The sequence below is a fragment of the Macrotis lagotis genome, chromosome 1 (genome assembly GCF_037893015.1).
Source record: "Macrotis lagotis isolate mMagLag1 chromosome 1, bilby.v1.9.chrom.fasta, whole genome shotgun sequence".
NCBI classification, from domain to species: domain Eukaryota; kingdom Metazoa; phylum Chordata; class Mammalia; order Peramelemorphia; family Peramelidae; genus Macrotis; species Macrotis lagotis.
Genome location: NC_133658.1, coordinates 902,070,376 through 902,205,904, shown reverse-complemented (window position 1 = coordinate 902,205,904; position 135,529 = coordinate 902,070,376). Strand labels below are relative to the sequence as shown.

The window sequence follows — 135,529 nt, the reverse complement described above, 5'->3', positions numbered from 1 at the left end:
TTTGTCCATATAGAATCCCCTCTTGTTTCTTTCCCATGCTTGTCCTTCAGGGTTGAGTTTTCAGAAAGACAGCTGCTAGCTGATTCTAGGGCTAACCTTGTGGACTTTCAGATGTAAGACTATAACTCACAAGCCTCCAGTAACCTTAACTAGGCTTCATTAACCTTTAAAAAAAAAGTATCGATGAAGATAATGTGGTAAGAACAATGAGTATATAACATCTCCTTCATAAACTTGGAGTTCACTCTCTCACAAATACACAGTTTATGGGAAGAGTAAGCTCCAATTTCAGTCTGCAAGATGGTTCTTGTGACAGACAACACACAACTCCTAGTGCTGAGGACCTTTCTTAACATCCTCACATTCCTAGTTCCTAGGATGGAAGGCCTTGAAACTGCTTTGTTTTCTTAAGTGACTGTCTCTCTGTATCCACTCAGCCTGGAATCTCTGTCCTTCATCCCTCAATTATGCCTCAAATTCTCTTAACCATTGGATCAAGCATGTTCTCCCTCTGGGCAAGTCCAGGAGAAAGCTGTTGGAAAGAGAAACCACTTTCTCACCTCACTGGGGCATCTCAAACCACACAATTCAAGAGTCTGGGTTGCCTAAAACTCCCTAGGGTTTCCCTTTTTCAAGTTCCCCCTAAGGCTGGCCAAGTTGTTTTCTGGTCAAACCCCATTGTTCTCTTTGGGACTCGATTTGAGGAGCAGGGTTATCTCCAGATCAGTTTGACTCCTCATTAATATCTTGTGAATGCCACTGCAGCCTGGGGGGGGGGGGGGGAAATAACAATGACTTTCTCCTCCTTTACATTCAGTTCCTATGTTTCTCTTCATCTGACTTTTCTTCCCTTTCTGACAACTCATCTGTCTCTCCTCTCTCTCCTCCTCACTGTCTTTTGTCTCTTATCTCTCCAGTCGTCCTGATCTGTCTCTGGCCACTAGAACCAGATGGCTCTGGAGGAGAAAGTAGGGCTGGTGACTTAGCACAGCACCCATCACTCAAATCCAATTCATGTGCTTGGCATCACCTCCCTGATGTCCTGGTCTTCCTCAAGAATGAAGAACAAACACCATCCTCTTCCTCTCTCCTTCCCTACCTTGACTTCCTGCTATACATCACCCTTACAGGGATCTATCTTGCGCTCTGTCTCTCCCATCCATCTCCTTATCTCCCTTTCTCTTTGTCTTTCTCTCTCCCTGTTCTGATATCATGCTCTCTATCATTCTCTTTGTTGGTTTCGATATCTCTTTCCCTGTCTCTCCTTGTCATGGTCTCCTCTCCTGTTTCTCACTCTCCTTCCTGTCCCTTTAGCTCTCAGTCTCCGTTCCCCAGGATACCTGGCTCGCCGTACGTGCACGTGTGCCTACACGTGTGTTGTGTGCGTACACGTGTGTGTCTGTGGATGTATGTGTGTGCATGTGTGTGGGAGAACAGGGAGCCCCGCCCCGCTCAGATCAGATCCAGGCCCTTCCCCAAGCTCTCGGGCCTCCAGGGCGGGGCCGCGGGGAGTCCGAAAAGGCAGGAGACTGGTCGCCATGGCGACCCCACGCCTCCTCCCCTCCCCCGCCTCTAGCCGGTCTGATTGGCTGCAGAAGGGTTTTGGCCAGCTGAGTTAGACGCCTCTTTACGCCTGCGCAGTCGACCCCTCCTAAGGCGAGTGGGCCGGATCGGGCGGGGTCCCTTTTCCTCCTGCCCTAGGGAAAATAACTCTTTTTCTCCTTCCCACCTCATCTTCTCCCTCTGGGCTTTCAGATGGCCCCGGGAGGAAGGACTCGCTGGGACCCGGGGAGGCTGGACTGGAAGGCTAGTTAGTCTGGCAGTCACGCGACTGAGGTCTTTAAAAGGCCCGGGGTGCTGGTTGGGGGGAGGAGGAGGAGGAGGAGGAGGAGGATTAAATGGAGATGAGCATCACCTGTAGTCGGAACGGTAACCTCCCCCAGCCAATCAGCTCGAGGCGCGGGTGAGGCTTTAGCCAGTGGCTGTGAGCTGCCGGGCTGTTGGCCGGGCTTCCTTGGTGTGACAAGCACAGGCTTCGAGCCCCTGCCCCGCCTCCAGTCCGGAGCCATGGAGCCCGGATCGGTGAGCTGGGGAGCGAGTGGACGGGCAAGAAGGAGGGAGACGGCGGGGCCTAGAGGGTTTGAGAAGAAGACTGGCGGTCTGGGAGATCAGTCAGAAGGGAGCGGGGAAGAGGGGATGGCGGCGTTTCTAGTGATCGAAATTCAAACTCCGGCAAGTGTGGTGGTCTGGCTTTGGGCGCCCTGGGGAAACTGTATAATGACTCTATGTAAGGGGAGCCCCAGTGTTAGGATTGGAATTGGAAAGAACTGGGTTCAAATTCCAATACTTATCTAGCTGTGTGCCTAAGGACATGTATTTTCACTTTTGAGACTTAATTTTTCCGCCTGTGAAATGGGAATGATGAGTCTTATATAGCTAAGCCCAATGAAATTTAGGCGTTATTCGTACGATTGAGTTTATTATGGATGAGACTAGAGCTTCCAGGAGGAACTGGGGGCTGGAGGCGGGGTGGAGAAGACTGAAGATCTGGGAGAATCTGACCCGAGGGGTCAGGGTCAGAGAAAGAAGTTAGTGAAGAGACCTCTTTCCCCAATCCCATCTCTTCAGGACTCAGGTGCTTGTATTTCTCCTTAAGCTCCCCAGTCCTCATCTAAAAGAACAGCGGGGGGGCGGCTAGATGGCGCAGTGGATAAAGCACCGACCCTGAAGTCAGGAGTACCTGGGTTCAAATCCGACCTCAGTGGGCAAGCCACTTAACCCCCTTGCCTTGCAAAAACTTTAAAAAAAGCGGAATTTCTCCGTAGCAGTAGTCTGGAGGTGGGGGGGTAACTGGAGAATTTCGGGGATTGGGGCGACGTTCCTGCTACATTTTTGTGCAAATGGGACTTTTCTTCTTCTCCTTAAAAACACTTTAGAATAGGGAGGGGCGGAGCAGTCAGGGGCCCTAGAAGGCTGAAGATAGAATGGCCTTCTGGGAGTTGTAGTCCAGCATCTGAAGGGTTTCAGTCTCCCTCCCCTGAAACCTAACCCGCACGCCGTTCCCCAATAGCCTCCGGGAAGGGAAAGAGTCCCTCCTCATTGGGCGTGGCTTGGAGAGGTTGGGATATTCTGATTGGAGCATATGCCAAAATAGGCGTTACCTGCCCATTTCTGAGACGTGAGGGGAGGAGTAAAGTAATGCACTAAAGTAGGTGCGTAGCTCTGAGGGTGGGGCAGCCCCTGGGGCCCGAAGGAGTCTTTTGCGTAGCTTTGCTTAACTGGATCCTTTCTATATTTGAGGCTTGCCCAGGGAGACTTCAGAGAACTGGTTTCTATTCTGGAATTCTCCGAGAATGGCTTTGGCCAAGTTCCTTCCCGATCTCTGTCCCTCAATTTCCCCCTCTGTAAAATGAGGTGACTCGACTACAAAATGACGACTCTTGCCCCACTCCCCACTCCCCCCCTCGATCAAAGTCCTGGAATGTCAGACTCCTAGCACCCAGAGGATCTTCTTACAGGGGAGGAAACAAGGACCCAGAAAGGTCTACCAGCAAGTACGTACTTGATAAGAGGACTTTTCTATCTGTGATCTTATTGGCAAAGGGAACTTGTAAAAGGTTAAGTAGCAATCTTTTGGGACTGGATGTCAGAGACCCACATTCAAATCCTGCATTAGACAAGTCTCTCTGGGTAAATCATTGGACATCTCAGCTTAAGTTTCCTCATTTGTAAAATGGAAAATGCTTAGACTGGATGATTTCTAGTCTCCTAGTTCCTTTCCAGCTCAAAATCCATGATCCCAAGTGAGGCTATTCCTTCTCCTAATATGGTTTGCCATTTCCTCAGCTATTTAGAGTCTTGAGAGTTAGCAAAAGCATTTAAAAAGTGAAGTGACTTAGCCAGGATACCACCCTAGGTACTGTCAGAGGTAAGATTCGAACTTAGGACTTTCTGGCTTTGGAGTCAGCTCTCTCCACCCATTACTCCAACTGCTTCTCTTACTCTAAAACCCGAATTCTCTGCATTTCCCAAATTTGTTTTTGGGGATAAAACATTAGGGCATCTCTAAGTTAATAGTGCTTTCCTCACCAAGTCCAATCCATTCAGAAGGGGAACCTTTCAGATTTTCCAGTCCAATCCCATCATTTTATAGAGGGTCAAAAGGGAATCTTCAACATGGTAAGAGACTTAGTTGAGACCACACAGCAAGTCAGTGGCAAAGGTTAGGCTCTCTGGAGACTCTTTGCAGTAGGGATCATTGCCAGGGATGGCTCTTAATTCCCTTCACTTCTCCCACAGGGAACAATGGTGGTTGGTGTGAAGAGAAAGCACCCAGATGATCATGGAGATGCAGAAGAGATGGAGGCTGGGAAGGCGTTCCAACAGCAGGCCCTGTTGTCTCAGACCAACCTCTGCCAGACCCTACTTCAACTTTCAATAGACAAATTCCAGCTAGGCCCACCTAGTCTCCTGCGCCAAGTGCTCATCACAAACACCTTAAATCACATCAGGGAAAAGATGAACCTGGAGAGGGGCCCCATGCCACCCCAGGGACCTGAATTGGAGCTGTTTTTACCTTTAACTGCCCAGGTGACCAACAGTTTCCTCAGGGAGCTAGAAGCAATGGGTTTAAGAATAACAAAAGATTGTTGTGAGTCTCCAGAAATGAGTTGTAGCTCTACCTCTGTCCCTGACCAGTTGAGTGACTGCAGGCAAATACCTTCACTTCCTGGGGCCTCCGTTTCCCCATTTGTCAGAGTTGAGGAGCCTATCCTGGGCAGTGTTGAGATCACGAGTGACAGGTACCTTGGAGACCTGGTTCCTGATGACTTCTTTCCTGACATTGACACCTCAGATATGGAAAGGGATACTTGGCCCTCAGCTTCTGCCCTTGCTGCCTCCTCTGGGACCACATCTTCCCCAGGACAGCCTGGAGTTGAATGGGACTGGACTGAACTGGATCAAATCTTGGAAATCATCAAGGGGTCATAAGACTGAGTGGGGTGACAGGGCAGGACCCAAATCCCCTAGTTAGAACCCTGAATCCTTCCCTTCAGATATTTGCTTACCTCTGGAGAGTTTCAAGAAAGTGGTCTCCAAAGATTTCAAATCTCAGGAAACTGGGGTGAAGCTTCCTAGTGATATGAAAAAAACCTCATTGCCCCGGGTCTTCTGCCTATTCTCAGTGCTTGCTGCTGGCAGAACAAGTGAATGTATTTCCCTTTCCTAAAGACTTGAAGGAACTCTGGTCCCCCTACAATTCACCCTGTCACAGCCAGAGCTGCTGTCACCAAATCACTCCTCTCCACCCTATCACCCTGACTGGCTTAAGGTGTGGGTTGGGGCCAAGCACTTTGGGGCTGGTTGCCATTCCAGTTAGCTTTTTGTGTCTGATTCCCAGGTGCTCTCCAGTTTTTCCCTTGATTTGGCTTCAGATAGGATGAAGAAGTTGGCCTCTGGATTGAGTAACTGCTTAGGGGAGGAAGGGGGCAGGGCAGGGCAGGGCTGAAGGCCAGGAGGCATGGGCCTCTGGAGAGACAAAGTCCAAATTGCTAGGAGGAGGGGCTCCAAACCACCCCCCCACCCTCACCACACAATTCTCAAGGTTGACAGGAATGGAAACAGGACAAATTCACATCTCTTCCCCCACCCCACCTTAGTTCTGGGTCATAACTGTGAACCCCCTTCCCTACCAAAGTAGCCTTGATGAAGTGCAATTGGGATAAAGGAATCTTTATCCATGGTCACAGTTTCTTTTCTATTTTTAAAAAGGTCTATTTTACCTGGGTTTTGTGAATAAAAACTTTCAAATTCCATAATGTCCATTTTAATCCCTTCTTCCCATCATGCTTTTGGGCTGGAGCCTCTAGTGGGTAGGAACAGGTGTTCAGCCATATAGGGCCAGGGGTCAGGTGTTTCTCTTTTCTCCACCAAGTCCTTCCTGCCTTTAGGAGGGCTCCTAGATGAGAGGGCGAGAGGGAATGGGGTAGTCAGTTTAGACTTAGTCTTGGACAGTCAGACACCATCTTTGTTCAACATTTACATCTTTAAGAGCAGGGGAATTTTAGACCTGGAAGAGAATTACCTTTAGGCAGCTGTTCTCAAAGAGTGACCCCTGGGGAGGCACTTTCTGGAAGTCTGCAAGATCAAAATTATTTTCATAATAATATTAAGAGTTTAATTTCTAACATGGTAAATAGAGATTGAAATTTCACAAATAAAAGCTATTGGGGGGGAGTAGTTCTTCAATGATTTTTTAAGAATGGAAAAGGGGCAAAAAATAAATTTTTTAAAAATGAAAAGGGACTAAAAAGTTTGCCCTAGCTGGGTGTAGTAAATACAGGAGGAGATTTTTTTCCTCTTCTGGGGAAGGGGAGTTTGTGGAGAGGGTAGTGACAGATTTTGACAGTGTTTCCCTTCTGCCTAACTTTTCCTCAGTTTATTTAGGAGGATTTGGTGTAAAGGGCTGACTGAGCTCTGTCCAGAGCTCAGATTTAGGAGATGACCCTCAAGGCAGGGTGTATTGAGGGGAATTTGATCAACTCTGGGGAGATCCCTTCCCAAGTGGGCTGAATCAGATGGAGAATTCTGCAGAATTCTGTTTGTCCTCCTTGGGGGGGGGGGAGGGGTTGTGTGTGTGTGTGTGCAGAAACTGGATGAACTCCAGGGAAGGGATGGGGTGTGTGTGTGTGTGTGTGTGTGTACAGAGTCTGGATGGACTCCAGGAGAGGGGTGTGTGTGTGTGCAGAAACTGGATGGACTCCAGGGAAGGGATGGTATGTGTGTGTGTGTGTGTGTGTGTGTGTGTGTGTGTGTGTATGTGTGTGCGGTAGAGTCTGGATGGATACTTCTGGATGGCCACCGGAGAATAGAGGCCAGCCTTGGGTGGCCCCTCCACCTCTCCCACCCACCCAGGGGCCCTGCTGGTTCCTCCTTTCCTGGTTTTCTTAGCCTAATAAAGCCCGGGTCGGGCTGGCTCCCTTTTTAACTTTCGATTCTGCTCCCGGGCCAGGCCTTCCTCTCCTTGCCCACGGGGGCCAGGCTTCCCTCCCTCTGGGCTCCCTGGTCCGCTTCCCAGCTGCACTCTTAGCGCCACCCGACGGCAGGGCCCCAGGGCCCTCGGGGCTCGGCTCCAGGCTCTCCTCATTCGGAGCGGGGACCCCGATCCCAAAAGGGAAGGCCCCTGGGGGGCCGGGCCCGCGACAGCCCCAGAAATCATCCTGGCCCCGAGGCCCCTGCCCAAGGCCCGGCCTGGCGCTAAGCCGGGCCGCTCGGGGCCCCCGGGCACTTTCCGGGCCCGCAAAGCCAGAGCCCCCCGGGCTCTCCGGGGAGGCGGCCTGGTCGGGGGAGGGGGAGGGGAGCGGCCCTTTCTCCAGATGGGAGGGGGAGGGTCTGGTTAGACAGGTGCGCGCGGGGGGCTCGTGCAGGCAGGGAGGAAGGGGAGGTGAGAGTCTAGTCCTCTTAGGGGTGCGGGGTTCATCTGTCCATCCAGCCCTTCCCAAACGCCCCAGGACGGACCCCCGCCCTCGGCTGCCCTGGCCCGGAAAGCGCCAGCGGAGGCCGCGCTCCCGGGGGCCCCCGGCCTGGGCCTCCCGGCCTCGGGAATCGGGCTGCGGGCGCCCCGGCCCCGGGACGGCCCCGCCTCCCCCTCTCCCCGCCCCTGGCGGCAGAGCACCAATCCCGGCGCTCTGGGGGCGGGCCCGCGGCGGGGCGGGGCCGAAGCGGAGGAAAGTAGCGACCCCCGAGCGCGCGCCGGGGCCAGTGCGGCTTGTAGGGAGCCCGGGGCCGGCTGCGGGAGGAGCGAGCGAGCGAGCGATGCGGCCGCCGCCGTCGCTTCCTGATTGGCTGCTGCTGGCGAGGCCGACCCTCTGATTGGCAGCCGACGAGCCGGGTATGTAAATGAGGCCAGGGGGAAGGGGGGCAGGCTTCGGGGGCCGGAGAGGGGGCTCCGCCGGCCACTGCCCGGGCGGCGGCCGACGCTCGCGCCGCCGGGCCCCGGGCGCCGGGCCCGGGCCGGGCCGCGCCGCCGCCGCCGCCGCTGGCGCCTGCTCGGGCCCCGGGTGAATCACGCCCAGCCCCGGGGAAGGGGAAGGGGAAGGGGGCGGGGCGCGGGGGCGCCGGCTCTCTGGCTCCGGCTGCGTGACTCACCCGCCCCCGCGGCCGCCGCCGCCGCCGCCGCCGCCGCGCCGAGCCCGGGCCCGGCCGGAAGCCGGCGCGGAGGCCGGAGCGGGGCCGGGCCGGGCCGGGCCGGGCCGGGCGCGCCCCCTCCCCAGCTGCCCCCATCGCCCTCGCCCCCGCGCCCGCCCGGCCAAGCGCGAGCTTTACAGAAGCGGCCACTGAGGCTCCCGGGGCGGAGACTGGGGATCACCCGGAGCGAGGGCCGGCCTCGGGGCCGCGGGGGCCCCTCGGCGGTCTGGTGAAGCCCACCTCCTGCTTTAAAGGGCGCGGAATGACACGGGATTTCAAAGCCAGCCCGTCTCGGGGTACCCTTAGGGCAGAGCCCAGGTTAATGCTCCCCGCCCTACAGGGCCTCTGGGGACGCTTCCCCTTCTGCGATTCTCTGTCCCGAGACGCCTAGAGAGGGGTCTTCGGGGCCCTAAGATGGGGGGAACCCAAGATTGCTCTGGGAAGCCCATTTTCTGACCCCCTACCCCGCTTTCTCCACAGACCCATGTTGTGCAAAGGTGTGAAACGTAAGCGAGAGGAGGAAGAGGAGGAAGGCCTGTCCTCGCAGGACTGGTGGCCAGAAGAGGCAGCCCCCAGCCCCAGCCCTGAGCAGGGGCCTAGCCCAGCCCCCCTGCCCCCCAGCTCTCTCTTCCACCTTTCTGTGTTCAAACTCCACCATGGCCTCAGAAGAGGCGAGCCAGATCTTCGCCACCTGGTCCTGGTGGTCAACACCCTGAGGAGAATTCAGTCCTCTATGGCCCTGGAGCCCTCGGCCCCAGAACCCCCCTCTCCAGCTCCTGCTGACCCTCTCCCAGTGGTGCCTGATGCCCCCCTGTGCACGTCTGTCTCCACCCTCCTGGAGGACTTGAGTCACATTGAGGGCCTCAGTGACACTCAGCTAGCCTTCCCTGAAGATGCTCCCCTGAGTCGGCCCCCTGAGCCAGGCTTGGATCCCGGGCGGCCAGCCCCCCTGGGCTCCCTGGAGCTCCTCCTGGAGGATGGACTCGAGGGTCTTTTTGATGATATTGACACCTCCATGTATGACTGTGAACTCTGGCCCAACCTGAAAACAGACTCTGGGGAAACCGAGGACAAGATGCAGGGACCGGGACTGGATGTGTCTGAACTTGATTACCTCATGGATGTGCTAGTGGGTACACAGACTTTGTAGGGGGACCAGGAAATGGTTCCTTACCTGCCCTCAATAGACCTAAAATGGACAAGGGGGTCATGGGGCTGCTGGGAGTTCCCCTCCAGCTACAGACTTTATGGGGAGGGAAGCATGAATGGTTTTTAGAATGAAAACAATTAATATATAAAGTAATGTGTCTGTCCCTTGTCTCTGTCTTCCTCTTCCCCACCTGTTCATATTTAAAGTTGGGGGGGGGGTCAGTTAGATGTCTCAGTGGATAGAGCACTGGCTCAGGAGTCAAGAGGACCTGAGTTCAAATTTAGCCTCAGACACTTGACTCTAGCTGTATGACCCTGGGCAAATCACTTCACCCCAATTGTCTGGGGGAAAAGAAATAAAGTGAATTATTGACCCTTGGGCAAAGCTGTTTGCCTCTCTGGGCTTCAGTGGATCCCTTGCGCTGTGAGTCTCAACTCTGTCTCTGATTCCTGTGTGGGTTTGAGGAAGTCTCTTACTTTCTCTGGGCCTCAGTCCCTTCTCTAGGAGGGTTGGAATAGATAGATTTCTCTAAGATCTGATCCAGCTCCTAAAATTCTGTTTTAGATCACACAGAATAATATACATTCCGAGAACTGGGAGAGACCTCAGTACCGTAGAACATAGGCTTCCTCAGATGGATGGATAGATAGATGGATACAGCAAGTGTTCTGCTAAGCTCTGGAAATCCAAATACTAGTACGACAGCCCCCTACCTCCAAGTACCTGAGTCCTAATGGGGAAGAGAACAAATAAATATATGGGAATGGGAAAGGGAGGCTTTGGAGGAGAAGAGAATAGAGTCTAGACAATGGAGGGGGTGGGTGACTGGGGTCCTTCCCAAAATGGTGGTCCTTAGAGGAAGACTCCCAGGAGGAAAGGAAAGCCCCAGCCTGTGAAGGCAGAAACCGGGTCAGTTTTACAATCTAGTAGGTGCCTAATAAATATGGACCAATAGGCAACTCCTGTTTTTAAGCAAAAATGTCCAAACTTTTGCCCTATACACTCTTAAAAACAAGACCACAAACCCTTTTTGTTTGCCTCTCTGACCCTGAGTTTCCCCAACTGGGAAATGAGGGAGTTGGTTCCTATGTTTCTTAAGCTGTGGATTATAACAACTTTTGAGATCTCCTGTATTAGAAATTAAAGCATATTAATATTATGAATAAAGTAGTTTGGACCCTCTTAAAGGAGTCCCCAGTTCCAGGACAACACTTGAAGAGCCTCAAGTCTAGTGTCTCTTAATAATTAAAGTGGTCACCCATCGTCCAGGTGGAGATGTCCTGGCCTGGTAGCCCATTCCGTTTGGAGGAAGAGTCTTCTGAGAGAAGACCCCATTCTCTCCTCAGGTCCTTCTAGCTCTCCCATATTCTGAGAACCTGTGAGATGGTTCATCTGGCAGGCTGTCCCCTGCCAAGTGGGAGCTGTGGCCGGACCACATTCCTCGGGCCACTTAGTCCTTCGGAATGAGCTGGGCTGGGCGGGGTCCCTGCACACTCAGAGCCCTGGCACGGGCACTGGCGTCCTTCCTGGGTCTGGAGAGATGGAAAGGGGGGAAGGAGGGGGTTGGGAGGACGTGGGTTGAAGGCAGAAGGAGGGAGGAGCTGTGGATGGCCTGAGCTGGAGGGAGCCTCAGGGAGGGAAGATGCTTAAAAAGAAATTGGACACCAGAACCCCAAGACTGGGCCAGGAGGAAGGAAAATGGCCCCAACTCCTGAGGACTTTCTACCTTACTGGCTCCTTCATTTGTGTTCCTCGTCTCCAGTTGGATGAGGATTAGGGAGAAACTTCGGTTTTCTTCGGGGCCTGGGACTGGGGAACACCCCCCCCCCCCAGTTATAAGAAACCAGTAACAAGTCATCTACTAGAAACCTCCCTGGGCTGAGAGTGTGGATCTGTTCTACCCATGAAACTCTGGACGGGTTTGGGTCTCTGGCCTCAAGTTTCCTCATCTGTATAGTATAGGGGTGAGGGGGGGGTTACTGGATGGGTTTTTCAGCTCTTTCCAGATCTAAATGCTCTTCTCTGAAAGCTGCCTAGGAGCCCCAAACAGGTCCCTTCCTGTCTGGCCAGGCCCAGCCCAACCCTCCACCCTCCCTAGCTCAGCTTCCTGCCCAGTTGGGGGGGAGAGGGCGGAGTCAGGGAACCCTAAGATCCTGCCCCTCCCAGGAGGGAAATGGGCTGGGTCTTGGAGGGACCTCAGAGTGGGAGGAGCCCAGGGCTGGGACGGAGGACAAGACCCAATCACCACCGCTTGGAAAGTGAACCTTGTTCTCTCTGGGACTTCTCACCTCCTCCGTGGTGGGGTCTGAGGGTCCCAGGTTTTAGAAGAGCCCTTAGAACCCAGAAGTTTGAATGATGGAGTGGAGAGGGTCTTAGAAAGAGATTGTAAGAGTCAGGATCCTTAGAACATAGAGTCAGAGGTGGAAGACAGGGACCTGAGAGCAACATCACTGTCTGACCTAATAGGATCCTTAGAACAGGGAATGTCAGAGCTGGGAGGGGGAGCTTAGAACACAGAATGTCAGAGCTAGGAGGAGACTTAGATCAGAATATTTCACAGCTAGGAGGACCTGAAGACAGTCTTAAAACAGGAAGCTGGAGGGCCCTTAGAACAGGGGATGTCAGAGCTGAGAGAGGGGCCTTAGAAGAGGTAATGTCAGATCTGGGAAGGGTCCTGGATCAGAAAATTTCAGAGCTAAAAGGTCCCGAGGACAGGTCTTAGGACAGGAAATGTCAGAGCAGGGAGGGGGCCTTAGAAAATTTGGGGACAGAATCAAACTTGGAGGGTCATCTCTTCTAAACCCCTCATGTTGACATGTTAAACAAAGCTCTAAAAGTGAAGGGACCTGCCTCAGGTCACCCAGACAGTAAAGATGAGTAGCTAAGATCTATCCCAGGCCTCTCTCCATGACAACAGGCTTCTTCCCACTTCCCCCTCAGGCTTCCCTGGTAAGCCTCTTTCCACACCTACAATATTTTCCTTTTGTTCACTTTATGATCTCGAATATAGCTCAGTCCTGAGCCTGTTTCTTCACCTAGAAAAGAAGGTGGCTGTCCTGGGGACCCCTCCTCCCCTGTTGCTCAGTCCTTCTTTGAGTGAGGTCAGGCTGCCCATTGTGTCCAGGCCTGCCCTCCCTCTTGCCCACATTCCCAGAGCCCACACCATTCCTGAGCGAGCTGCCCTCCCACCCGGCTCAAAGGGCCTCTGTCTCTACCAGTTCTCTGGAGCACTCTGAAGTAGATGCCACCAAGCTCCTTTTGCTGCCCACCTCCCCATTGGGACCCAATGGGTATGCTTTCCTATTGGATTGGAGGCATATTAGATGGGGGAGAGAAGGAACTGAGGAGAGAGATGAGTTTAGGAGGCTCTGGGGACAGAGTTAGGCTTCTGTGGGGATGCTAAGAGGAGAGAGACAAGAGGCAGGAGATAAACCAGCCCTAAAGCTGTCCAGAGAGCAGGCAAGGGCAGACAGAACTGGTGGAAGGTGGACTTGCCCATCAGTCTTTCCATGCCTATCCCAGTGCCCACTGGTAGATTTGTCTTCAGGCTGATGGGAAGTCCTTTATCCCTCCATCTTCTCCCTTCCCCTCCCCTCCACAGGATGTCCTGTTTACAGAGATCCCTGGCCTGCTCCTTCCCCTACCTACCCCTTCCCCAAACCCTCCCCATCCCAAGGCTGCTCTCTGAGGCCAGTCCAACTCCACCCTGCCAGGCCCTCTTGATCTCAGACTTTTTTGTAAAAAGATGTGGATCTTTGAGGTCCTGCTCCATGATGTTCCAAAGGTGACCCAGTGTGGACCCTGACAGCTGAAGGGAAGCTGGGCTCCTAGGTTCCCCAGTAAAGGCCTAAGCAGCTGGTCATTGCCCCTCCTTTTGAACCATGCCCAGCACTTCCCTACCATGGGGGCTCAGTGCCAGGGTCTAGCCTGGCTGTTCGCCCAAAGGGCATTTCCTAAAGCTCAGCAAATTCCAACTTCCCTATTGGTGACTGGGAGTAGGCAGGGAAGGAGGGGGATGGGACATTTTTAGGGAAGGAGGGGGAAAGATTTTTTTTTTCTTGATTACCTCCTTCCCCACCAAAGGAAGGGAATCTGGAGTTCCTGTCCCTACCACTCCCCATAGGAGCCCACCCAAGACAAAGAAGTTCCTACAGAAACAGGAAGCCTCAGCTCAGGGTGTACAGTCAGAGTCGACCTACTGGACTGGGAGTCCACAAATTTGACTGCTGGTCCTGGTTCTGCTCCTGTTAACTCTGTGTCCTTGGGCAAATTACTAACAGTCTAGGCCTCAAGTTCTTCACCTGTATAATGAAGGGGTCTAATTTGAGAGTCTTGAAAGGTCCTCTCAGAATCAATGTTCTGTCATCTAGGTTCTAAGGATCCTCCACCTCTGACCATTCTATGTTTGATAGTCTTAGGTCCTTCTGTGTTCTAAGTTCTCTTCCAGCTCTAAGAGTCTATGTTCTAAGGTCCTTCCAGGATTAGCATTCTATCTTCTAAGATCCATCCTATCTGACCATTCTATGTTCTATAGTCTTAGGCCCTTCTGTGTTTTAAGCTCTCTTCCAGTCCTAAGAATCTATGTTCTAAGGTCCTTCCAGGATCAACATTCTCTCTTCTAGGTTCCAAGGTACCTCTACTTCTGATCATATTATATTTTATAGTCTTAATTCTTTCTGTGCTCTAAATAATCTTGCAGCTTTAAGAGACTATGTCCTAAGGTTCTTCCAGAATCAACATTCTATCATTTAGGTTCTAAGGATCCTCCACCTCTGACCATTCTTTGTTCGATAGTCTTAGGTCCTTCAATGTATTATGTTCTTTTCCAGCTCTAAAAATCTATATTCTGAGGAGGCTAGGTGGCGCAGTGGATAGAGCACTGGCCCTGGAGTCAGGAGTCCCTGAGTTCAAACCCGGCCTGCCTCAGACACATAATAATTACCTAGCTGTGTGGCCTTGGGCAAGGCACTTAACCCCAATTGCCTTGCCAAAAAAAAAAAAAAAAAAAAAAAAATATATATATATATATATATATATATATATATATATATATGTATTCTAAGGACCTTCCAGAATTAACATCCTATCTTCCGTGTTCTAAGGTCCCTCCCTCTTTGATCATTCTATGTTCAATAGTCTTAGGTACTTCCATGTTCTAAGTTCTCTTCCAACGCTAAGAGTTTAAGTTCTGAAATTCTTCCCAGATCAACTTTTGATTGTCTAGGTTCTAAGGATCTCTAATGGTTTTCACTCTGAGGCCACTTCCAACTTTAGTATACCATGTTCTGTGTTCTAAGGTCCCTCTAGGTCTAACAGTCTACATTCTAAGGCCCCTTCCAGCTCTGGCATTAGGAGTTCTAGTGTCCATCCAGAACTAAATCCTAGGATGTTGTGGATCCCAGACCTGGGCATGATGGGTTAGTACAGTACAAGAGCAGGGCAGTCACCACTTGGCGCCCCACACAGGGACAATGACAAGTACCCAAAAGCTGCTGACGGGCAGTTTGAGCTAATCCCCTAGCCCCAGTGGGCCCCATTGCCCAGAGCTCAGTAGCTTCAGCCTGGGAGGGAGTCGACAGGCAGGGCACCAAGAGTTCTGCCCTGGACATGGCCATGTGGACCTACTTCTGCTCCTTATGTCAATCTGCGGGGTCAGGTGAGTCCAGAAGAGAAGGGCATGAACAGTGGAGGGAGGGAGGAGGTGGAAGAGTCTTAGGATGCCTCTACTCACTGATTTATCAAACCTGACTTGTTACTTCTCCCTCCAGTACCCTTAAAACCAGAGAAATCCAAATAAAACCCCTCAGGAACATGAGGTTCTTTCTTCTTTCTTTTTTTTTTTTTTAGATTTTTCAAGGCAATGGGGTTAAGTGGCTTGCCCAAGGCCACACGGCTAGGTAATTATGCAGTGTCTGAGGTTGGATTTGAACCCAGGTACTCCTGACTCCAAGGCCAGTGCTCTATTCACTGCACCACCTAGCCACCCCATGAGGTTCTTTCTTTACAGCTACCCTGTGAATTAATCATTATCCCCATTCTCCAGATGGGAAAAATCAAGGCCCAGAGTGAGAAAGTGACTTGCTCAAGGTTACATAGCAAGTAAGCACAGAATTGTGACTCAAACTCAAACAGAATTGTATATCAAACTTCTGACATCCATACTCAGATCCCCTCCCTATATCAATCAGCCAGAGAGTCTGGAGATGAAATAAGGGGCAGGCCAGGCACAGGCAGGAACCCCAAGGTTCTCTTCTGAATGGGGGCAAGTTTAAAAACTACTATAGTATGTAATAGGAAAAATAAATTAAAATCTCAATTGAATGAGGGTCAAGGATAAGGTGAAGGGAAGCTAAGGGACACCCCATGCATCACTAATTGTCTCCATATTTGTCTTCACCTGTGACTTGTCCTCTACCCACAAACCCTGGGAACCTGGAGGGGCTATGGAATCATCAGGCAGAGAACCCCAAAACCCAAGGCAGCAAACCCTGGGCGACAAACCTATCTCTGACCCTTACCAACAGTCACCTAAAATCTCTGAGCCTCAGTTTTCTTCTTTCTAAGATGGGAATAGTAATGGCTACAGTGGATTATAGGGTTATTGTGACAAGATCATAGAAAGTCTTTTTCAAACCTTAAATTGTTATGCAAATATCTTTTCAAATTGGACTTATTATCATCATCTTCTTTGCCCATGCTACTAAGTGGCAGAGTTGGCATTATCATCTGCATGAGGTGGATGGGGAAACTGAGGTAGAGAAGGCATTCTTCTAAAACCACACAGAGAATCCAATTCTAAAGTGTGTGAATGTGTGTGTGTGTGTGTGTGTGTGTGTTGCTCTGTGGTATGGTTATTTTTCCTGGGACACAGTAAGGGTGGGGGGGAAGAGGAATGTGTCCTTTCCCAGAATCCTGCTCACCCTCAACCCTTGGCAAGTTGATCCCTATACCCAGAAGTCCAGAGATACTTTCAAACCTTCCCAAGGATTCCTTTCCAACCCTCCACCCCAACTCCCAGGGCTGTGTTAAAACCAGTTTCAACCAGAGAACCAACAGTTCAATTTTTAGCATGAACATTTATACCTCAAAAATTGGCAGAGGTTACATACAAAACAGAAATCCTGATAGATCAAATCAAACTAAACTCATTTAGTGTTTAGTTGCTAGCCTAGTCTTTTTTTTTTTAGTTTTTGCAAGGCAATGGGGTTAAGTGACTTGCCCAAGGCCACACAGCTAGGGAATTATTAAGTGTGTGAGACCAGATTTGAACTCAGGTCCTCCTGACTCCAGGGCTGGTGCTCTATTCACTGTGCCACCTAGCCGCCCCAATAGCCTAGTCTTAAGAAAGTGAAAGAGAAAACATTAATGAAACAAATTGAACTTTAAAATGTGGCAGGTGAGTGTATTATCTTCTTGATGTTTTGGAGAACCAGATGTTAAACATTTACCATCACTCTCCTGTCCCTTTCTAAGCTGACCCCCTGCAAACTCAGGCCCCCAAAATCGAGCTTGATAAAAGTCACGGCATTAAAGGACCTGGGAAGGGAGCACATATTCTAACACCGCCCCCCACCTCATTTTACAGAGAAGGAAACTTGAAGGGCATAAGCAGAAGGGACACGCCCAAGATACTAATAATTATTGCTATTGTTTCCCCTTCCTTCTGGAAGAAGACAGAGGTGATGCCGTGCCAAGCAAGTGAATACGATTTGAGTAAGGAGGGGGCCGAGCTAAGTCACCAGTCTCACTTTCTCCTCCAGAGCCATTAGGGTCCAGTGCCCAGAAATGACTGGAGATGGCCCTGGATGTGAAGCAGTCAGGGTGAAGTGACTTGCCTAAGGTCATACAGCTAGTCAATGTCAAGTATCTGAGGCCAGGCTTGAATAACAATGGCAATAATAACATTTCCATAGCACTTTAAGGCCTGCGAAATGTTTTACACAGTGTGAGAGAGAATATGGTGTTGTAGACCAGCAGCCTGGAAGCCAGAGAATAAGGGGAGACAAAAGAAAAATATCCACAGGTCCTCATTGCTCTCCTCATGTGATAGTTGAACAAACTGAGGCAGAAAGGAGTTAGGTGACTTGGCTAGAGTCAGAGAGTTAATTGAACAACTAGGGTTGAATTTGAACTCAGGATTTCCTGACTCTAGTGTCCAATCCGCTGTAGCGCCTCCTAGCTACCTCATGAAGACTTATGTCCAAGTTCAGTCTCTGAATGGGTGATCTTGGGCAAGTCACTGCCTCTCAGTGCTCTCGTTAAGCAAGTCTCTAAAAGTATAAGTTGCAGAGATGGTGCTGATCTATGGCAGGAAAAGGACTTTTCTCCCTCAGGACTCTGTATACCAACGAGACCACAGGTCCAGACTCTCTCCCCCTTACATAGTATCCCATATTATCCACAGTGTGGAAGACGTTATTATCCCCACTTTGCAGATGGTGAAATGGAGGTTGTCCAGTATCATACAACGGGTAAGTGTTTGAGGAGGGATTCAAAGCAAAGTTGCCCAAACTCAGATTTTGCTCTCATGAAACCAAGCCCAGGGCCTTTCACAGCAGCCTTCCCTTGCAAAGAGTGAGGAGATAGAAAGCTAGACATGGAGGGAGGGGGTAGGGAGTCACCCTTCCCCCCTTCCAGCCCCTCTCATGACATCTGCCAATGAGCTGAGATCTGCCACCATCCCCACCCCCTGACCTCCCAGCCCAGTTCCTTTTCTCCCTGGCCTGGGCAGTGCAGGCAGGGCATCCAGAGCCAGCCATCGGTCCAGGCAGACGGTAAGGAGGCTCCTCTATCTGAACAACAGTGGGGTCAGGACAGCTCTTCTGGAGAAGAGCCCAGTGGGACAGACTCCTTGGGCCATGGGAGGAGAGGCATGAGGGGCAGGCACCTGTGACCTTGGCTGGGGGCTAGGAAATGGGGACTGGAAGTTAAAATGCCTAAATTCTGGAAGAAAGACCTGGGAGGGGGGGGGGGGCAGAATGCCCGAGACTTTGGTGGAAAAGATTGAAGGCACGATCCCTAGATACTGGGGGCTGGAGACCAAAGAACTGGGTGGTGGGGTCCAAGATGAGGTCATCTAAGTCCTAGGATGGCGACCAGGAGTCGAGTAGAAGAAGTTGCGGGGAGACTAAGGCAAGGGAGTAAAGGATTGGCTACTGGGTTGGGTCCCTTGTTGGGACTCTTGATTTCCCCAAAGCCTCACTTTAGAACCTCCAGGGTGGCAGCCCTTCCACCATCCCCTTTGCTCATTGCTGCTTCTTGGGTCACCAAAGAAGGAAATGGGAGACTCCCCAGAAGGAAGAAGGGGACAGGGTGGAACCCAACCTGAACCCCACACCCCTCAGGTGATTAAGAACCTGAAGAGACCTTCCTATCAGTCTGTGCCCACTCCCACTTTTTTACCGAAAAGGGAACTAAGACCCACAGAGATGGAATAGTTGTTTTTAAAGGTAGAACTAGGGTTTGAACTCTGGTCTGCTGACCTGAAATCAGCATCCTTCCCTCCTCCCTAGGTCCAGGAGCATGGTTTCCACCTTGATCAGGTGGTGTCAGAACGGGAATACTGGGGATACTGAGCTTTATCTTTTTTTGTCAGCTAATCTAGAGCCCTCCTTTATAGGTGAGGACAATCAGACTCAGGAAAGTCAAATAACTGACAACGGACAGAGCCCCAGTTGCAATAGAGGCCCTCTAACCACTGAACCATACTGCCTCTCTCTAGGTAGGGGGAAGAGATGGGCTTCTGCCCAGTTCATCCTCTTCTCTCACAGGGCAAGAGAATCTTAGGGACCTAGATTTTACCATGTCAGCCCTGGGTCTTGAATGTGAGCATTTCAGAGGTACAAGATTGAGGCAGTCCTACTGAGAATGGCAAAATGCTAGGTTGGGTCAGGGAATCTGAGTCTGGGTCACCCAGCAGGATGCTATGGGACTGAAGTTCAATCCTACTTCGGATGTTTACTACCTATGAGCTAGTCACTTGACTTGTGGGATCTCGGTTTCCTCCTGTAAACTGAGGGTGTTTGGACTAGGCTCCTTCCAGTTCCAGATTTGGACCCAAATCAGTCTCCCAAGGTGGGGTTGGCCACCTCTTCCAGTGTAGACCAAAGATTCTAGAAACCTCAGGTGTGTGACCTCAGCAATTCCTCCCTGTGCCTCAGCTCCGTTATTATCTATAAAACAAAGGGATGGACTCCATGATCTGAGAGATCCTTTCCAGCAATTCATATGATTTATATTTATAATTAGGAATAATATAAAATAATAATTACAGCCAGATTCTGGCTGGCTCTGGGAATTCAGACAAGTCCAGTGGCCCTGAATTTGCAATCAGTGGATCCTGATTCAGTTTCTGGACAGTGTGGGCACCATGCTGACTCTGTGTCTTCTGAACTGTGGGAGTCATTGTGCTTCTCTGGACATCAGTCTCTTCTTCTGTGAATGGAAGGTCTGGATTAGAACAGTGGACAGTTAGCCTGGTAAACTCAGAATCATGTTATTAAATGCATATGATAAAAACGGGATTACAATGGAAACAATTGCAATATAATTATCAATTTAAGAAATAAGCTCATGAGCTCAGGTTAAGAATTCTTGGCTTAGATGATTCCCACAGGCCTTTACAGTTCTAAGGATCCTAATCTAGTCCTTCTCTGGGCCTCAGTTTCCCTGTACAGTACAAGTAGAGGAGTTGAATAGCATCTGGGGTAAGTCAAAAGTAGGGAAAACCAGTAACTAGGGACAAAATAAGCTTTCTGTCACCCCAGTTCTTTCCTAAGAGATAGAGATGGGGGTACAGAGAGGGTGTGACTAGGCTAGGTGGAGGAGAAGGCCAGAAGACAAGGGGATATCCTGTCCCACCCACTTATGCTAAGGAAGAGATCATCCTCTGTTCCCTACCCTGCCCCACCCTGAGTCCAGCTGGCCTTCCTTCCCAGATCCTGCCTGCCAGGGAGCCATGGTCCAGCTTGGGACCCTCCCAAGCTTCCCTGGGCCCACGAGCTCCCAAGGATCCCAGGGAGATGTTCTAGCTTGGGCTGAAGTTTGGGGCTCCAGAAGAGGAAACTCAAGTGAGGAAACTCAGATGGAGACAAAGAGAGAGGGAGAGAGAGAGAGAGATCTGAAAAGAGGGACCAACAGCCACAAAGAGACTGAGGCGAATCGATGGACAAGCACAAATAGAAACAGATGGGGAGACAGATTGATTGTCCACATTTGAAGGACAAGGCAGTTTCCTTGGGTCTCCTGAAAGACAAGCTATCATAGCAGAGAAAAAACACCAGGTGGGCCTGGCTTCACTTCCTAGCTCTGTGACCCAAGGCTATTACCTATATGTGCCTCAGTTTCCTGAACTGTTAAAGAAGAAAATTTTCCTTAGATGGTTGATATCATGTAAATGGGAAGGAGTCCATCAGATCTTACCATCACAGATCTGGAACTGAAAGTGCAACACTATCATTTTACAAATGAAGAAACTGAGGCCTGGGAAGGTAAAATCACTTCTACCCAAGTCAGAAGAGACAGGCTGGACTGGTCACCAAGTCGGCCTGCTTCAGAGCCAATGCTTTTTCCACTATACCAACCAGCACATTTTACAAATGGGGAAACTGAGGCTCAGAGAAAAGCAGACACTTGGTGCAGATCACATTTCCAGTCAAGGGCAAAGCCAAGTCTTGAGACTAGGTCTCCTGTGGTTCAGGCAACTGATCTCTTTGTTCATCCTTGAGTTGGGTTGGGAGGGGAGGGAAGGATGGGCATGAACCTCTATGCTGGCAGAGAGGCTCTTGGCGGGGGAGAAGGGCCCTGGGTCACCGAAATGCTCAAGGGATCCATCTGCCTGCTGGGGGTGGGCTCTGAAGGGGCTTTGTGTAGTTGGGAGGGGGGAGGGGGGCAGGGGGTGGGAATGTGACCAGCAGGGAGAGATAGGGAGGGGCTCTATTGTTCCTGAAAATGGGCCTTGTGAGAGTTGACCTTTCAGCCAGAGTGGAGGCGAAGTCAAGATGCCAACCGCACTGGGGGATGGGCTTGCCAGGAAGAAGGGGTGGAGCCCAGGTGGGGGGCAAGGGAGTGGCTGGTGAGGCCAAGTCCCAGAGGAGACTAGATGGTTCTGGTTGGCATCTCAGACGGGGCCCTGATAGGGTGAGTCACTCAATTTTGCAGCATCCTAGAGGCCCAGGGGTTGAAGGGGGGATAGACTTGTAAGGTCTGGAGCTGGGAGGGCTCTCAGAACCTAGCATAATAGTCCAGCCCTTCACTTTACAAACAAGGAAACTGAGGCTGGTAGGTTGAATGCTGCTCCCAAGGTCCCAGAGACAGGTATTATGGAATCTATAACCACACAAATGAGGAGAAATCACCCATGTTCTGCTTGAATACCCCTGGGGACAGGGACCCTACCTATTTTATTTGACTTTTCATTTTGACTTTTCATTTTACTTTTAGGCAGCTCTGTTGTTAAGGAAATTTATTCCTTGGCTCAGATTTTCCCATCTCTGATGCTTCCTACCTGTGTAACCTTTAACTTCCCAGGCTCAGTTTCTCCTCTTGTAAAATGAAGATGATTGTCCTGTATGGATGCTGAGAATCCTTTCAGCTCTGAATCTGTGATCCTATGTCATTTAACCTCCCTGGGCCTCAGTTTCCCCATCTATCAAAAGGGGGTTAGACTTCCTGGCCTTCTAACTCAGACCTCTTGATCCTCTTGGCCCCTTCTACTCGTTGCTAGTCCTATCTTCTGAGTTCAAGTAAATCTGGGCTTCAACTGCTATTTTGTGGGCATCAGGTGACATCCACACTTCCTCCCTCTACTCAGTCCCCAGTACCTTTCTCTGTCTCTTCTCTGTGTCCTGATTTCTATGTCATCTAGAGGGCAGGAGGTTAGAAAGAGAGGAAAAAGTCCAAGATGAGAGACTGGTCAGATCCTATATCTGCCCCTTGGAGTGGCTGTGTGACTTGACAAATATCCTTCTCTCTCTGATTCTTCCTCTATCCACTGAGGACTTGATGGATGTCCTTAGTGTGAGATTCTAGGCTCCTCTAGGCCCCCAGTAGGAAGATCTCTTCATCCCTCTCTCTCTTTCCAGGGTCCCCCAGGGAATCTCAGACCAAGCACATTTCCAGGGGAGGAGGAGTTGGTGCTGAGGTGAGTAGCTGAGGGTTTATAATGTTGCTTAGTCAATGGTATGTAAACCCCTTGAGGGCAGGGGCTGCTTCTTTTTTGTCTTTGGATCATAGTAGGCTCTAATAACTAATAACTAATAAGAATTAGTTGATTGATTGTGCTATCTTCTTTCTCTATCTTTCTCTTCTCTATCTTTCTCTTTCTCTATCTTCTCTATCTCTATCTTCTCTGGCTTCTCTTCCCCACAGGCAGGTGCTCAAGAAGAGAAGGGGAGAGCAGCAGAGAACCCCCAAGGGCCCTGGGCTCAGTGCCCCCCAGGATCTGAGAATTGTGCTGAAAGGGTGGTGAGGACCTGCTGGAACTATGGGGGAGGAGGGAAGAAGTTGCTCTGAATCTGGGGCTTCTACCCTGAACTCCCACCCATCCATGCTCTGGCCTTGACCAGATCAGGCATGGAACCCTGAGCTAGACACTCAGCTCACCATGAGCAAGTCACTTCCCTGCTTGGTACCTCAGTTTCCTCATCTGTAACAACCCTGTGAAGGAGGTTGTACTAGTATTAACCCTATTTTACAACCCACTTTGTAAACTCAAAGTCTCTCCTGCCTAGAAGTCATTGGTTTTTCAGAAAGACTTGGACCTGACCACTGGCTTCTAATGGACTTGGAGTCAGAAGGCTAGACTTGATTTTCTCCAATCCCAAGTGCCGTATGATCTTGGCCAGGTCACTGTACTCCTCTGGCCCTCCTTTCCTGCTCTGTTAAATGATAATTGCTAAGTCCTAGATAATGCTCTACAGTCCTTATTAGCAGTGCTGCTTAGAGGTGTTTCCCCAAACCCTTCCTGGTTCCCATTCTCTGGTTCCCTTCAGTCTTAGGAGATACATCCTCCTCTTCCTCACTATGTCTCTTTCTCTTCCCCACTGCAGGCCCAGAAGCTTCTGCTCCATGCAGAACTGAAGCAAGTTTTACAGAAGAAAGGAGAGAGGCAGGTTGCATCCGGGGTTCTGGCCTCAACTTCTGGAGGCACCATGGAGGCCAGAAGTAGGAGCGCTGAGGTATGGCTCTGCACCCTAATACTGAGACAGGGAAGCAGCATTTCAGGTAAAAGATCCTCCAGGGACCTAGGCCCAGTCCTTCAGAGGTCAAGATAACCAGGGACCCTGAACTAGCCTGCATTTTCCAATGGTAGTGGGTCACCCAGGATTCCGGGGTTCTATTATGACTCTTCCCCTCTCCCTCTGTAAGATGAGAAGGTTGTATGGCCTTCGCACCCACTCATTCCCCACCAATGTTCTTCTCTGCCCCCAGGAGCTCAGAAAGGCAGAGCTGGTAGAGATCATTGTGGAAACTGAGGCTGAGACAGGGGTCAGCGGCTTCAATGTGGCAGGTGGAGGCAAGGAGGGAATCTTCATCAAGGAACTGCTCAAAGACTCGCCAGCAGCCAAGACCCTCAGTTTGCAGGAAGGTATGTGGGACCTGGGGGTGGGGGACAAAAGAGAATCAGTTGAGGCTGGAAGATAAAACTTCCATTTAGAAGAATACTTTGAGATCAGCCTTGAAGTAGTGGTGGTTGCACCTGAAATATGGAAGCATCAAGTCAGAGATCCCAGGCTTTAGCTCCACTTTGGGTCAGCTACTTGACCTCTCTTGCCTTGGTTTCCCCCATTTTTAAAAGGACTAAATGGCCTCTGAAGCCCTTTCTTGATCTATATTCAATGAGACAAGACCAGGACAGATAAGATCTAGTCAGAGGAAAAGCCTAAATAGCATCAAGATGACAGGACAGCTGGGGGAAATACAATTGGGTAATGAATATTTTAATAGTGGGGGAAGAAATAGTAGGGAGAGGGGGCAGTAGTAGGTCATGTTATTGTGCAGTCTTTTTCCAGTTATGTCTGACCCTTTCCATTTCCTTCCCCAGCTCATTTTAGAGATGAGGAAACTGAGGTAAAGAGGGTGAAGTGACTGACCCAGGATCACACAATTAGGAAGTGTCTGAGGTTAGCCAATCAATTTAGAGTAGGAATGGTCCTTAGAGGACAAGTGGGTCTAACTTCCTTGTTTTACAGATGGGGAAACTGAGGCAAGAGACGTGATAGGTTCAATCTAGGGATACACAGCTAATGTCAGACACAGAATTGGATCACTTTCTTCATGTCTCAGCTAAAAAAATCCACATCCTGCAGGAAGCCTCTTAATTCTGGTGTAGAATGATTATTTCCAGTTCCTCAGGTCTATTGCTCATTTGAAGATGGTTATTCGCATGTCTGCCCCTAGGACTGTTAACTCCTTGAGGACAGGGATTGTCTGAGTCTGGCAAAAGAGTGTTTATTGATTGAATAGGGAAGGAGAGAAGAGCCCAGAAGAGGGGATATTGGTGGTCTGGGGGCAGAACAAAACTTCTGCCTCATCCCTAGTTACTCCTTAAGAGGAGTTTACTACTCAATAGGGGAAGAATAGCCTGAAATGATTAGGCTACCAGAGTCCAAAGTGAATGCAAAGGAGGGGGTTCAGGTCAAGTGATAAGAGAAATCTGAGTGAGATTATCAATATATGGACTACAGAATGGAATTTCCTTGAGGGCAAGTGATGTCTCACCTCAGCACTAATGAAATCTAGAGGTTGGCAAAGTGTCTGGCACATGGAAGAAGTATCTGAGACCAACAGGTCAAAGGATCACCAATTTAGAGCTGGAATCAATCTTATAGGCCCCGCAGGTCTAGCTCCCTAGGGGGCTAGATGGGGAAACTGAGGCAAGAGAGGTGGTATGATCTGTCTAGGGATGAACAGCTAGTGTCAGAGGCAGGATTGGATGGTTTCCTTCAAGTCTCAGCTGAAATGGCCAGCTCTCTCCCAAACAGTGGTTTGGGGATCCTGGGGGTCTCTGAGACCCTTCACGAATTTTCAAGGTCAAAGCTACTTTCATAATAATATTGAGATGTTTTTATTTCTAAAATTATACATATCAATGCATCTAATATGTAGAAATAAAAATACTCAGAGGAGGCCCCAGTAATAGGGTCCTAAGAACAAAGTTTGAGAACTACTCAAGTTTCCATGGGGAAATTTCCACTCCCAGTTCAAGTCTGTAGCACCCACCCCCATTAATAGTCTTAACCTAGAACACTGAGACATTGAGTGATTTCCCCAGAGTCTCACAGCCAGTATAATCATAACTAACATATAGCCCTATGTGCTAAGAGACTCACAAATATTACCTCATTTTATCCTGACAACAATACTGGGAGGTAGGTACTTTTATTATCCTCATTTTACAGATGAGGGAAACTGAGGCAAACAGGTGAAGTAACTTGCTCATGTTTACAGAGCTAAGAAGTATCTGAGGCTGAATTTGAACTCAGGTCTTCCTGACTTTGGGCCCCAGGGTGTGTACTCATATGTTTCAGAGGCTTCAGAAGGTGAGTCCAGGTCTTTCTGGTCTTGAGGACAGATCTAAGTATATAGTTGGTGCTTAATAAGTGCTGACTGAAGGTTCCTCAGAGGAGGTAGCATTGAAGTTGGGTCCTGAAAGACAGACAGAATGGAGACTCTGGGTCCCTTTGTTGTCCTCCTGCCTTGGTGAACTTGGAATTGGCATTGAATGGAAGTATTTCAACAGGCAAAGATGGGAGATGAGGTGTGTGTGCACGTGAGGGAGGTGGAGATGTGGGGTGCAACCTGAATGGAACCACAGGGTTAGAAGACAAGGGTGACTGGGATGACGAGTTCCAGTTCTGCCATTTAGCTGGAATCTAAGATGAAGGAATGGGAGTGAGGGCAGGGAAGGTTGTCAATACAGCAGATGTGAATCAGGAGTCGAATCCTAGTTCAGTGTTTGAGAATCCGAGGTAGAACTAAATTACTCCATAACTGGGTAAGCACAGAGAATATATCATGGTGAAGAGCCCAGGGGTTTGGGCTTGGAGCCAGAAGCACTAGGTTGAGTCACTTAGTCACCTTTTACCTCAGTTTCCTCATCTGTAAAACAAAGGGGTGGGACTATATAGCCTTTAAATTCCCTTTCAGCTCTAAATTTGAGCTAATATGCCACCTAAGACCTTAGTGTCTCAGTTTCCTCTACTGTATGAGGATGTTGGGTTGGGTTGGATGGTCCTATCTGCCATGGACAGTCCAGGCTTCATGTTTTCAGGATGCTACTAAAACGGCTTAGCCATACATCCGAGGTTTTGTGAGAGTAAGAGTTCAGACATCCCAAGTCATCCAGGGTAAGGGCAGGGAGGCTGCCAGTGTCCTGGGATGCCCAATGTGCCCTGCTAGATCATAGCCCTACTTATCCGCTAATGGAATCTTAAGTTTGGAAAAGAAAATGCCTTGGCAAAATGGATGTTCTCATCACTGATACTGGGGTCAGGAAGACCTGAGTTCAAATCCAGTCTCAGACACTTACTAGTTGTATGTCGCTGGGCAAGTCACCTTACCCAATTGCCTTAAAAGAAAAAAAAAGCCCAGAACTAAGAAGGACAGTATGTCTTCTATCCTGTCGGATGACAGTTGGACCCTTGTACTAGCCTAAATAGCATCTTTTAGCATGGAAAATGAGAAGCTGAAATCCAGAGCCAGGACCCCCGGGTGGGGAGGAGATGGGGGAGAACAACTGGGGATGTCTGACCTGGAGAAGCAAAGACTTTGAGACAGCATAGTGGCTGTCTTTCAAGAATTTGAAAGGTTACCATGTGGGGGAAGAGGTCTGCCTGGTTCTGTTAGTCGCCATAGGATGCCACCAGAAACAATGTGTGGGGGTTTGTGTGTATGTGGTGAAGGGGGGAGGAGTTGGGGAGAATTCCAGCTCCATGTAATGACAAACATTCTAATAATGAGAGCTGCCCCAAAGGGGGATGGGATGCCTTGGAAGGGAGGAGGGGAGAAGGGAGGAGGTGCCACGTGGCTAGAAGTCTCCAAGTGGACCATACTCGCCGCAGCCTTGGCAATGACACAATGAGGGATTTTCTGCTCAGAGAGGGATCAGACAAAAGACTCTGGTGTCTAACATTCAATTCTACTGAGCAAGAATTGATTTGTGAGAGACAGCTTGGGGTGGAGAGCTGGTCTTGGAAGACCTGAGTTCCAGTCTCACCTCCAACACCTGTGAGCACCTCTCTCTGCCTTAGGTGACCTCTCGCTGGACTCCGAGTCCAGAGATCAGATCAGGTCCAGAGAAGGTGCCCACTGGCACTCATTCAGAACTTCTTTGTGGCAGTGCTTTCCCTAAATCTCCTATGCAGAGAACACAGGGACAACCGGAGGGACAAAAGGCAGATAACCAGCTTGAAAAGGGAAAGGAAAACTTCCTGCCCATCAGAGCTACTCAGAAATGGAAATGGGCTGCCTCAACAGGTAGTAAGCTCCCCATCACCGCAAATAGTCAAGCAGACGTTGACCCTTTAGGGAAGGATTAGAGGGGATTACTGTGTAGGTAAAGCCTCGATTGGATGACCCTGGGGATGCCTTCCCACCCTGAGATTCTGTGATGCCCACAGGGGACCAGCTCCTCAGCGCCCGGGTCTTTTTTGACAACTTCAAGTATGAAGATGCACTTCGGCTGTTGCAGTGTGCAGAACCCTATAAGGTTTCCTTCTGCCTCAAGCGGACAGTGCCCACCGGGGACCTGGCACTGCGGCCGGGGACTGCGGCGGGCTACGAGGTCAAGGGCCCCCGAGCCAAGGTGGCCAAGCTGGTACGCGTGCTGCTCCCAGGCCCTGGAGCCCCAAACTCGGCCCCAGGCACCCTACGGGGAGCCTCCCACGCGGATCCAGTTGTCCCGGGCACTGCCCCCTAAGCCTGCCCCTCTGTCTGGCAGGAGGGGGACTAACACAGCTATTAACCTTCCCTAGCTCCCTCCACCTATCCCTACCCCAGGCCGGCCCTAGCCTCCTCCACGTCCTCCCGAGTCCCACATTGCCCAATGGTCGGTCCTCTTCTGCCCCTAGTCTGTCTCCCTGTACCTCTACTGGTGGGCCTTTAGGCATCACCTACAGACTCCAATTCCAGCTGAGAAGGCCAATCTGCCCAAGCAGAGGTTCTCAAACTTTTCTGGTCTCAGGCCCTCTTTGCTCTCTTAAAAACTAGAGAGGACTTCCCAACGAGCTTTTATTTAGAGGGGAGTTACTTCCATCCATATTTGCTGCATCAGAAATGAAAGCATCCTAGTATTATGAAAATTGTTTTGCCCTGGGGACCCTGCTTTGAGAATCCCTGCCCTAAGAGATTGGCAACTGGAGACTCTAAATGAGGGTCAGTCCTTTGAAGCCCAGAGGAATGAAGCTATGATGGAGGAAAGCCCAATGGGACCGGTATCTGAGGGCTGCTCTCCATCCAACCTCCCCATTGGCTGCTCTGTTCTCAGCCTCACACCCCCTACTATTCCACAGCCTCCCGCCTCTCTCCTCTCTCCCCAGAATATCCAGAGCCTGTCCCCAGTGAAGAAGAAGAAGGTCCTAGCTGTGTCTGGGGCCCCGGGAATCCCCTCAGACCTGGCCCCCGTTGATGTTGAGTTCTCCTTCCCCAAGTTTTCAAGGCTGCGACGGGCAAAGGCCGAGATGGCACTGGGGCCCTCGCTGCCCACCCCTGCCCGCCGACGTTTACGTCTCCCCCGCCTGCGGGTGAGGGAAGTGGCCGGTCCCATTCCAACCGCCGAACCAGTGGCTGAGGTGTCTCACCTGGCCACCATCCCTTTTCTGGGGAGCAGGAAGGCCAAGGTGGAGGGTGCCCCAGCTGGAGAGGAGCCATCCTTTGGTGCTCGCTTTGTAACCCCCCAGCTAGAGTTGGTTGGGCCTCAGAGGGCAGGGGCTGAGGTGGCGGCTGAAGTTCCAGAGCCTTCGGGAACTGGATTTAGCCTCCATCTACCCACATTTGGCCTTACAGCCCCAGCAGCACCTGTGCCTGAGGTGACCACAGCGGGGATCCAGGTACCCCAGGTGGAGCTGCCCACCCTCACCAAATTGCCTTGCCTAGAGGCCAGAGAAGGGGTAGCCATAGCAGCACCTGCCTTGGATGTGTCTGTGCCATCCATGGAGTTGGACCTGGCTCTGCCCAGAGCTGAGGCTGAAGTCCGGGAGGAAGTCCGGGGAGAAGGGCCCGAGGTTGCTTTAAAGGTGCCCTGGCTCACCTTTCCCCGCTTTGGTGCTCGGGGGAAGGAAGGAGTAGGGCTTGAGGTTGAGGGGAAGGCTGGCAAAGGAACGAAGGCGAGTCCTGAGGCCAAGGCCAAGGGGCCCAAGCTGCGGATGCCCACTTTTGGGCTCTCCCTGCTGGAATCCCGACCAACTGCACCTGAACCCACCGCAGAAAGCAAGTTGAAACTGCCCACAATCAAGATGCCTTCTTTTGGCATTGGGGTCTCTGGGGCTGAAGTGAAGCTACCCAAGGGCCCAGATATGAAGTTACCCAAAGCCCCAGAGGTGAAATTGTTAAAAGTTCCTGAGGTAAAGTTGCCAAAGGGTCCAGATGTACAGCTCCCCAAAGTACCAGAGATGAAGCTGCCCAAAGGACCTGAAGTGTCTGTTCCAGCGGTGCACCTTCCAGATGTACAGCTCCCCAAAGTACCAGAGATGAAGCTGCCCAAAGGACCTGAAGTGTCTGTTCCAGAGGTGCACCTTCCAGAGGTGCAGCTTCCAAAGGTGCCAGAGATGAAGATGCCCAAGGCGCCTGAAGTGTCCATCCCTGAAGTGCACCTTCCAGATGTGCAGCTCCCAAAGGTGCCAGAGATGAGGCTGCCAGAGATGAAGTTGCCCAAGGGACCTGAAGTGTCCATCCCAGAGGTGCACCTTCCAGATGTGCAGCTCCCAAAGGTACCAGAGATGAAACTACCCGAGATGAAGCTACCCAAGGTCCCAGATATGTCTATCCCAGATGTGCATCTCCCAGAGGTCCAACTCCCCAAAGTGCCTGAGATGAAGCTCCCCAAGGTCCCAGATATGTCTATCCCAGATGTGCACCTTCCAGATGTGCAGCTCCCAAAGGTGCCAGAGATGAAGATACCTGAGATGAAACTCCCCAAGGTCCCAGACATGTCAATCCCGGATGTGCATCTTCCAGATGTGCAGCTCCCAAAGGTGCCAGAGATGAAGATACCTGAGATGAAGCTCCCCAAGGTCCCAGACATGTCTATTCCAGATGTGCGCCTTCCAGAGGTTCAGCTCCCCAAAGTTCCAGAGATGAAACTGCCCAAGGTCCCAGACATGTCTATCCCAGATGTACACCTTCCAGAGGTCCAGCTCCCAAAGGTGCCAGAGATGCAAATGCCCAAGATGCCTGAAATGCACCTCCCAAAAATGCCTGAGATGAAGTTGCCCAAAGTTCCAGATGTGCAGCTTCCTCCAGAACCCACAACTCGCAAGGCAGAGCGGGCGGAGGGACTGGACTTTGGATTCAAATTGCCCAAGATGTCCATACCCAAGCTGGGACGGGTGGGGTCTCCTCCCCGGGCCAAGGTTGGGGTGGTGAGCCCTAAAGTCTCAGGGCGTGGGGAGGCATTGCCCAGCCTTGAGCCAGTGGTCAAGGGGCCTGAGACCCGGCTCAGCTTTCCATCTGTTACGCTGCCCTCAGTGGAGCTGGAGCTACCTGGGGCTGGCCTCCAAGGTCTCCCTACAGGTGAGGCAGGACCCCCAAAGATAACTGTCCCCACATCTAAGCTTCCTACAGAGCCTGCTGGGATCTCACTTGGTACAGTGGAGATGGGAGAGGCAGGGTTCAAGATGCCTACCCTGATGCTGCCTGCTGTTGAGATAGCTGCCCCAAAGCTTCCTGAAGGAGAGGGAGAGGTGAAGCTGGAAGTGTCGGAGCTCAAACTCAAATCTCCCAAGTTTTCCCTGCCTAAGTTTGGGCTTTCGGGCCCCAAGGGGGTTAAAGGGGAAGGGGACAGTGAAGGGGGTGTGCGAGGGGCCAAGTCGAAAACATCCAAGTTTGGCATCACCTTCCCCAAGGGTCGAACAGGTGTTGAGGCTGAAACCAAGGAATCTGGGGAGCCCTCCCTGATATCTGGCCTGGGTGTCTCTGTTCCCCAACTCAGCCTGGATGTCCAGTTGCCCACAGGCAAGGTGGAGGTGCCCAGCGAGTTGCCTGACATCAAACTCAAAGGCCCTAAGTTTGCTTTGCCCAGATTTGGGACCAAAGGCAAGGATATGGAAGCTGGAGCCATGGTGCTGGGGGAGGGGGAAGCAGAAAGCAAAGGACGGGGACGGGAGGCTAAGGTAAAGATGCCCAAGTTTAAGATACCTTCTTTTGGGTTGGCACGGGGAAGGGAGGTGGAAGATGGGGATCAGGGCAGCCCTGAGGAAAAGCTACATGTAGAACATGCTGCCTTGAAAATACCCCAAGTGGAGCTGCCTACATTGGTGGCAGAGAGAGGGGAGATGGAGATGGCTCGAGGAGAGGTCAAGTTGCCAGTCCTTCAGATCTCAGTCCCTGGGCTGGCAAGTGGGGCAGAGCAGGTGGGCATGGAAGCCTCTGAGAAGGATATCAGGGGATACAAGGGAGAGGTGACAGTTTCCACATTGGGGATCTCAGTACCCCAAGTAGAACTAACTGGGTTTGGTGGGGTTGGTGAAGAGACAGGGTCCGAAGTAAGTGCTTCCCAGAGGCAGCAGGAAGGGATTACATCAACAGAGGCTGGCGTGGGTGGTATGGGCTTCCGGGTGCAGCTGCCCCAGGTGGACCTCTCTCTCCCTGGTGCCCAGTTAGAAGGAGGGGAGGTGCTTGTGGGCGAGGGGGTATTCAAGATGCCAGGTGTGGCTGTGCCCCAGCTGGAGCTAGATGTGGGACTCGGGCAAAAGACAGAGGGGGCCAAAGAAGCTCTGGTGGGCGGTGAGGGGAAAGCAGTGGCCGAAGGCACAGGAGAGGGGAGATTCCGGTTGAAGATGCCCACCTTCAAAGGCAATGGGGCGGGTGATGGTCAGCCTCTGGGCCTACCTGGAACAGCTCCCGAGCATACCTTCCACCTTTCCCTTCCAGATGTGGGCTTCACAGTGGAGCCAGGAGCCACACAGGCAGGCACACCCCCAGAAGGGGGCAAGTTACGCTCCTGGATGCCCGAGGTGGAAATCTCTCCACCCCCCATGGGCAGCCATGCTGAATATCAGGTGGCTGGAGGTGGGTTGGAAGGAGAGGCTGGGCACAGATCCAAACTCAAACTGCCTCGATTTGGGCTCTTGCTAGGGAAAGAAGAAGGAGATGAAGGGGAGAAGGCCAAAGCAAAGAAACTGACCAAGGGAGTGGGCAGGGACGATGCTGGTGTCTCTGGGGAGGGCGCTGCCAAAGTCTCTCCAGGGTCAGGGAAATCTTCCCTCCTGTTGTCTTGGGGCTCCTCCGGAGAGGGGGGTGGGGAGGCTGGTGGCAAGCTCCGGAGTCCTAAGCTAAGACTACCGAAAGTGGGCTTCACCAAGGGTGAAGGCCCCAGCGCTAACGGGACCAGTTCTCCAGATGAGGAGGGAGGAGCAGCTGTGGCCCTGCACAATGGGGCCTCCACAGGCCGCCTGGGCCGTGTAGGCCTACCCCAGGTAGAACTTGCTTCCCCCTACAAAGGGCCAGAACAGGATCCCGAGTTGAACCGGAGCCTTGTGGGGGTGGATCTCGGCCCCTTTGCTGCCTTGCGTGCCACTCGTTTTCGCTCACCCTTCTCCAGCCGTTCAAAAGAGGAAGGAGAACCTGGTGGAACCGAGGGATCCCAGAGGTCCCCTGGAGAAAAGTCCCCCAAATTCCACTTCCCTAAGGTGTCACTGAGCCCCAAGGCACAGGGGGTGGCCAAGGGAGCCCCGAGTGAGGAGGAGGGAACGTTCAGGGTGCGGTTGCCTAAGGTGGGCTTCTCCGAGACAGAAACTGATGGTGAGCCAACTCCCCTGGGCGCCGCCAAGATGGAGGGGGCTCAAACAGCAGTCATCTAAGTTCTTTTGGGGAGATAGCATCTTCCCTCTTCTCTCCCTACAACTCTCTGTGTTAGATACTAGCACTAACCCTATGAGACCTGAGAAGTAGGGACAGCCCAGGAACCACTGGACACCAGTTGCCACTCGGGCTGCAAGCTTCTCCAAGGAAACCTGTGTAATGGCCAAGAGCCAATTGATATGAATAAAGTAACCCCAAGTCTGCTACTTTGTCTGGTCACCTCTAGCAAGCAACTCTGGTTTGACGCTCACTGGGCCCCTTTGCTTTACTCTGAGGGAAAAAGCTATCAGGAGAGACCCGAGATTAGGTGGAAACAGCTGAAGGGGCTGAACAGCAGAGGAACACTCCCTCCCTGGGGTGACTGGCCTCAGGCACCCCCCAAGAGAAGGGTTCATGTGATGGGGAAATGAAGTCCCTGCTCTTGGAGAGATGAACATGGAGCCCCGCCCACTTGTGGGACCCAGTGGTGGGTGGGTGTTCTAGGGGTGAGGGGGATCAGGGGACCCCATTGGTCTAGGCTGGGACGGAGGACAGACCAGGATGCAGCACTGGAGTCAAAAATCCTGTGACTGCTACCCTCAGAGAGCCACCCCTTCGTATCTTAGGATCTGGAGTTGGGGGCAAAGATAGGGGGCTTGTTTGGGGAAGCCATCAACTGATGGTCTCAGAACTCCCAGTCCAGAGGAACAGTTGGTGTGTTGGAAGCAGAGTGGCAAGACAGAATGGGTCCTTCAACCCTACTCCCTGCTCTGGGCCCCAAGATGGTGGCTAAGAGGGGTGGAGGGCACCAAGTAGAATATGGGGAGGGGGGACTTGTGTGAGGCCATAATGGTTCTTTGTTGCCTCTTGTGTTTACTGCTGGGAGGAGAGAAAGGGGGCACTTGGTTGCTGGGTGTTTGTTCTGCTGGGCATCCCTACACATGTCCAGTGATATGGGGGGGCAGGGCTGGGCAAGGTAGGGCAGGGCGGGGCTGAGGCATTGTAAGTCAGGAGGCTGGGGGAGCTCAGTTGGTATGGTGGGGGTGGGGCAGGGCAGGGACAGATGGCAGAGCTGGCTCAGCAGGGACCACCCTCCAGGAACCTTCTTTCCTGGTGTTCTGGTCCAACCAGTTTGCCAGGGCTGGCAGCACCCAGAGGGGAGGCAGGAGGCCGAGAGGGCCTCCCTTCTGGAACAAGTCCTCAATATTTGTAACCAAGGGCAGCACTGCTCTGGGAGAGGGTTGGGGGTGGGGAGCAAAAGGGCTCAGTTCTCTTTTCCTCAGACCCTCCTCTTAGGAAGGGAAACAGGCTTAGCTCAGGGTGGACCAAAGGAATCACAAAATCTCAGAGATGGATGAGACCTCAGAGGGCAGCTATTCTAACCTTTATCTGCAGAGTCTCCTGGCAGCGTCCCTAACTCTAAGAGTCACCCACAGAAGTAGAGAATTCTAGGCCTGCGTTCAGCAAGGACACCTTCCCAATGGTGACTTCTTCAAATGGGGAGGGGAAACGGATTCCCATCACAGAGTTCTGCCATCCAGAGGAAGACTAAGTGTACTGAGCCTTCAGGTGCTGCCCACTGCCCACCCTGGGTTCTGCCATCAATCGGGGGAGGGGAAAGGCCTTTCTTGGAACACGACAGTCCATTCTGCATCAGGGTCCAGAGGAGGGTCTCCGACAACAGAACCCATCCCGCTCAGCAACCCCGGAACCGATCGGGGTCCCGGGGGGGGCTCATCCCGAGCCCGGGGTGGGGGGGAGGGGCGAAGGCCCCAGCAGTTTCGCACTCCAGAGAGGGGGGGGGTGGGGCAGCGGAGAGGGCGCTGTCCCTGGGCGGCACGAGTGCGGTTCTCTTTCCCCCGCTCGGGCCCCGGGGCCGGCGGCGGGGCGGGCGCCCTCGGCGGAGGAGGGTCGAGGGCAGTGGCCGGGCCATGGCCACCATCCAGTCTGAAACCGACTGCTATGACATCATCGAGGTCCTAGGTAAGGGGACCTTTGGTGAGGTGGCCAAGGGCTGGCGACGGAGCACGGGTGAGATGGTGGCCATCAAGATCCTGAAGAATGATGCGTACCGTAATCGCATCATTAAGAATGAGCTCAAACTCCTTCGCTGCATGCGGGGCCTGGACCCTGACGAGGCCCACATCATCCGCTTTCTTGAGTTCTTCCATGATGCCCTCAAGTTTTACCTGGTCTTTGAGCTGCTGGAGCAGAACCTTTTTGAGTTCCAAAAAGAGAACAATTTTGCGCCCCTTGCGGCCCGTCACATCCGAACAGTGACGTTGCAGGTGCTCCGGGCCCTGGCCCGGCTCAAGGAACTGGCCATCATCCATGCTGACCTCAAACCGGAGAACATCATGCTGGTCGACCAGACACGTTGTCCCTTCAGGGTCAAGGTTTGGGGACAGGGGTCTGGAAGAGAGGGATGGGTGGGTGGGGGAATCCTCCCTTTCCATGGCCCCCTCAGCCCTCTTAAGGCCACCCCTGAGCTTGTTCCCACTCTTGTGTTACCCAGAGCCTAAGGCCATGGCACCTCTGAAGGGGGGACCCCAGTTTCTGAGCCCCTTTCCCTGGTCCCTTTCCAGGCCTCCCCTCCTGTGCCAACTCAGGTTCTTGCTACCTGCCCCATGCCCTCAGGCCAGCTCCCACTGCTGTTTGGCATCCCTTCCATCCTAACAAAACACCACCCCAGAGGAGAAACTCCTCCCCTATCCTGCCTCCTGACCTCATCCCATTAGAAAGAGGGGTCAATGGGTGCCTGTGGAAATCCCTCCCACCTCCAGGCTGGAGGGATCCACCTGGCTGAGGGGGCTGGGGGTGTGCTCACAGGTGATTGACTTTGGCTCAGCCAGCATCTTCAGCGAGGTGCGTTATGTCAAAGAACCCTACATCCAGTCCCGTTTTTACCGGGCTCCGGAGATCCTCCTGGGACTGCCCTTCTGCGAGAAGGTGGATGTCTGGTCACTGGGGTGCGTAATGGCTGAGCTTCACCTGGGCTGGCCTCTCTACCCAGGCAACAATGAATACGACCAGATCCGCTACATCTGTGAGACCCAGGGCCTGCCCAAGGCCCACCTCCTGCACGCCGCCCGGAAAGCCCACCATTTCTTCAAACGGAATCCCCATCCAGAGGCCTCCAACCCTTGGCAGCTCAAATCTTCAGCTGACTATCTGGCAGAGACCAAGGTAATGGGTGGTGTGCTTGGGGGCTCTTTGGCCTGAGCTACCACGGGCAGAGCCCAGGGTTTAGCCCTGACCGGTTCCTGACCACCAGGTCCGCCCCCTGGAGCGGCGTAAATACATGCTCAAGTCTCTGGATCAGATTGAGACTGTGAATGGCGGTGGGGCAGCAGGCAAACTGGCGTTTCCAGACCGCGAGACGCTGGCAGAATACGCAGACCTCAAGAGCATGGTGGAGCTTATCAAGCGAATGCTAACCTGGGAGTCCCATGAGCGAATCAGCCCCAGTGCTGCTCTCCGCCATCCCTTCGTGTCCATGCAGCAGCTACGGAGTGCCCACGAGGGTACCCGCTACTACCAGCTGTCCCTGCGTGGCTGCCGCCTCTCGTTGCAGCTGGAGGGGCGGGCACCCGCAGATGATGGGCCACCCTATTATCGCCTGGCAGAGGAGGAGGAAGGCAGCGGTGGTGGTGGCGGCGGTGTCAGCGGTGGTGGTGGTGGCAGTGGCGGTGGCAGCAGTGGTGGTAGTGGTGGCAGTGGCAGCGCCTACTACCGGGAGGAGAAGGCCCCTGGTGTGCAGAGAGCTATCGATCAGCTGGATGACCTAAGCCTGCAGGAACCTGGAAGGCTCTGGGGAGAAGGCCGAGCTGGGGCCTACGGTGCCACTGAGCCAACCAGCGATACCATAGTGCTGCCCAAGGGAGTCAGCCGGCGGGGACGAGAGCCTGGACCTGAGCCCATCCTGGCCTTCTATGGCAGCCGTCTCACCGGGCGCCACAAGTCCCGCAAGCACCCTGCTGGCTCCAAGTCTGACCCTAACTTTGGCAACCTCATCCGGCTGGGCCAGGCCTCGCCTGAAGAAGGTGGCCCTGGCCGGGGAGGTGGCTGGGAGGAGGGGGAGCGGCGTGGGGCCTCTGCAGACCCCCCCGCTGTCCCACAGCTGGATGGAGATGGGCCCGACGAACGTCCTGGGGCCAAGGAGCTGACACTAGCTGCTGAGGTACCAGGGGCTGGGGGGAGGGTACCTAGCAAGGGACTGACACAGGAGCAGGATGGGGCTGGGGTGATAGTTCAAGGAGAGGGTAGGAGGGGCTTAGGGGGGGCCTGGGGGGAGGAGGTGATGTGGGGGCAAATTGGAGAAAAGCAGGAGGGGCAGGGGGCACCAGGTAAAGGACCTGGCTGTCATCAGCAATGGGCAATGACGGGCCAGTGTTGGAGCCATGGGTCTGTGCAAAGGGAGGTGGTTGAGAGGCTGGGAGGGCCCTCCAGAACTCCCTCCTGTCTCTGCAGAGGGCTGGCCCGGAGCTGTACGACGCAGGTGCACCCCCCTTGCCCCCCTGTCCAGGGGAGTGGCTAAGTGATCCCGACTGGAGCTTGGAGGGTAGTGGTGGGGCCCGGGGACAGGCTCCCCCACCCCGCCACCCCCACCCCCATGGGCCTCCCCGGGTCACTGGCTTCCTCCAGCATGTTGGCGGGCATCACTGATGGACACCCCCTTCCATGGGCCGTGCCAGTCACGACCTGGTGCCTGCTTCATTTGACTCATCCCTCGCCCTGAGATGCGCTTACCTAGAAATCCAGATTATAGTTACAGAAAAAATAAATACACAGAGATTTCCCCCACCCCGACCTCCGCCCCCCTCCATCCCCAGCTATCGTGCACCTGAGAAGGGCCCTGCCAGGCCAGCCTGCGGGACTCCCCTGTGCCAGGAGGGTGCCCAGGGAAGGGGCAGCTGCTGGAGCCCAGCTCCATGACCCCTCCCTCCCCCCCAGCTCTGCCTGTTTCCATAAAGGACTGTTCAGCTGCTCTGGCTTCCTGCTTCTTTGACTGGCCTGGGCCTGGCTAACTGCCTGTTCCCCACCTTGCTCCACAATACAAGCTCTGCTCATGCTAACACCAATATATTTGACTAGGCCTCCCCCTCCAACTCACATTGTCCCTCCACTCTCCCCCCCCCAGTTCTCTAAGCCTCCCCCCCAGTTATCTTGGCCTCCTCTCTTCCCCCCCAGTTCTTTCAGCTTCCTTTCTTCCTCCCAAAATCCCTTTCTCCTCTCACACATAAACACCCTATTTCATCCTAACATGCTCCAACATGCCCCATTATGTTCATGAATTTTATATATAAATATACATTGCTACCAATATTACTTGACCTTGGGCTAGATGACCTCTGACCCTGCTTGTACTAACTCTTAAATAGTCCACCCATGTTAAAAAATACGTAAAAAAATACTGTGCCCACACCAACATACAGCTTGTTCATGCTAATTCATACTGTTCCCCCCACCTCTGCCACCACCCTGACCTAGGCCCATGAAAATCTGGAAATGCCCATGCTGCCATAAACCCACACAGTCATATACCCTGTGGGGTGGTTTGCCCCCCCAGAACTGAGCAGACACAAGGCTTGCCTCATTGACATTTTATTCTTTTGGGATTCTGAGCTGCAGATACAGCTCCAATGGTGGTGATTGTTCAAGGGGCAGGGAGGGGGCAGTCACCAGGAGGCCCTTTCCTAGGCCCTGTTTCTCCCCTTCCCTTCATTGTGAGGTACATTCACCCCCCAGAGGGCCCATCTGCCCCTCAATTCTACAGCCTCCAGCTGGCCCTGGCCAGGCACTGCCACCCCAGCTCTGCCCAGGTTCATGCCCTTGGCTGGCGAGAACATCAGGTCAAATAGCCTGTCTGGGTTTCTGAGGCAGAGACAGAGATGGGAGGGAGACACAGGAGAAAGACACGGGGGAAAAGATGGAAATCAGAAAAATCCACACAGGCAGAAACCTCAAGAGACAGGAAGCCACAAAGACTGACAAGATAGCCACAGACACTCAAAGATGGCAGAGACCGAGGGACAGGGGGAGTCAGCTTAACACAGGAGCAAAAGGATGACGAGATAACCAGGTCAAAAAGACACCCCACGGGGGGCTCCTGGGCAGAGTCCAGGAACCTCAGATAGCAGCGGGCAGGTGGGACAGGATGCTCACAGCAGGCGGCAGGAATGCCCCTCAGCCAGGCCTGGGCTATCCAGCGTGTGGCTGTATGGGGAGTCCCAGTCCCGAAGGAAGACGGCTTTGAGTTGCGTGTGGAGGCCCGAAGCCTCACTCTGATTCACCACCAGGGCCGAGCCTGCAGTCTGGGTGAAGTAGTTGCCCGACCAGTTGGACGTGCCTGAAGGTGGGGAGCAAGAGGGTCAGGAGGATGAGCTCCTAGTCCGGGTGTCCAGGAGTGAGGGGTACAGTGCAGGGGTGGGGCATTGATCCACTCACCCACATAGGTCGATCGGTCCGTCACCATGTATTTGTTGTGGTTGACGCGAGCATAAGGGATCCGGGCCTGTGCCTCAGTGGAGGGAACCACGAAGAGCCTCTAGGGATGGAGAAAGGCCCAGATTCAGCAAGGGATGGCTGGGAAGGGTATTGGGATGGATGAGAGGGGAAGCAGGGAAAGAGGGGTGAATGGGGACAAGGGAAGAAGGTGAAAGATGGGGAGGTAGGTGAGGAGCTGCAGACAAGGGCTAGGGACAAAGGGACAGGATCAGAGAGGGTGGAGGGTGAAGGGCAGAATCAAAGGAGCAGGAGATGGCATCAGTGAGAGTCTCCTTACCACTTTCACATCGTAGTGGGTGTGATTGTCCTGGAGGGCCGCCAGGGAGAGGAGGAAGGGCCGCAAGGCGGGCTCTGAGTGGCTCCAACAGCTCACCAGAAGTCTCACTTGAACCCCTCGCTCACAGGCGGCTCGCCGGAGGGCATCGTCAATGGCTGGCCAGAACCTGGAGAAGGGTAGTGTGCCGACTTGGGGCCTTGGCTTCCTTCTCTCCCTCACCCCTTTCCCCATATGGCCTCATCTCCCTGAGACAAGCGTTCCCTCCACCCCTAACCTGGAGACCCTACGCACCTTCGAGGGTGGGAATATTCCATGATGGGAAGGTAGTTCATGACAGCAACATAAACAAACTGTCGGGCATCATTCACCAGGCTGAGCAGAGCACGCAGGTCCGGGGTGCGGCCCCCTCCACACAGTGATGGGGGAGCGCTCTGGGGGTCAAGGAGAGGATCAGTACTCCTTCACCTCTCTTCCCCTCCCCCGCCACCCATCCTGGACTGGGGTGTGAGAAGGAGGGGAAAGATGGGCTGGGAAGCATGGTCACATCTTGGCAGGGGGGTTGGATGAGGGTGGGATGGGCTCCTTACTGAGAGGAAGGCCTGGGCAGGGGTCCCATTGAGATGCAGCTCCATGGGGGTCTCCAGATTGTAGTGGGTGGTGTAATTGTCCGGCCAGGGAGAAGGGATGCTGCTGTCCGGCTGGCCCAGATACCAGTAGGCCTCAAACACTTTGGCCAGGTCCTGGGCCAAGCAGCTGCAGTTGTAGACCACCACCCCCAGCTCCTTCACCTGCAGTAGGGATGCAGAGAGCTCAGGGAGCAGCCACCCTGCCACGTCAATCCCACGCTCCTTTTGCCTAATGGGGGGGGGGGGGAGGCAGTCTCAGCCTTAGGCCTCACATGCCCATAGGAAATACACAGAGCTGTCCAGAGCTCAGGATCCTATCTAAAATTAGGTGATATTTGTGGTTCCACTCCAGAGGGTCCTTAGGATCAGAGATCTAGAGATGTAAAGAACCACAGAGGCTACTGAGACCGACCCCCCCTAATTTTAGAGATGAGGAACCCAAGACCCAAGGGCGCTAAGTAATTTGGAGAGGAAAGTGCTGATGGGAAGCCCCCATGCCCCTGTCAAAACAGAGGGAACTCAACAGTTATGTCTTTGTAGGGAGAACAAAGTACCTTCCCTCCTGGCCTCCTCTCCACTTTTTGTCATTTGCACCAGTGAAGTGAGGCCCAAGGGGGGGGAGCACCCAGGAGTGGACCTAACATGCTGCAGAAGTCCCGGTTCTGGTAGGCACTGTCACTGCCCCTAAGGGGCCAAGGCCAAAGAGAAGTCAGGACAGAGAGAAGGCTGAAGGATGGGTAATCCAGGGGACTTGGTGTCAGAATGCCAAGGTTGAAGACCTGGTTTTACCTTAATGGCTGAGCAAAAGCAGGCCCCAAACCATTCTGGGTCCTGGGTGCAGAAGGTTAGAACTGGATCTGGTGTCAGGACCTGAGTTCAAATCTAGCCTCAGACACTTAGTGGTAAACAGTGTGACCCTAGGCAAATCACAACCTCTGTTTGCCCCAGTTTCCTCCTCTGCAAAATAGGGGTATTATCCCTATTATTATACAGCCCCTATTTCCCAGGGCATCATGAGGATCAAGTGAGAGAATGATTAGAGCACTCAGCTCAGGTCCCAGTAGGACTGAGGGTATATGGAGACATTAGCCATCTCTACCTAGAACAGTTTGTGAGGTAATGTGTGTAGGATGGACCCAGGTAAGGAAGGCCTGGCCTTGTGGGAGAGCTGTGTGTGAGAGAGTTTGTGAGTGTGAGAGTGTGTACATGCGTGTGTGAGAGGGCATGTGTATGTGTATAAGAGTGTGCCACAGAAGTGTGTATGAGTATGTGTGAGAAAGTATATTGTGCGTGGCTGTGCACATGTGCGAGTATGTATGTATGAGGGTGTGCACACACATGTGAGTGTTGCAAGTGTACACTGTGAATGCATATGTGTGTGTCTGTGTTAAAGAATGTATGTGGGTGTAGGTGTGCCTGTATGAGGATTGCATATGTGTAGGTGTGTGTACGTGTGAGTATGTGTGGCTGAAAGAGTATGTGTGTGTGTGCATGTGAGCATAAGGGTATCTGCGTGTCCACATGTGGGTATGTGTGTGTGTACTTGGGTAAGGAGAGGGGGCTTCTCTAGGAAGTGTCTGTCCAAGGCCCAGGAGAGAGATGGTGGTAATGGCAGAAATAGTGTCCTCCCTTGGCCCCCCAGGATGATCGAACTTGCTGCTTCACTGTCACCCTCATGGCGGTGCCTCTGGGATCCAGAACTCTGACATGTGCTCAGTTCTCCTGAGCTCCCCCACTCCCCACCCCCTATACCCTCTATATTCTCACATGTCTTTGAGTCTTGGACTGATACCCAGCATGCAGAAGGGGTTTGCCAGTTGTGTCCTGACTTTGGGTCCAAGTCACCTGGATACTTCAATAAACTGCCCCCTTCTTGGTCTCTCTACCAGATCCATCACCATTTCCCAGCCTTCCCTTCCCCCCATTTCTTACACCCTCTTTTCACTTCTCTTTCACATTGTCTGTGTCAGAGATCTCATCTGCTCCCATAGATTCAGGTATTCATATAGCCGATCCAGCTTAACAAACCTCAAACCACCTGGGGTTGTGGTGGGCTCTAGGTGCTTCAATCAATACATCTAGGCCTAATCATTCTTAGCTTAACTGTTGGACCTCTCCAACTGGACAACCCAGGGTCACCTTCAACATTTCCACAACAAAACTGATCGTGCAAATGATTCTTCATCCGCCTTGTTCCCATTGACTAAGGATGTCTGCCAAAGCCCTATCCTAGGTCCTCTTCACTTTTCTTTTTTTTCCTTCTGTACTTGGTGATCTCATCAGTTTCCACAGGTCTAATTGCCATCCCCAAGGGAGACAACCCCCAAAGCCAGGTTCTCTCCTGAATGATGGTCCTGTATCATTTGGCCATCTCTTTGGGCAGGTGTCTCAAACTCAACATACCCAAAATGGAATCCCTTGTCTTTCCCTCCAAACTCACTTCCCTATCACTATTGAAACCCTTCTTGGTTACCAAGGCCAGCAATCTTGGTGGTAATCTCAACTTCCACACTCATTCTAAGTGTTCAATGCACAGCCACAACCTTCCTAACACCTCTGTCTATATCCCTTCTCTCAACTCACAGTTGCTATCCAGTTTAGAATTTCATGGATCAGATCACTTCTTACCAGAAGGACTGCCTAAAAAATATACCTAGCTAGTTATTCACATATTGCTTCTCCTGTTAGAATGTAAGCTCCTTGAGGGCAGGGATGGTTCATATAGAGTTTTCTTTGAATTTTCAGCACTTAGTAAAGGCTTGTTGATTTCTGATGGATAAACCCAGCCCTCCTCCAGGCTTCCCAATTTCTCTTGACAGCCTCATCATCCTTCCAGTCCCCAGGTTCAAGACTTCTGAGTCCTTCTTGTCTCCTCCCCATCCCCAATTCTATCAGTTGCTAAGCCTGGCAGGCACTATGTAACTTAATAAATCTTTATTGATTTTTGACTGAAGTCTGGCTGACTCTACATCCATTCCAAAGCTAGCCCTTTTTCTGTCCTCATTCAGCTGCCATCTTGCTTTAGGCCAGCATTACCCCTCACTGGCCTCCTAACTGATCTGGCTTCCAGGTTCTCTTCTCCCCATACACCCTCCACCCAGCAACTGCAACAATGTTCTGGAGGCACAGACCTGACCCTGCTCCATACCTATTCAAAAACTATGCGAATAATGCCATACAGCTTCTACTAAACTCTTCACCTTGGTACTCTACCATGTGGCTCTAATTTAACTTTCTTTTATTTCTTATTTCATAAATTCCCTTCATGAACTCTCTGATGTAGCCCAAAGATGAGGAGCTCCTCTTGACCCTGATGTGTTTTCTCACCCTTATGCATTTCTCTAGGCCCCTGCTTCATAGCTGGGAAGCCCTCCCTCTCTCCCTTCCTCCACAGCTCAAGGATTTGTTGTTATCTCCCCAGACCAGCCTTCCTTAGTCCCAGCAGTGGCTTCCCCTTTCTCAAGCTATCTTGTATTAATCAAGAGATAAACATGTCATATCCCTCAAGGAGGATGGAAGCTCTGGGAGCCCTCCTGAACTTGGGCTGCCAAATGCCCTCTTCATTCTGCCACCTGATAAGATGATGGAATTAGGAATAATTCAACTAGTTGAGAGGCAGAAGGGAGATGAGGGAAGAATGCCCTCATGTCCCCAACAGTAACAAGCTTCCCCTGATTCCCCATGTCTTCTCTGCCCCCCAGGGAAGGCAGCTTCCCTAGCTCCATACCTGAGTCAGAGAGCGCCAGTCCATGTTGGCACTGCCAATGTAGATGTGAGTTTGATCTACCACCCAGAACTTAGTATGTAGGACACCATGGGTCAGTCTCTGCATGTCTACCATCCGGACCTGGGCCCCTGGGGAAAAGGAGAAGAGATGTTGGGACCTTCTTCCCTGGCCAGTCCAAGCTCCTACACCCCAGGTTCCTAATACTCACCACTCGTTAGAAGGCTCTGAAGGTCGGCCTGGGGTTGGGGGCCCCTGGGCTTGCTGACAGCCACACGTACAGACACACCTCTTGGGGCCAGGCTCTGCAGCTGTCTGAGAATCTCCTCGCCCTAGAGCAGAGGAACAAGCAAAATGCTGAGGGTGCCCTCTGATAGGCTGGGTGCCCTCTCCAGGTCTCAGTTTTTTGTCTATCAGATTAAGAGGTTGGACAAGAAGCCCTCCTCCTCAAGTGTCCTTCAGCCTTAACATCCCCTGATGTGAGATTTCAGCCAAGGGTCTGACCCATTGACCTTAGCCTGGCCCTCTCCCCCTTCACCCAGCTCTCTTGGTCCTGCTCCCCACATCAGCCCCTGCCTCGCCTTCTGCTCTCAGCCCCAAGCTGTGCCTAGGCAGAAGTAGGGGGACACCTGTTGGGCAGAAGGTTCCTGGGTCTGGGTGTCATTGTTGGTGAGAGTCCAGTAGAACGAGGCAATGTCCAGGCTGTGCTGGGCACCAGCCATCAGGTCTAGCCAGGCCTGGCTGATGGAAGGGTGGACAGGACCTTTGGGGAAGGTGAGGCCCTCAGGGATGCTCTCTACCAGGACAATCCTGGAGGTAAATAAAAAGGGGAAGGATGAGAATGTATAGTAACAGAGATTTTCCCTCTTCCCAGGCTCTTCTGGAAAGGCTCCAGTGGGGATGGAGGTGAGGTCTGAGACATCTCTAGCCAGGTTTTGCATAGGTTTCTGCATAAGCCTCTTTCTTAATGAATAGCACATGGTGCCTTATGCCCACCCTCCTGCATACGCATACACTCAGTTACGCACATCGGGCACCTAGGCTTGAAGTCTTTTCCCCCAAACCTGTCTCCCACCTTTCCCTGGGACACTCACTGGCAGGGATCCTCACAGATGGAATTGGGGGGTGACTGGGTCCTTTCTTGGGGGGTCTTGAGCCTGGGCCACAGCAGCAGTTGGGTAAGCAGGGCACCCAGGCCCATCATCACCAGGGTCATGACCAACAAGACCCATCGGACTTTCTGGAGGAAGGTGAGAAAAGAATGGCTTGCTGGGGAGATATGATATCTGGGGACATGGAGGCATCTGGATGAGTAGTGAAAGTGTTCCCTCTGACATCAGAGGATAGAGAGGGTGGTGTGTGTGTGTGTGTGTGTGTGTGTGTGTGTGTGTTGTGTATGGATAGAGGGGGACAGAGGGGTGGAAGGGCTAGGTTGTATCTCTTCTACCTTGTCTCCCGGTTTCCAGGTCACAGCAGGTGAGGGAAGCTGCTCCTCAGGACGTGGCTTCAACTATGGGAGAAGAAACAATTAGGTCCCTTCAAGGCCACAGTGTATGTGTGTATGTGGGGGGGGGGGCTTTGGAGCTCCTGGAATCTTCCCCCTGAGGTCCCCTGAATCCTCACCTGTTGGTACACTGTATGCAGTTTCATCTTTCTCAACTGAACCCTGGCAGGGCCAGATGGTGGGATGAAGGACGAGCTCTCTGTCCAAACTGCAGAAAGATGAGAATTTCACTGAGTAGTCACTGAGCAGGCCATGGGGTCTGCTGGTAGCATGCCCCCACCCTCCTCCCCTAAAAGGAGGAAATAAACTGGTCATGAGTGGGTCTTATGCAATTCTTGAGGTCTAGGGCCTTTCTTGCTGCCTTGAAGGGATGCCAGGCCAGAACCCAGAAGACAAGTCCTTATCACTTAGCCCTAGCTGGCCCTCTGAGGGTCACAAGTCACTTTTCTTACACTGTGCCCATTTCACAGATGGAATGGAGAGAAGCAGTCATTTTTGATGTGTCCCAAAGATGGTAGGAGCCAGATCTGCTGATCTGAGGAGTTTCTAGGAGGCCCCATTCCTTGACCCCCAATCCCTTCCCCAGGTTGGCAGGCTGGGCACAGCACCCTCTGTGACCGTCACACACCATTGTTTCCTCCAAGGGAAGCATGAGTGACAGCAGAAGGCCCGACTCCCCCACCGGCTGCCGCTGCCGGAGTCTGGTAGCAGCACAGACCGGCTGAGACAGAGAAGCCAGGTGTCTTCTCTGGAAACCAGTCTATAAGGCTGCCTACGTCACGGGTACATGGTGAGCCCCCCGTCAGTTCAGAGAAAGGAGGGGGGAATCGGAGGACCCCAACCCTTGGGCAGTGGGGGGATTCAGACCCCCTGGGCCAGCCCTCCTCTGCTGGCTGGCTCCAGTTATTCCTCAGCTCTCCCCGGAGGCCTTTGCTTGGGCCCAGCTCCTTCTTACCTGGAAGGAGCGTCCTTCCAAAGGTCCCTGAAAGCCTTTCTTCTCCCAAATTGGGAGAAAGGGCAGACTGGAGGCTCCAGAGACAGCAGAGCGGCTGGAGCAGTCAGTGGCTGGCCCCACCTCCCAGCAGCAGCAGCGACGGTGGCGGCAGCAACAACAGCAGCAGCGACAGCAGCGGCTGAGGGCGGGATCGGGGCCTGGCCACGCCTCCCTCTCCACACCACTGCAGACCTCAGCTGGGGCTGCAAAGGCAGTCAGCTCAGGGGAGTCCCCACCCCCGAGCCTTCTCTGTTGAGTTGGGAACAAAGCAGTCTGGAGATCCCAGACACTGGGCTCTCTCTCACTCTGAGCCTGGGTGGGTGGATGGGTGCGTGGGTGAGTCACCGTCGCCTGTTGTCTGTGTGTGTGTGTGTGATAAAAGGGGCTGGTGATAGGCAAGCAGGGAGGATGATGGGAGCTCCTGTCTCTGGGCCACCACAAAGGTTTGCCTCTGCTCACGGGAGGTATCTGAGGGCAGAGGAGTGATGGAGAAAATCCTCCCCTCAATAAGGAGTCTTTCCCAAGTCCTCTTTATTCTGTGGCCCTCCCTCTCTTAACTCATTGCTCCCCATTAGATGGGGAGCTCCTTGAGAGCAGGGTTTGATTGCCTTTTGCCTCTTTTCCTATTTGGCACTCAGTAGGCATTGAAGGATGAAGGCTAGGGGGCAGTTAGGTGGTGCAGTGGATAGTGCCGGACCTTGGAGACAGGAGAACCTGAGTTCAAATCTGAATTCAGACATTTAATAATTACCTAGCTGTGCGACCTTGGGCAAGTCACTTAACCCCACTGCTTTGACAAAAAAAAAAAAAAAGAATGAAGCTAGACTACCTGTATGATCCTGGGCCCTACTCTGGGTCTCAGTTTCCTCATTTGTCAAATGAAGGGGTTGGTCAGATGATCCCAAAGGCTCTTTCTACCTCAAAATCCTATGACCTCTCATTGGCCCTTAATAAGCCTCCAGTCTGGGTTTCTCCTCTTCCTTCTGTCTCCCCTAGCACCCCAGTATCAGCTTCCCCCAGTTTGGGGGGGGTCCTGGTGAAGCCCAAGATCCCCCCTCCCTTAGTTGCCTATCTTCTTTTTTTTTTAATTTAATTTTATGTTTTTTAGGTTTTTTGCAAGGCAAATGGGTTTAAGTGGCTTGCCCAAGCCCACACAGCTAGGTAATTATTAAGTGTCTGAGGCTGAATTTGAACCCAGGTACTCCTGACTCCAGGGCCGGTGCTTTATCCACTGCGCCACCTAGCAGCCCTGCCTATCTTCTTAATTAAGGAGATGTTATATTCCAATTAGCATTCAGTGTAAACAGATGCACCCTGTTAGCCCCACCCAAGTTCCTGGACCCTGAGAGATCCACCTACAAGGCTCTAGATGGACCTTTTCCCAAGGCAAATAGGAGGTTCCCAGGGCTAAGGGGGGAAACCAGCCCTTGCCATTCTCGTCTCCTCCCCCCTTTGGATTACAAGGTTCCAGCTTCAAAGTCAGAGTCCATCTCCCTTATTTTATCAACGAGGACAGAGATCAGAGAGGCAGTGATTTATCCAAGGTCACACAGACAAGAAAAGATACAGTCAAAATTTGATTCCAAGGTGGCTGGGTGGCACCGTGGATAGAGTCAGGAGGACCTGAGTTCAAATCCGACCTCAGACACTTAATAATCACCTAGCTGTGTGGCTTTGGGCAAGCCACTTAACCCCACTGCCTTGCAAAAAACTAAAAAAAACAAAAACTCCACAAAATTTGATTCTCATATGATTCCCACATATTTGCCATCACATCCCCTGGGTCCAGTTTGAGCCTTTCCCATCACCTCCTTTCCAAGAAACTCTGGATCTGAGTGAATGAAAACCCCAGCCAGGAGGCCCCAGGCAGAAAGGCCAGGGTGTGGGCTACTTAGTATTTACAAGGATCAAATGACACAATGAATGTGAAAACAACTATTTTGGAAACTTGAAGACTTCAGATCATATTTACTGTTGTTAAAGGAAAGCCCACTAGGTGGCACCATAGTGTTCAGTGTGCTGGACCTGAACTTGAGTTCAAATTCAGCCTCAGACACTTCCTAGCCTTATGACCCTGGGCAAATCACGTCACCCTGTCTGCCTCAGTTTCCTCATATGTAAAATTAGCCGGAGAAAGAAATGGCAAACCAGTCCAGGATCTCTGCCAAGAAAACCCAAAACGGGGCTAGGAAGAGTTGGACATGACTGAAAAATAACTGAATAACAAGCTGTGTTACTGGAGTAACATTCCCCAACACTTTGCCCCTTCGGGCCCTGGGGCACCACCCTAAGGAGCACCAGGGTGTGCTATATGTCTTGTCTCCCCTTATTAGAATATGAACTCTGAATCCTTGGATTGGCCCATGTTTCTATTTTCTAGCCTTAGTTTCTGGCATAATGTGTTTTCCTTCCTTTATGAATCTAGTGTGATGCGGCAGCCCTGAGAGCTATTTCAATCTTGGGCCATTTTAGTTTCTAGGAATAAGGAGAAGGTAGGGCCCACCCTATTCTGAGACATGTGCAGCAGTTTCCTTAGTGCTACATCTTATGAAGTTATTTGAGACTGGACCTGTCATTAAGTACCTGGAGGCCTTTCATGGGGACACTTGCCCAGTCTGGTTGGGGGGTGGGGCAGGAAAGAAGGGGGGACCGTGAGAGTGGCAAAGAGAAAACTCAGGCTTGGGGCCCATGAGAAGCTTCCCTATAAGCAGAGCTAACCAAGTATGCCATTGGTTTCATCTGGAGGGCTCAAGCAGAGGCTGGTAGACTGTTTGTTGGGGTGCTTTAGGGGGAACTCTTCAAATATGAGTTGGGCCCGCTTTCAACTTCTATGATTGTGGTATTTATTATTATAATTCTTAGGATGCAGTGATGACAGTTCGGTGCAGTCAGACAAGGATGCCTTAGTCCCTCCCCCAGCCTGTACCCAAGGGGAGGTCTTCTAGACTCTTCTCTGTCCCTCCTGTCCAGTGAATTACCTAGTCTGGATGACTCCACTTCCAGGACACACTCGGATTCCCCAACCAATCTCCTCACCCTTCCACCTGGTTTGGTTGGAGTCTCCTCCTAGTCATGTGACCCTAGGAAAGCCTGGATGCCAGCATCTCAGTTAACTCACCTAAAAAAAAATGGAGGGAAGGAAGCTAGACCTGCTCAACCTGACTTTCCGGGTGGCTGTGAGCCTCCTCTAAGATAGAGCTCCATGTAAACACTGGCTACTCTTGGTGAATTCACCATTTGGATGTGAGTAGGAAGAAATGGCCCTTGGGAGTCTGGAGCTCTGAGGTTGAGCTCTGACTCTCCATAGTCTCTTTGGGTAAATGATATCACCTGTGCAGTCTCAGTTTCCTTTTTGTGAAAAACAGAGCTAAGGACATTTACCTTGCACTTCTGGGATTGTGTGCATATGTGTGGGAAGATCAGACTGGGTGAAAGGGGATAGGAGAGGCTATTATCATTCCTATTCATCCTGCCGGCTATCTCCTAGATTCACGTTACTGCCTGCTAGGACATCTACACCCTACATTGGGATGTTGGCAGGTAGCTTACATTCAATGTGGTCAAAACACAACTCATCACTGTCCCAAACCCACCCTCCTACTGACTTCCTTAATTGTCCAGTCACTTTTCTCCTTCAACCCACCCAGGTTGTACCCTGGGAGGCCTTCTTGAATTTCCAACTCTCACATCCAATTCAATGTCGAATCTTATCTAACTCACCTCTATGGAATATGGTTATTCTGTGCCTCCCTTACACTTCTCTCTCCTCCCCCCTTGCCTGTTGGCCCTGGTACCAACTACTTTAATCAGTTCAGACCCTCATCCCCTCTCTCAGGCCTTCCTCATTCCCTTCCCTCCAGGCTCTCCCTATCTGATATTTCTCCTATTCTTTGGTGATTTTAGGCTAAAATACTCCTCTGGTTTTCCTGAAACCTTTGCCACTCAGCTGTCATCTAGCTTACTAAACTCATTTCATTTGACTCCTCCTATACCTCTTTGTTTTACTTAGACTGTTCCCCCACCATGCTTTAGAACAGTCTTGGCCCCAAGGAGGCAAAGATCTCTCCTCATCTCTGCCTTTGACAACTCTCTAGATTCCTTCAGAACAGATGGGGGTGGGGCACTGTCAGCCCTGTTTGCCTCAGTTTTCTAATCTGATAAATGAACTGGAGAAGAAAATGGCAAACTCCTTCAGGATCTTTGCCAAGAAAACCCAAATGGGGATGCAGAAAGTCAGACACATCCAAAATGAGTGACCAACAAAAATGGTTGCCATTCCCCTGGAGGGCAGGAGCTATCTGGCTTTTCTAGTAGACTCCCAGCTCCAAGCCCAGAGTTGAGCACATATGAGATATTGTTCATTATTTGTATCCCCAACAGGAATTTAAACTTGCTGAATGAAACTTTTGATAAATGTTGATGTTTAGCTCTTTCAGTCCTGTCTGACCACTGGAGAGCTTTGCCATGTCCTTCTCCAGCTCATTTGACAGAAAAGGAAACTGAGACCAATATGCTGAAGTGACTTGTCCAAGGTCACACAATTAGGAAGCATCTGAGGCTAGATTTGAAGACAAAGATTTTCCAGACTCCAGGTCTGGTGCTCCTGCTCTATGGCACCCCCTAGCTGTTGTGTGTATTGATAAAAGTAAGCAATTCTTGACTCTTCCCAAATTTGTGATTTATTTAATCAGTTATGTAAACAGAACTGGGTTCTCGTTGGCCACTCCCAGCTCTAGTCCTGGCAGAGGGCAACCCCACACCCCTCCCAGATCCCCAATCATTCATGAGCATCTGTCTATGCTCAACTTCCTAAGTTTGACAAGGCTCCTGCTCCCCTGCCCCCCCCCCCCCCAGGGGTACTTCCAGGTCACCATGAGGTGCAGGTGGAGGAGCCTGGGGAGGAGAGGGACAGGGTAGCCTGACTTGGCCAGATCTGTTATCTGAGTCAGGAGGTTCTGCTACACTGTAGCAGAGCAGAAGGCAGCAACATCTTCACACATACACATACACACACACACACACACACACACACACACACACACACACACACAAAGACAAAGGGTTATGGTTGACAACTGAGACTATTATTATCGTTGATATTCTACTTTGTTGCCAGGCCCTGTTCTAGTCTGACTCACTATGTGACCTTGGCAAGTCCCCAGGCTTCAGAGTGTGGGACCTTACCTATTTTCCAGAGGAAGAAACCGAGGTACCCAAAGTTAAGTGACATGCCCAAGGCTATACAAATAATAAAAGGCAGCTAGGTGGCACAACAGATAAGAGCACTGAGCCTGGAGTCAGGAAGACCTGAGTTCAAATCCAGCCTCAGATACTTACTAGCAGCCTGATCATTGACAAGTCACTAAGCCTGTTTGCTTCAGTTATCTCAACTATAAAATGGAGCACCTAATTTCCAGGGTCATTGTGAAGTTCAAATGAAATAATATTTACAAAGTGTTTAGCTGCCTTTGATTTATTAATTGTGATCCTAAGACCTCTTTCCTCCAGTTTTCCAGCAGCAACTAGCTGGAGCACTGAACTGGGCCCCTTTTAGGTGAGCACTAGGTAGTCCCCCATTAGAAGGTAAGCTCTCTGAGGACAGAGCTGACTGTCTAATCTGTATCCTCAGCACAGAACACACTCTAATTGCTTAATATAAATTTTCTTCACAGCTCTAGATGAGGCAGCCGAGAGAGAGGGACACAATAACCTAATAGTGGTCACCTAGCTAGGCCAACCCACTGTCCTCTATCTGGTGAAATGTCAGAACTGGAAGGTTCCTTAGAGAATATCTAGCCCAATCCCTTCTTGTTATAGAATAAGGCTTGGAGAGAAGTTCCCCTCTAAGGCTACCTCCCAAGGCACCAAACTAGTTCTTAAACTGGCTCAAACAAACCCTTTTTAGTGAGGGCAACTGAGGATCATAAAGGTGGTGGGGGTGGGGGGAGAGGAAAGCAAGCAGGCAATGGAAACAGTGGAAAAAATGCTGAACTTGAATTCAGTGGATAAGGATTCCTATTCTCAGAGCTTTCACATGTTACCTCTGTGACTTTGGAGAAAATTTTCTCACTTTAAGCTTTGGGCTCTTGTCTCCCACCCCATCCCCACCCCTACCTCTAAACCCAAAGGCATTATGGTAGTAGAAAGTCTACAAGATTGAGTCAGAAGACCTGGCTCTGAAGGCTGATTTTGTCTCTCCAAATGAGAGAGCAGTGAAACCCCTGTTATGTGCAAGAAGATACCTGCTAAGTACTAAGGATCTAAAAAGGGGGTGGGTAGATGGTCCCTGAATTCTCAAGGGACCTTCCCTTACAGGGAAGAATTACAGGGAATCAAAATACAAGGCAAGATCAAATGTGATGAAGTGAAGGAGAGAGGCAGTTGAAGTAGTCAAGGATCTTTGGATGAGGGAGAAAAAAGGCTGGCCAGAGGAGGCAGTATCAGGTGGGAAGCCTCTTGGCTTCCTTCCCATCCCAGCTTGGAATTCCTTTCATAGGAAGCCTTTCCTGATGTGCCTTCCCTACGTGATTATCTCCGATTCATCCTTGTTCACAAGTTGTTTCCCCCATTAGACAGTAAATTCTTTGAGAGGAAGGACTGCCTTTTTGAATCTCCAGCTCTCAGCACAAAGGCTGCTGTAGGAATTCTTCAGTCTCCCTGCCTCCCCCATCCCCCACTTAATAATCTCCAATTTATCCAGGGTGTCATTTGTTTGCAGATTGTCTCCACCCTTTGAGGATGAGCTACCAATAATCAATCAGTTGGTGTTTATTAAGTAGCCATGATATTTCAGACCCTGGGCTAAGAGCTGAGATGATAGAAAGAGGCAAAAGATAGTCTCTGCAGGTCCTCCCCCAGGAGTACACTCTAAAGGAGGAGATGAAGGAGCATACAAAGCAAGCTCTATACTAATTATATGGGAAATGATTAATAGAGAGAAAGTACTAGAATGAAAAGGAATGGGGAAGGCTTCCTGGAGAAGGGGGGATTTTAGTTGGGACTTAAAGAAGCTGGGGAGGGACTATCTCTGGCCTCAGGAGGCACACAGTAGACACCATACACATACTTTTCATTGTCTCCAACTTATCCAGTGTGTGGCTGTTTACCATTAGATGGTAAGCTCCTGGAGGGCAGGGGCACACAGTAGGTGCTATATACATGCTTATTCCCTCCTCATTTCCATTGTCTGTGTTCTCCCCCATTAGTTGGTGAGCTCCTGGAGGGCAGGGGCTGCCTCTGGCCTCGGTAGGCACACAGTAGGCACCACGGGCACGCTCATTCCCTCCCCACTCTTTGGCTGCTGCCCGTGGTCTCCCCCATTAGCTGGGGAGCTCCTGGGGGGCAGGGGCTGCCTCTGGCCTCGGCAGGCACACAGTAGGCACCACGGGCATGCTCCTGGGTGGTGGGCTGCGGCGGCCTCCTTTTGTCTCCCTGCGCTGAGGTGAGCATCTGGCACCCAGGCGGCGCTTAGGGGCGTGCGCTGGGGCGGGGCGGGGAGGCGCGGCCTGCAGGCCCCGGCCAGGGCCCCGCGGCCCCGCTCCATCTCTCCCCAGCCTCAGACTCACTTACCCGGGGCCGCGGCGGGAGCCAGTGATTCAGGCGGGAGGAGCGCACGCCCCGGCCCGGCCTACGGGGAGGCGGAGGGATCAGCTGGGGCGCCGAAGGCACGCATGCGCGCTAGGTCTCTCTCGCTCCGACTCCGCCCCCGAACCCTTGGGCGGGGCGCGTGCGCGCAGCCTTAACTGCCTGGGGGCGGGGCCGAGCTGGGCGGGGCCTCCAGCTGGGGAGGGGCGGAGCCTGTCGCGGGGCCGTCGGCCCGGCTTGGAGTCACGTGCCTGGAGGGAGGGGGCGGCGGCCGGCTCTATGGTGGCCGTGGCGGCTAGAAGGGCCTCCCTCCCGGGGAGGGCGGCTTCCGGCGCGCGCCGAGAGGGGCTTCCGGTCCAGGCGGGACCGAGGCGGGTCGGGGGGTCCGTTGGCTCTGGGCGGAGGGCGGGAGCCCGAGACCCGTGACAGGTGAGGGGGGAGCGGGCCCCGGTGCGGCGGGCGGGCGGGCGCCGGAAGTCGCCGCGTGACCCCCGGGATCGCGCCCCGGCCCCTCTGGGCCTCAGTTTCCCTCCCCTGTGCGGTGGCAGGGGGCGCAGAGCCGCTGCCCCGGGGCCCCGCCATCGGCCAGGAAGGGCCCGCCCTGCCCTCGAGGAACTGCCAGTCCAGTGGGAGGCGGGGCCGGGGGGGGCAGGCTGGCAGCTGACCCCTGACCCCAGCCCGCCGAGGCCGGCCCCGACCCCGGACCCCCCCTCCCCTCGCCCCCCCCCCAGCCGAACCTCTTAGCCTGTCAGAGTGACAGATCCCGGGGACCCGGGGACCCGCCCCCCCCCACCTCACAGTCTTGTCTTTAAATGCAGAAACTCAAATCCACAGGATTGCAGAGGAAGCAGAGCCAGGCCCAGATAGTCATCTCCATGGGGGACCCCCGGGCCTTTACCTGGGCCTCCCCTTACTGGTCTGTGAAAGGGGGCGCTAGCAGGCACCTTCCCCTCCGAGGGGCTGTGAGGGCAGCAAAGTGCAAAGTCAGGGCTGGCGGCCAGGGCGTCCTCAGCCTTGTGATGAGAGGCTCAGGGGCCTCGGACTCCTCGGTGAAGAAGCTCGGTTGAGAGGCAGCCCCAGGAGAGGGCGGGAGCTGGGCCAGCTCCCAGCCTGGTAGCCTTGGCTTCCCAGGCTACCACCTCTTCCTTCCTCTGGCTGGGGAAGGGGGCCAGGGAGGAGACATGGGAGCTGAGGAAAAAGGAGAGAGGGAGAAGGGTTAGAGTAGAGGGGAGACTAAGCTGTCTTTGGGGAGAAGGAAACAGACAGCAATAACAAGGTAAGGAAGGAGAGGAGGACAGCAGGACTACTCAGAAAACCTGTTTAGAACGTTCAGGTTCCAACCTGCTTTACAGTATCTTTGTATCTTCACAACAATAGCTAGCTTTCATTCAGCTTTGTAACATTTGCAACGCGTTTTGGTATAGGTTACTCATTTCACTCTCACAGCAACCCTGGGAGGTAGTTGCTATCATCCACATCTTACAGTTGAAGAAACAGAGAGCAAAATTAAGTGACTTGCCTAGGAGCACACAGCTAGTAACCGGCTGAGGCAGGATTTGAATTCTGATCTTTCTGGGACCAAGTGTACCACCTAACTGTCTTATTTCACTTGGTAGACCCCAAGCTTTTTTGAGGACAGAGATAGTTTTGTTTATTATTTGTGTTTTCGCCAGCACCTAGCAAGGATTTTGCTCATAGTAGAGACTTGATAAATGTTTGTTAAATCTGTTGGAAAAAAGTGGAGGCTAGTGAGAGAGGAAGGAAGATGGCGTGGTTATAAATGGGGTATAGAAGAGATGGAGGGACCAGTGTAAGAGGAATCCGACCAAAAGAGGAGAGGTAAGAAGTTAGATGGGGCTTGGAGCACAGTCATTAAGCCTTTATGATAGAAATATCCTCCTACCCCCCCCACCCCCTGTGACAATAATTTCAGGTCATCCTGCACTCTTTTGTCCCCCTTAAAAATAGCCAGGTCCTTTCCTAAAGGTGCCTGAGAATAAAGGTATGTGGGAAAGTCCTCAGAAGGGGCTTTCTGAATGTCTCCTTGGGGCTGGGGGGGAGGGGGGATTATTACACTGGCAGCGTAGGCCTCTGCATGACATGTTGACAGCTGCTCACCAGCTATTCCTGGGCTCTGAACCTTAGCCCAGGAATTCCAGCCCTGGGGAGGCCCCAGCCAGCCACCTCACACAAGCTTCTCATTTTTTCTCCCCTTCTAGGATACTTTGGGGAGCATCAGCTCTGTCGTGCTTGGGGAGAAGATGGTGTCGGTCACAATGGGTGAGTCTGCAGGGACCTCCCTGGACCCTTTCCACTTGAAGCAGGCGGTGGGGGTTGGGTTAGCTGTCATGTCACGCAAGCCCTGTTTGTCATAGTGACAGTGACAGCTGCTGGTGTGGGGCCTACAGGCCAAGGACTGTAAGCTCAGAAGCCATTAGGCTCCTATGAAGGGCCCTCTCCCCTTTCCCTGCCTCTATCCTAACTGCAGCTTGAATGAGACCCTCCCCCTCTGTTGCCTCTGAGCCTGAGGGGCCCCAGGCATAGTGGGCCTTCTCTGGGGGCCTGCTCAAGTGCCTGTGAATTGCCTGGCCCTTCTTCTACCAAAGTTCTCCTGTGGATTCTGGCCTCTTCTTTCTTAGGATGAGCAGGGTCTGTTGAAAATGTCAGGTGGGATTGGTGCTTTGTCCCTGTAGGCTCCATGTGCTGGAGCTCCTGGGATGTAATGCCTTCTCCTCAGCCCTCTAAAGCTGCCTTGGACCTCCTGGATCTCCAGGAACACTCAGCACTTTGGGACAGGGCTGCTTCCTGCTGAACCCTCCACCTTCTATGAGCACTTTCTGCCTAACTCTCTAGCCTCTAATGCCATTCTTGCTCTGAGCTGCTCTTCCAGTAGCAATGGGCCAGACACCATGCTTAGGACCAGGGTAAAGGCAAAAATACAGGCCTTGCCCTCAAGGAGCCCACATTCAGATGAGGGAAGAGAACTTGTAAAGAACTTGTGTGGACAGGGGATGGAAGGTGACATCCTAGAGAAAAGCCTCCAGCCAAAGCTGGGAGGTCGCAGGAAGGGCTTCTTGTGGTGTGAAGCCCCAACTGTTTGCTAGACATTAGGGTCAGCAGTAAGGATTCAAGGGAAAATCGAAGTTGTCCTGGCCCCCATCTATTCCTAGAATAAATATGAAGTAAATAGAAGGTACTTTGAGGAGGGGGTGGGTATTAATGTTTGGAAAATTACCACATGCTTCCTCCTGTAGGAGATGGGGGTTGAGCAGAGGATGGGCAAAAGGAGGGTTCTCATGAGGAGGCCATGATGTTCAGGGTGAGGAGGAGTGATGTGTAGAGAGAAGGTCTGGGGTGGGAATTTGAGTTGGAAAGCCCTCAGGGCCCAGGCTGTGAAGGGATCAGAAAGGTCAAACCAAGGAGGTTCTCTCTTGTCCCGCGGGCAGCAGAGACCCTAGAACTTGTCAATTGAAGGGTGCTCTGGTTTGATCCCCAGTGATTGTGTGGAGAATACATTGTGGTGTGCCCAACAGGCACAGGCCTGTCTGTCCTGGTGCTGGTCAGCTTGGAGTGGGGGACAATCTCTACTTCCTGGAGGTGGCCCCACTGGCCTCAGTCTGAACACCTCTGTCCTCTGGAGGCCGGTCCCACTTGTGGGTCTTCATTCTACCTATTCTTCCTAAATCATTAACTTGATGGATCATTCCATGGTAAAACCCCTTGTAATTGGGAATGAGGAAGAGAATAAACATTCAGAGGACACTGGAACAAGTGCTTCTTAAAAAGAAATTTTACATATAGCAGTTCATTGGATCTGCCAACAACCGGGGGGGGGGGTGCAAAGGAAACTGAGGCAGGCAAAAAGTCAGCTCTTTGCCCAAACTCACCCAGCTAGTTAAGTGTCTGAGGCTGGATTTGAACTCAGGTCTTCCTGACTTGAGGCCCAATGCTCTATCCTCTGTGCTTCCCAGCCTCCATGCTCTTAATTCTTGCTAACTAAATGGAAATTGTTAACTATCTTGTGTTATGTGTGTAGGTGTGTCCAATAGCTATAGAGACTCCTGGGTGCTCTTCAGAATCTTAATAATTTTATGCTGAACTTAATGAAATAATGTGAGCATTTATATATATACAGGTATATATATATATCTATATGTTTATATATCTATATCTATCTACCTATCTCTCTATATAAGAACAGAAAAAGAGGATTGAACCTGCAGCTCTGAATCTGTTTTTCACCGCTTGCTTTTCTTTTTAAATATGTCATAAATTTCAGTCTGTCACTTTCAAAGCTGTCCTACTTGTCTGGGATTCTTCCTGGCCTACTTTCTGTTCTCTTTTTTGCATTAAAGAAATTCTTCTATGATTTTTTTCTTTCTTTTCTTTTTCTTGCTCCCCTGTTCCTAACTCTACCCTCCACCCTACTCATAAAACAGGGAAAAAAATCAAACAAATGCAAAACTCTTGCAATGAACAGGTCAGGCTGCCTGCTCGGGTGCTACGCTGTTCAGAGTTCTTAAGTCTTTGCTACTTGATTTCTTTACAATATTATGTTACTTTGTTACTTTGCATTTAGTTTCTCTGAAACCTTGTTTCTTAGGGTGAATCATATTCCATTGCATTCATATACTATACTTTGTTTAGCCAGTCCTTCATGGATTTGCTACAACCATTCCCCCACTCCTCCCCCGCCCCATTCTCTTCAGAGAATAGTGAAGATGGTGCCCTGTGAGGGTTCGCTAAAGTAGCTGGGTGCCTGTAGAAGGGAAGACTTAGAAGGAAGAAATATGAAGGGGTTTCTAAGGACACAAAAGAATGTCAGGGGAGAAAGACTAGCCTTGTTTTGCTTGGCTCTAGACTATCCCCCAATAAAAGAGTGGGTAGAACTCACAAAGAGGCAAGTTTAAGGTGGAAGTAAGGAAAAACTATTAGGCCTGTCCTAAAGTAGACTACCTTGGCTGTGCCTGAAGGTGGTCGGCTCCGTTCCCCAGAGGGCTTCTTGGATAAAAGGGGGCCACTTGTGGGGAGACATTGTGGAGCCCATCTTTGTGAAGTTCCACATTGGAGGAGATGGTTACTGCAATATAATTCAATGTTGACATTCTGTGACCTGCTCTTCATGACAAAGGAGGGCTTTTTGGTGGAATGAGGTATGAGTATTTATTTGGGGCTCAGCTAGGATGGGGTCATTTCCATGTCCAAAAGACTGAGTTTTGTTATGAAGAAGGAGCTGGATGGCACAGGAACCAGGGCACATGGTTGGAGCTAACCAGATGGTAGAATTGGTTCTCTGACTTCCTTTCTGTCTCTCCATAGCTACGTCAGAATGGATCCAGTTCTTCAAGGAAGCTGGGATCCCCCCAGGGCCTGCTGTCAACTATGCAGTGATGTTTGTAGATAACAGGTAAGGCAATTATGAGCTCTAGAGCAAGAACCAAACAAAAACCTGTGTTCTCTGCTCACTGCCCAGTGTTCCCCACAGAATCCAGAAGAATATGTTGCTAGACCTGAATAAGGAGATCATGAATGAGCTCGGCGTGACTGTGGTGGGTGACATCATTGCCATCCTCAAACATGCCAAGGTGGTGTATCGCCAGGTGGGTGTGCCTGCCCCCAGTGGGAGGCTTCTCATTCATTGCAACTGAGGTAGAATGGTTCCCCAAGGGAGTGCAGCCCCTAACTCAAACTGTCCTTAAGGGGGATAAGAATCTGTCCTTATAAGGTATTCAGAGGAGCTGGTATGTCATAGAGGCAGAAGGATGCTTGGTTCCATTCCCTACTTTTCTCAATCAAGGAAGCAGAGGAATGAGTTATACTAGGAGTCTTCCTTAGACTCTTTGCTGGGGAGACAGGTTGACCCCCTCCTTCCTCTCTTTACTAAGTCTATTAAGTCTCAACCCTTTTCCTAGCTTATATGGTATCTGACATCAGGAGCAAAGCATATGTCCCCCTTCCCCCAGCATTCAAGAAGGTGTAATCTTTGTCATTGGGAAGTCCCCAACAGGCACCCTTCATTTGGGCTTTGTGATATTCTTTAAGATTGGTGCCCCAGAACAAATGTCTTCATCTTAAGAGAAGACCAGGCTAGAGTGGGCTTTGTGGGATCACATGTGATCACATACCAGGAAACAGCAGAGGCCAGACAGAGTCACTGTAGCAGAGGCACTGACTGCCTCACTGGTGCCCCCTTATGATTCCAGATCCCACAGAGGCAGCGATTGAGCCTATGTCCCCAAATGATCCAGACTATTCTAGTTGTGTAACTGCCAGTGGCAACATCCCTTTGATCATTTAGAGACACTGTGAGGTATCCAAAGCCCCAAAGTTGCTCTTAGCTATCATTCTTTTACAGGATGTGTGCAAAGCGGCTGCTGAGTCCTTGGCTTCGAGTCCCAGCCACCTGCAGGCAGAGCTCCGGCGTAGCGCGACTAGCGGTGAGTTTGTCAGGTTTGCTGCTCAGCTCTTCTGAGAGCCAGACTATGGTGGTGCCCTCAGGCATATCACAAGAGGAGTCACCTTGGGTGCTAGGACAGCAGTGTGGGGTGGTATGATGGGGTTGGTGATGCCTGGCTCTGCCTCAGGAGCAAGGCTGTATTGGAGCCTCAGTTTTTTCACCTGTAAAAGGGTCACAGTCATCTTCATGCTACAGACTACAGGAATATCGGGAGGGTCCTAGAAGTTAGGCATGGATAGAAATGGCAGCCCTGTTTTATTGTTCTCAGTGGACATGAGCTGGAGGCTGATCCTCAGCACCCATTTCCTTGCCTTTGGGACTGGGGCTTCCCTTAAATTTCTCTGTTGCTCTACCTTAGCTCTTTAGAGCTTTGAGGGAGTCAGGTCTGGATCACCCAGTAGCTGCCATTCCCTCAACTCCTCTCTAGTTTTTGATGGTCTTGTTTTTTTTTTTGTCACTTCTCCAGCAGCTTCTCGGATGATTGCTAATAGCCTGAGTCGGGACTCCCCACCCAGCACCCCTGTCAGGCGTCCTGATGCCAGTACCTCCAAGATCTCAGTCACTGTCTCCAACAAGATGGCCTCAAAGCATGCCAAAGCTGCTGGTATGAGGGATGTGGTGTTAGAGCACCCGTGAGGAGGAGGGATGGAGAGGGGAGGGGTAGCACTAGTGCTTCTGAGGGGCTTCTGCCTCATTTGGGACCCTCTTACTGATTGTATCTTACTGATTATATCTTCCTGGAAAAGAAATATCTTCCCTAGAAAGAAATTCCAAGCCTTTGAGTCCTGTGAGTGAAATGAGATAGAAAGGGAAAGGGACAGTTTTCTGATTGTGTTTCCCCTGTTTGCAGTTTGGGAGCCCTTCCTTCCCCCCCATTCTAGAATGATTCTGAGGGTCCCTGTTCCAGATACCTGTTAGCACATTTCTTCCCTCCTAGCTCTGGACCAGCTTGAAGAGGAGAATGCTGCTGTGCCAGTGAAGCGGAGGCGCCGTGTAACTGCCGAAATGGAAGGGAAATACATTATCACCATGCCCAAGGGGACCACGCCTCGGACACGCAAGATCCTAGAGCAGCAGCAAGCGGCTAAAGGTAAGAGCAGGGGATCCCTCTGCATCTTGAGAGCATGTCCTTGCTGAGAGCCCAGCTAGGGTGGGTGGGCAGGGAGTCTGGCCCCCACCGGAATACTCCTTGATGGCTACGTCCTGAGCTTCAGGTGTGTTGATGTTGGAAGGATTATGTATAGCTTGGTTTCTTGTTGATACGTCCCACAATTTCGTTCAGCCATCCCTAGTTCGGTCCTGGATCCCATCTCTTCCCTTTGTTTCACATTCCTGCCCCACTCCCCCATCCCAGCCCCAGCCCCTGAGACCTGAGGATTGCCAAGGCTCCTCCATCAGCTCAGGGACTCCAGCATAGGGCTATGACTTCCCTCCCAGGTGTCCAGAGGACGTCTGTATTTGACCGGCTTGGAGCCGAGACCAAGGCTGATACGACAACTGGGAACAAGGTGAGATGGAGGGAAGGGAAATTCTCAGAGAGTTCTGTTTCCTCTCTTCCACATCTCAAATCATCCTTTATCTTATCAATGATCCCTTTCATTCCACTGCAGCCCACAGGTGTCTTTAGCCGATTGGGTGATGCCCTGGAGACAGATGAGGAGCGGGCAGCGGATAGTGATGATGATAGCTCCGTCCTGCAATACGCTGGAGTCCTGAAGAGGATGGGCAAGTCCTTTAACAAGGATAGCACGCCCCTGGGGGTGACCATCAAGGCCAAAGCCACCAGCTCAGAAGCCAAGCCAGTCCCAGCCACCCTTCGGCGCTTAGGGGGCAACCAGGGCCCCTCTGCTGAGAGGAAGCCAGAACCGTTGCCCAAAGTCAGCGTCATCCAGAGACTTGGCAAAGCCACTCTTCCCCCAGAGGCTCAGGACAGCCAAGTCACCAGCACAAAGAGTAAGTCCCCAGCTGAGTTCAAGGTTACCATAAAGAGGACCTTGGCAGGCCCAAGGGTGAGCAGCTCGAGCGAGGGCCATAGTGCACAGATGGACAACACAGGGACTATTAGTGTGTTTAAAAGACTGGGGCGGAAGACTGACTAACATTGCTGGGAGGGCTTGGAGAGCCATGTTGGAGTCCCTTGTACTGTGTCTGCCTTAACTCACACACCCTGCCTGCCCTCGCCTGGCCTGGCCCAGCCTCTGCCTCGGCCCACTGCTGTCTTTCCTCTGGGGCTCTCGGTTGCTTGTGTCTGCTTCCGTTGCCTTAGACATTCCTTTTAGCTCCCCTTTCCCAAATTGTACTGAGTCCTCTCATGAGAACTTGGAAATCTGGCCAGTGAAATATGGTGAAAGTGGGGAGCATCACAGAAAGAGATCCCGGTTCAGGCCAGCTATCTGGCAGCCTCCAGAACTGCTTCCACCACCGGGTATGATGTATATCATGTAACAATGTTCGATGGAGTGGAATTGGGAGCCCCCAGGGGAACCAGTGGGGCTGAGTTCTTGGGAAATTCATTGCTTTCTCGGCAGGACCCTTGGCTGCCCCTTTTTTCTAATTTTCCCTGACATTTTTCTCCCATTCTGCTGATCTTGGGGTTCCTTCTTCCAGGGAAGGTGACTTCCCTTCCCAGGGGCTTTTACTTGACCTCCAGGTAAATAGGAGAGTGCCCTATGCCCGAAATGGATAGGCCTTTTCTCTCAGTTCCTTTGACACAGCACCTGAATGGACTCTGTTTGGAGATTAACTCTGAGGTCTCTTGCAGAGATCCACCCACCCAGACCCCCCCCACATCCTCGTTCTGCCCCCCAACCAGTCAAAAGGGCCAGGAGGGAGGGTCTCTGGCTTCCTTACCCTCTACTGCTTGCTCTGGGTTAATGCTTTCAGTAGTTTTTCTCCTTCACACTTTTCGTTTCTCTTCTGTTTTCTGCCCCGGTGGGAAGGTCAGACTGCCCGCTGTCCTCTGCCCGAAGTGCGTCTATCCACGCCCTCCCTGCGCCCTCCCCGCCGCCCATGGCGCCGAGCTGTTAGGAACTCTTAGGAGGCCAAGGCACTGCCGGGGAGGGCTCTCCACCTTGGTGCCCGCTGGCCAGAGGAGCTTCACCTGGGCCTGTCTGCCTGCCTGCCGACAGATGCAATAAGAGGCCGCACAGGGGAAAGGAAACGGGTTTTCGTATATTTTTTGTGATTTTATTTTTCCCTACTGTTTTGCTTATGTGGGCAAGAAGCTCTTCACTCTATTTTTAGACTGAAAGTGAAATGCCTGAGGTGAGATGGGGGAAGGGGAGATAGGGATTGGGGAGAACTGAGATTTCTCCGAAGATGGCACCATCCTCCCGTGAGCTGGATTCTTTCTGGACTTCTTTCAGGAATGAGTGGAAGCTTTTGATGTGACCTGGGTTAATAAAGCTGGGGTCACCTTTGACAGAAGCCCTTGAAACCAAGTACTGCAGTCCATTTTCTGCTTTCTTTGCCCTCTTTTCTTGGGAATGTTTTATTTTCTCAATTAAAGCTTGGAGGTAGGATCTTTTCTGGGCAATGTTTTGCCCTGCCCTGGTGCTGGCTATGTCACACCGGGGTAATTGAGATGGGACTTCTGAGGGGGTCTCCCTCCACCTGATTTTGGGAGAGCCAGGGCTACCGCCAAGCAAGGCTCTTACAGCTTCTTCCCTCTCCTGTACTGTTTTGGAGAAGCCAAAGTGTATTCTAAGAACTAGAGTGCTAGATCTCTGTTGGATCTTGGCCTGAGGATTCTGGGGAAGGGGGGTGTCCTTGGCAGCCTAGAGAGGGAACAAAATGCCGGTCCTGCACCTTTTGGGTGGGCAGTGGAGGTGGCCACCTTGTCAGTATCAAGGGCATCTTTGAGGGGACTCACTCTGATCCCCCCCAAACCCCGCAAAGTACAGATGGAGAAACTGAGGCCCAGGGACACGAAAGGACCATTCCCAGGTCAGGAACCCCACGTGGGGCTGGATGCAGCTGGCCTAGGGTCAAGGACAGGGTTTTAGAGCAGCAGGGGCCCGCGTCTGTGGGACCGGGCCAATGACGACCCGCGTGTCCCCACACTGGCGTCGGGTACATGGGCCCTTGCCCCCTGGGGGGGCCCTAGGGTGTCGCCCAGCCATGGGCTGCCCGGGTGGGGTCCTCAGCATCGGGGCCGGATGGCGGCCCCATGTGCCTCAAGGCTCTGCCCTCCCGCTGCCATGTGAGCCCAGGAGCCCGGGGGCGCCGCCACCACGCTGCGCCTGCGCGTAGGCAAAATGACACCTTCCCCCGGTTCCATCCTGCGCGCCTGCGCAGTCCCTGGGAGAGGCCCCCCCACCCCCGTCTTGGGCTCCCACCGGTTTCGTTCCCGGTCGCCCCCGCTTTCTGAAACCGCGCCTGCGCGGTAACCCGACGATGTCCCAGAGTCCTTCAGCCGGGAGTCTGCGTGTTTTCAGCTTCCCGGACAGCCCCGCCTTCGCCCCCCGCTCCGAGCGCCTCGTTCGTCATCCCTCGCGTCAGTTCCTGTTTGTGGCAGAAGGGGGCGGTCCTTCCGGCCGGGGGGCGGGCGGCAGGCGGGGGAGGCGAGCCGCGGGCCGGGGAGGGAGGGCCGGGAGGGAGGGGAGGAGTGCCGCGGGAGGGGGGCGCGCTCCGGAGCTGCTGCGCGAGCCGTTGGGGCCTGACGCCGAGGACGCTCCTCGGCCGCCCGGAGCCCGCGGAGCCGCCGCAGGAGGCCGCCGTCGGCCGGCGATGGGCGGGAGCCGGCGCCCCCCGAGGAGCCGCTGCGGCCGCCGGTGACAGGTGAGGGGGGGCCGAGGGAGGGGGCGGCGGCGCCGGGGCCCCTCCCCTCGTCGATCCCGAGTGGGGGCGCGGAGCGGGCCGGGGTCCGCCACGAGGGGTGGGGCGGGGGCCGGGCCGACCCTGACCTTGGCCCGGCCCCCCGACGCGGGTCCTCCCTGTCTCCTCGGGCCCCCCAGGCTCGGGCGGGGGCCGCCCCCCGCCCCCCCCCCCGTGTCTCCGGTTTGTTTTCGTCCTCGGGCGACTCCTCGTGGCAGCGGGCCGGGGGGGGGGGGCGGCCGATAGTGGGGCCCCTCCTGCCCCCGCGGTGCCCGCGGGCGCCCGGGGAGCTGGTCGGAGGGGAAGCGCTGTTTCCCTCTTCGCGAGCGCCCCGTGCCGTGGCCGGGCCGCCGAGCTGCCACTTCCGTGGCCGCGATCTCAGTGAGAGATTCCCCGAGCGTGTGTGCGCCTCCGAGCCCGGGAGGAGGGGTGGGCTGGGGCGGGAGGAGCGGCCCAGCCGGGCCTGGGCGGGGAGGCGGCGGCGGCAGAGGCGGCGGCCCAGGGCTCTCCCCGGGGAGGGAGGTGGTGGCAAGCCGGCCAACAGCTGGCTCCTCCGTGTGGCCTGCTGGAAAGCAGCCAGGAGGCTTGGGTTCGGGTCCTCAGCCTCTCTTTCCGGTGACCTTGGTGACCTTGGACAAAAGACTGCCCTAGCCTTGGCCACAGTCAGGATGGCCACTGGCCTTTAGCCTTTTAAGATTTTCAGAGAGCTTTCCATGAGTTGGCCCATCAGAGGCATACGGCCACCCCCGGGGCAAATGGGACTGCTATTTTATCGTTATTGTCATTATTAACCTTTTACAGTTTACAGAATGTGACTTTTTGAGTCAGCTTGAGTAGGCTGCCCAAGGGCTGTGTAGGCAGGTCTTCTCTGTATCCATACCTATCACTCGTTTCTTCCTCTGTCAAATAAATAGGTTGGAAGAGGTAACCACTCAGGATCTTTCCAGCCCTAAGCCCCATGGACCCTTAAGTATCAGCTGGCTAGTGGTAGCTCTGACTCTCCCCAGTGAACCCCAAGGGACAAGCATCACCCACTCAGTTCCTTAGCTGACCCACAAACAAGACCATGCAGTTGGTAATTAGAGCTAATTCTTGGCCATCAGCGAGGGCTGTTGCCTCTGTTCCGATGAAGTTGCTCAGTCCTGTTGGAGAGCAGGACCTTGGAACTAGCTAAGTCCTTGTCAGTGACCCATCAAGAGGTTCCCTCAGGAGTAGGGAGGGGGCACCTACCTTTCCGTTTCTCCCTCTTTGGTGGTTGTGAAAAGAGTCCAGCAAGAGCTGCTTTGGGTTTATCCCTACTTCTAAAAGGGTTCATTTGTGCTCTGAGCATTGTTGGGGAGCTAAGGCAGGTCACCACTGGGAGCCATCCCGCCTCATTTCTCTGATTACAAAGAGGGTTTCTCACTACAATTTTGACTCCGGAGCCCTTCTGGTATCTGTTTCTCTTTTCTCCTTTGATTTCCAAACACTTCTCCATTCCTAACAGCTCAGGTCCATCTCTGCTTTGCTGTATTTGTGTGTGTGTGTGTGTGTGTGTGTGTAACACCCATCCACTCTATTCATTTAGCAAACCTTACCCAAGCCCCAACTTGGCATGGGGTCATTTGGAGGAGTATCCATGTCTTTCCAAAACTCCTAGCAATTAAAAGAAAGAAGAGCTCCCCAAATAAATACCATTGTTGAGTTTGCTGAGTGCATGTGGGGAAACAGACATCAAGAAGATCCACGGAGCCCCAAGGAGGACTAGAAAAGAATAGCCAGCATTTATCTAGGATTTAAGCTTTCAAAGTGCTCCATCCTTTCTCTTTTTTGAGCTTCACAACATCCCCAAAGGGGCAGCTCCTACAGACATTCTCCCCATCCTTGTCAGCTGAAGAAACTGAAGGTGTTGCCTTTGTTTAGAGACCCAGGTGGTGAGGTGCTCCATGTTCAGCACTCTTCAGATTGAGCACTAGGCTGGGGAATTCCAGGAAGCCTGGAGGACTGGAGAAGATGCGATTCTTGCCTTCATATTTCTAACGATGTCTTTCTTAACTTCACCACCCTGGTACTCTGCCTTAGTAAGTAGAAGAGAGAAAGTAGCACATCGAATGTTGGAGAAGATTCTTCTGGGCAGTTGTCGTCACCCACCCCTGGAGAGCTTTTTAGGTCTTTGAAGTTGTATATGCAGACCCACTCAAGTGATCCTCCCCACAATCCTGGGAATGAGGTGTTATTATTTCTTAATTTATAGGTGAGGAAACTGAGGCAGACAGAGGTTAAGTGACATGTCAAGGGTCACATTTCAAGTTGGGTGTCTGAAGTAGTGTTTGAACTAGGGCCTTTCTCACTCCAAGTTCAGTGCTCTATTTGTTTTGCTTTCAAATATTTGAATGTTCTCAGGTGGAAGAGGTATCAGCTTTATTCTCCTGTGCCTTAGAGGATACCGATGGGAACCACTTGGAGCTCTTTAAAGGGCAGTGATTCCCCCAGGCTGGTGCTGAGCTCTGTCTCTAGGCCTCTTAAGCAGAGACAGACCAGCCTTCATTGCAGATGTGCAGAGTTTGGGGGTTTTGCTACAACTGATGCAGGTGATCCCTTTAGTCGCTTCTGGTTCTTACTTTTGTGAGTCTATCTGCAGAGATACAAATGAAGCTGAGCAGGAGGACAGACTATATGGACGATCTGAAGTGAAACTGGGGTGGGAAGGAGCCAAGGAGGGAAGAGTGCTTCACCTGCTAGAGGGTCACCTTTTCACTGGTCCAGGAAGGCCACAGCAGGACAGTATATCTCAGGCCTGCAGGTCCTCTCTTTTGATCTGGGGCCTACCCAGTGCCCCAGCTCCTGTGAGGGACCCTCTGGGCCTTTGCCCAGACCAAGGACTCTTCTCTGCCCCAACCCTGTCCAAATCTCATTGCTTCACTTGTTTTGATGTTATATATTAACCTCGGCCTCCTGAAGAAATCTGCCTCCTGCTGAACCCCTTCCCTGCCTAGAGCCAGGAGGTAGCAGAAACTCCCTTTATTTTTCCCTACCTCATTTCAATTGTAAGGGACTTAAGTGACCCAGGCCCCGACCCCCAACCTCCCTGCCTCACTCATCTAGCCTCTGCTTGAAGGCTGCCAGGAGGTGACCCCACCTACAGGCTTCTCCTTCCACTTTGGAATTGCTCTGAATTGTTTGTTAGGAAGTTCTGGACAGAAGCTTGCTTGGGCCTGGTTTCAGTGGACATCTCTTGCTCCTGACTCTGACTTCATTTGTGTTCCTTTGACTCCTGGACAAGTGATGAGGTCCCCAGTAGTCCTTGCCTCTCTGTGCTTCTTCTCCCCCCTCTCTTCTCCCTTCACTTCTCTCTTCTCTACTGGTCTCCATCCCTGGTCTTTTCTATATCCTTCTGCTGGTCTCTCCATCCCTTCTGATGGGTGTTTTGGATCACAGCTGCTCCTGGATATTTCTTCCTTGCCTCTCTCTGCCTCCCAACACAGAGAGTGGCTTTTTTATCTTTATCTGCAGTGCAACCTGGCCAGACTTGGCTTTCATCTGGAGGATAGTCCAGCACCCAATCTATTAGTGGCCTTCCTGTACTTGATGGGTTCTGTCATTTTCACAGAGCTTTTCAAGAGAAAAGGGATTTTTCTCTCTTCCCCCAATCCCTTTTTTTCAGGAAGAGAGTTGGAGACAAGATTCTGGGCCATGGAGCAAGCCACTGGCAGAACTCAGCCTGGCCCCATGGGCACCCAGAGCAAGTCATTTGCAAAGCCCAGCTTGGCACCATAAACACCAAGAGCAAGTCATTGGCAGAGTCTGTCCTGGCATCCTGGGCACTTGGAGTAAGGCAAAGCCCAGCCAGCCACCATGGGCACCAAGAGCAAGTCATTGACAATCTAGCCTGGCATCCTGGGCATCTAGAGCAATTCATTGGCAGATTCCAGCCTGATATCCTGGGCTCCAAAGTAAGTCATTGACAGAGTCCAGCCTGGCACCATGGACACCCAGAGCAAATCATTGGCAGAGTCCAACCTGGCATCCTGGGCATCAGATGAAGCTACCTTTTTGTTGGGATTGACCAAATGAAATGTGTCTGAGAGAAAAGCCCCCTGGAGGATGTAGGCTCCTGTTTTAAACCTGTGACCTTGGATCAAGTTATCTGTAGTCAAAGAACCTGGATTCAGATCCTGATTCAGTCACCTAGTCCTTATTGTTCTTTCTCTTTGGGGGGTTTTGGTATCCCCAGGGATTTGTCAAAGGCCTATTAGGTACTGGGGATCCCTATCCTCAAGGAGCTGATGGACCCTGAGGAGCAAAGGAGGGAGAGAGAGGGAGGGGGCAGGAGCAGCCAGGGGCTGGGTACTGGTCTGAATTCTCCATTCGGCTTCAGTGTCTACCATTGGACTTTGTTGGGGCTTCAGAGCCACTTGGGGCTCCCTCTGTAGAAAGGACCCTAAGCAGTGCTGCCTGAGCCAGAGGGGCCAGAGTGGGGCGGGCTTGGCTGGGGCAGCCTCCTCCAGATGAAAGACGAGGAAGGAGGAGGAGGAGGGAGGCCCCAGTTAGGGGAAGCAGACCTGGGCACAGGCTGGGCCATGGGGAAAGAGGAGCAAGGGAACTTTCTGAGGATTGCTGCTACTGTTGTCCACCAAGAGCCACCCCCCACCCTGGGCACAACTGACTGAGGGTTGTTCATTTAGAGAGGTGGCATGCTGATTGCAGGTTCTCTTCCTCCTCTACCCTTCCAAGGCTTTCTGTCTTTTGCCCTTGAAAGTTTCCCCACAAATGGCATTTTGAGGGGAGGGGAGACATCCAGGGTATTTATTTTCTGCCTTGTGCCTATTATTCTGACTCAGTTCAGAAGCCATCCCTCTAGAAGACCAAGCTCCCTAAGGCCTGGCATTATTTCTCTGCCTTCTATGGTCCCTTCCCTTCCTGCTCCCTAGGGCCCAGGCACTCAGTAGGTGTACTTACTGACCTTGCCTTCCCTTCAACTTGCTGTCTGCTCTGGGTTGTGTGTGGGAGTGTTGGGTGGGAGGGTGTGTGAAGAGGGTGGTCCTCAGTCAGGGGATGGTGATACTGACACCACCTTTGGAGGCTGACCCCAGCAATATTTCTCACCCTAGCCCCTCCTGGCCAGGCAGAGCCTTTCCTGTTGCTGCTTTTCCCTACCCCTCCCCAAGCCTGGTGGAATTTACAACATTTGATCAGCCTGTGTAGTCTGTGGTGTGGGGGTGACCTGGAGGCAGACCCTTCAGGGGTCCTGGCATCCTCTCACCCCCATTTAAAAAAAATGTCTCGAATGAGTTCTGTTTTCATGGTGCCCAAGGTTGGGGATCCGTTTCCCACCCCCAGGCCCCTTTCCACTTTGTAACAAAGACCAATTAAGCTAAGTCAACTGTCCTGTGGATCTGCTGTCTTAGGCCACTGGCCACTCTTTGGGATTGTTTTTGATTACTTTGTTAGTGGCTGTCTGCTCTAGATCAACTCACATAATGTCCCAGGTTCCTCTGAATTCCTCCTGCCTATTATCTCTTCCTGCATATCCTGGTATCACAAGGTGTCTGGCCATTCCCCCAGTCAATGGGCACCTGCATTCTTTCCAGTTCTTTTCTACAAAAAAAATGGGGATTTGCTAGGAATACTTTGGTAAAGATGGTTCTGCCTTTGATCTCCTGGGAGTAATCTGCCCCAATCACATTTACATTGCCAGACCCCACCCCCTACTCTCAGTGTGAGGTCTCAGAGCTCTGAACCCCAAGCAGGAAGATGGATGTGCACCTAGTTCCTGGGTTTGGGGAGATGCAGAGGCTGGTTTTCTGAGTTGAAGGCCAAAATGGAGGACATGTTAGGGTCTTTCTCATTCTTCTTGCAGAGTTTCCCAAAGTCCCCCATCCATCCCAAATATGGGTCTCAGCAGCATCCCGGACAGCCAGGAGACTGTTTTGGGTTTTCTGAAGGTTAACAGGTTTCTTGGCCCCCAGTGGTTCTGTGGAGGTCCCTTATGGGGGAATGTAACTGAGTGGCATGCTGTGTGCTCAGCCTTCCAGGCCATCTCCCCACCCCCCACCCCCAACCCAGGCCTGTTCCTGGCCTATTCTCAGTCTGGGCCTCGTTTACCTGCAGCTTTATAGATGACTATTCCATAGGGCATCTTATCTATAATGGTTATGACTCCATTTATGGAGCAGAGACCCTGATATCTCTTAGTTCATTTGATGCTCCCAATCCTAATCATCACAAGAAGACTAGCTGACATAGTGATTCCTGTGTGCCAGCCATTCCACTGAATCTTCCCAACGAACCAGGGAGGGCTCAGTGGAGGGAACTTGGCTCCTCTTGCCTCTGCTCCCACTTCAGTACTGCCACCACCGTTATCTCCCACCTGAGGCCACAGAGCCAGAGTGGGGCAGAGAGGGGCCAGTACAGAGAATGAATGGGCAGGAGTGGTCCAGTTTAGCTTTGAGGAATCAGCCGACAATGAGCACCTATTGTAAATGTTAAGTCAGGCACGAGAGCTGCAGATAGAAAGGTGAGTCAGCCTATACCCAGTCTAAGCTGTGTATCCACCGACAAGTCAATATAGGTCATGTACTGAATCTGTACACAGTGACAGGAGCAGGGCTGGGGGATCTGGAAAAGGCAGCCACTGGGGGTGGGAAATAGCATGGCAAAAGGGGGCCTCAGCCTGGGCAAAGACATGGAAGCAGGAGACAGAATATTGTGGCTGGAGGCCATCCAGGAGATAGGTTGGACTGGTTACTAGGAGCCTCTGGTCTGGGGATGTCCCAAATAGTTTAGTTTGCCAGTCCAGTTCAATAAGCTTCATGAAGTGCCAGGCACTCAGCAAAGCTTTGGGAATATGACAACAATGTTGAGAGGCCCTGCCCACCAGGGGGTTTACATTCTACTTGTGTGAGGGTAGTGGGGGGGGCAGTATTTGCTGGAACATAGAATCCGTTTAGATCTGGAATGGATTGCAGAGGCCTTCCCTGGACACAGACAGCTAAGGCTGCCCCAAAGACAACTGGGTTTGACTGGGCTCAGACTCCTGGTCTAGGCTGCCCAGTGGTTACCAAGAGCCAATCGCAAGGGAGGGGGAAGAGTTACAAGATGTGTACAGGTAACAGTAACGAGAGGCATGTTGCAATGAATGCTTTAGGAGAGACACAGTGTATCTTTAGGCACTGTGCGGTCATGAAGGAGAACTGGGTCAAGTCCTACCTTTTCAGCTTTGTTCTGCCCATTGTTTCTCCCATTTGTACACTTTGATCCAGATCTCCCTTCTCTAGGCCTTTGCAGTGGCTCTTCTCCCTGCTGGAGGGCTCTCCCTCCTGGCAGCCGCTTCTTCAAACTCCTCCAAAGCTCAGCTGAAAGACCCCCATCATCCACATGGAGAATGTGCTGATTCTCCTCTTAGTATACATGTTGTCTCCCTTCCCAAGGTCCCCGCAAGGAGGAATTGTTTCATCTTTGTTAGACGGGACCAGACCCTGCCACATAGCAGGACTTGAAGTAAGAAATGCTTACTGGAGCAGGCTGGTCCAGAGAGATCTTGGGGTCTGTCCAGGCTGCAGGATTGAACCCGGGTCCTTTGGTCGGCCTGCTGCACCTGGGTCCTGGGGTGCTCAGGTTTGACAAGGTGGCAATTGTGAGGCATCAGCCTGATAGAATAGAAGGATGTGAACAAAGGTGGAGAGGTGGGAAAGTTTCAAAAAGGGACAGAGTCAGAGGAAAGAAGATGCCATTCTTGCCATCAAACAGCATATCAAACGTTGGAGTAGATTCTTCTGGACAACTAATCCCTAACCCTTTATTTCCTGGATGAAGAACTTGAGGGAAGTTAAATGACTTGTCCAGGATGGCACATGTTGTCTCCTCAGTGACAGCATTCTAACTCGGGTTCATGTCTCTAGAGCCAGGCTGTTTCCTTGGTACCCTGCTCTCTGCCAGAACTCTGGGTGTAGTTCAGCTGCACTGGACTAGTAGGAGAAGGAGACTGGAAAAAAGGCAAGTTGAGGTTTCTTGCTTAAGCAGTTTAGACACTTCTGGAGATTTCTGGAGGATATGCGGAGAGTTCTTTTTGAAAGAGAAGTCTGCTATTGAGGGCCACAGGGATTGGAGGGGAGTGCCTGGGACTAGGAAGCCAGGTCAGAAGGGGAGAGCAAGGAGGAGACCAGGTGGGGAGGCCCTTGGGGCTTTAGTCTGGAACTTTTTCATTGCTGGCTTGGTGAGGTATAGATGAAGGAGGGCCCTATCTATGGGTCCATTACCCCTGGATTCTGTGGCATCTCTAATGCCCAATCCCTTCTGACTGTGAACAGTCAGATCTTGGAAGGCTCAGTTTTGGGGGGGGGTGATGGGCTAAGATGGGGAGTTGGGGGAGATGGTGGGGGGCCTGAAGAGGTTTTCTTGGGGGTGTTTCTGAAAAGAAGTGTTGACCTTAGAGTAGCAGGAGGTGACTTTCATTTCCTCCAAGGGTAAAGCTTGTACCGTGCTTCACCTTCCCTTTGCCCTCTAGGTGTACTAGGAAGAGCGTTCTCTTTAGTTTCCTCCCCGCACCCTGCCCCTAACTATGGCCCCCCAAAGGCCGGGGCCACTGTGGTCCTTGTGGTGAAGCGACTGGGCCCACAGCAGGATGTGGTCAGGTCAATAACTCCTTGGCCCTGTTGTCAACAAGCCGGTTTCTCACCTCCCTATATAGGGAGCCTGCCTGTAGCAAGCTGGGGAAACCAGGCTTGGTGGGGTGGGGGTCTGACCACGTTGGCTCCTCAGGAGGATTGTACCAGCATTGCTCTTGGCTCTAATTGAATTGATAGGAGCAGACTCCCATCAGCCAGGGCTTTGTGCACCTCTCTGGTCTTTGGGAGGGCCTCCCACAGGCCTGTGGCTCCTTCCTCCAGGCATCGTGGTCATCCAGATGGCCAATGGGGCCAGGTTGAGGAAATGGCTGACTTGGAACTGAGCTGTTGCTGATGGTGAAGGCGGGGGCCATGAGGCAAGTTTGAATCCCAGATCTTTGGGTCCTTGAGCAGATCCTTTGGGGATTGAGTCTTAGTTTCTTCATCTAGAAATGGAGAGGGCTGTCCTGGATGGCCTTGTCAGATTTCCAGCCCTAAACTGAAGGCCTCAGCAATCATCCAGAGAGGCTGGAGTATGGAGGAAGAGTCACCACTGGCAGCCTGTGTGATCTTGGACAGGTCATTTCCTATTCTTGGCATTCAGTACCGACTCAGTAAAAGGAGGGTATGGGTCTGCTGCTTTCTGAGGATCCCCCAGCTCCAAAAGCTGTGATCCCAAGGTTTTCTTAGAAGTGACTCTCAATTTAAAAGTAAAGACCCTGTAAGCCTCTAACATTCCTGTGAGTTCCCTGAGGCTTATACCCTGGAAGGGAATCAGCTCAATTGTTTTTCTCCGTGGTGAACATTGGGCAGTTAGATGGTTTAACTGGGATATTTACCTGGGTACTGAGGAACAGCAGATGTCAGATTGGAACCCAAGCCTCTCCAGGCTCACAGCCCAGCACCCTTCCTGCTCCATCTGCCCAGCCCAAGTCAGTGGTCATTTCTTGTAACCTGAAGAACTGACCTTGGAGTTGGAGGACCTGTCCTGAGCCCTGGATATGCCAATTAAACAGAACTTCAGTTTTCTTGTCTGTAAAATGGGAAGCCTAGTCCTTGTCCTAGTCTTCCTGCATAGAGTTAGTAGGCAGAAGCTGCTGTTAGTGCTCTAATGACCCTCTCCCAACAAATACCTCTTTGTGCTAAAGACTTGGATAGTTCAATCAATATACATTTATAATGGGCCAGACCCTGTCTTAAGAGACCAAAGACAGTCTAGGAGCTTCCAGTCTAATTGTAGTTTAAATCAAAACTATAGATGACTGACCCGACTGAAATGTTTGACTGACGTCAGTTGAGGGTGACCTAGGGCACCCACAGAGTCTTGTCTGTACTTCGTAATCTGTGAAGTCCTCCTTTGATATTGGCTTAATTGATATTACCTCTCCCCCAAAACGTGGTAGTTTGTTGGGGGGGGTTTGGAGTCTTCATCATCTTATGACAAAAGGAAATTCTCATTTTATAACCATGAGGAATTAAGGATTGGCCTGTTAGGTGGGGGGGGGGGGGGGGCTTGGGCATTAGGCTGCCACTCTCTGTGAGGGACCTGCTCATTGACTGCTTTAGTTTCCAGGGCCTTCTTTCTTCTCCACGGTCTGTCTGCTCTCTTCACATGTGTTGAGGTTGAGGGAAGCTCATGTCAGTATACTAACCTCCTAGTGGTCACAGCTAATGTTGAGGGCTCTCTCAAAGGAGCTACAGGGGGAGGCCCTGGCCTGTCTCTCATGGCATTCTCCCTCTCCGCCTGCTGTCTCTGCCCTAAAGGGTGAGCTCTATGAGGCAGGGCCCTTTTCCTTTTGTCTCTGTACCCCAGTACATAATAGGCCTTATAAGTGCTGGGAGCAGCAAGGGGGCACCACCACAGAGCAGAGAATGCCAGGCCTGGAGTCAGGAAGACTCCTCTTCCTTAGTTCTAGATGCCTCCTGGCTGGGGTGACCCTATCTACCTCAGTCTCCTCATCTGTAAAATTTGCTGGAGAATGAAAGGGCAAAGCCCCTCCATGATCTCTGCCAAGAAAAACCCCCATTGGGGACACAGAGAGTCAGGCGCTACTGAACAACAATAAATGCTACTGAATTGGTTTGGTCATAAAAGTCAAGGCTGGTTCATGGCGGGGTGCCTCTTCTGAGACAGGAGCAGCTCAGCTGTTGACTGAGGTCGGGGAGGAAGGCGGTAAGCGTGGCTGGGCTGGTGCGGAGGGGCGGTCCTATGGTCTCAGGGGATAGGCAGGGCCAGCTCAGTCACAGCCTTGCTCCATGACAGCCAGCCTGTGGAGGGAGTGGGGAGGGATGTGGGGGCAAGGGGTTGGGCTTTCCAGGGCCATGCTCGGGGTCATGGAACCTCTGCTCTCCTGGCAGTTGGAAGGAAGACTGTAAGTAGGCAGCTATTGTCAGGAGGCTTTCTGGACCTGCTCCAGGTAGGCCGGGCCCCCCATCCTCCATTCTCTTGCTGTAGATGAGAGGGATGAGTAAAGTTAAAGCAAGGGCTGAATCTCATAGTCTTCAGCTGGACAGAAGGAAGCCCTTTGTAATCAGAACTGTCTCCCCATGGACTGGGTTGCTCAGAGAGATAGTGGTTTTCTGTCCCTGGAGGCAGCCAGACAGACTGAATTGACCAAGGCCTGATCATGAGAGCATTCCTGTCTGGAGGCCAGAGGCTGACCTAGGTCATGGGGCAGGGCCTGGGGCTAGAAAGGGACCTAGTGGGATCACTGAGGCCCCTCTCAGGCAGTGTGCCTACTTTATGTCAAACCCTGGAGACACAATGGAGGACACTGAGGCCAGACAGATGACCCCTGAGACCCAGGCAGTGGAAGTGGTTGTATCCAATAACAGATTCAAATTCAGGTCTCTAACCCCAAATCCAGTCAATTTGTACTTGGAGCAAGTGGACTGTCAGCTCCCTGCAACCAGGGATGTTTTCATGTTGTTTTCTGTCCCCCAGCCACCGGTCAAGGGCAGGCAGGACTTCCCAGCATCCTCTCCTCCCTGGGAGCTGGTACTCGATGCTTCCACTGTGGAAGGCCTCCTCACCAGTGTCTGCAGGAGATGAAAGCTGGCTTGCATCTGGCAGAGCCTCTCAGCTTAATTTACTCTGTGTGTTAGGTTTTTTCCCCTATGGCCTTATTTATTTGCTTTTCCAGTAACTGCCCGACCCCAGACAAAAGACAAGAGCAGGCCTTTTCCAGGAAATTAGATCAACATTCTCGAGTGGCCTATTTCATACTCAACAGAAACCCAACTGGGGCATGAAACGGGTGGTGGGGTATAGGTGGGCCTCAGGAATGTCAGGGGCTTGGGAAGAGGGCCCACGATGCCAGCAGTGTGTGCTTTTTGTCCCCCAATGGGTTCATTTCAGGTGGACAATCTGGCTTGAGGCTAATCGGCCTGCTGGCTGTCCTGAGCTGCCTTCTCTCCTAGGAATCTCCTGGGATGTGGGCTGGGGAGGGAGGGAGAAAAAAGGAAAATGGGAGGCCTTGAGGGCATAACTCTAGCTTGATAAGTGGCTTGAGGAAATGAGATGTGACTGCAATACATGTGGTGATGGAATATGGACAAATAGGCTGAGACCTGGGTTTGGTCCCTAACTGGTAGTGTGGCTCAGGGCAAGTTTATTTCCTTTCAGGGGGTCTGTTTTTTCCATCAGAAAGATGTGGGTCAACATTCTTCTGTTCTCTGCTTCCTAAGGTGCTTTGGGGATCAGAGTGGTTATCAGTCAGTCAGTCACCAGATAAGAAGTATCTCCTGTGTCCTTAGCACTGGGCTTGGAGTCTTTGCAAGTTCAGAATCAAAACAGACAACAGTCTCTGCCCTCATGAAACTTCTCTTCTACCTGTATTTCGGGTAGACACAAAATCATCCCAAGGCAGTGGGGGGGGCATCTTCCTGGCAATGAAAGTGAGACATAGGAACCGTTGTTCCTGTTGAGCTCCTTCACCAGCATCCTTGTTTGGGCAGAATTCAAACCCAGGTCTGGCCAGCCCCAAGTCCAACAATACTCCGCCCGCCCCAGGTGCAAACACTGGCAATGCCCCATACTCTCTGGATATCATGCTTATGTTAAATGGTAAAATGACAGGATTTGGGCTCTGCTGACATTGAACTAGGCACCTCATGCCGTCCTATGAACATCTCATGTCCTGGGTTTCAGAGGTGGGAGAAGGAAGATGATGCTATGGGGGTAGGAGAATCACGTCTCCTTCAGACACTGCTTGAGCACTGCCTTCCTCCATTACCAGCTTGAGAGAGAGGAGATAATTCCTCTGGAAGCCTCTGGTCACCTTCCCATCTCCATGGAAGTGCATCCTCACCAGCTCTGGCACTTGCTGCCCTCTGAAGCCCCTGCAGCCCCTCCCCAGCCCTCAGCCCTGCCTCATTTTTGTTCCCAGAAGTGGTTTCCCTTTTCCCCACCAGCTATCACCTCTTTTGCTGAGAGAAGAGGTTTTCCTGTTCTGCTGTCTGCAGGATGACAGCCCCAGCCAGGTACCTGGGTTAGATCCTGGGGGGGGCGGGGTTCAGAATTTCATTATGTTACTGTCCCTTTTCTGGGTCCTCTAAAGTCAGCTGGGAGAGCTCCTCCAAGCCCGCCCCCCTTTTTTTGCCTGGGAAGGACACTGAGGCCCAGAGAGGGGAAGTGTTCTTTCCACTCTGCCCCAGGGCCTGCTGTGTAGGATGACAGGCCCAGCCTGACTGCCAGGCAGAATGTCTCACCTGGGCTGATGTCCAGGAAGAGAGTGTGTGTTTTGTTTCTGAACTGGAAAGAGTAGATCCACCTACCCAGAGTGCATTGCAGGCTGGGGTGGCAAAAACTCTGGGGTCTGGGGAACAAACAGCAGTTTCTCTGAGGATTGTGGGGAGACAGAGCTGACTGAACCATATCGGGGGAAGGAAACCTGCCAATTAAGAGGAAGCCAAACCATTTCTCAGAGGTTCCATGAGAACCTTGAGACCTGGGGGACCCCAAATATGAGTGGAATAAGGACCAACTCCTCTACTCCCAACCCCAACCCTGAGGGTCCCCTGATAAAGGCAAATCTTAATCACTGGGTAGGGGAACCGTGGGGCAGCATGCCACCTCTGAAGGTCATGAGGGCTGGGAAAGGGGGGTATCCAGCCCTGATTGGTGTGTCTCCCCTCCCTCTGGAGTCCTTAAATGAACAGGAGAAACCTGATGCCCAGAAGGTTGCCAACCCCTGGGGCTCATCATTGCCCCTCATGGGCCCTCCTGTGGCTCCTGGCTGGCGGGCCTGCTGGGCTGTCCTCAGGCGAACTGGGAAAATGCCCTTTCCTTGGCCTGGATAATGTAACGACTTGTGATAACTCCATTGCTTCCTGCTCCCTAAGCCCTGGAAGAGAGAGAGAGTGAGTGTATGTTTGTGTGTGTGTGTGTGTGTGTGTGTGTGTGTGTGTGTGTCACTGTAGTATACATCCTGTTGGGCGCATGTGTATGTGTTAGGAGCTTATGGAGGGGTGGCTGGACCCAGGGAAGGGGGACAGTAAGGATAATGGTTGCTCCAGACCCTTGGTGGACCCAGTTCTGAGCTTGTGGCCATGAGAGAGATGGGAGGTGGAAGGCGTCTCTCACCCCATTCCAGGAATTCGAGAAGAAGCTGTTGGCGTCAGTGGGCCTGCCCATTGGTCAGCTGCTGTTTGAGGAGGGGTGACAGAGGGAAGGGGCCTGGGCTTCTATCTTGAGCTTCTGGCTTCCCAGGGCTCCCAGGGTCCTCCCTCTCCCAGATCAACTCCAGGCAGGTGTGGACAAGGCAGCTGGTCCTGCTTGCTTTCTCTCTCCTGTGCCTGCAGCCCCTCTGGAGGCCCGCTAGCCATACTCAGGAACTGCAAAAGGCCACTCATTTGTGCAGTTATCCTGGAGCTCTGAGTGCCCATGAGCCCTAAGCCTGGGCCTGGAACAGAGGGGGTTCCCTTCCACCAGCCTCTTGGAGGCCCTTTTCAGAGAGGCCCTGCCTGGGGCTCTCTGATTGACACCGTCTTCAGCCTCTTGGCATGTGAGTGACCTGGGGGGGGGGGGGCTGGCCTTCTGCTGACCACCTTTAGAGAGGCCAATGGATGTGTTCCCCAGCCCCCTTGTCAGTCCTGGACTTCACCCGGGCATGGGCTCTTTGGTGTTGTCCTATTCTAGCTGATTTTGCCTCCCCTCATCTACCTGTGAACTGCACAAAGAACTCCATTCAAATTTGTTTTCATCATGTCTCCATGCTTCTGCCAGAAAAGTGGGGTTTTCCTTTCTGGGAGACTCAATTCTGTGGGTCCAGGACCCCTCCTTTTTCTCCCTGTACACTCTCTGCTGAGGAGTTGACTTCCAGGGGAAGTGGAGAGGTGTTCAATTGTCTTCCAAGGGCCTCTAGGCAGGTCTTGACACCCCTCTGTTCCAAAGACAACTGAGGAAGATTGGACCTAATCCAGATTAGCTTTATAGGATGTGGTGTGTATATGGGGGGGTATATGAAAGAATTTGGGGGGACCCTTAATGGGAAGAGGGGGATCTCCATGGGACCAGCCAGACCTGGGTAGAAATGGGACCTTCTTTCCACAGCAGCTTCCATTCCATCCGAGGCTCCCCAGGTACACTCTCGCCTGACCCATCCCTGGTGAGGTGGTGGCGAGGCTGTGGCAAGGCCAGGCGCCACCATGAACGAGGTGTCTGTCGTCAAAGAAGGCTGGCTCCACAAGAGAGGTGAGTAAGGGGCCCTGGCTGGGACCTCCCCCAGGACACGAGGGCCAGGCTGAGCTCTGGACCTGGAGTCAAACCTGGGTTTTGATCCTGTCTCCAGTCCCAGCTGTGTGACCCTGGACAAGTCACTGAATCTTGCTGTGCTTCTGTTTCCTCATGTGGAAAATGAGCTGCTGGGCTCAGTGATCTTTGAGGGCCCCTTGGCCCACTCTCCCAGCTGGGTGGCCTTAGAAGACTAGCACAGGACTTTTGTGGGTTTTACTCCCCGATCTTCCCTGGGGCAATGTCAGGCCATCCCCATCTCCCAGCCAGCTCCACTCGGAAAAACTGGTCATTCTCTAAATGGCATCCCCAGGTAGCTGCTGCTTGTATGTTTCATCCTGAGTCCTTGGTGCCAAGGGGGCAAATGAGAGCCCCAGGTAGACACAAGGTGATGTGAGAGTCCCATGGGGAGAGCCAGGAGGCCCTCAGTCTTTGGGGGTCATCTTCCAGGTGTCTGTCCTCCCCTCCTTCCAAGCCTATTTCCTATGGCTTTGGCCTTGGCCTTCTTCCCAGGACCACATTGCTCACAGATGCCACCTTCTCCAGGCCCCAGGAGAGCAGCAGTTGGCAGGGCAGGGGGAGTGGCTCAAGCTCTTGGGGTCTAAGCTGGCTTCTCTTCCCCCCCTTCCCCCCAAGGACCCCAGCATTTCAGCTTCCACTGACTCTGGGTTTTTCTCATTGGAAAAAACCCATCCCCTTCAAGTCAAGGTTGGCACCATTGCTTCACAGATCTCTTTGGGGGTGAAAGGGACTCTGCCCGGGCCCAGAACTTGTCTCCATCTTATCCCCATGAGAGCAAGAGCCACAGCCCAGAAGAGTTTTCTCTCCCAGCAGCTAGAGGGGCAGAGCAGCAGCCCCCAACGAGGGCTGGAGGCCACGAAGCAGCCAAGTGGTTCTGGGGTTGCTGCCGCAGCATGTCATCCCATGACCTCTGCCACACTTGGGTCCTTCCCAGGGCCTTGCCCTGCGTCAGCCAGAGGCCCCTTCCCTCCCTCTCCTCCCAGACCTAAAGCCGCCATAGGGCCCTCTCAGCTCTCTCTCCTCCCCCTCCCTCCCTCTCCTTGCCATCTCCTCTCCCCTTCCCCCTCCCCCCAGGCTCTCTGATGAGTCACTCCTCAAGCATCCCTCGGCTGGAATGTAACTGAGCTCCAAAGGGAGACAGGATCTGCCTGTGTCTATCATCGCCTGCCTCCAGGCGGCCCACCTCCTGGGCCGGGGGATGCTCCCTCTCCTGGAGACACTGGGGCCTGCGTTGCCCTGACCTCTTCTCTCTCCTTTTAGGTGAATATATCAAGACCTGGAGACCTCGTTACTTCCTGTTGAAAAGCGATGGTTCATTCATTGGATACAAAGAGAGGCCAGAGGTCCCTGACCAGAGTTTGCCCCCTTTAAATAACTTTTCTGTAGCAGGTTTGTTGAATAAAGTTTTGAGGGGAATTGCATTAAAATAACTCCTTCCTTGAGCTGTGGACCTCCTGAGAACATAGATCCCTTTGTCCAGGCCCAGGACCATTCCCAGGGTAGCCGAGGGGGTTCTCCCAGTCCTGGGCCCTCCTTCAGGGGTGGTCATCGTTCCTTGGGTTATCGAGACCCAAGTTTAGATTTATTTCGCTCTTCGTGGCTTGCCAAATGCTTTCTCCACAATGACACTGGAAGGTTGACAATGGAGAGATGAAGGCCCACGGATAGGTGGCAGCTTTCCTCTAGCCATCCCATCCCTCAGTAGCAGGTCCTGTGGCACACAGCCAGGGTTCCTCATCATACCATTCTGCACTGGGCTGTGTGGGCATGATAGTCATCCATGACTCCAAGGACTGAACAGGAGGGGCACAGGTCCAGACACAGGATGGGACTGGGCTAAGGTCAGGGGATTCTTTGGGAGCTAATGGAAGGCATGGGACCTAGGTTCACATTCTGACAGACTTGCAGAGGATGATTTGGGATAATTCCCTTAACCTCACTGGTCTTCAGTTTCTTCATTTGTAAAATGAGGCTCTCCAATGCCTCTTCCAGTGCTCAGTCCAGTTTGACTGTGAAAAGAGCAGCTAAGACTTTAAGGATTTTACTGCTCAGTTAATCCAAGTCCCCCTTGGGCAGAGAAGGAAATCTAGTCCTCAAAGTGGACTGGGGCCTCCAGAGGGTAACCCAGGAGCTCCAGGCTCCTTCTGTCACACTCTCCTGCCTTTATGCCTGGTTCTGGAATCCAAAGGCTAGAGCCAGGAGGTCCTCAGAGCACTTCCATTCTTCCAGGTTACATGGGAGAGGGCCAAAGCCACCCTAAGAAAAAGCCTTGCAGATCAGAGGTCACCAGGCTGGCTCCCGCTGAGCATAGAACCCCGTCCAAGTTTATGTGCCCACCAGTGGTGACATGGTCACTGTACTTCTAGCCTGGGGGAGACCCAATTACCACAAAAATGCAGAAAGACTGTCATTTCAAAAGGGAAGGGATGGGGTGACTAGGTGGTACAGTGGATAGAGCACCAGCCCTGGAGTCAGGAGTACCTGAGTTCAAATCCCTCCTCAGACACTTAATAATCACCTAACTGTGTGGCCTTGGGCAAGCTACTTAACCCCATTTGCCTTGCAAAAACCTAAAACAAAACAAAACAAAAAAACAAAAACTAAAACAAAAGGGAAGGGATGGTGGGGTTGGGGAAGAGCCCTATGGAGATGGGACCCTGAGCTAGAACAGAAGTAGCCCTAAACTGCACTCTAATCCCCGCTCCTCTTCTCTTCTCTCCTCTAGAATGCCAGCTGATGAAGACAGAGCGACCTCGGCCCAACACTTTTGTCATCCGCTGCTTGCAGTGGACAACAGTTATCGAAAGGACATTCCATGTGGATTCTCCAGATGAGAGGTGGGTCTTCTTACCCTGGGAACCGTGGGGCCTGTCGCCTTAATGCCATTGGCACCAGGTTTCCCCAATCTCTGACTCAACTGCTTCTCACCTGCTTGACCCCCCCCCATGAGTTTTCTTGGCACTGCCATGATCTCTGTGAACTCTTTGCAGTTTGGCAGCGACTTGAAGACAAGGCCTCCTAAATTGGAACTATTGACCATTCCCCCTCTTAGTCAGCCAGAGAACTGGTGGAGGGAGGGGGGAGGGGAGGCAGGCCAGGCCCAGGGGGGCCCCCAGGAACATAGGGAGGCCTTCCAACAATGCTCACAAGAACTGCCCTTCTTTGAGCCACTTTAGTGCATGCAGAGCCCTTTTACCCAGTGTAGACACTGAACCTTAGGAAGGGGAAGGGATTTGTCCAGGGTCTCACAACCAGGAAGTGTCAGAACCAGTTTTTGAACCTAGGACTTCCTGACTCCACATCTAGCATTTCTGCCCTTGGGCTATAATGCCCCTTAGAGTGGGCACTCTCTCCTTAAGGGGGCTCTTGGTTGGTGGCTGCTGGAGCCAGGGACAGAGCTTGGTTCCTTGGCTTTTGGCCAGATGGTGGAAGGCTAAGGCTGGAGTCTGAGGGGCCTGCCATCCCATCCTACCCCTTCTGCATAGCCTTGGCCAAGTGGCTTCACTTCCCAAGCCAGGAAACGAGGGGCTGGAGGTAACCTCAGGCACTTCTGGTTCTGATCTATTACCTGTCTTCTGGGTCTGCTACCTGATGGATTTGTGACATTGGGAGTATGGTAGATTTGGGCATTGCATTGCAGTGTGATGTGTGGGAAGGTCCCTGGATTAGAGGGTTGAATGTCAGGTCACCTCCTCCTGAGGAAGTAGCTTGGTGACCTTGGGTAAGGGACTTGACCTCTCTAGTCCTCAGTTTTCTCATCTGTAAAATGGAGAGTGGAAGGGGTGAATTAAATGATTTTAGACCTTTCCAAGCTCTTAACTACCCATCATCCTCAAAGGAGGCATTTTAGAATGAATAAAAGGTAATCATGGCAGAACTTGGAGAACTAATTCCCTCAAGACAGGGCAGTCCTGTCCCACCCATCCTCAATCCACTTGCTCTGTCAGTGTTCCTGTAGCACAGGCCTGATCATGTCACTTCTCAAGAAACTTCTGAGATTCAGGCTCCTTTTTTTGTCCTTTAAAGCCTCCAGAGTACAGCTCCTGTCTGTGATGACTTACACTCATTCCTTTTCTGACTCATCTGATTCCCTTTGGTTTTTTTCATTTCTAACATTGTCTCCACAGAGATTGTTCAGATAAAGTGCTGTGGAAATGTGAGATTTTCTTGTTACTGTTTTGTTTGTCATCTCTTCCCTCCACATCTTTGACCAGACTGGTTGGCCTCCATGCTTCCTTTAAGGCCCTATCACCCAGCCTAGAATTCCTTTGTCTTAACTTGGTCAGCTCCTTGAGGACAGAGGCTGTGTCCTTTGTCTTTGTCTCTCTAGCACCCAATGTAGTGTCTGACACATGGTCATGATGGGACAGTCCTGAAGAGGGAACTGAGACCCATTCCTGAGGTAAAGTGAGCTGGGAAGGGTTGGAGACAGGATCTTGCTGCCAAGACTGCTTCTTGATTGGATCCGTCATGACCTGACTGCAGCCAAATGCTGGGCTTCCCCCTAGCCCATATAGGATGGCGACCACTCAGCCATCTTTGACCTCTTTCCTGCCATGTTCTCTTGGTATTGCCAAGGAGGCCTTTGAGTGAAGCCATGGCACTTTTCCTGGGTGAGTCTGAGCCCCAGGAGCTCTCTGCCCCTGATCCAGTTGGAGCCAAGCTTCCGGGGCAGTGCTTTTGACCCTTGTTCTCTCTTTCTTGGGACACACGTCCCTCTGCAGAGCCCTGGAAGGGGAAATGCCCTTAAAAAACTTATATACTTGTCTAAGGCTTGATGGGTGGACTTGGCCTCCTGGTGAATTTCTAGCAAACTAGTGGTAGCTTACATGGGAGGCCCAGTGCACATGCCTTCTCTTGGCTAGAAAAGAAGGAGAGGTCATCTTGTCCAAGGTCTTAGTTCAGGACAGGACCACACATAGGGCCCTGACTCCAGGACCTGCTGACCCTCCCAGAACCTAGGAAGACCTCGCCCCCCGCCCCCACATTATCTTTCTTATCTGATGCCAGAATGCCCTATAAGGCCAGGAATGGTGTTGCACTCCCTGGGGGTGCCCAAGCTTTCTTTTCTCTCTTGGGAACTTCTAACTTTGTCATAGACCTCAGTGGAGTGGGGTGGGCAACATCTCCTTTCTCCAGAATGTCTATGGTTAATTGGGGTACAGCGGGATTGTGGGATGAGAAGTCAGTAGAACCAAGCATCACTGGAGGTTCTCTGACACACTCCTTACCCTGGAGCAGAAGGAGATGGGGGGTAGAAGCGAGATAGGGGTGGCAACACTGGTGAGGTCTCCTGCCTGTGAGGGCCAGAGGGCCCAGGAAAGGCTTCGACCTTGACCAGAGGAGTTGAGGGCAAAGGTGGGGAGAGAGCCCCTCCCCCTTCAGGGGATCTTGGCATCAGAGCTCCCAGAGAACTGGCGAGTGCTGCCCCACAGGGCGTGAATCCAGGCTTGCTGTGACATCTGAGCTCCATGTCACTGCCCCCAGAGAAGTTGCAAAATTCATTTGGCTTATTGCTCAGGGTGCCGGCAATCTGCTCCTTGCCCTCTTCCTTGGCCCCCAGCGTGCGCATCTGCTCAGCCTATTTTAATTCAGCAAGAGTCCAGAGGGTTAGCATGCCCCATGTGTCCCTTGTGCCCAGGATGTGATCACAGAGTCAAATGACTTGACAGCTCATCTCAGTAGGCCTCTGTCCATCCAGGACCTGCTTTGCATCCAGGGAAGACACGACTTGAAGAGGAGCGTTTACCTTTGGAACAAAATAGCAATTGGAATCCCCTTGTGGGAAAAGCTCCCTGGCTCTCCCCAGAAGAACTGTCCCCAGAGGTAGGGGGCTGACTCTTTTGACTTCATAAAGTCACTTCTAGCCCTAAAACGTTAGGGCTCTTTGAGAATTTCTCTTGGCATCAGTGGAAGTATTTAAGTTGATCTATGAGCAGCTAGGTGGCGCAGTGGATAAAGCACTGGCCCTGAAGTCAGGAGTACCTGAGTTCAAATCCAACTTCAGACACTTAATAATTACCTAGCTATGTGGTCTTGGGCAAGCCACTTAACCCCACTACCTTGCAAAAACCTTAAAAACAAAAAAAACAGATGATCTGTGATCTCATTTGGGAGGGCGCTCCCACCAGCAGCATGGACTGCAACCCTGCCATGTCTCAGCTGCGACTTCCCAAATCATTTTATCTCAGCCAGTCTCTAGGCAATGAGGCTGCCCCATGATAGGCAGGCTGGACCTCTGATGATAGACACAAGGCCTGAACCTGTCAGAGCTGCCCTTCTCAGGGACTGGGGTCTTCTGAGCATAAGGGTCACCACTGCACTACAGTGACTTCAGTGGAAGAGCAATAAGGACAGAAATCTAAAGTCATAGGTACAGTGAATCGACATAATGGTCAGACTGTTAGCTGGCAGAGAAGGTGATGGAGCCACACTGAGAAAAAGGCTGGAGTGGAGGTGTGTAAGCTCATCTGAATGAGTACTGTGACTTGTCATCCCCCAGAGGGGTCACGATCTTAGGTGTCTTGAAAATGGCTTGAAGGAGCGAGGTGACCAGCCCACCGTTCTCTGCCCTGGTCAGAGTATCTCTCTCAGGTTGGTGACAAACCACCGCCTGTTGAAAGGAGGGTAATTGCAGGAGGGAGGGAAAATGCTAGTTATTTAGAGACTGGTAAAGATCTCAGACTGGAGGCGTAGCTAAGCCTCACCATGGTGGAAGTGAGGCAGAGAGCCTTCCAGGCCAGGGGACTTTCTGTACAAAGGCATGGAGGTGGGAGATGGGAGAATTGCATATGATGGTCAGCCAGCAAGCCAGTTTTCCATGGAGGCTGGAAAGACCCACTCCAACCCCAGGAGACCTGGGAGGGCCTTGATTGGGAATGTTTGGGATGGGCTGCACTATCCTGGCTGACATTCCTGCCGTGGCTTGTGTCTGTGTCATTTAGGGAGGAGTGGATGAGGGCTATCCAGATGGTGGCCAACAGCCTGAAGAATCAGGAGCCTATGGAAGACTCAGACTACAAATGTGGCTCCCCCAGCGACTCTTCAGTGGCTGAGGACATGGAAGTAGCTGTCAGCAAAACCCGGACAAAGGCGGTGAGTGTGTGGACTGGGGAGGTCCGGAGGAGCAAGCCTGCCCTCCAGGCTTTGGTGGGGAATATAGAACAAGGGAGGAGTCAAGGAAGGGTTGTGCCCACAGATTAGCCACCTGTGGGTCATAAGTGCCATGGGACTGTCAGGGTAGAGGGGAGGACTGAACCCCTCTGGAAAAAGCATACTATCCTCCCCATTCCCCCCTCCCCCAGACCATGAACGACTTTGACTATCTCAAGCTTCTGGGCAAGGGCACCTTTGGCAAAGTCATCTTGGTGCGGGAGAAGGCCACAGGGCGCTATTATGCCATGAAGATCCTGAGGAAGGAGGTCATCATTGCCAAGGTAGGTGGCCTACTGCAGCATGGGATAGGCAAATCAAATCCTTCATGGCCCATGGTCAGAGATACTGAAGCAGTTTGCATTTCCTTCCTCAGCTTATTTACAGATGAGGAAACAGAGTCAGCAGGGGTGAAGTGACCTGCTTGGGGTCACAACTAGGAAGTGTCTGAGGCCAGATGTAAAATCAGATCGAGGAGTCTTCCTGATTCCAGGCCCTGGGCTGTGCCCACTGTAGATGCAGACATAGTGAATGCAGAACAGGGTTCCCCTGTGTGCTCAGGGGTGGACCAACCTGGCACCACAGGCTAAAAGAGAGAAAAAGGAGTCCCGGTGGACTTTAAAGGTGCAGCATCCAAACAGAGGCAGAGAGAGAGAAGAGGTCAGGGCAGTTAGGCCAATGGCTCATGAGGTGCCCCTGTGGTTCTAAGAGCAAGGAAGCCCAGCAAGTGTATTCATGTAACAGGTTAGAAAGCCCCCTCCAAGGAGTGGCCATGGAGGAGACAGTGGCCAAGAAGTCTGATGGAGAGAATCCTGCCATCATCCCAGGGCAGTCCCTGCTCTCAGGGGGCCTTAAGTCTGAGTGAAAGGGAGTTGCATCTGCCCTGCAGGGAGAACCCTGAGGCCATAAGACAGCCTAAGGAGGGTGGGCTGAGGGATTGGGTTAATGCGCCTGGGAGTCAGGAGTGGGTTTAACTTCCTCATGGCTGACCACTGCCTTGCCAGCTTGTGTGAAAGAGATTGAGACTCCCTTCCAGCCATCCTGCAAGGAGAAGATCCCAAGGAATGGCCACCTTTGACAAGTGGGGTGACACATCTTGAGAGCTCCTGGGGCCCCATCTAGTATGTGTCAGCCCAAGGCTGCACTTGGGGCCATGGGGTCTGGGTGCAAACAAGATCTGAGCCATTTTGGGCAAACTGCTCACACCCCCACCCCCAGGTGGTTAGATGCAAGGCTGTGAGGGCCCTGCCCAACTTGAGGATGCCTTGTTATGTATTAGCTGCTAAGCCCTGTGGGTACAGAGCTTCTCTGGAATGGGAGTAGGGTACCCCGACTCTGCAGACGAGGCCTCAGCCCTAAGACCAAGCATTGCTATAGTTCCATGCTCACCTGGCTGTCTGTCTCTAGGATGAAGTCGCCCACACAGTCACTGAGAGTCGAGTCCTGCAGAATACCAGGCACCCATTTCTCACAGTAAGTTGATTGGGTCAGTCCATTTCAGGTGGGGGCTCCCTCCTAGGCTGACAGGTCAAATGAGGCAGCCCTGCTGGTGGTGCTTCAGAGGGCATCTCTTTCAGTGTTGATGTCTTGTTTAATGTCACCATCACTTCCCAAGATCCCCTTTGTTCTCCCACCCCTAGAAGCACGTTGACCAGGCATGGCCTCACTCCCTGTTGCCAAAGCAGGGAGCCTATTGGAGCATGTTCTTCTCATGAGCAGTGCATGAAAGGAAGGCCCCCTGACTTCCAGACATCTTATCACACCCACCCTGGGTAGCAGCATCCGCCTCTCCAACACTGGGAAGCTCTTATGGAGATAACAAAGCAGCTCTTTGGGGGGACAATTCTTTGGCAAAACTAGCCATGATTTTTCCCAGTTATGAAGCATATTCCTCTCTCTGAGATCTTAAAAATCAGTCCTTCCAGTGTCAGCTATGGCTTGCAGCACAGACCTTCCTGGGTCCAGTTCAGCTGATCCTTCTCTGCCTTGTTCACTTTCAGGGCTAATGTCCACATGGTGCTTCCAGAGCTCCCTACTCAGAGCCACTGATCTGGCTGGTCCCTTCCTCTAGAGATGCTCTTGTTTGGTTGAATTTCATGCTCAGGCTCCTACAAAGGCCTCTCCTTCTGTTGCCTTTGACTTCCTGGTGTGCTGATTTTGTCCCCCCATCTTCCCCAGGACATTGCACTGCATGTTCTCTAGCCCAGCCCTGCCTTCAGCTTTCTTTTATTTCCTCTTAGTAAGGAGAATCACTGTTTGCTGACTGAGAGTTTATGGACTTTCTGGCCTCCTTACTGTCTATTGCTTCCTACATTAGTGACTCCATGCTAGATGGATGAATGTAAGTCTTTCTTTAGTGGTAGAGATCATTTGTTGCCCATTGGTTCACCCTCTGCCAGTCTCTTTTGAATCTCTGCAGTCTGGGCAACCCATGGGCTGATCCAACATTTTCTAATGACCACTAGAACCTGGGTCTCCATTGGTAATAGGCTATGGTTTGCTTGGACCTGATTCACCTTGTTTCTTTTTTTTCTTTTCTTTTTTTTTTTAAAAGATTTTTCAAGGCAATGGGGTTAAGTGGCTTGCCCAAGGCCACACGGCTAGGTAATTATGAAATGTCTGAGGCCGGATTTGAACTCAGGTACTCTTGATTCCAAGGCCAGTACTCTATCCACTGTGCCACCTAGCTGCCCTCCATGTTGTTTCTTTACTGCCTTTTACAGTACCTGCAATGTTGATTCTTTAGAGATGGTAATGTTCCATGTTTCATAATTTAAGAGCATCACTAGGAGGACTGTAATGTTTAAGGAGCAGCTTGGGATCACTTAAGGCCCCAGCACCCTTTGCTGAGAGTCTTTTGATTAGTCTTCTTCCTCTGGTTCTCTGGTGCCTGTACAAACTGTAAGCACCAATGAATGAAATCAGACGACTGCATTCTATACAGTCACTGTTTTGGTCCATTTGCTTTTTCTTATATGCATTGTTTTTTGTTTTTAGATTTTTGCAAGGCAATGGGGTTAAGTGACTTGCCCAAGGGCCACACAGCTAGATAAATATTACGTGTCTGAGGTCGGATTTGAACTCAGGTACTCCTGATTCTGGGCTGGTGCTCTATCCACTGCGCCACCTAGCTGCATCTTCTTGTATGCATTGTTGTATGACTTCTGGAGTGACTGTGGCTCTCAGAAATGGTTCTTTCAGAGTTTGATAGAATACCACCAATAGAGAATCCTTGTCCTATATGGACTCTGCCCAAGGCCTTGTCCTTGATAGGCATGCATCTCAGTTCATCATTATTTCTGCTTCTCTAGTACTGAGTGTTTCTTCTCTCAGAGATCCTGGGCCCAGGGAAAGAGTAGACACAAACCTTGCCTCATGACACCTTTTGGCCACCATTGCTCAAGGACATGTCCTCAGCTGTCAGGCACTCCCAATGTGGGTTACATTTACTTACAAGTTTTCTTTCCTCCTCAAAGAATTTGGTACTTGGCTTCCTGTCTTCCTCTCCATATCTTTTCTTGCATTTATCATATACATATCTCCTCCAATCTTTCATTGCATTGAGTGCCCCAATTGCCAGTATCTCTATCTTCAGCCACCAATGGGTACGGGCATATTTTTAAAAAAAAATTTTTTTAATTTTTTATGTCTCACAGAATAATTTCTCCCCTTGTAACAAAGACTAAAAAAGAAAAAGAAAAAATTCTTAAAACCAACCAATAGATCAATCACATCTAGCAGAATATGCGATTTTCCACACCTTTGAGTCCTCTCTTTTGCAGTGAAGGGTGGTCCTTAAAAGAATTTGGCACTGAGTTTGCTCTTTAGGTCTTTCCAGTTATAATTATTGGCCATCACTTTTTTCCAATCCTTGGCTACCAAAAGTGTTGTTTGGATTATTTTGGTGTTTGTGGGGCCAGTGTTTCTGTCTCTGAACTCTGGCACACATGCTGAGTAATGAGATTGGTGGTTGAAGACATTGTAATCATCCTTGCATCGGCAATCCTGGATGAATGCATGGCTAGTTTTGCTCCACAAAAGGCTGCTTTGTTATCTCCATAATGCATTAGTGTATCCTCTCATCTTAAGTCTCAACATCACTCTTTACTGTTACCTTCATGATCTTGAACTCTAAACTTTGTTCTAACCTATTGTTCCATCTCTTGCTCATCTTCATTGGATGTACAACTCCAAATTTCATTAGATTTGGCCTTCTGGTTAAGTCCAACATGAACAAACCATACACACACACACACACACACACACACACACACACACACATACACACACACAGGCAGCTTTGGCCCCTGTCTTGCCTGGTGTGATATTTAGGTAAATGAATTTCAACCTGAAACCTCAAAGTGCTCTCGCTGTCATCTTTGGATCAGCTACATTTTTCTTTCTTTTTTTTTTTGCAAGGCAATGGGGTTAAGTGGCTTGCCCAAGGCCCTGCAGCTAGGTAATTATTAAGTGTCTGAGGCCAGATTTGAACCCAGGTACTCTTGACTCCAAGGCCAGTGCTCTATCCACTGCACCACCTAGCCACCCCTCAGCTACATTTTTCACAAGTGTCTTTACCCAAGTCACTAATAAAAATTTTCAGCAGCTCCAGGTGAAACATGAATCCTGAGGTTTCTCAGCTTGAACCTCTCCCTAAGTTCACCTTGAGTCATTCATGATTAGACTTTGGTCGATTCATCAGCCTGGCAGCCCCCTAACTCAGTTGATCAACCTGGCAGTTCTCTAACTTAACTGATCAGCCTGGCGGCCTCCCCTTACTTGACTGATTAGCCTGACTGCCTCCTAACTTTTTTGATCAGCCCAGCAGCCCCCTAACTCGACTGATTAGCCCGGTAACCCCCTAACTCGATTACCTTTGTGGTCTTGTCTGACTCTCTGTGACCCTATTAGGGTTTTCTGAGCAGAAATTTTGGGTTTGCCATTTCCTTCTCTAGCTCATTTTATAAATGAGGAAATTGAGGCAAACAGGATTGAAGTGACTTGCCCAGGGTCACTAAGCAAATGAGTGTGTCTGAGGCCAAATTCAAACTCCAAAGGATGAGCCTTTTTTGCCTCCAGGTCTGTCTCTGTGTGCACGCATTGTGGCACCCCCTAGTGGCCCCTCACCACCTAAGCACCTCCATCCCAGGCCAGTTCTCCATCTTTTGCACAAGCACAACCTGGAAGACCTCATCAAATGCTTTGCTAGCCTAGATTGGGGGTTCTTAACCTGGGATCCTTGAACCTACTTGTAACAATATTTGGATACTAGTTTCGATAGTTGGTTTCCATTATAGCTGATGCATTTATTTCAATATTTAGACACTTGACTTGAGAAAGGTTTCATCCAGGCTTCCCTGGCCCAGCTGCTGCAGGGGCCTCAGATCCTATCCAGGTAAAGGACCCCTCTCAGTAAACTCTCCTTGGGTAGCCCTGGTTGACCAGCAGGTCCTCCTGGTCAGAAGGAGAGAAAGAGATGAGTCTGGCAGGATTTGCTCTCAACAAAGATGTTCCAGGCAGGCCTTTAGGGCCTTCAAGGGTGGGACCCAGACTTGTGTTCAGGCTGGCCCAGAGGCTGCAGGCACTGCTCCCTTTGTCCTGTGGTGTCTCAGCTCTTCTCTGTTGTCTTTTGAAGCTCCCTAAAGTGGGCAGCCTTCATGTCTTCCAAGAGAGAGGCTGTCTGGATCTGGTCACTTTATTTCCTCAGGACTTTCTGACAGACTTAGTCTTACAGAGGCAGCTGGTGTCATAGAGAATAGAGCAAGCTGAGCCTGAAGTTAGGATGTCCTGAGTTCAAATGCAGCCTCAGACACTTCCAAGCCTGGGACCTTGGATGTGTCACTTAACCTCTCTCTCGGTTTTCTCACCTGTAAAATGAGGTTAATTATGGCACCTACTCCCCAGGTGGTTATAAGGTCTAAGTGAGAAAATGCACAGGGCCTGGTCCACGTAGAGACTTATTCCCTTCCCTACTCTATTGATCTCCTTGTTTAGCTTGGGCATCATCTCTTTCTGTTGTCCTTTATATTTCCATTCCTTCTTGTCTAAAGATAAAACAGTAGCAGTCAGCCTTGCTCCAGACTCTGAGGAAGTGGCATCCCTTCTTTTGGCCAAGGCTCTTGAGGCCATCTCCTCTAGGAGCTCACTACCTCTGCCATTCATGGTGCCTATAACCAGCCAGACATCCAAGCATTCATCCATCTCTGGAGGGAGGCTGTCCTCACTACAAAGTCTTCTTACATCAGACCCAAGTTGGGCTCTGCCCCTTCTGTCCCTGGCATCAAGCAGCCTGTCTGATGCTCTCTAGCTGCATGTCTGCCTGGCATCTCCTCTCCTCCAGACTCAGCCTTCTCAGTCCCTCCAGGTCTCTTCAGATACCACTTCCTGACTTGTGGCAAGTCCTCGCCCTGGATGCCCCATCAGTTCCTCTGCCCTGGATCCTCTTCTGTCTCATGTGATCACTCAGCATTCTGAGTTGATTAAAGGCTCAAAGAGAAGTCACAAATGCTTCAGTTATAAACTCTATGCCAAAGACTCCCAGTTTCTCAAGAGAATTGCCCCAGATGAGCAGAGAGGCCCATGGTGACCACTGAGAAGACCAGGGTCCCCAATCTGGAGACCCCTCCTCCAGGAAACCTACCCTGATCTGTCTCTTCTCTCCACAACATACCAGGCAGCCCCACAGCCCAGGGCCACCCCTCATGAAGAGACTTCTAGGGGCTTCTGCTCATCTCTCCAAACTTGCCATTGTCTCATCACATCTTCCTTCTCCGTGCCTTGGTACAGGCCATCACTTGTGCCTGGAGTGCCTTGCCTCCTTCCAAATGAAGCCTTTTCTGTGTCTAATGTGCTTCTCATCCCTGCCTCCCAGGCAGCTAAAAGGTCACCACCTATCTCTGTCATGTACTTATTTATAAATGTGTCTTTTGTTTCCCCAGGTAGAGTCCTTGAGGTCAGGGCCTACTTCTTTGGAGTCTTGCCCATCCAGAGAACCCAAGGTGTAGTTGTGGAATTGACTTGAATGTTCATAACCAATTGTAGAACAAAGTTGCCTCTCATGATCTAGGATGATCTTACATGAGCCCCGAATCCTTGACTGTAGGGACTTAGGATCCAGAAAGAGGCCTAGATTCTGTTGTTTCTAGACCTTTCTGTCTGTGGTGAGACTTGGATGCCATGGTCTGTTAAGGCAGAGTTTGTGAAAGCTTCTCTTCCCCCTTCTCTTGTCTTCTTTGGGGACCCTCAATAGGCATGAGGTTTATCCTCATAAACATTTGATGAAGATCCAAAGATATAACTCACATGACTTATTAGCTTCTTTCTGGTCTCTGTTTGCCTTTCTGGAACAATGGTGCCATTTGTGATTTTTTTGCCCCCTTCAGCATCATTTTTAGTCATCTATTTTTTTTTTCAGTTTTTTTTTGGCAAGGCAATGGGGGGCTAAGTGGTTTGCCTAAGGTCACACAGCTAGGTCATTATTAAGTGTCTGAGGTCAGATTTGAACTCAGATCCTCCTGACTCCGGGGTCAGTGCTCTATCCACTGTGCCAACTAGCTGCACTTAATCATCTTGCTTAAGGTCACACAGCTAGGTAATCATTAAGTGTCTGAGGCCAAATTTGAACTCAGGTCCTCCTGACTCCAGGGGTCAGTGCTTTAGCTACTGCACCACCTAGCTGCCCCTAGTCATCTATTTTTTTTTTAGAAAGATTTTATTTACTCTGAGTTTTACAGTTTTCCCCCCATTCCTGCTTCCCTCCCCCCCACCCCTCACAGAAGGCATTCTGTTAGTGTTTACATTGGTTCCATGTTATACATTGTGTATACCATGGAATGTGTAGTCATCTGTTTTTTAAAAAATTATTTTTACCTGGAATTTCTTATCTCTCACTCCCATATCACTCACCAACTGGACAATAATAAACAAAAGCAGCCCTTTCAATTAGAATTTGGTCAAGCCCCCATTGGCCATGTCCAGGCTTGTGGACCCTGCTTATGGAGCCTGTGATCCCATCCATATCTGGTTGGCAGGGGCAAGTGTACTTCCTCATAAACTCTGCTCTCTGGTTGTTGCTGTACTGATCACAGTTCTCAAGATATTCCAAATTATTTTCCTCTGTAATGTTCTCCCAACTTGGCTTGCTTCAGTCTGCATCAGGACCCAGAAGTCTTCCCAGATTCTCCATTAGATTTGTGTGCCATCTTTTTTTTTTAGTCCTTAACAGTTTGTGTGCCCCCCCAAGTTTCTAGTTTGATGCTATTACTTGAAGGACTATTATAAATAGTTTTGTCCAAATGGGTTTTTTTTCTCTTTCTTTAATCTTTTTGTGATATACAGCTAATAGTTCTGAAGCTAGCTCAAAGGATATAGAGAGCACAGTAATGGCTGAGCTCAAACACCAGCTCAAAGTTCTAGCTTCCACACTAGACTATGCCTTTTGTCAGCTTTGTCAACCTGATGGGTATGAGGAGGAACCCCAGAGATGCTTTCCATTCAAATGTCTCTGGATTGGAGTGATTAGAAGCATTTTTTCATGGATTACTTCTTTTGAACACTGCTTTGACTTTTCAGACCTCTTCCTAGTCAGAGATTTTGAAGAAAGTTGAAGGATACTTTCTGCTGGTATCAGTTGAGGAAAACTTCCTGGAGGTGTAGCCTTAGCTAAACCTCAAAGGAACAGGCAAATGTTGCTTCTGGTTTTTCTCATTTCTATCAATTATCCAACTTCTTCCTGCCCTCACTCACAATATGAGGCCAAAGTCTGCTTGAATGGCCATGTGGATGAGAGCTCACATTCTTGGCAACACTGCAGGCCTGGGCTAGGATAGAAGACTCGGGATTCAGACCCCAAGTGATGATGAGTGATGTATGTGCTCCTCTCTTACTTTTCACCACCCTCTCCTGTGTCCACCTTTGCAGTGAGGTCACCAGGGATCAAAGTGTGGATTGACTTGATCTGGAGAATTTTACCAGGTTTCTTCATTGACTTTCTTTAGAGATTCTGCAAGGCAAGATGTCCACTTCTGCCCCAAAATGATGTTTCTGCTTACTTTGGCTGACACTCTAGCACTCACTCTATCTAAGCATTCTTACGGGGCGGCTAGGTGGAGCAGTGGACAGAGCACTGGCCTTGGAGTCAAGAGTACCTGAGTTCCAATCCTGCCTCAGACACTTAATGACCTAGCTGTGTGGCCTTGGGCAAGCACTTAACCCCATTGCCTAGCAAAAAAAGCAAAAAAAAAAACAACTAAGCATTCTTTCACTGATGTTTTCCTATGTGGCCTGAACTGAGAATAACCCTGTGAACCGACTTGGTTCTTCTAAGATTGTGTCCAAAATTGAGGGCCAGTAGACTGGACCCTTAGACGTCACTGAGTTCTAGTCATTGATGGACAGAACGTTTGTCCACTCCATTGGGCAATGATGCTTTTCTTAACCCCTCAACTTAACGATCCCAGGACGGAAATTTTGAAAAAGCTGAGATGGCATTGTCAAGCCCTATTTGGGCAAGATGCCAGCTTCATGGGCTCCTGCCACTGGTGCCTCCCTGTCTTGATGAAATCTTTCTTTGCACTGTCTGTTTTTTCACCCTCATGGCAGGAGTGGTGGGGGCTACATGGGCCTATGTGACATCTGCGTTGCTAAGGAATCTATCAGCTAATGACTGGCCCTCTTGCTGGAGAGCCATGCTGGTTCTGGACTAACACTCAAGATTATACCTAAAAAGGCACAAGGACCTCCAAGGTCTGTGGGCATATTTGTTGAGGCTAAAGTTATCATTTTGAAAGACTAGAGAAAAATAGCCTTGAAGGCTCTCACTTACTAGCTTCCATGGTAGATGGCAGCAGTGGTGATAGTGTGATGCCACAGGAGGCCTCAATCTGGGAGTCTGGTAGATCCAGCACATAGTCCAAATGGAAGGGCAGCTGACCTAGTGCCCCTCACTGTGGATAACCTGGCAGTACCTCAGACCTGAGGGTGAAGTGGGGTCTCAAAGATGTGTGGAGCCACTAGCCCTTGCAGAAGAAGCACCTGATATCTGGCCCCTAACCTGAAGTTGTGTGACCAGTTCAGTGAGTCAGGGCCTCTGTGGTCCTCAACTACTTCTCCTGGTGTGTCTTTGTGGAGTTACTCTCTTCTTCAGGGTTTCCGTCTTGGTCATTTCTTGCTCCATAAAATTTCCTCATAGTGTTGTATGTTTTTAGTTTGCTCATATTTCCAGCCTCAGTTTCTGATTTGACTGTGCTGCTTGGACACTACTCTGCTTTTAAATAAGATGGTCAGATCCTATTTGACCCTGACCTTAATTTCCTGGATTTCTGCAATTGGCTTCCTTCTGGTGTGTCTGTTCAGAGTGCTGGCAGACTTCACTGTCTCTATTTGTGGGCAACTCTAGACAGGTCACAGCATCCCTGCTTTGGGCTTCTAGTGCCCCAGGGGCATGCCCTAATGAGGTCATTAAGAGCCTCTGTCCCTCCAGGGCATTCCCAGCTGGGACCTTACCTTGGGCTTTTGGCCTCTTCCCATGAACCATGGCAGGATCCTTCCTTCAGTGCCCACTACATCTGGCTGTTCATTGTGCAGACCTGGTCTAGGGGAAGCTCCCCACTGCTTCTCTCTGGTATTCTTGGCCCTTCATCTTCTAGCAACCCTTTAGATTGTTGCCAAAAGAAACACAGGAGAGTTGAGGGCTTTGGTAACCTGCCTTGTTGTTTTCTTATCTCCTCCTTTTCCCCTCAGTCTTTTCCTGGTGTTATTTTCTGCAGAGGAGGGCACAACTTAGTTTGAGAAGAATCAAATTGGGGGAAGCCCTGGCCCCTGGAAGGGTACAGTAGACCCTCCTCCCAACAGTCCAAAAGATAGATGATCTGAAGGGGCTCCCTGGAAGCCAGTTAGTGATTGCCTGGGGGCCTGAGGAGGGCCAAGTCAAGAATCCTGTAGATGGAGAAAGCCCCCAGAGGCCTGCCTTCCTGGGAGGAATAGCCTCATTAGGAAGATTCCAGTCCAATGAACTGATAAGGAGGATTCACAAAGCACTGTATTGACAATGAGCAGGTGGGTAAGGCCCATCGACATCCCAGCTGATGGTGAACACTTTTATATTATGTGGGACCCTTGGGTCCTCGGACCATATTGGTCTGGCATTGCCAAGGCTGAGACTTGAATTTCAAGAAATTAAGGTGATTTTTAGGAGTGAATCAATTAAATATTTGCCCAAAGCAAACCCGTGAATGATGTTATAAATATCCAAATGGCACTTGGCAGGAAAAAGGTTTCCCACCCCTGCTTTAAATATTCAGTTGGCCAAGTGCTTTATATCTAAGTATCTCATTTGAGAAGCTATGTTGATCAAGGGTTATTAAGTTAGCAAGCATCTCCTTCTCTCCTCCTAGGCACTAAAGTATGCCTTTCAGACGAATGACCGCCTATGTTTCGTGATGGAATATGCCAATGGTGGGGAGGTGAGTTGTGGCCTCTCAGAGATCTTTTGAGAAAGGATGAAAGAACCTGCAGGGCAGGCATGGTACAAGGAAAGGGGATGGCGGGAGTTTCAGAAAATGTAAAACCAGAGTGAATGGGGGAAGAAAGGGGGAAGGTCACAACATTGCATTGTGTCATGTCACAAACCATTTCAGAAATCTGAAAATAACTTCGTAAAGATGGCTGGTGGCTTCCCCTTCTCCATCCACTCTCCTTCCCAAATCCCCACAGTCTTCCAGGCTGGAAGCCTTGGGATCCATTGCTTTGCTGGCCTGACTCTGGGCAGCCTAAGTCTGTTAGCCTATAGCCCTAGATTTAACTGCCCCATGTGAGTGCTCAGGGGACTTGGGCTTGGTGCCCCCTCACTCAGTCTCTGCCTCTGCCACCAGCTGTTCTTCCACCTGTCGAGAGAGCGTGTCTTCACGGAGGACAGGGCACGTTTCTATGGGGCTGAGATCGTCTCTGCCTTGGAGTACCTGCACTCCAGGGATGTAGTCTACCGAGACATCAAGGTGAGCCTTAGCTTTGGCCCTGCCCCCACGACCTTCATGCTTCTTTCTGCATTGCGGCTCCCTCTGGCACACCTTCAGTGCCCAAGACCTTCCCAGTCACCTAAATTGAAACTACTGTAGAGCCTCTGCTATCCCTGAATTTTTATTTATTTAAGGCAATGGGGTTAAGTGACTTGCCCCAGGTCACACATCTAGGCAATTATTAAGTATCTGAGTCTGGGTTTGAACTCAGGACCTCCTGACTCCAGGGCCAGTTCTCTTTCCACTGGGCCACCTAGCTGCCCCATGAATGTTTTTATTATTATACATTGAATCAGACACAGACTAATAATCCTGGCGTGGATGGTGAGGCTACTGTCGGGCTGAGGCCAAGGGGCTGGAGGCTCAGTCTGACAGGCAGAGTCTAAATGTGTCTCTGCTCTTGTGAGGTGTGGGGCCAGTGAGGAAGGACCTTGGTCTTAGCCTCATGAAAACCCGAGTTCAAATCCTGCTTCAGATACTGCTCACTGTGTGACCCTAGATAAATCATTAACCTCCCTGTGCCTTAGTTTCCTCATCTGAAACATGAAAAAGGTGGACCAGTGACCCTGAAGTGAAATTTGCTGCTATTAGTGACATCTGATGGTTAACCTAAAGTGCTGAAGGCTACATAGCAACATTTGTGGCTCCCACTTGCAGCTCCTTTACTGCCATGAGACAGATGCTCTGAGCAGACCAGACCCCATTTTACAGAGGAGAAGCTAAGTCTTTGGGGTATTAAGTGACTTGCTCATTGTCACCCAAATAGGAAGTCTCAGAGGGAGGGTTTGAATTCGTCTGCCTAGCTCCACATCCAACTCTGTGCATTGCTGCTATGGGCGGATGTGGGCGCCCTCACAGTCTAAGCAAACATGCCCATTTCTCTAGGACCTCACATTGGAAACTGGATCAAGCCTAGAAATGGCTCTATCTATAGGCCCAGGACTGCAGAGGAAGGGGCTCTGGTCAGGGTTTTCAGGGATGACTTTCTGCAAGAGCTGGTGGCCCCTTGGGCTCTGGTCCCTGCCTTCTACCTGGCTCAGCCCAACTGTGCTGGTGCTTCAGGCCGGGGGAAGACAGCCAAGCTGAGGGGAGGGCCTGTGGAGGACTAGAGCCACACAGAATGGCTGTCTTCAACACTTGAAAGGCTTTGAATTGGCTTGTCTGCTTGGCCCCAGGGAGCAGAGGACCAGAAGTAGTAAGGCCAGGGAGGCTGTATGAGTGGGGTGCCATCCCAATGTGGAGGGGTTGCCTCTTCCCCCTGCCCCCACAGGTTTCCAGGCACACGGGGCGGGGGGGAGAAGAATAGAGCCATGCTCACTCCACCAGTTGCTAGCACACTGAGGGGAGGCCATGGAAGCTCTCTGGGCTGAGGGTTACTCAAGTCAGGGAGAAGGGATTGGCTGGGGGAGAGAGACTGCTCTTCTAGAAGCACCCGCCAGGCTAGACTGAAATAGTCACACTGTCTCAACCCCAGGGACACCAAGCACATTTGGCACCAGAGAGGGTGTCTGCTGCTGTGTTGACCAAGGACTTAGAATAATGAACCATCAGAGCAGAAAGTGTAGAATGAGCCCAGTACTATGATTATAGCTGGAGAAATTGAGGCCCAGCTGGCTTTCACACTGTCCCTCTTCTTCTGTGACCTCCACAGAGTAGGATAGTCCCTAGTTGAGTGACCCTGGGCATATCTAACTGTAGATGGAGAAAATAAAACATCTCTCTGGGGGATTATTGGGATCAAATAGGATGATCTAGAAGGTTCTTTGCCAACCTGAAAATGTTAGATCAAATTTAATTTGAATGATGATGGTGACAATGATGACAGTAACTTCTTGCATAGTTTCTGTCATAAGGGATCTGGAGGCATTTGGGATATTCCCCTCACTCCCACTGGCAGTGGGAGGATGGAGCTGTGGAGAGGGGGGAGGTACTTGATCTGGCTTCAATTGCTTCTGTTGCTCTGCTCCTCTCTGCTCGGTTCCTCATGCCCATGCCTTCCTTCCAGCTGGAGAACCTCATGCTGGACAAAGACGGGCACATCAAGATCACAGACTTTGGCCTCTGCAAGGAGGGCATCACAGATGGAGCCACCATGAAGACCTTTTGCGGCACCCCAGAGTACCTGGCCCCTGAGGTGGCTGGGAGTGGCAGGGGACCTGTTGCAGGGTGGTCATAGGTGCCCTGAGGGTAGGGCTTCTGGAGGCAGGACCCCATGTTTCCCCTCCTCCCTCTACCAGGGCTGCTTCTCTTCCTCCCCCCACCCCAGGCCAAGAGCAGGGCCCATTCTTCCCTTGGATTTCCCTGGCTTCCCAGGGTGACACCGGTGGGGTCCTGGGAATGAGGAGGGAGAAACTGAAGCACTTTTTCCTCTCTGCCTCCCAGGTGCTGGAGGACAACGACTACGGGCGGGCTGTGGACTGGTGGGGGCTGGGTGTGGTGATGTATGAGATGACGTGCGGCCGGCTGCCCTTCTACAACCAGGACCATGAACGCCTCTTTGAGTTGATCCTCATGGAGGAGATTCGTTTTCCCCGCACACTGAGCCCTGAGGCCAAATCTCTGCTGGCTGGGCTCCTTAAAAAGGACCCCAAACAGAGGTGAGCCTGATTTGGGTGTGTGACTGTGAAGGGGCCAAAGGAGAGATGCCTGGGAGAGTTGTCCCATTTCAGGGATGATATGGTGAGGATTCCTTCCCAAGTTTGGGGAGGACCAAGATTCTCCATGTCTGGGGAGTAGCTGAATGCAGGAAGGGAATAGAGTGGAAGAGCTGGAGGGTCAACCCTAGATCCTCTGGCAGCTGGCAAGAGGGAACCCAGGCCAAATCTAAGGGCAGTGGACCTCACCCTGTGAGGAACCCCCACAGACAATGAGGCTCTGTGTGTTCTTACAGACTGGGTGGAGGTCCCCGGGATGCCAAGGAGGTCATGGAGCACCGCTTCTTCTCAGCCATCAACTGGCAGGATGTCTTGCAGAAGAAGGTAATGAATGTTTCCCAGAATCCTGGTGGGCACCTGCTTCATCACAGGAGCCCCTCTGCTGGAAGACTTCCACTGGGGATGAATCAGTCCCTGCCTCATCCCACGAGCTTCCTCTCTTCTCAGGATGCTCTAAGGGGGAGAGCTTCACTTCCCAGAGAGCTCAGTCTTTGGTTCCCCCTCTACTCCTCACTTTGGGAAAACTTCTTTCTGGGGGTCCATATCACGAGGGAGTGTAGACTGCCTGGTCTCCAAAGGCCACTCTAACATGGTCCTCCTAGGATTGACTCTCTGGCCTCTGCTGCCTGATGAGCCAGGGATGAAGCCTCCCTTGTGAGGAGAGGCTGGGAGTTCACAGTTCCCTCTGTGAACAAACAAGTGGTCCTTCCTGTGGAGAGAGCCCCATTCTCTCCAGTGACCCTTTCCTTCCATTCTTCCCCAGCTCCCACCCCCATTTAAGCCCCAGGTCACATCGGAGATTGATACACGGTACTTTGATGATGAGTTCACGGCACAGTCCATCACCATCACCCCCCCAGACCGATGTAAGTAAAGCCTCCTTCCTCCTAGCAGATAGAACAGTCAGGGTCTCCCTATCACTCCTGGGGAGCTCAGGAGGTGGCCTGAGAGCCTTGCCCTCAGATCCCCAAGGTAGGTCTTCCCTCCCCACAGATCTTCCTCAGGCTTTGGGGCCTTCTCTGTGCTTCCCTAGCCCACTGAGCCTTTTTCCTCTAGGAAATTCCTCCTTTTTTCATTTGCAGCAAAGCTGCAGTGTTTGCTGGGAAGTAGGTCCCTGACCTTGGGGGGCTGCCAACCTGCCCTGGCCCTCCCTCACACAGCTCCTCTCTCCTTTCTGCAGATGACAGTATGGGCTCTCTTGAGCCTGACCAGCGCACCCACTTTCCACAGTTCTCTTATTCGGCCAGCATCCGGGAATGACTTGACCTCTTGAGCAGAGCCCATGGAGGATGGACAGGTGGCTGCCCAGGCCACAGGCTGCCTCCCTTCTGGGTCCCATCCCCCCTTACCCACACATGCTTTTTTTCTCCTCCTCAACCCTGCCTCTGAAGGATCTGGCCCTTCCTTCAGCCCTCCAGGCCTGGTGGTCACTTGCTAGCCTTTCCCTGACCATGGCCCTGCAACCCAGGGGGGCTCTGGCCACAAGCCCCCAAAGTACTTGGGACTTGGTGAAACCCAGCTTGCTGCTGGCCTCAGGGTCTGGACAACTCACATCCCTGGTGGTCCTTTGCCCTGCCCAGGAGACTGGCAGGCTCTGCAGCTCCTGTGGTGGATGTGGTCAGCCCTGGCCCTTTATCTTCCTGGGACCGAGGTTTTGGTCAGTGCTCAGGGGGAACTTTGGAGCCACTGTCCAGGCCTACAGACAGCCACGGTGCTTTATTCCTGACTGAGTCAGCCGGCAGCCCCTCTTCTCCAGCCTCGATCCCCAGCCTGGCTCTGCCCTAGACCTCGAGTGTGTGTCAGGAGGCTACCCAGCCACGGGCAGGCAGCTTCTCAAGCAATAATGTCTCGTACCCGACCAGCCTTAAAAAAGCCGATGCCCCCAGAGCCGGGGTGCCTGCCTCTTAGCCCAAGCCAACTCTGATCTGGCTCTCTGTGCTGCCTCCCTTTGGCCTTCTGGCATCTCAGGAGCTTCCTGAGGTAGCAGCTGGAGGGGCTTCCCATCCCCTCCTCAGCGGATGAGCTTGGGGTGAAGCCAGAGCCAGGGTGAAGTCTCATCCCCCACTTTGGGGCCAGCTGTAGGCATCTCAGGCTGGCCAGAAGGGAAGCAGGCTGCTTAGGAGATGAAAACTATGCGGGCAAGAAATGGATGAGCTTGGGGGACCCTAGAGTAATAGGCAGTGGCTTCCTTTTTGGGACAGGGAAGTGTGCAGACTTGCCGTGCATCCAGGGAAGTGGGGGTTTACTGCTTTTGTCCCCCTGGCCCTTCCTTCTTTCTGGACACAGCCTCCTGTCCACCCTGGCATGTGACCACTCCACTGGGAACTTGGGATCCTCTCTCCCAGTGCCTTATCTGGATATCATGACAGCCTCCCCAGGGGAAAAGGTCAAGGCCAGGGAACATCAGGGATTGGGGGGTGGGGGTGGTGATGAAGGTTTTGGTACAGTCTGTCCAATCTCCTCTCCTTACCTCCCCTCATATTAGCCTGATTTTTTCCTCTCAGTCTCTTCATCTCTTCCCTCCTGGGCTTGGTATGTGGGCTTGGGCATCTTATGATCCTGTTGGTCCCAGGCCTCTGTCCCCATTCCTCAGCCTCCCTTAAAGCTGCTGGCTGGGCCAGAGCTTCAGATGACTGGGATGACCCAGGGCTGGCCTCCTGGGTCTTCTCCCCTAAGCCTTCACTGAAGGCTTTGAGGCACAGCTGTAATAGGAGACTGGGCCCAGAAGCTTTTTTTTGTACACGGTGACTGCACCTCAAGTCCAGATCCAAGGTTGGAAAGGCCAAGTCAGGAGGACCTTTGGAACTGGGCCCCTGCTTTGGATTAGGTTTGGGGGTATGTTCACCATCCCCCCCCACATCCCCAAGGACTAGGGTGGGGGGTTCACAACTGTTACAGATTCTTTAACGCAACAGTATTCATTTCCCCAGCTCCCTGTGGGAAGGGGCAATGGGGGTATTAGGTCAAAGTTCTCGGTTCAGTGCTCTCCTCTGACTGGGGTGTGTGTGGACAGGGCATCTGCTCATGGGGCCGGAGTTAACCCCATTTCCCTTTCTGTATATCTCCTGAGGCCTGTTGCCCATGGGCTACCAGAAGAGCCTTAAGATGAGACAGGGCAGGGGGCATACTTGCAGTAGAGCCCCTTAGCAACCCTGCCTGAGCTCAGCCCCAGAGTTTCAAGGGGCTTGGCCCTTTGCTGCCTCCAGATGTTTCCTTTTGCTTACAACAGATTGATCCAGGTGGGGGGGGGGGTGTCGCAATCTCCCTCCCAAACCCATCTGCTGCATTCCGGGGTGCTTGCTCAATGGCAGCTGCACATCTCGGGCTTGGGGGCCTGTGGATGTGTGTGTGTATTTATATATATATATTTTATATATATATATATATATTCATATACATACATATCTATGTGTCTCTGTGTTTGGGATGGGTCCTTCCCTAGGACCCTGGGGGTGGGCCAAGCAGGCCAGGGATGTTTAGGGCTCCTCAAGGCTCAGGGCCTTCTCCTACCCCACTCCAGGGCCACCTCCTTGGGGCTGCTGCAGCTCACAAGGAGACTTCCTGGTTGCCTCTTTGGGGGTGGGGGGATGTTTTCAGTTTGGGGGGGTTATATTTTTCCTCATGATGCAGGGGAGGGGACTGGAGGCCAGGGATGGCAAAGGCTTTGTGTGGGGATTTTTTTTTTGTTTGTTTCTGTAAATCATTTTAGCTACTATCTTTCCTTGAATTTATACGGTACCATCAATTAAAAAAAATTTCTGACAAATTGAGTTTTGTTTGCTTTTAGTCCAGGTAGGGCCCCTAGCCAAGCTGACCCTTCTCAAACCTCTGAGACACAAGTTGGGAAAGGCATTGCTTGATCTGATTTCTCTGGGGGCAGCTGTATCCCAGCTCTGGCTGGAAGGAGATTGGGGCACTGAGCCCTCCCGAATACAAACCTGCTAGTATCTGGGTTAGGGAGTGGGGGAAGATAGTGGGTGATAAAAGTCCTCATTTCCCAGGTATTACCAGCTGACTGGGATGAATGGCTGAATTCTGAGGGTTCTGGGGGAGGTGGGATGATGCCAGAGTTGGGTTTAAAGGTTGGTGCAGGGGCTGCTAGGTGGCGTAGTGGATAAAGCACCGGCTTTGGAGTCAGGAGTAGCTGGGTTCAAATCTGGTCTCAGACACTTAATAATGACCTAGCTGTGTGGCCTTGGGCAAGCCACTTAACCCCATTTGCCTTGCAAAAATCTAAAAAAACCCAAAAAAAACCCCAAAAAACAAAAGTTGGTGCAGCAGGATGCCGGAGAGCAAAAATTCAGGCACGGGGGTGGAAGTGGGGCACCAATCAAGCCGCAGAGGCAAGAAAAGCCAATTTGGCCTGGTCTGTGGTACAGAGAAATGATGTGCATCAAGACCATTGGAGCCTTGAATGCCAGGCTGAACAGATGGTACTATAGATTTGAGACCGGAGAGATGGGGGAAGGAGGTCGGGGCCTTTGTCACCCTCTGCAATATCCTGGGCAAGGATATTGAAGCCACCTCAGACAGCACAGTTGTCCCCTTTTGAAAAATTATAGTTAGGAAATTTTTCCTGACTTCTTGAAGGCCGAGCAGGACCCACCACATAGAAAGCACCAATGAGCTGAATCTAGCACCTTTAGGGTCAGGCAATGTGTGTTTTTTTATGAATACTTGATCCTCACAACAACCTCCCCATTTTATGGTTGAAGAAATTTGGGGCAAATGACTTGCCCAAGGTCACATAGCAAGTGTCTAAGACCCTGCATTTGAAATTTCTTCCTGACTCCACAAGTCCAGCCCTCCATATACTGCCCCACCTAGAAGGCTTCCAGTTTAGATGTTAAAATCTGTCAGGCTCAACACATTTTGAGACCAGTCCCATTTGCTTTCTTGGTTTCCATAACATAATTGAGCCTCACAATCCACGCAAATTCCTGAATCTTTTCCAGGCAAACTGCTGCTTTCCGATTGGCTCCTTCATCCTATGCTTGGGAAGTTGACTTTTTGAACCAACATGTCACTTTACATCGATCTCTATTGAACTTCACTGTATTTGATTTTGGCCAAAATTCTCACTTGACATGCTCTATTTTGACTTTGATTGCTGTTATCCAAACAGAATCCCACCCCAGCAGATAGAATCATTTTATCCAGACCTTTATCCAAATTAGTGATAGGACCACTCCTTAGCATCAGGCCAAGCCCAGGACCAACACCAGATTTCAACCTTCCAATCCTAACTCATTTGTATCTTTCCCCATCCAAAACCCCCCTTCCCAAGAGAAACCAGGTCTCACAATAGAAGTCAAGTAGCCAAGCCTTCTCCTGGCAGACCATCTTCCCTGGGTCACCTAGTCTGAACATTGATCTGGTCTCTGACTTGGACCATCTTTGGAAATTCCCCTGCCATGGCTTCCCTGGAACAGGGAGGACTTAGCCGGAGCTCTGGATTGGGAATTTGAGGATCTGAGCTAACCCCCAGCTATATGACCCTGGGCAAGTCACGGATTAGAGGTGTTCAAGTTGCCCTTCTTGCCAAAATGAAGGTATGGAGCCCATGGACCACCTAAGTCTACTCCAGATCTGAGTCCTAACTCCCTACTCCCTACCTACAAGGAGGAGGGGCAAGAAGGAAGCTTGAGATAATCCTAGTCACTGATGGAGACTGAGCAATTGTTCTGTTCTGGTCGAGGGGAAAGACACCTGAGCTAGATCTGGTTTGAATGCTGACACTAGTAGCCAGACACGCCAATCATCTCAACCTGCTTCATCCACAGTAAGAGGAGTGTCCTAATATGTGCTCAGCAGCCCCCCCCCCCCACGAGTCCTTTGTGTCTGGTGATTACATTGGGATTTCAGGCTTGGAATGGAATTTCCAAAAGCAACAACTATCACTTCTTCGGAGGAGAGAGGCCTTAGGAAGATGAGGGAATTTCAACTAGGGCTCTGGTGCCAGCTTCTGGTACTTCCTGATTCTTTCCCCCAAGCACTCTCCTGCCATGCAAGGCAAGTTCCCATCTAGGCCTTGGAGAGACATTTACTGATCTCTGCCTTCAAATAGCCTTCATTCTATGGAGGGAGACAGAAGGATTTAAGAATATATAAACCAATTTTAAAATAAAAGTGGGTAGTGAGAATGGGAGGGATGAGGAAATGCTTCCCAGTTAAGACTTGAAGAGAAGAAATAATTGCTGAAGTGGGCCTGGAGAGATCTGGGAAGAGCAGGGATGAGGAATGATATGGGCAAAGGGGCTGAAGTACTTGAGGAGCCAAATTAGAGGGCTTTGAATTTGATTCTAGAGACAATAGGGAGCCATCGAACTGAATTTGATGAGGAAGTGACTCAGGCAGATCTGTCCCTATGAAAGATCGTTTTGGCAGCTCTGTTGGAAGTCAACAGAGTGGGGAGAAAGGAGTCACTGGAAAAGGACCTGTGAGCCTAGAACGGGTTCCCGGTATTTGCCCTATAAGATGCCAGCTCCTTGAAAGAAAGAACTGTAGGAGTTTTGTCTTCACATTCCCAGCCAGTCTAGTGAATTTTCACTTCAACTCTGGAGAAAATTCCATTTTACTTGTGAAGAAACTGAGATTGAAAGAGGTTGCAGGGACTCCCTTAGCAGGAGATGAAGACTCGGGTGTCTCCTCACCCCAAGAGCTTTGCCCTTTCCTGCACAACGGAATCCAACTAGGTGATAGAATGTCTAGACAAACTTGAAATCAGGAAGACCCCAATTCAAATACTGCCTCAAGTGACTCTAGCCGAGTTACTTAACCTAATTAACTCAATTTCCTCATCTGTAAAAGTGCAGATAATAGCACCTATCTCCCAGAATTGTGAAGATAAAATGAAGTCATGTTTGTAAAATGCTGGAAGGCTATATAAATACATGCGGGATGACCTCATTTTGAATTTTCTGGGTAAGGATACTGGGCTGCTAGATGGCATAGTGAATAGAGTCTGTCTTCAATCTCTTATCAGCTGTGCTACCCTGTTTGTCTCATTTTCCTTGTCTGTAAAATGAACTAGAGAAGAAAATGGTCAACCACTCCCGAATCTTTACCAAGAAAAACTCCAAATGGGGTCACGATGGGTCAGAAAAACGATCAAACAATAATGGCCAAAATGGCATTTTGCAGAAGAGGAAACTGAAACAAAACAGGATGAAATGAGTTGCTCAGGGTCACGGTGTTTGAAGCTGGATTTGAACCAGTTGAGGCTTCCTGATTCCAAGACCTACGTGCTCTATGCATTATGGTGCCACCTAGCTGCTCTCTAATGTCTGTCCTTTATTCTCTCTCTCTTTTTAAAGTTTTTGCAAGGCAATGCCGTTAAGTGGCTTGCCCAAGGCCACACAGGTCATTATTAAGCGTCTGAGGCTGGATTTGAATTCAGATCCTCCTGATTTATCCACTGTGCCACCTAGCCGCCCCATTTGTCCTTTATTCTCGAAGAATCATGGCATCAGTGATGCCATGACAAGCACATGAACTGAATCTGAGTGTGTGTGTGGTGATGGGGAGGGAGGCTGTGCTAAGTCATCAGCCTCATTTTCTCCTTCAGAGCCACCTGGGTCCAGTGGGCTGATAGGAATCAGGACGACTGGAGAAGGCCTCGGATACGAGGGAGTCAGGGTTAAGTGACACGCCCAAGGTCACACAGCTAGTTAAGTGGCAAGTGTCCGAGGCTGGATTCGAACTCTCGTCCTCTTGACTCGTCCTCCAATATAATGAACACCACATAAGTCGAACTATCCTTACTCGGAGGTCCAGTCGTTAGAGGAAACCGAAGGGAAGAGGCTGGGCATCATCTAGCTACATTGGAACTAACTGGCAGAGACTACGCCTGCCTGAATCTGGAAGGGCCAATCGGCATCGCTTTCAACGGAGGAGCCAATCATGGCCACAGCTTGCGGATTACGTAAGGCCTAAATAGAGCGACGCCCTCGCCTCCCGCTGTGACCAATCAGAGTCCTAGCTGCTAGCTGGGGCGGGGCGCATGGCATTAGCACCAATGGTCCCGCTTCCCGGGAATTTTCGAAGGGGCGAGTGAGAAGGAGGGAAGAAAGGGGCCCGGGCCCGGGCGCCGCTGCGTCCGCAGCTGTGCGGCTGCGTGCGTGGCGAGGAGGCGGGTGGGCCCCGCCGCTAGGAGCTGCGCCTCCCTCCCCTCCCCTCCGCGCCTCTGCCGGCACGGCCCCGTCCGATCAAGGCTCCAGACAGGGGCCGCGTGCCCTTCACCTCCTTCCTTGGCCCGCAGTGGGCCGGCTCTTCTGGGCGCCCGGGGGGCCGAGTGGTCCTGGCTCAGTCCCCCTCCCCCGGGGCAGCAGGTGAAGACAGGCTCCTCTCCCTTTACGGGTTCCCTCAGCCGGGCGTGTCCGCCCAGCCCCTCCCCGGCCCCTCCGGAGGCCTCAGTGTTTGGGGGCAACATTTTTTAGCGAATTAGCATTTATTAAGCGCCTCCGGTGAGCAGGAGCGAAGGAGGAAGCCCAAAGAGAAGCCTGCTCCCAAGGAGCTCAGGCCTCGGGGGGCGCCCACTGCTCCCACCCGCCAGGCGGGCCGCGCGCTCCCCAGGGCGGCTCGTGCCCTCGTGGTGGACTGGCTGGTGCGGGTGCACGTGGGCAGCTGCGGGCGGGGTCCCTGGGCCGAGCCTCGCCCCGCGCTCCGCCTCCGCCCCGCCCCTCCCCAGGAGTCCCCGGGCCCGGCTGGGGCCACGCTCCGTGCGGCCGTGCACCTGCTGCATCCCTGTTCGCGCGTGGCTCCCGTGCGCCGCCTGCAGCTGCCGGGGGCCCCCGCGCCTGCCCCTTCGTGGCCTGCGAGGTGGAGGAGAGTCCCCGCCCCGAGGCCGGGCCGGGCCGGGAATGGGGAGGGCAGGAAGGAGGAGTGAATGCGGGAGGCGGCCGCGGCCCCGGGCCCGCTCCCTTCCCCTAACCCGGCCGCAGCCGGCCGCCCTGCGCCTCCTGGGGGCCGGCTCCTTCTCGCCGGCCCGGCTGCTCCGCGCCGAGCGGCGCCTCCTCAGCCGCCTGGACTTCCAGCTCTGCGCCCCGGGCCCCCTTCTGCGCCTGGGCCTGCCGGCCGCCCTGGCCCGGAGCGGGCCGCGGCTGAGGGGCCGGGCCGGGCGGGGGCGCCGGGCCGGCCGCTGAACGCGGCCCCTCCCCAGGGGCTGCTCTTGGCCCCCAGCTTCTTGGAGCTCTCGGGCCTGGAGGCCGAGGCCGCGGCCGGGGAGCCGGGCCGTCGGGCTGCCGCAGCCCTGGCTCTGGCCCTGGCCCGGCGCGTGCCGGGGAGGCCCCCGAGCGGCGCCTCTACAGGTACCGTTGCTCGCCCCGGCTCCTCCAGAGCCGGCTTAGAGATCCCTAGACGGGAGGGCGCTTAGAGATCCCTATGGGGGGGCACAGAAGGGAAGGAACCGGGCCAGGGTCCCCAGCCTCGCTGCCATCTCTGCCCTCCCTTTCCCGCCACCCCGGGCAGCCGGAAGGAGCTGGGCCCCATCGAGCCCTGCATGGTCCGAGCGGCGCTGCGGGGGCCGGCCCCGGGCCGGGCCGCGGTCTTCCTGAAGTCCGCACGACCCCAGAGAGAGTGGGTCGGCCTCACCGCCTGCAGCCTGCTCTCCAGGACCTGCCCCGCCCCTCCCTGAACTGGGGGGCGGAGGGAAGAAGGGGGGGCTCGGGACAAAACGATCGGTCTCTTTGTGCCCTTCTAATAAAGACGTGGTTTTTAACTTGTGGCCTCGCCTTCTTTCCCCTCTTCTGGCCCATCCCTCATTCTCCCGGACCCGAGAAGTCCCCAAGGACGCCACCCTCCGGGGTGCAGGAGAGGGGGCGCTAGGGGCTCTCCCTCCACCCTGTGGAGCCCGGGCCCACGGTGACACCCCGCTGCCCCTTGCCCTCTTCTACGGTCCGAGTCCCCCCACCCGGGCTCGCTGAGGTTGGGGGGGGGGGAGAAAATCTGGATGTGGGCCTTCTTTTGGAGGGGAGCGTTTGAGGGAGGGGGAGGCGCTGAATAAAGGCTTCCCCAGCCCCGCAGGAGGGGCCCGAGCCCGTGACGGCGGCGTCTAGGGTGGGGATGAGCTCCCCACGGCTGGTGATGCGGCGGCTGTGGTGCCGCGAGTTTCCCACAATGCAGTGCGGCGCGCTGTCCCCGGTGCTGATGCTGAGCGCAGCCCCCGAGCCGCCGCCTCGTCCGCCGCCCTCCCGCTCCCCCCCGGGCCCGGGTCCCCGCCATGGCCCGGCCCCGGAGGCCTCGGGAGGCCCAGGAGGGGGAGCCCTGGAAAGCAGCCTGCGGGCCGCCGTAGCGTTCAAGGCCGAGGGCCAGCGCTGCTACCGAGAGAAGAAGTTCCGCGAGGCTATTGGCAAGTACCACCGGGCGCTGCTGCAGCTGAAGGCCGCCCAGGGAGCCCGACAGCCCGGCTCGGGGCCCGGCCCCGCGCCCCCGCGGCTCAGCGAGGAGCAGCGGCGCCTCATGGAGAGCACCGAGGTGGAGTGCTATGACAGCCTCACCGGTACAGCCGGGCCCCCCGGGGGGGGGGGGGCGCTGGGGAACCCAGGCGAGGCAGAGGCCCTGGGGTCAGGGGAGGCCGACGGGGAGGCGACAGGAGGCATCCCTTGGGGAGGGGGCCTTCCCCTACACCCCCACCCCCCACCCCGACTGTTCTCAGCCACGCCTGCTTCCCCCGAGCTGCCCCCGCTCAGTCCTGCGTGGAGGGCACCAGGAGGATGCGGGGAGGACCCGGGGGGGGAAAGCCCAACCACACACCTCGAGCCACCCGGCTGGGGCCGTCCAGGCTGGACTTTTCTCTTCAGCTCCCTCTAGTGGCGGCAAGAATGGGTTCTGGTTCCATGTGGCCGTTGCTAGGGTCCCTCAAGGCCCCGAATCCCCCCCCCCCCCGGCCCTTTTGCGCTTTGCCTCCCCTAGAGGCTTCACCGATTGTCTCCCATTTGCCCCGTGCTCGCGTGGCGCCCTCCAGTGGCTCCCCGAAGTAAAACGTCCTAAAGATCCCATTCCATCCACCCCCTCCTGGTCCAGTCTCCTTTATTCTCGGATGCTTCCAATGGCATTCTGGGGCACCCTGCGCCCCAGGCTGCCTACTCCCGGGGTACATGAAGGAATTAGAGAGGAGGGAATCAACGGGGAGGGGTTGGGCTTGAGGTCGAGCTGAGGACCACTCTGACCATCCCCGCCTCAGCATGTCTGCTGCAGTCGGAGCTGGTGAACTATGAGAGGGTGAGAGAGTACTGCTTCAAGGTGCTGGAGAAACAACAGGACAACTTCAAGGCCACTTACCGGGCAGGCATCGCCTTCTACCACCTGGGTGACTACAGCCGCGCCCTCCGCTACCTGCAGGAGGCCCGGAGCCGGGAGCCCACAGGTGAGAGGTGTCAAGAAAGGGCTAGGATGGGGAGTGCTGGACTCGGGTTCGAATTCTGCCTTCAACCCTGCCAGCGTGTGGTCCTGGCTCAGTCACTCACCTTCTCTGAGCTTCCTCATTTGAAAAATGGGCTTTGTTAATAAGCACAGATAGAATTGTCGTGAGGAGATGAGGCTCAAAGTAAGTGATGTGAGGAAAGGGCTTTTCTAAACCTTAAAGCTCTATGTAAACCTGAGCTTGCTGTTAACATTTTTCTGGCTAGGGAGAATCAGGGGGTGGGAGGAGGGAGGGAGAAGAAGAAAGGGAGAAGGCAAAGATACACCTCCCCCTTCTCTAACCCCTAAAGAGGATCCAGTTAGATATGAAAGGAGTGACATTCCACCCTCCTAGGCAGAAACCCCCTCCCATGTCGAAGGTAGCCCCCCCACACTAGGCGCAGATGTTCTCAGTACACACCAAGATTTGAACATAAGGGCACCCACATGGGAAGAAAGGGAGAGAGAGGAAAAGATCTCACCCCACACCCAGATCTAGACGCCTTCCCACATAAACTCAGGAAGCCACAGAACCTGGCTAAATACAGAAGCACAGAGACAGTCACGTGGGGAGATTCCGCCCATCAACCCAGAAACAGACTTAGATCATTCCTCCAAACTGGGACCCCGAAGGTTGCCCAACCCCCACCCCCCCATAAGCCAGGTTCTACTTGGAGATATCCTCATCCTGTCCCCACTCACACCCCAAGAGTCCCAGATCTCTCAACCGGTGGGGCCAGAGAGCCATAGCAGTCACTGGCAGCCACATTCCTGGGGTAGCCCCTCCTGCCGACCAGCCCCACCACGAACCCTTCTCATCCACAGACACCAACGTCCTTCGCTACATCCAACTGACCCAGCTACGAATGAGCCGTTGTAGCCGAGAGCGAGAAGGTGGTAATGAAGGGGGTCCTGCCCGAGCTCGAGATGTGATTGGTTGATCCACTGGCCTGACTCCTGCAGTCCCCCTCCCCAGGCCCAAGTTGCCAAGCTTTGAATGAGCTTTGGCACAGTAACCCTGGGAGGAGCAGGGGAAAGGGTGGGGAGGTTCTTGCTCACTGATGCCACCTGGTTTTGACCCTGTCCTGGAGGCTTCTGTTCATCTATGGCTATAAGGAGGGTGATAGCCCCTGGTCAGACCCACTGCAGGCAATAAATGTGGAAAAGTAAATAGTGAACCAAAAATGTGAGGTGGTAGTGGTGTTATCTGGGCTGGTCCCCTCACACCTGAGTGCTAGGGCAGTAGAGGCCTTGGCAGGCCTCAACTTTGCCCCTTGTAATTATCCTTTCCCTTGTGTTTTCTGGACTTTATCAGTGGCCTGAGGGATGTGGGGGTGTTCCAGTAAACTATGCTGACCCTCAGTTTGTAGGGGGTTAGGGTCCCAATCTGCTCCTCCTTCCTCCCACCCCAGACCCAGGCCCAGGCCCCAATAGCAGACAGCAGAGTACAAGACAAGGAACTTATATTAGACAGACTTTCCCCTCCCACCCCCCCTCCCCAATAAATACATAGCATCAGTCCCTGTCTGGGCCTCTCTCTGCCCCATGGGGGCATGCCCACAGGCTAGGGTTGTACATTCAGTGGGAGACATCAGCCTCAGGGTCAGAGAAGGTGGGCACGGTCCCGCACAGAGGTACTGTGCTGTCCTGGCTCTGCCCTTCTGTGTCCATGTCAAGCAGGCTTGGCTGGGGCCCCGGGGTGCCTGGTGTCCCGGGTACAGGAGGGGAGGAGCTGCTGTATGTTCTGTTGAAGGAGACCAGCTTCCAAGGATCAAGCCGGGGTCGGTTGGCAGCTGGTCTTGGCCGAGGGGCAAAGGTCAGAGTGGTGGGCCGGCCTGGGGGCTCTGGAGGAGGCCTTCGCCGAGGGGGGAACAATATCTGGGGGTCAGGCAGGCGGGGGAAGTCCAGGGCATCCCTGGGGCCTGGAAAGAAGAGAAAATTGGTCATGGAGTGGGTAGAGAGGCCCAGGTCTAAAGCTACTGGTCTAAGGCAGACCCTCCCAACCTACCCCCAAAGTGGGGCTAGGTGAGGCCTACTTTCCACCCTGACCAGGATTGTATAATCACATTCTGGAGCCAGGAGAACTCAAACTAATGCCTGGCTTTCCCCCTAGTCTCTTAGGGACCTTAGGCCTTCTGATATCAGCATGCCCATCTGTCATCTGGGATCTCTGCATTGGCTTGGGCCAAGGCAGAGAAGATGAGGGGATGAGGGCCAAGACAGGGGCCCACCCACTAGTGCTCTCTCAGCTTGGGGGAGTGGCTCCCTCAGTCCTGAGGATCTGGTACTGGGTCCAGACAATCCCATCTTGTTGTTCAGACAATGGACAGTGAAGGGATAAGAAGGGAGGTTCTGTGTCAGAGGAGCAGACCAAGGTCCCTGGCCTGAGCCTGAGCGCCCCCCCCCTCCAGCCTTGGTTCACTCCCCACCCAGATCGGGGCTGCCCATTCCCCTACACCAGCTCAGAGCTGGGCTCCTGTCCCATCAGTACATGAGACGATCTCCTCCATAAGGGGCTCCCTGCTCTTCCTTTCAACACCTGGGAGCCATGAACAAAGCACTCCCTTCCACCCGGAGAATCCCCAGTTGGGAAGTTCTTCCTTTTTGGTGATAGCCAAGGTGCTGGGGTTCCAACTCCAGTTTTCCTATTCCATACAAGCTAGCCTGGTGTGTCCCCTCACCCTCTGGTCCTGGGTATTGGTGGCTCTGCACCAGCTGCCTCAGCGCCCCCTCGGAAGGGGTCCGGCGGTGCCCTCGGCTCACAGCTCGGGCAGCTGTGACATGGGTAGGGGTGAGTGACTGGCGAGGGTCCTTCTTGAAGCTCTCCACCTCCAGGTCCACCAGGGGGTTGGTGACAGGTGTGCTTGGTGGGGAGGTCCCTAGGGCCGTGGCTGGGTTTCCTTCATCACTGTCTGATCGGATCAGGGATCGAGTGGAGTTGCAGTCAGAGAGAGAGGACAGGGAGAGGATGGTGGTTGAGGGGACCAGGCCAGGGGCAGGTGGGGGAGTCGCCTCTTCCCCTGCCCCTTTCCCATGGCTACGAGCCCTCCGCCTGGGTGGGCTGGGTCCCCGAGGGAAACGAGCTGTCCGGGGGAAGAGTCCATCCCTCCACCAACGAGGCTCATCATCTCCATCTGCTGCTTGGGCCTCTGCCACATCACTGCCCAAGGCCACGGCCCCAAGAATGGTGGCGCACCTCAGTAGTGCCAGCTCACTGCGCTTACGAGGGGCCCCACCCCGGCCAGGGGGGGCTGCTGCAGGGTGAGGTGGCTCCCAGGGGCTCGTGGGGGCCTCAGCAGGCAGAGGTAAGGTGAGGTAGGATGGGGGAGTATAGGGGGAGGGGGGCACACTGGTCCCATCGGCTTCTGCGAACTCTTCTGTTGGGGGGGAGCAGGAATAAAAAGAGAGGTCAATTGGGGGCCCTTCCTTCTTACTGCTTTACTGGGGTTCTTCCCACTCCCCACCCCAAAGCTCCTCCCAATATTCCCTGTCCCCCCCGTTCCCTCCCACCTTGCCTCTGCCCTGGCCCTCACCCATCTCTGTGAGGCTGGAGAAACCGGGGGCCATGGGCATGTGTTTGGGAGACTTGCCCAGGTTCGGGGCACTGGATGACCACTGCTTGCTACCCTCCCCTAGGGCCTTGAGCCTGTGGGGGCAGAAATCAGAAAGCTGAGGAAGCTGGCCTGGGGCAAAGAGCATTCCCACCCTGCAGCCCCTCACCCTCAGAATGGCAGCCGGGCTCTCCTACTGACTCTGCCTTGACCTGGAGTGACTTGGACAAGTCATTCTCCTCTTTGTACAGTGAGAAGTTGGGATTGCCGAGGTCTCTCCCAATTTCAGTAAACTGAGTCAATAAGACATCATGCCTAGGACTGGTAGGGTATTGGGAATAGAATAACTGGGGCACAATGAAAGCCGGTGTTTGGAATGGAGGGGCCTGGTTTCAGATCCTGGAGTTGCCTAACATCAAGCCACAGGTTTACGCTTGGGCTGGCCCAAGTGACCTCCTCCTGCATGATATCCTCCCAGCCTGCCCTAAGACTGGAGGAGTAGCCTCTCCTCCACAGCCACCTTCCCCTCTGAGCTAGCCTTACCTCTCTTCCCCGCCAACCCGTTCTTTCTGCAGGGTGGAGCTGGGCCCCCATGTCCTGCCCTTCTTCTTCCCGGTGACAAGTTCTTCCTTCTTCAGGGCCCCGCTGCGACTGCCGCTGGTGTTCTCCATGGGTGTCACTGGGTCCCCAACCCCCAAGAGGAGAGTGAACAGAGAGGGCAGAAGAATGGCTAGGCCCTGGAGGACAGACTCAGCCACCTCGATGTCCCCATCTCTTTCCCTTCCTCCCCCTGCCCCTGTTCCCACTGCGATAGATGACACTCACAGCGGATGGCCCGGAGCCGAGGGATGATGCTGGGGCTGGCAGGGGGACTGACTCCTTCGGGACCCAGCCCTTTCCGTTTGTCCAGTGTCGTTGGAGAGGCTTGGACGGTGATCTTGTGCTCAAAGCCTGGGGTGGGGGATGGCTTCAGTCTCCCTGCCCCAAAGCCCCATCTGGCTGCCCCCAAGATCTGAGATGGAAGCCCTCAGTCCCCAGATGGCCATGTTACCACATTCGGGAGGGACAAATGGGATTGCTGACCTCAGTTGGGGGGAGGGGCTCTCCCATGCAACCCCATCATTTGGGGATAGCCATGTGGAGGATTCTCTTTGACATCAAGCCTACACAGCTATGACCCAGTCAATACAGAATGAATCTTCCACAGTGTCCACATGAGCCACTGCAGATTTTCATTGCACTGGAAATGACCACCATATCTTACAGAATTATAGTTTCAAGGAGTGAGAATTTGAAGACACGCAACTGCTACCTGAAAGCCATTATTCTCATTAATGGCCCTAGCCCACTTTAACCTAAGGCTTCTGGGAAGAAGGAAAATCCCTCTTCCCTAGGCCAATCCTCAGATGACCTGAAGACATCCATCAGGTTGCCCCCATTTCTTGGTCTTTTCCTGCACTGAAGATGGAGCAGGAAAGAGGGTCTCTTACGGGCCCTCTCCAAAGTCACCCTGCTCGGGGCCACAACAGAAATGGGGAGGCCAAGGTAACCCAGGAAGATCTCTACAAGAGGTGATGTGGGAGTCGGGGTGATCCCCAGGGATAGCCAAGATGTTCCTGGGGGTCAAGAGGCTAAAATGTTGACCCTGAGGATCCCAGGGTGGGGGGTCCTAGGACTTGGGTCTCAGGGCCAGGACAGCTTCAGGTGAACTTGGGGAGGCATCTCCTACTCTTGAGAGCCCATGTCCCTATCAGTAAAAGGAGGGCCTAGATAGAAGGGCTGCTACCATTCTAGATTTTAAGGCAGAGAATTCAAACACACAAGGGCTCCTGGATTAGATCAAAATGGAATTGGGACATATTTAACAAAATAAATAAAACTACAATAGAGCAGAAATAATCTTAATATATGGTGTTCTAAGTTAACATGTAGACTGCAGAAATCCTTAAGTATGATTTGGTAGCTTGATTTTGATATGGGCAGGCTGAAGAACCCTCCTACCACTGACCTTCCATCAAGTTCTATGGGCCCTCCCAGCTCTGACACCCCCTGTTCTAAGGCCCCTCCCAGCTCTGACATCCCATGTTCTAAGGGTCCTCCCATCTCTGACATGTCATGTTCTATGGGCCCTCCCAGCTCTGACAATCTCTGATTCTGGCTTTCTAGGAGCAGCAGTTACCTGAGGGCAGGCTGATGTTGTTGCTGTCCCTCAATTTGAGGCGGCTCCGCCTGAAGTGACCCCGACGCTTCTTAACACGCGGCCTCTCCTGGCTCAGCTGGTCCATGAGCAGATGCAGCTCTCGCCCCACGATGTCCATCTCGCGTTCAGCCAGCTCCTGCTCCCGACGCCGAAGCTGCTCCTCCTGCCACTTCTGTTCCTGGGCAGCTCTCAGTAGTTCTTCCTCTCGGCTCCGGAGCTCCTGGGGCATGGGGGGGGGAGGGGGGCTGGACTGGGGATCTTCCCTTCCTCCCTCCACCTGCACAGCCACACATTACACACTCCCACCACACATATCACAAACTATACACACACACATGCCACACTCATACTCACACCACAAATATACCCATGCCACACTCACATGCACATACTACATACATCTCACTCACCACAAATACACATACCACACACAACACAGAGAACACATACATCACGCACATGCCACACTAACACCATACACACATCACATACAAACATACTACACATACCACAATCATATGCATACCACATATACACACACATTTTTAGACACTCATACCACAAGCACACCTTTTCCTTGGTCCGAAGGTCATCAAACATGTGTTGAATCTCCTGCTTCCAGTCCTCCTGGAGGGAGTGGAAAGATTCCAATGGCATCTGGAACAGGGCAGACTGCTCTATGGCCTCCAGGCGACTCAGGATGCTGCCAAAGTCCGGCCGCTGATGGGGCTCAGGGTCCCAGCACTCTGTGGGAACAGATGGCAGTGGATATAGCTCTGGTTCCTCTGCCCTGTCCCATGGCTCATGGGAGCTGGGGGGAGGGATAGTATAGTGAGTGCAAAGAATGATGAATGGCAGAGTCATGGGGTATGAGTTAAAATCCAGACACTGCCTACTGTGTGACCTTAGGTAAGTCAATTTCTCTGGGTCTCAGTTTCCTCTTCCATTAAATGAGGGCTGAGGTTAGACCACCTCCAAGGTCTGGGATCCTAGGACTTCCTAGCTCTCTTAAGGAGGAGGGGACAGTTCCAGTGTCAGTGAGCTTCTCCTCACTCTCATCCTATCCTGCTAAGGATAACTTAGAGTGGTGTCCAAGGTTCCCTCCAGTGCTGAAATTCTAAGGTTTCTGTTAGAGAGAAGTGATGCAGGGAGCAGAACCAAGAAAATATTGTTTACATTAACAACTTTGTGAGATGATCAACCTTGATGGATGCAGCTCCTCTCAGCAGTTCAGAGAGTTAGGATAAACCTGGGAGACTTATGGACAATGCTATTCAAATATGAATGAACACTATGTTCACTTTTTTAAAATTTCTCTTATTTTTTCCTTCCTATCCTATGGCTTTCTTTCTTTCTCCTTGGTCCTAATTCCTCATATAGAAAATGACTAGAATGTAAAGATGTTAAACACAAATGTGCATGTACAATGTTCACTAGATTGTTTGATGCTGAGGGGAGGGGGGTGGGAAGAGTGGGTGGAAGGAAATTGTGTAGCATGAATGTTGAAAACCTTTCCTAACATGTAATTGGAAAAATAAAATAAAATATCAATAAAAAAAGAGGGCCTTGCTTCTAAATAAGAAAATTCTTCAGCCTGGTCAGGCCAAATCTCAAGGTCCACTTCTAGGCACCAAGGGTTCACTGAGAGACCAAAGAACTAAAGATCATCCAGGACAGTGAAGGGTCATGAGTCCATGCCCCATGAAGAGTAAAAGAATTGGGAATGTTTAATCTGCAGAAAACATGATCTATCATCAAGTATCTGAAGAGAAGTGATTTGGTTAGTTTTGCTTGGCCCTAGGCACCAAGAACACCGTGGGATGTGGGAATGGGAAGGATAAGGAAAAGAGAAATGGAAGGTGAGGTTGGGAAAAACTTTCTAGCAATTCTAGGCTTCCCAAAGTGGAGCTAGCTGCCTTATAAGGTAGTGAGCTGCCTATCACAAGAGTTATTCAAACAGAAGCTGGAAGACTAGATGAATACTTAGACTAGGCAGTAGATGAGTTTTATGATCAGGATGAATAGTAGGGAGGAAGGAAGCTCAGGGAAAAATACCCAAGTCTCATCCCATGGGTTTCCACTTACCCTCCAGAAGATGTACAAAGGGTTCGGGGCAAGTCGATGGGATGGGCAACATCAGTTTATTCATGGCCACCCCATAGGCCACAGCCAGTGCGTCGATCTCTCGGTAGGGCACTTCCCCAGTCAACAGCTCCCAGAGCAACACCCCAAAGCTAAGGACAGAAGGGAAGTGGAGGGACTGTGGCTGGTCTTCTGGACCTGATACATGTTTTCTTCCAGTACAGTCAGCTCCAACCCTCTCTGTATTCTGCTCACCTGCCCACCTGCCCACTTCTGATTCTGGGACTGAGAGGAAGGAAGCTCAGGGAGGCTGATTGCAACTTTTCCGAAGCAGAAACTTCCCAACACTCAGAACTAGTCTGACCCCGGGAAAGACTACTGTGACAGTGAGTGAACTCCCTGTCCCTGGAGTGATTCAAGTAAGACAACTGTTCTTGTAGCTGAGAGTGAAGGGCTCTCTGTGCTAAGGGGAGGGATGTCCAAGCTACCTCATCTGCTGAAAGAAGAGCTGATAGCGGAGGGTTCTGGACCTTGTCATGATCCCTCATCTCCGCACTGGCTCGAGCTCCTACACCAACTCCGGTATTGGAGTGACCCACACCCATACTTTCTGGGGGCTCACTCATCTCCACAGAGAGAGAGGAGCCTTGGGGCCTTAGGTGTCACCCCCTTCCTCCTCAACTGTCCCTGCCCATACCTCCAGACATCACTGCTTTTGGAGAAGAGGGATAGGCGGATAACCTCAGGGGCCATCCAAGCATAGGTGCCAGCCGCGCTCATCTTGGTAGTTTTGTGCCACTCCCGAGCCAGGCCAAAGTCTGTGATCTTGAGGACAGTGTCTGATAGATCCCCATTCTCAAATGCATCCAAGATGAGGACTATGGGGGGAGGGAGGAAGAGAGGAGAGAGCTGGGGATGAGACAGTTCTCTCTCCTTGCTTCCTCTCCCCCCCAGTACAGCAGGACCAGTTACCAACTCTCCACCCACAGACTCTGAAGCCTAGCCTTCAAGGTTCAACAATCTGGGCCCAGACACCACCTATCTTCCAGCTCTCGCCCATTGTTCTTGCCAGGCTGGAGAGCTTTCTGTCTCTACCCATGCTAGGCAAGTTCCCACCTTGGGCACCTTTCCCTGAGGACAATATCCTCTGCTCTTTCCCATTCTGCAGATACTCATTCCCATTCCTTATTTAAGACTGCTAACTCTTCTGCAAAATGCTTGGTGGCATATATGTGGGACATTTATCGAGCTGGATTGCAAAGACATCTGTCCCAGTTGCTGGGAAAAGCACTTCCACCCTCTCTCTCCCTTTGCCCTCTGAGGTGTTCAGCATACTGGGTGGCGAGCCAGGAGTTGGGTGGATTCTGTAGCCTATAGCCCCTTGGGACCTTAGAACCCCAGAACTTATTCAAAACTTTCCTTTTACAGGCAGGGACGGACTGGGAGATCATGGAGCCAGTGAAATGAGGTTTCCAATTCGCTTGTTGTAGACATTAGGACAATAGTCCCATAACCACAGATAGTATTACCTCCATTTTACAGAGGGGGAAACTGAGGGCTCTAAGGGGTCAAATCATTTGTCTGCATTGATACACTAAGTATCAGAGGTTTTCCTGACTCCATTCAAAACCTCTAGCTAGCTCCTCTACTATTGTGGCTCTTTAGTGCTCGGCCTTTCTCCTTAAATTAGGATCATTCATTCCATCACTCAGCTATCTATTTAACAAGCAACTAGCATATATTAAGGGGCAGATAGGTGGCCCAGTGGATAGAGCACTGGCCTTAGAGTCAAGAGGAGTTTGAATCCAACCTCAGACACTTGACTCTTACTAGCTGGGTGAACTTGGGCAAGTCACTTAACCCTGATTGCCTCATATCTAGGGTCATCTGCAGTCATCCTGATTCCTATCTGACCACTGGACCCAGATGACTCTGGAGAAGAAAGTGAGGCTGGTGACCTAACACAGCACCCCCACCCCTGCTCAAATTCAATTCATATGCTTGTCATGGCATCACTGCCCTGATGTCATGATCATCTTCAAAAATGAAGGACAAGGGGCAACTAGGTAGCACAGTGGATAGAGCACCAGCCCTGGAATCAGGAGTACCTGAGTTCAAATCCGACCTCAGACACTTAATAATGACCTAGTTGTGTGGCCTTGGGCAAGCCACCTAACCCCATTTGCCTTGCAAAAACAAAAACAAAAAAAAATGAAGGACAAACATTACATTAGCATATATTAAGGACCTACTATATGTCAGACTAACATACCCTAGCCATTAGAGATGGAGACAAAAATAAAAACAATCCCTATCAGCCTTACTCTCAGCCCTAAGGTAGGAAATGGCATTTGAGCCTTGGAGAAAGCAAGAGATCCAAGGAAGAAGAATGACATCAGAGGTAAAGGTGGACAGGAGCTGTGTTTATGGGGATAGAGATGTAGGTGGTGATCCAGGCCATTCAGGGTGGATCACCACCATTCAAAGATAAGACTAGTTAGAGGCATTAGCACATGGAAGAAAGATCTTTGAACCCAAGACCTGGGTCCAAGTCTGAATTCTGTCATAAAACACATGGGGGGAGGGGTGTTGGACTAGATGACATCTCCCCCTCCCTTAAAGACAGAGATTGTTTCCCTTTGTTGTACTCTATGGCACTTTTTTTAGGTTCTATGGTACTTTTTTAAAAAACACACATCTATGATTTAATCCACCAAAAGTTAAAAAATAGAAACTCATCCACATGCTCTGCAGGTTAAAGACTTGACTGGGGTACCCTGAAGTCAAAGTATTCTACCCTGGGCCACCCAGCCAGCAGGTGCCAAAGAGAGGAGGATCTTCCTGACTCCCAGAATGATGACTCTCTACATCCCACAAAAACAGGCTCTCCATGCCTGTGTGCTGACTGACTATAAACTGAGTGACCTTGGATAGGTCAGCTTACTTATTGGGATCTGAATTCCCTCAGCTGAGTGGCACTGGCTCCCCTCTCAGGTCCTGTCTTGCTCTGGTCTGTATATAGGTCAGAAAAGTGAATTTTGGTGGAAGGGGGTGGGAATCCAAGACAAGGGCTTCTGGGCTCCTCCAAGCCATACATTCCCCAGACTGGGCTGATCTTTGCCTTCCCACCAGCCCAGGGGAATTGCTGGGGAAATGGATAAAGGATGAAGCTTCCATTTTCTATTGCATAAAAACAAAATGCCCTTCCATTCCCAAGAGGTGGCACTGGCCCTGCTAAATCTGAACAGTCCTTGGTATCTTAAAAAGGAACTTGGTGCAGGGGACAGAACACTGTATTTGGGACCAGGATTCATAGTCATCTTGAGCCACTTATGATGAACTTTTTGACCCTTAGCCTTATCTGTAAAAGAAGGGAGAGGGATTTGAGGACCCCAAGGCCCTCCTGGCCCGGAATCCATAATTCCAGGGAGGGACCACAGCGCTAATTACAGAGCTCCAGGCCTTGAGTTCAAATGCAGGGGAAGTGACTGATATCTCCGTGACTTTGGGCAGACCCTTTCTTCACTTTCTTTCTACAGAACAATACTAGTTTCTCTTCCGGCTCCAAATACTGAAAATCTGATCCCTGCCACTGACAATGGAAGATGCTGGGACCCAGCAAGGAGAGGGGACTGAGGGATGACATGGCCTCATGGAGAGGGTAGAGGGTAGGAGGAAGGAAGCATCCTTCTATGAAAATAGAGGATCAGATTCTCATTCTCTCCCCTCTCTCCCCTTGAACCCTTCTCACTCCCAGGCCAGGGAAGAACACTGAATATGGGACCAGTTCAAGTCCCTGAGGGGGCCTTAGGCCAGTGACTTAAACTCTCTGGGTCTCAGCTGAACAGGCTGGTCTTCCAGGTGGAGAACCAGAGTTCTCCCTCCCCCTTGGGAATGGCCTCCCTCCGCAGTCCACATCTCCCGCTAACCCTACCATCTCCCCACTGCCCGCTGCTCAGTCTCAATCTTCCTCCGTGGGGCTGGGCCTGTCCTGGAGAAGCGAAGTGCCCTGAGCCCCAGGCCTTGGGGCATGAACCCCAGAGATAGAAATAGAGGTTGTAGCAGGTTCAGATTCTGATCCTATTGCTCACTCCCCGTGACAAGTCCCTCCCCCCATCCCCCTTCAGTTTCCTTCTCTGCAAAAGATTCCATTGCAACAAGCCTTGGCACCCTGTGAGTCTAAAATCTAGAAGGCTGAAGGAGAAAGGGAGGGCACAGGGGGCCACTCACTGTTGATGGACTTGAGATCCCGATGGATGATGGGCACCGGCGCCCCACTGTGTAGGGACTCCATGCCCCGAGCCACCTAGACAACCCAAGTGACCAGCACTGTGAGGGGGCACCCGGCAGGCAGCCAGGGCACAGCTCAGTGGCCCTCCTCGGGCATCCTCCATGACCAAGCAGAGATGGGGTGGCCCAAGTAGGCATCTCACAGGGCCATGATGTTAGGATGGCACAGGGCGCCAAAGAGCCGGGCCTCCCTGGCCACCTGCTCCGCCTGGCCCCGGGTCCCACATGGGGTCTAGCCTGGCGGCGGTCAGGGCCACCTCCTCGCCGTGCCACCTGGCCCTGTAGACTTTGCCAAAGCTCCCGACACCAATGATTTCTCCGAGCTGCGGTTCCCCTAAGGGGATGCCCCGGGGCACAGGCAGTCCAGTGGGGGCAGAGGCCGGCACCTCGGGAGCCAACGCGTAGTTGCTGGGGAAGACCCCCACGCGCCCACTGGGCAGCTGCCCCGTCCACCAGCCCTCATCACCGGACACGGCCCAGTCCTGGGACAGTACCCGCACCTGGTCTCCCCTGTGGAGGGTCAGCTCCTCCTCCCCAGCGGCTTCGTAGTCAAACACAGCAGTCCACAGGGGCCCCGCAGCCGCCGGGGGGTCTGGCCCCAGGCCCCACTCCTCGGTGCCCCGCGGGGCTGGGCCCTCCCCACCGTCCTCCCCCTCCTCCATGGGACCCAGGGGAGGCGGGGATCAGGCGGCCCCCCAGCTGGCTGAGCCCCACGTGCTGGGGTGGGGGGCAGCCCCGGCTGCTCCTGGGGCGCTCCTGGGGCCCATGGCCGAGGGCACGGAGCAGCAGGAGGAGGCGGGCCTAGGAGATGGCATGAGCAGCGCCCCTCTCCGCCTGCACCTCGGGGTCCCGCTTTGGAGAAGGGCTGGCCAGCGTGGGGAGGGGGGCAGGACAAGGTGAAAGGGTCACCTCTTCCCGGGAGCCCTCGGCCGCGTCTCCAAGCATCGGGGAGGGGGCGGCCCGCGGCTCGGGGCCGGGGCCCTGCCCAGCTACCCTTACCCAGCCGCCGCGGCCCCCCGCGCCCCGCGGCTTCCCGGCACCCCGGCTCCCCTGGCCGCCCGGGGCCCGGGCCCGGCCTCTGTGCCAGGGGGGCACCTGCGCTGGCTGGAGGACCAGGCGGCTCGCAGAGACCCTCCCTCAGCCCGCGGGCGGCGGCTCCATCGCCCGCACCTGCCCCGGCTCCGCCCCGCCCAGCTGGGCAGCCGCCCCGGGGCTGGTCAGCGGTGCCCGCCCGGGTGGCCCGAGCCGCCCCCGCTGCCGCTGCTGCCGCGGGCACCACAGCCACGGCGCTGGGGGCTGGACTTGTAGTCTACGCGGCTCCGGCTCCATCTCCCCCACCTAGGGGAGGGCCAGGGGCTTTCCGGAGCTGACCTTATCCTTGGATGGGCAGACCGGGGAGACTGAGGCGGGCCTGGGAGAGGAGAGGGCTCTACATGTCCTCGCTCTCGGCATCCCGAGGGTCCAGCCGCCTCCAAGAGTGGGTGAGGACGCTTCATAATCGCCTGGCTGCCTGACCTTGGGTCAGCCACTTAAGCCCATTCATTACCTTGCCAAAAACAAAAAAAACTAAAAACAAACAGTGACCCAACACAGCACCAAAGAACTGACAGTGAAACATGCTATCCATATAAAACCATTAAATTAAATTAAAAAAAAAGAGTGGGCGCAGAAACTGAGGCCAGGAGACCAATGAGGTGGGGGAAGGGGCAGTGCTTCTTCTTCTTGGGAAACCTACGTTCAGCTAGGGCAGATGGGGAAACTGAGGTCAGGGAGAATAGAAGGAAGGCATGATTGGATGCCAGGTTTAGAGCACAGCTGAAGGGCAACCAGAGAGTCCACTCCTCTCATCTTACAAATAAAGAAATCGAGGCTGAGAGAGAGGCAGAGAGAGCTTGAGAGACTGGCTCAGGGATACACAAAGAGGAAGTGTCTCAGGCAGGATTTGAATTCCAATCTCTCTGGCTCCAAGTGCAATTCCCCATCCCATTCAGCAGGCTGACGTGCAGCCCTTAGGAATCAACTTTCTTCTCTGTCAGGTAAGGAAACTGAGGCCGAGGAAGAATGACCAATTCAACATCACTCATCATCCCCAAAGCATCTCAGGAAACTCTGGGGGTGCCCTGGGGCCCCAGGGCTCCTCCTGCCCTTCAGGGCATTCCCTTCTCTTTTCCTGTGAAGGCTGTTTTTGGGGAGCTGGGGGGCGGGGCAACCTAGGAGGAGGTTATAGGGGAGAGATTCACTGTCAGCCCACTCACTTGTCCCAGCACTCCCTCCACCACCTCTTCTGCAGATGCCTTCTGGGAAATGTAGTCCTCTGTGTGGGGAGGGTGGGGTGGGAAGGGGACACCTGACTTGCCACAGAGGGCAGTTTGATCCTGGAGAAGAGGGAGAGCTTTGAGACCTGGATTACTCCCAGGCGGGCTGAGGGCTCAGGTCCTAGCTCCAAGGACAGGTGGGGGAGATGGTGGTCCAGCTGCCGGGTGCAGCATCAAATACAAGCAGGAGAGATGGGAGGGAAAAAGAGAGGAAGACCCTTGGGCTGACAGAGGAACTAGGAAAGTCCTCTTATAGCAGAAAAGCTAAAGGCAGAAGTGGGGAGATGGCCAGCCAGGTCAGAGGCTATCTTCTCCCCCTCCCCTATCTATGGAATGCCCAGGCCCCAGCTGGGAGTGAAAAACTCTCAACAACCCCCCCCATGCCCCCTCCTTTTAATATTTTTTTCTCCTTCACCCATGCCTCATTGTCATTTTCACGCAATCAATGGAATAGTGGGTATGAAGTCAGGATAACCTATGAGCTGGGTGGCTGGGCAGGCCACAAACCTGTTTTCCCCATTGTAAAATGGAAATAAAAATACACACCCTGCTTGTCTGGGGATGGATAGGAGAAAAAAAGGAAAAAAAAACATTTAATCAGGACCTACTATGTGCTTTATAGATGGTACTTTGTTGGATCCTCACAACCCTGGGGGGTAGGTGGTATTATCATTTTTTTGTTGAAGAAACTGGGGCAGGCAGAGGTACTATACCTTGCCAACTACCAAATGTCTAAGGCTGGATTTGAACTCATGTCTCCCTGACTCTCCACCAAGTGTTCTGAACACTGGATCACCTTGTTCCCTCATAGTGGGGATTCAAGAGAAATAACGTATGATTGTCAAATCAGCTGCTCTGGAGGAGAGAGTGAGACACAGCCCTGCCTCATGCACCTCCAATTCTATCACAGATCACATCACCCATTGGCTCCCTTGAAGAACAAAGGGACAATAAACAATTACAATAGCCGCATAGGGCACACTAAACAAGCAAGTTCCTATTAGGTGCCTGCTCTGTGTGAAGCCTGGAGATGGAAAGATGAGATCCAAACTGTCCCTGTCCTCAGAGACCCTGCATTCTAATAGGAGAGAATACTGAATGTGGAGATGTTGCCATTCTTTGCAACCAGGGATGGGTGGGGGAGATGGTGGTCCAGCTACCGGGTGCAGCATCAGATACAGGCAGGAGAGATGGGAGGGAATAGGAAGGGGAGACCCTTCGGCTGATAGAAAAACTGGGAAAGTCCTCTTATAGCAGAAAAGCTAAAGGCAGAAGTGGGGCGGAGATGGCCAGCCAGGTCAGGGGCTATCTTCTCCCCCTCCCCCTATCTATGGAATGCCCAGGCCTCCCGCCATTTTAGAAGGCATACATACTCTCTTAGGACAAGGTCTAAATCATGTCTTTGTTGTTTGACCTTCATTCTGAAAGATGAGCATGACTCCAGGATAGTGATACCACTCCAATTGAATTTGAGTGAGGAAGTGCTGTGCTGTGGTAGTTTGCACCTAAAAGCACCCCCCCATCTTTTATGGCTAGACGTATCCAATCCCTTTTGTAGCTTCTCCCCCCTCACCCCCTCAGTAGCTAGAAACACACCACCTCCAAGTATGTCGTGTGGTTAGTTAAAGTCTGTTCCTTCCCTGTCCAGAGATGATGGTCTAATCAATCACCCATAGTTTTTGTGGCCAAGGGATTGTGGCCAGCACTCTATTCATTATATTCCATTACCTCCCACATATTCTAAGCAAACCATAGGTGGCTTATACAAAGAAGAAAATAGTATATGTACTTGTTTTGTTTTTTAAAGTAGCTATTATGCCATAAGAAAAAATTCTCTAAATCATTATTAGAGAAATGCAAATTAAAGCTTGTCTGAGGTACCACCTCACACCTCTCAGATTGTCCAATATGACCAGGAAGGATAATGATCATTGTTGGAAGTGTTGTGGGAAATCTGGGACACTATTACACTGTTGGTGGAGCTGTGAACTCATCCAACCCTTCTGGAGAGCTATTTGGAACTATGTCCAAAGGGCAACAAAAATGTGCATACCCTTTGACCCAGCAATACCACTACTGGGTCTATATCCTGAAGAGATGATGAAAAAGGATAAAAACATTACTTGTACAAAAGTATTTATAGCAGCCCTGTTTGTGGTGGCAAAGAATTGGAAATCAAGTCAATGTCCTTCAGTTGGGGAATGGCCTAGCAAACTGTGGTATATGTATGTCATGGAACACTATTGTTCTATTAGAAACCAGGAGGGATGGGATTTCAGGGAAGCCTGGAGGGATTTGCATGAACTGATGCTGAGTGAGATGAGAAGAACCAGAAAAACACTGTACACCCTAACAGAAACATGGGAGTGATGTTCAACCTTGAAGGACTTGCTCATTCCATCAGTGCAACAATCAGGAACAATTTTGGGCTGTCTGCAAAGGAGAGTGCCATCTGTATCCAGATAAGGAGCTGTGGAGTTCGAACAAAGGGCAAGGACTACTGCCTTTAATTTATAAAAAAACAAGATATCTTATTGTCTGATCTTGTTACCTCTTAAGTCTTCTCTTCTCTTCTTTAAGGATATGATTTCTCTCTCATCACACCCAATTTGAATCAAGGTACAACATGGAAACAAAGTAAAGGCTGACAGAGTGCTTTCTGTGGGGGGTGGGGGAGGGTTTTAAAGAGGCTATTACAATAGTCCAGGTGTGCAGTATGAAGAGCTTACATTGGTGTGGTATTAAAGGGAATAGAGAAAGGAGGCAGAAACCACCCTAGGCAGAAGTCAGATACCCAAGACTCCTTAAAGGGTTCACTTGATGTGGTGGAGAAAAAGGGAAAAGTCACTGTTTCTGCTGAAAGAAATTATGTTTTATTTGGGGTGAGAAAGGTAAGCAGGGTGAAGGACACAACTTGGACCATACCTCTCCTCAGGCAAGACTGAGAAGCTTGGAGGCAGGTGTCTTATGGGAGTACTTGGTGAGAAAGGTGGCAGTGTTTGGAGCTGTGGTGGGGATGGAGATGTGGGGCAACCTGTCAGCTTGGCCAGGGTCAGGGTGGGTGAAGCTGTTCCACGTCAGCTCCATGATCCCATACTGTGAACTGCCAATTGGTAGAAAAGTACTTGATTCCGCCCAGGGAGGGGCAGGACCATTTGGAATTTGGATTGGTCTTCTGGTGTCCGGGGAGCCCTGCAGTGTATATTGTAGAGGAGGCGCTCCCCAGGCACCCCATCTTTAACTTCCAGGGCCTGCTTAGAGAGTATGTCCAGTGGCACTTGTTGCTTTTCCCCCAGGAGTTCATTTAAGAGTGTGTGGATCCTGGTGTGCCTGAGATGGTACAGGTCCAGGAGCTGGATGAACTGGTCCTCCCAGGAGGAATGGTCTTGTTCACAGCGCTTCTGCAGGCTGACTAAGACATGGTACAGCGCCACAAATGTATCCCATGGAAGCATATCCTGTGGAAGAATGGCAGAGGACTCCGTGGACCGCTTCCCCAAATCCCTCTGTGGGGAACTGATCATCTTTTTCCAAGCCTGGATGTTCCTTTTCAGTTGCCAGATCAAAGGTAACTTTTTCACATAGGCAGAAGCACTCTGGGGCATATCTTTCATGGATGAAAGAGCTGCCACGCCCTTGCCCCTGAACTCCATTGAAATCCTCTTTGTCGAATTTCCAGGGGCCATAGGATCTGAGCCTTTCATAGTGGTGGAAGAGCCAGTAGAGACCCTAGTAGCCAAAGGGGTGGCCGGCACAATGGCAGGGATGGACACCCCTGACTCTGATTCAGTTATAGTTTTGAGCCGAGGCTTAGCCTCTTGTCTCTTGATGGAAGGGAAGATCTTTAAGCGCCCTGAGTCTATAGAGATTTTCTTCCTCTCAGCCTGGGAGAGTTGAGGCCCAATGTCAGGAAGCCCTCTCTGGGGTGAGGTGATGGCTTTCAGGGCTCCCAAGTGCAGCCATTCTCTTTGTGACTCTGAAAGGGCCTTAGCCAGCAGCTGGCACAGGCGTTGGTAGGTATTTTGGGAAAGTTGCTTTTGTTCCTGGAGCTTCTGCAGAGTGACTTTCAGCCACTGCTGATCCTTCTCACTAAGCTCCAGACTGTCATCGGTGAGGTTGAGGTCAGCCACCCTGATGGGTTGTCCCAGCATGATCTGCTGCAGTAGCTGAAACCACTTCTCATTGGCCTCGCTCTTTAGCTTCTCTTTTTGGGGCACATGAGAGGGAACTTTGAGCTTTTTGAGCCAGTGGAACTTCAGGGGGGACTCCTTTTCTCTCTTTTTTTGACCTTTGGCTTTATCTTCCAGAGCCACTGCCTCCCCAGGCTTCAGAAATTTATCCGTAAATTGGGATAGAATGAGTTTGTCCTTGACAGCTGCCCATGAATTGGTGACCTCCCATGAACTGGTTACCCACGGCAATACATCTTCAAGGTTCTTAACAGTTTCCTGGTACTTTTCCTTTTCCCCCACGAGAGGGAAAGAAACTGGCTTCATAACTTCTGGCCCCATGTCTTTCTTCTTAACTGCTCTGCCTTTAATTTTCCTCAAAATGCCTTTCTTTGAAATGAATGGACTCCTTTCCATAGCCATTTCAGTGATTCGAGATATGTCTTCCACTTTTTCCTCTTCCTCCTCCTCCTCCATCTCCTCTTTCTCTTCTACCTCCTCCTCTTTCTCCTCCTTTTTCTCCTCCTCCTCCTGTTCTTCCTCTTCCTCCTCCTCCTCCTCCTCCTCCAAGATCATCTCCAAACCACGTTCCTTGAATCTCCTGACCCTCTCCTCTTTTCTCCATTTCCTTTCCTTCTTATATTTTTGAACCTTCATTTTAAGGCTCTTCAACCAATGCTTCAGCTCCCGAGTCTCCTTTATATCTTCTTTGGTCAACCTAGCCTCTTCAAAGAGTTTGTCTCTTTCCTTCATGGCCAACTTCCATTCCTTCATGACGATTTTGAACTCCTTGCTGAAGATTGACTTTTCCAACTTGGCCAGGTTGGTCTCCTTTTTGGCCAGCTTTCTTTCCACATCAGCCATACTTTCTCTGTGGTGAGCCAGATATTCCTCTCTCAGGGCCACTTCCGTCTCCTTCAGGAAGGGTCTCTCTAGACCTTCAGAAACTCTAACCTTCCCCTCCTCTGTCAGAAGAGCTTCTTTTTCTATTTTCTTACTCTCCTCCTTGACCAGGTCTTTCTCATCCTCCAGCAATCTCCTTTCTTTCCGCAGCTGCCTCCTCCATTTCCGGAGCTCCTGCCTCATTGTTGCCTTTTTCTCGTATTCCTTATCTTCTATTATAGCTTTCATAGTCCTGGAATATTCCCTCTTCTCCTGAAGCTTCCATCTTTCCTCCTCTTCTGTTTTCTGCTTTCTCTTCTGTTCACTGTCCAAGTGGTGCTCCCTTAGTTTTGTCCATTCCTCATCTGAGTTGGACTCCTCACTCAATTCTTCATGCTCAACAAGTTCACTTTCTTTCAAGATGGATAGCTTCTCTCTCTCAGAGGATTCACTCACTTCCCCAATTGAAGAAGGCTCTACTCTTCCAGTCTTTGGCGCTGCCTCTTTTCTCTGTCTATTCTCTTTTCCTCTTGAAGCTTTTTCCTTTTTTTCTTCAAGAAAAAGAGCTCCTTTTTCTCCATGACCACTTCTTTCTCTTCCTCATCCAGTCTTCTCCTCTTTGCCCTAAGCATCCTTTGTTGTAAAACAAAGCTCTCTTCCCCTATGAACTCTTTAGTACGGCTCAGCTCCATCTCCTTCTGCAACAACACTTGCTTCTGTTGGATTAGCTCCTTTTACTCCTTGATTACCTCTGCCATTTCTGCAGCAAGCTGACTTTCTTCTAGCAACAGGTTTATTTCTTTCCTGGGGATCTTAAATTCCTCCACTGTGAATTTAACCATTTTCTGCCTGGTTGGTAATATCTGGTCAAGTGACAGCTTTCCTTGCTTTTGAAGAAAGTTCTGCATTTTCTCTAATAGCTCCAGCTCTTTTGCCAGGAGCATCTGTGTATCAAGTGTCTCCTTCTCAGATGATCCTTCTTCAAAAGGCACTTCATCAGATGGTCTCTCTTCTAACACTCCCTCCTCAAGTATTGCCTCTTTAGGGGGTTTCCCCTTTGATGGACTCTCTTCAGACAGTCCTTCATCAGATGGTCCCTTTTCTGACATTTTCTCTTCAAATGTCAGCTCCTCAGATGGCCTCTTCTTAGGTAGCCACTCCTTATATGGCCTCTCCTCAGATGGCCTCTCTTTAGATACCTCCTTCTCAAATGTCTCCTCCTTAAGTGGTCTCTTCTTGGGTGGTTTCTCCTTAGGCACCCTCTCCTTAAGCAGTCTCTCCTTAGATGGCCTCTCCTTAAATGGACTCTCCATAGGTAGCTTCTCCTTAAGCAGTCTCTCCTTAGATGGCCTCTCCTTAAATGGACTCTCCATTAGGTAGCTTCTCCTTAGATGGCCTCTCCATAGGCAGCCTCTCCTTAGCAATCTCTCCTTAAATGGTCTCCCCTTAGATGGTTTCTCCTTAGGTGCCTTCTCCTCTGGCAGCTCCTCTTTAGATGGCTTCTTTTCAGACAACTGTTCCTTAGATGGCCTCTTCTTGGGCAGCCTCTCCTTGGATGGTCTCTGCTTAGGCATCTTCTCCTTAAATGGCTTCTCTTCAGGTACCCTCTCCTTAGAGGGTTTCTCCTTGGGTACCTTTTCCTCAGGCAGGCCCTCCTTG

General features: G+C 52.1%; 11 protein-coding genes across 21 annotated transcripts; 8 read left to right on the top strand and 3 right to left on the bottom strand.

Moving 5' to 3' along the window:
- Positions 1–1,553: 1,553 nt before the first annotated feature.
- Positions 1,554–6,521, top strand: SERTAD3 (SERTA domain containing 3). Of its 2 annotated transcripts, XM_074219084.1 has the most exons (3): positions 1,557–2,082; positions 3,301–3,554; positions 4,300–6,520. In XM_074219084.1, exon 3 carries the CDS (start codon positions 4,306–4,308, stop codon positions 4,990–4,992), a length of 687 nt encoding a protein of 228 aa, XP_074075185.1. In that variant the 5' UTR covers positions 1,557–2,082; positions 3,301–3,554; positions 4,300–4,305; the 3' UTR covers positions 4,993–6,520. The 2 variants fall into 2 exon arrangements, with proteins under 2 accessions (XP_074075184.1, XP_074075185.1); XM_074219083.1 differs by lacking the exon at positions 3,301–3,554 and having other exon boundaries at positions 1,554–2,082; positions 4,300–6,521.
- A 1,270-nt stretch (positions 6,522–7,791) lies between these two features.
- On the top strand, positions 7,792–10,673 carry SERTAD1 (SERTA domain containing 1). Of its 2 annotated transcripts, none has more exons than XM_074219082.1 (2): positions 7,792–7,891; positions 8,668–10,673. In XM_074219082.1, exon 2 carries the CDS (start codon positions 8,672–8,674, stop codon positions 9,335–9,337), a length of 666 nt encoding a protein of 221 aa, XP_074075183.1. In that variant the 5' UTR covers positions 7,792–7,891; positions 8,668–8,671; the 3' UTR covers positions 9,338–10,673. The 2 variants fall into 2 exon arrangements, with proteins under 2 accessions (XP_074075183.1, XP_074075182.1); XM_074219081.1 differs by lacking the exon at positions 7,792–7,891 and adding an exon at positions 8,252–8,505.
- Positions 10,674–18,073: 7,400 nt separating this feature from the next.
- On the top strand, positions 18,074–33,828 carry PRX (periaxin). Its single transcript, XM_074219078.1, has 7 exons — positions 18,074–18,111; positions 22,420–22,478; positions 22,706–22,801; positions 23,386–23,514; positions 23,768–23,924; positions 27,958–28,154; positions 28,876–33,828. The coding sequence occupies exons 4-7, from the start codon at positions 23,488–23,490 to the stop codon at positions 33,352–33,354; spliced, it is 4,860 nt and encodes a 1,619-aa protein (XP_074075179.1). The 5' UTR covers positions 18,074–18,111; positions 22,420–22,478; positions 22,706–22,801; positions 23,386–23,487; the 3' UTR covers positions 33,355–33,828.
- A 465-nt stretch (positions 33,829–34,293) lies between these two features.
- On the top strand, positions 34,294–38,340 carry HIPK4 (homeodomain interacting protein kinase 4). Of its 2 annotated transcripts, none has more exons than XM_074219079.1 (5): positions 34,294–34,310; positions 34,730–35,730; positions 36,164–36,520; positions 36,609–37,514; positions 37,805–38,340. In XM_074219079.1, exons 2-5 carry the CDS (start codon positions 34,831–34,833, stop codon positions 37,997–37,999), a joined length of 2,358 nt encoding a protein of 785 aa, XP_074075180.1. In that variant the 5' UTR covers positions 34,294–34,310; positions 34,730–34,830; the 3' UTR covers positions 38,000–38,340. The 2 variants fall into 2 exon arrangements, with proteins under 2 accessions (XP_074075180.1, XP_074075181.1); XM_074219080.1 differs by lacking the exon at positions 34,294–34,310 and having other exon boundaries at positions 34,378–34,903; positions 35,318–35,730.
- A 582-nt stretch (positions 38,341–38,922) lies between these two features.
- On the bottom strand, positions 38,923–55,536 carry PLD3 (phospholipase D family member 3). Of its 4 annotated transcripts, XM_074219070.1 has the most exons (13): positions 54,536–54,688; positions 49,945–50,084; positions 46,092–46,180; positions 45,916–45,978; positions 45,563–45,708; positions 45,098–45,278; positions 44,680–44,800; positions 44,472–44,599; positions 40,706–40,906; positions 40,410–40,549; positions 40,119–40,284; positions 39,782–39,881; positions 38,923–39,683 (listed from the first exon to the last, which is right to left on the bottom strand). In XM_074219070.1, exons 3-13 carry the CDS (start codon positions 46,116–46,118, stop codon positions 39,496–39,498), a joined length of 1,461 nt encoding a protein of 486 aa, XP_074075171.1. In that variant the 5' UTR covers positions 46,119–46,180; positions 49,945–50,084; positions 54,536–54,688; the 3' UTR covers positions 38,923–39,495. The 4 variants fall into 4 exon arrangements, with proteins under 4 accessions (XP_074075171.1, XP_074075172.1, XP_074075170.1 ...); XM_074219071.1 differs by lacking the exons at positions 49,945–50,084; positions 54,536–54,688 and adding an exon at positions 55,449–55,536; XM_074219069.1 differs by lacking the exon at positions 49,945–50,084.
- C1H19orf47 (chromosome 1 C19orf47 homolog) lies at positions 54,873–65,020 on the top strand. Of its 4 annotated transcripts, XM_074219077.1 has the most exons (10): positions 54,873–54,979; positions 56,770–56,830; positions 59,870–59,957; positions 60,036–60,150; positions 60,906–60,987; positions 61,474–61,611; positions 61,945–62,097; positions 62,445–62,515; positions 62,618–62,960; positions 63,947–65,020. In XM_074219077.1, exons 2-10 carry the CDS (start codon positions 56,812–56,814, stop codon positions 64,042–64,044), a joined length of 1,107 nt encoding a protein of 368 aa, XP_074075178.1. In that variant the 5' UTR covers positions 54,873–54,979; positions 56,770–56,811; the 3' UTR covers positions 64,045–65,020. The 4 variants fall into 4 exon arrangements, with proteins under 4 accessions (XP_074075178.1, XP_074075177.1, XP_074075175.1 ...); XM_074219076.1 differs by having other exon boundaries at positions 61,477–61,611; positions 62,618–64,036; XM_074219074.1 differs by having other exon boundaries at positions 62,618–64,036.
- Positions 65,021–65,641: 621 nt separating this feature from the next.
- AKT2 (AKT serine/threonine kinase 2) lies at positions 65,642–106,569 on the top strand. 2 transcript variants are annotated; one of them, XM_074219073.1, is made up of 14 exons: positions 65,642–65,786; positions 80,964–81,101; positions 82,422–82,550; positions 83,887–83,998; positions 88,106–88,256; positions 88,466–88,597; positions 89,721–89,786; positions 99,707–99,775; positions 100,184–100,306; positions 102,333–102,461; positions 102,710–102,924; positions 103,218–103,305; positions 103,745–103,847; positions 104,162–106,569. In XM_074219073.1, exons 2-14 carry the CDS (start codon positions 81,056–81,058, stop codon positions 104,239–104,241), a joined length of 1,443 nt encoding a protein of 480 aa, XP_074075174.1. In that variant the 5' UTR covers positions 65,642–65,786; positions 80,964–81,055; the 3' UTR covers positions 104,242–106,569. The 2 variants fall into 2 exon arrangements, with proteins under 2 accessions (XP_074075174.1, XP_074075173.1); XM_074219072.1 differs by having other exon boundaries at positions 80,961–81,101.
- Positions 106,570–109,348: 2,779 nt separating this feature from the next.
- On the top strand, positions 109,349–112,615 carry CCNP (cyclin P). Its single transcript, XM_074217330.1, is given in 10 exon segments — positions 109,349–109,442; positions 110,758–110,905; positions 111,242–111,311; positions 111,455–111,598; positions 111,671–111,775; positions 111,778–111,825; positions 111,924–112,094; positions 112,142–112,247; positions 112,250–112,289; positions 112,450–112,615. Coding segments are annotated over 10 exon segments (1,092 nt in total).
- Positions 112,616–113,097: 482 nt separating this feature from the next.
- TTC9B (tetratricopeptide repeat domain 9B) lies at positions 113,098–115,497 on the top strand. Its single transcript, XM_074192610.1, has 3 exons — positions 113,098–113,479; positions 114,164–114,346; positions 115,207–115,497. The coding sequence occupies exons 1-3, from the start codon at positions 113,098–113,100 to the stop codon at positions 115,320–115,322; spliced, it is 681 nt and encodes a 226-aa protein (XP_074048711.1). The 3' UTR covers positions 115,323–115,497.
- Positions 115,498–115,885: 388 nt separating this feature from the next.
- MAP3K10 (mitogen-activated protein kinase kinase kinase 10) lies at positions 115,886–127,166 on the bottom strand. Its single transcript, XM_074192606.1, is given in 13 exon segments — positions 115,886–116,303; positions 117,063–117,758; positions 117,915–118,027; positions 118,476–118,611; positions 118,758–118,883; positions 120,112–120,352; positions 120,703–120,878; positions 122,218–122,366; positions 122,912–123,092; positions 126,445–126,544; positions 126,546–126,637; positions 126,640–126,716; positions 126,718–127,166. Coding segments are annotated over 13 exon segments (2,880 nt in total). The 3' UTR covers positions 115,886–115,959.
- Positions 127,167–131,685: 4,519 nt separating this feature from the next.
- LOC141509477 (uncharacterized) lies at positions 131,686–134,208 on the bottom strand. The gene has a single exon (XM_074219067.1). It carries the CDS (start codon positions 134,117–134,119, stop codon positions 131,897–131,899), a length of 2,223 nt encoding a protein of 740 aa, XP_074075168.1. The 5' UTR covers positions 134,120–134,208; the 3' UTR covers positions 131,686–131,896.
- Between the last annotated feature and the right edge of the window lie 1,321 nt (positions 134,209–135,529).

Coding starts and splice junctions, on each gene's coding strand:
- SERTAD1 (XM_074219081.1), top strand. CDS start 8,450: ATGACACGGGATTTCAAAGCCAGCCCGTCTCGGGGTACCCTTAGGGCA. Junction 8,506..8,667: donor ACCCTTAGGGCAGAGCCCAG/GTTAATGCTCCC, acceptor CTTTCTCCACAG/ACCCATGTTGTGCAAAGGTG.
- PLD3 (XM_074219071.1), bottom strand. CDS start 46,118: ATGAAACTGCATACAGTGTACCAACAG. Junction 45,979..46,091: donor TGCATACAGTGTACCAACAG/GTGAGGATTCAG, acceptor CTTCTCCCATAG/TTGAAGCCACGTCCTGAGGA. Junction 40,550..40,705: donor CTGCCCAGGCCTTCCTCTCA/GTAAGGAGCCCA, acceptor CTTGACCCCCAG/AGCGCTCCCCCATCACTGTG.
- AKT2 (XM_074219073.1), top strand. CDS start 81,056: ATGAACGAGGTGTCTGTCGTCAAAGAAGGCTGGCTCCACAAGAGAG. Junction 81,102..82,421: donor AGGCTGGCTCCACAAGAGAG/GTGAGTAAGGGG, acceptor CTCTCCTTTTAG/GTGAATATATCAAGACCTGG. Junction 82,551..83,886: donor AAATAACTTTTCTGTAGCAG/GTTTGTTGAATA, acceptor TCTCTCCTCTAG/AATGCCAGCTGATGAAGACA.
- HIPK4 (XM_074219079.1), top strand. CDS start 34,831: ATGGGGAGGGGAAACGGATTCCCATCACAGAGTTCTGCCATCCAGAGG. Junction 35,731..36,163: donor GTTGTCCCTTCAGGGTCAAG/GTTTGGGGACAG, acceptor GTGTGCTCACAG/GTGATTGACTTTGGCTCAGC. Junction 37,515..37,804: donor AGCTGACACTAGCTGCTGAG/GTACCAGGGGCT, acceptor CTGTCTCTGCAG/AGGGCTGGCCCGGAGCTGTA.
- PRX (XM_074219078.1), top strand. CDS start 23,488: ATGGAGGCCAGAAGTAGGAGCGCTGAG. Junction 23,515..23,767: donor CCAGAAGTAGGAGCGCTGAG/GTATGGCTCTGC, acceptor CTCTGCCCCCAG/GAGCTCAGAAAGGCAGAGCT. Junction 28,155..28,875: donor GAGCCAAGGTGGCCAAGCTG/GTACGCGTGCTG, acceptor CTCTCTCCCCAG/AATATCCAGAGCCTGTCCCC.
- TTC9B (XM_074192610.1), top strand. CDS start 113,098: ATGCAGTGCGGCGCGCTGTCCCCGGTGCTGATGCTGAGCGCAGCCCCC. Junction 113,480..114,163: donor GTGCTATGACAGCCTCACCG/GTACAGCCGGGC, acceptor TCCCCGCCTCAG/CATGTCTGCTGCAGTCGGAG. Junction 114,347..115,206: donor CCGGAGCCGGGAGCCCACAG/GTGAGAGGTGTC, acceptor TCTCATCCACAG/ACACCAACGTCCTTCGCTAC.
- C1H19orf47 (XM_074219074.1), top strand. Junction 60,988..61,473: donor CCGGCGTAGCGCGACTAGCG/GTGAGTTTGTCA, acceptor TCACTTCTCCAG/CAGCTTCTCGGATGATTGCT. Junction 62,516..62,617: donor ATACGACAACTGGGAACAAG/GTGAGATGGAGG, acceptor ATTCCACTGCAG/CCCACAGGTGTCTTTAGCCG.
- LOC141509477 (XM_074219067.1), bottom strand. CDS start 134,119: ATGAAAGCTATAATAGAAGATAAGGAATACGAGAAAAAGGCAACAATG.